Source organism: Camarhynchus parvulus, chromosome 7, assembly GCF_901933205.1.
Source record: "Camarhynchus parvulus chromosome 7, STF_HiC, whole genome shotgun sequence".
NCBI lineage: Eukaryota > Metazoa > Chordata > Aves > Passeriformes > Thraupidae > Camarhynchus > Camarhynchus parvulus.
The window spans coordinates 12,100,487-12,223,903 of record NC_044577.1 but is presented as its reverse complement, the minus strand read 5'-3'; the positions used below and the strand labels follow the sequence as shown (position 1 = coordinate 12,223,903).

The window sequence follows — 123,417 nt, the reverse complement described above, 5'->3', positions numbered from 1 at the left end:
TTCTTTCCTTAAATATATATGAACCACAAACTTTAACACCTGCACCCTTACAATTCTTCAACAAAGGAAGAGACTGGAGTTTGCATGTGATACATCTTTGGGAGTGCTTAAGGGTATCAGTGCAATCTCTTCCACACATATGCTCTTTTTTTTTTTCTTAAGTGGGTCACAGTGTATTAACTCACAGTTTGTTACATAGCCATGGTACTTTTTAATCTTTTATGGCAATAGAGATTCAAAGACACAGCAAAAAATATCTGCTTTCTACCACACAAACAAACAAAAAACCCCCAAAACCCAACTCTTAGTATTACTTGCCCTGTTCTCAAAATGTTTGATCTGCACAGCCACCTTTGACAGAGAATCCTTAGCACAGCTTCCTTTCCAGATGATTGAGCAGAGGTGCACTAGCATCACAAAATACATATCAGTATCACATCAGCATGGCCTCAGCCAAGACTGAATACATATGCACCCTGATATTTATGTGTCTTTGTGTGACAAGAGGTAAGCTTGACTGAGACAGAGAGCTCATCCAGCTCACAAGCACATGCTTGGCCCTTCCCAGGTTACACACAGTCCCTGAGTGATGCATTACGCAATTGAACAAAAAACACAGCAGAGAAGACAAGGCAGGGAGGGGAGAGAACCATAGCAAGCCATACTTTCACCTACAGTGTTGGTAGTTTGTCACAGCATATACCACAGCGCAGACAGCCACGATACGCAGAATTATCACCATACATTCTCACAAAGCTTCAACCTATACAGAATAACACCTCACCATTTCAGAAGGCTTCAGGCAGCTGCCTATACAGGAGACTATCACATCACTTCAGAAGACTGCGAGCATCTACCCTCCTTGTACCTCAGTCCAACCTTTTATACCCTCATGCTGATGCATGGCACCTGTGTGCCTCTGTTCCCTTTGGTGATTGGTCAGTGCACTGGGCACTCCAGCTCTAATTGCTTTCAATGCTGTTCACCTGCTTTTCACAGCCGTAGCCCATTACCACAAACCATGTATGTACAGTATTTCACTGTAGTTCACCTACCTGGTGCTGTCACTGAAGCAATCACTGTGGCACTTTGGCAGTCAGCTAAGGAGAACTTGGTGTTTAACAGGATATACCTTGATGGAAGGCAATACAAACCAGGAATGACATTGTAAACAGATTAGTAGACAGGTGAGACCAGGGAAATCAGTCTGTAGCCTCAGTGTCTTTGGAATCTGATAGTTTCTTTAATGCAGGTGCACCTGTCTGGTAGAAGAATGCTATCATCCCTGATTTAGGAAGTTAATGAGAGGCTAAAGACTCCAAATACCAATAAAAATATTTAGATATCGAATTCTACTGTGAATTTGGACCAAAGTGACAGGTTTACAGAGGCACAGGAGTATCTGGCTTGACACATAAGGTTTCTTAACATGACTCTTGTATTACACTCAGGAGAGTTTTGTTCCTCTCCTCTCTGACGTTGCTTAACTACAGGGGTGGGGTAGGAGAATGTTCTTAAGGATTGTGGTACCACCAGAAAGGTAAGGAGGGAACATAAAAACTTTCATATTCCTAAGTACCTGTGTGTGTTCAAGTGTGTAAATACATATGTGCGTTTGTGGGTTCACACAGAAAGCACTGATGGTGCTGATGGGGACTAGCTGCTCACTCTGACAGTTGCCAGCACACAAAATACATGTCAGTCTGGTTCCTAACAGGTTTGTATCCCTTTGCACAGCTGGAGATGCTTGGCATAGCTAAGAGCAGCTACAATCAATGAACCTTAAATTTAAGTGGTACAGAAAGTGGTTTAGTCCCCCATTTCAAATAGTTCTTCTGGGTCAGCTGTGGGGCATAAGGCAGAATCATCAGAAAGGAAGAATCATAAACATCCTTGACCTATCAAGTGTTTTCACCAGCCATAATTCTTCACCAAACAAAGCAAAAGAAAAAAACTTCATAAGCATAAAGTGATTCTGGCATCAGACTCTCCTTGTTTTCAGTCCCATCACACTGTAAGACAATTGGCACCAATAATCAGATGAATAAAAATTATGGCACAGTCTGAGGGTCACATCCTTTTACTGGATTTTTCTGAAATCAGTTACAAATTCTTTTCAGAAAAATCAACACAAAGAAAAAATAAATTTCTCTGGGCCTTACTGAAAAATTAGTTGCTGTACATATAACAAAGGGTATTGTAGCCATTCCTAGAGTTACATGGAATTGGTTTTGGACAAGGAGAGATGCTGTTCCCAACTTGGTGCCAAAGTCAACTCAAGTCCCCTGAGGACTAGGCTGTAAATGCCTAGAAACTGGATTTAGCATACAATTCAGTATGACATTTGAAACCATCATCTTGAACTTGGCTACTGTCAGTAGAAACTCTTTCCCCGCTGCTTATTGTTAATGCCTGAACTTCTGTTAAGTGTACCATCTCTAGTCTCTCAGTGGAAAGCAGAATCCAGCATTAGACTTTCAGAATCACCCAGGCAAAATATCTACACAGATATTAACACCTTTTTGTGTGTCTGCTAGAGCCATGGAGCAAATGAATTCCATGGGCATTCTGTACTTATGCTATTTATATTTACCTAAAATGTCTGCAGTGGCATGGGTACAATCTGGCTCTTCCACATCCTCGTACAGCTCCCGACCATACAGCTCCTCATAGCATCTTGCTCTACTCAAAATCAAACTTGAGCTTGAGGTTTTCTCTGAATGTTTTGTCCTCTTCCTCCCTTTCTCTTCTGTAAAAAAAAATACATACAAAAATCAATCAGGCATTTAAATCTGAGTGTACATTTCTTTATTAAATTGACACAAACATATAAGCAATTTTCTCAGAGCTGTTGACTACTTTTCATTTGTTTAAGCAGCTTCCAAGAAAGTTCTTCCCTATATGGAAGTAAGGCACTTCTGAAAAGTGAAGGATAATTGGCCAAAACCCTTTTGACATAATGACTCACTGACAGTGATTTCTCATTAATTAGGGGCACATTCTCCTCTTGATCCCTCTATAACATCAAAGAGAAAGCTGCCCTCCTTAAGTTTGTCAGGCAGCACCTCCCCAGAGGCTGGTCTTTTGCTCAGGGGCTGAACAGAATTGCCTCTGGATGTTTCTTTCACCTGCAGACTGCTGCAGCTCAGCTTCCTTCTGGAACCTGTGAGTAGTTTTTGCTGCCAGGAACACCCAGTGGCAGGGGAAGGAGGAGGCTGCCCAGCCTGGCGGCCATCCCGGCTGGCACAGCTGACATCTGGAAGCACCATGCTGGACATCTGAGGCTCCAAGCTGAGGTGGCCCAGCTGTTGGGGCTGCATTCAGAAGGCAGGGCAGCTACCTCTCACACTGCAGATCAGTTAATTTTGGTCAATACCTGGTCACAATGACACGGTTCCTGTGATCTCCTGACACTCTCCTCACATACAGCTGTGGTCATCAGGAGAGCCTGAGAGCAGCTGCCAGAGGGAATGGCGCCGTGTGGCAGAGTTGGCAGTGCTCGTGTGGACACAGAAACGCACCTGGAGCCTCCTGGGGCTGCCTGCTCAGCACAGCTTACAACTCACACCACTGAAATCTCTTATCTTTCCCCACACAATCTCCTAAAACAGCACCCATGTCTCTGCCTTTGAGCACCCACTGGCCCTTGGTCCCACCCAGGAGTTGGGGTTTGTCTGACAGGGCCATACCAACAATTTAACAGTAGTGATAACCAGGCTATGGCTCTGTGTTGTTTACTAATGGAAATGTGACTTGTGGATGCCTAGATGGCATCCATACATCAATCCATACCATGGCTCAGGAGAGCAGGCACCCAGCATCAGGAATGCTGATAGAAAAGCAAACAAGGAGGTAACAGCAATGCCCACCACAAAGAACATGGCAGCATTTTATAATTCTTTGGTTACATTTTATACTTCTTTGGTGAAAATAAACCACCTCCTGGCTCTACAGAAAGCCTGGACAGCTTTGCAATGGGGGACTCCAAAGAGTGAGGTAAGGGGTGGCAGAAGAGGGGTGACAGAATCACCGTGCAGGGAGAGGGCAGCATGGCTTCTGTGTACCGGGAAAGGACCCACCTGACGGGAGGACAGCATCCTGTGCTTCCCTTCCACCTCAATGCTCCTGCTGTTGATGGCACCACTTCCAGCTGCTGAGGCCCTGAGTAGGGCTGGCCCCACAGTCGATGCCAAAAGGTGCCCGACAGGACAGGCTGGCTGCGCCAGGACACCTGAGGGGAGACAGGCGCCGTTCTGAGGGCCCGGGCTCCTGCAGGGCCCGGCCGTGAGGCGCCTGAGGGGCCCTGCTGGGGGCCCCGCTCTCCGCAGGGCTGGGACGGGAAACTGTCCTCTGGCAGCATGAAAATATGGAAAAGGATAGAAATGAGGAGTGGGATGAGATGATTTGGGGAAATGCTTGCAAGATAAGCATCAGAAAATAAAAACAGAATGGAAACAGTTAGGGTTTATTAATTACCATTCCTTGGGATTGCAGGGTGTTCGAGGTGATGCCTGGGTGTTCCTTATGTGACTTTACATGAAGACAAAGCTCTGTAGCTGAGTCCTTCCGTTCTGTGCCACAGCTCATGAACCGTATTTAGGTTACAGCTTTCACTGTTTCCCAGAGCATCAGGTGCTGTTCTTTGATCATGAGGGCTGTGCCCTCCTTCCTATTCCAAACAATCTTCTTTCTAGCAGCTCCTTCTGCCCATAAGCCAGCCACACTATTTCAGGGTCACAGGAAAGAGGTGGAAAGTAACATTTATTTTTGGGACCAAAATATTCCCCTAAGAAGGCCGAGGTTATCATTGCTGAATTTTATGTACTTGTATTTATTTTGCAAGGGTAAGAAGCTTTTGTTGAAGGGCAGGAAAGTTCCCATTTTTCAAAGCTACTTCCTTAATATTCCAAAACACTTAAAATGGTATTGTCACTCAACTGCAGTTCTCTTTACTCGTGGGCTTAGTACTAGTCCTAGGTTTCATGACATCAGCTAGACTGAATCCTGAGAGGAGAAGGGTCTCCTGATTACCTCAGTAAATTAGAAACACTAGATAAGACCTTCAAACCAGAGGCAAACATTTGCGTGGAGTGGGACTCTGCTTCCCAGTTCCCACACTCTATGTTACTTGGGAATCTCAAGCTGAATTCTTGTTTTACCTGTTTGAGGTACTTTTGTTCAGTCTGCACCTCCAAAAAGCCCAGCAGAAATTCAGCAGATAAAGGTAAATTTGACTTAGTTTGGAAGAGTATTCAAAGCCCTGAAGAATTTTAACCTCAAGACTAATTAGCTGCAGCATCTTTGTCTTGTTCAGTTTTATTGCCACTCATCAGCAAACATTAAACTGACAGAACAGAAGCAGACAATGAATCTGAAACCATGCACAGGGGTACATGAGGAAGGCTCTGTGAAAAGAGGATGTGGCTGTTATGATTTCAGATAAGATATTTCCAGAAAAGTGAAATCCATGGACAAGCCATGGACACAGAAGGCCCCTGGAAGTAATTGTTCCAATGACCTTTGTTAGCTGTCAGTACCACAGAGGCACATGATGAGGCACTTGAGCTCTCAGTCAGTAGATATGGCTTGTGACTAGGCCTTTGGAAAGATTTCCAGCCAGATGGTCAGTAACTGTTAATGAAAAAATGTTTATTTCATATCAAAACTGACATCTTAAAAAACCAATTAAACCCAGAAGTATTACAAATATTTGTAAAAGTGATAAAATAACATTATTCTGGTGGCAAACCTTTGCTTTCATTCACATTTAATATTTCTCTCCTTGTTCACACTCATTAGAAAAAGGTGAGTAAAGTCAAAAATAAAAATCATCATTTAAAAAAAATTAAAAAAAAAAAAAAGGGGGAGAAAAATCTGGGAGACCTGGGGTTGTTCAGCATGGAAAAGGCTTTGGGGGAGACCTCACTGCAGCCTTTTAGTACCTTAACAGGGCTCATAAAAAGCATGGTGGGACATTTCATACAGGCAGATAGTGACAAGTCAAGCAGTAATGGTTTTAAACTAAAATTAAGCAGGCTTAGATTACGTATTAGGAAGAAATTCTTTACTCAGAGAGTGCTGAAGCACTGGAACAAGTTGCCCAGGGAGGTCTGGATGCCCCATCCTTGGCAGTGTTCAAGACAGGCTGGATGGGGCTCTGAGTGACCTGACCTAGTAGGTGACATCCTCTCCCATGGCAGGGGGATTGGAACCAGGTGATCTTTAAGGTCCCTTTCAGCCCAACCTATTCTATGACTCTATGTCTGAAAAGTCGTGCTAAGTTTGCACATGGTGAGTTTGCATCAAATGAGCTCAACAGAAGGCTCAATACAGTTTAACCCTAGAAGTAAATGAATTTTTCTTTCCTCAGAAAACTCTGTACCCAACATCAGGAGTTGCTCAAGGTGTGTGACTGTGTGCTACTGAAAAATTTCAAAGAGGAGGAGTTCATTCACTTTCTGTCCTTTCCCTGGCCTCCAGCCCAGAGAGTGTCTGACAGCTACTCCTGCAGATTAATAACGTACTTGCTTCTAAGAGGACGTGTTTGATAGCAAAGCATCGTATTTTCTGAAACTTCCTGGAAAACAACCAGGTTAAATGCTTACCTGTAATTGATAATCATCCCTCCAGTTTGTTTTCACACTGTGCTGCCCTTCAAAAGGTCTTTGGATGTTCCTCTCACAGGTGGAGAGCAAAGGACTAAATTACACTAGAAGTATTTTTGTCTAGATGTACAGACATATGTAACTGTCAGAGAGATCAAGGTAGGTGAGGTGCTAAAAGCTTCCAGAAGTTTTCAAAGAAGAGAGAAAGTAAAGGAACCTAGACCTTGTCTTTAAAAGGAAAAAAGTTATAATGTGAAAATTCTACTTGCAGAAATAATTCTGTCAAACATAACTCCATTCATACCTACACCATACCAATTGATCCACAACAAAGAGATCATTTTTTTTCAGCTATGACAACTTCTCAATCATTCAAATTCTGTGACACTGGGATGCCACTGTCACACTGAAACAGACAGAACATGATCCAGTTTTGACCATTTGTAACACAAGCCCAAAATTTGGACCTGTGCTGAGCCCTTTTTCAGTGCTCAAGAGCTGTTTCTTAACATATACCCAAACACTACAAATTACATCCATCATTAAACACCTGGTACAACCTGAACAACCAAAGCCATGGGCATTGCTTCTTCACTGTCTTCCAAATTGACCATATGGTTTTCAGAAATGCTTAACAACACCCCAGTTCCTTTTGCCTTCAACTCATTCCCTGGAGTGAGTTACCTCTGGATATGTCTCTCTTCATTAGCTACAGAGGAAGCATAAATGGGCATGCTAGAGTGATCACCTTACTTCTAGATGCAGGTGTCAGGAGGGGAATCCTACCCTCTGTCTGTCTGACAGAAACAATCCTAGCAGGTTCCTCAACAGAGCAAGTGAGGCATGTTGTCCTACAAATGAAACTCAGCCAGCTGGCATCAGATGGGCCCTATAGAATGTCCTGCTGCAATGCCCACAGAGACTGCTGCAGTGTGTGAGCACAAGCAGCAAAAACCTAAAGGCATATTGGCCTGTCTTGAAAAAGTAATTTCATTTTATGTCATGACACTGTGAAGTAATTGTGCTCAAAATAACTGGTTTTACTGCCTAAATACGTTTTTAGTACTTGAGCATCCAGGTGGATTCAATTGTGCTTGCAATTTTGCAGACATTAACGAGGGAGACTAAATGACTGAGGCGGGGAAAGAGAACAATGCTGCACTCCTGGGAGACAGCCTGACACACAGCCCAGAGCACAGCACAAGCTCTCAGGAGCCTCAAAGTCTAGACCGGTTTTGACCACTGACTGACATACGTTATAATGCTAAGCATGGAAAATAAAACACAACTGTTCTCTGTGTCTTTTACAAAAATAATACTGGCTAAAATCTTCAACAAGTGTAAACTATCAAATAACAGAAATCACTGACTCCAAAAGAAGCAGGATTACAAGCCAAATTTGGTCAGCTTTTAAGAATAAGAACTTCCTTCCTGAGCATCTTTGCCAAAAGCAACATGTGAAACAGCATGAATATAAGCAACACCTGAACTGTTACAAAATACATTAAAAATAAATTACTTAAATCCAGAAATATTATTCTGATGGGCTAAAGCACACTTAGAAGTTGAATTTTTATGTCAATAACTGTTTACAGGACCATAGCCTTAACTCCAAAAGCTATTTCACTTTTCACAGAAGTTTTCATAAAGAAATAATGTACAAGGCACACCAAACACTGTGGGCCAAACACATTCTACAGTTTATTACACATATTACATTCTTAAATAAAAATGCGTCACATAACATTTTTGCATAGATATCTTACAATATACCAATTTAAAAAAGAATTATGAAACAGACCAGTAACAAAAATAAATTTTTTCTTCATTAATAATTTTGTAACATTAACATACCACCATCATATAATACAAATAATATTTTTAAATCTTAAGACTTTTTGTACAGCAAAAAAACTGACAAAGTAATATATTTTTATATATATATATATATATAAAAAGCTTAAAAAAAATAAAATGTCAAAAAAAGGCAGAACTGAGGGCTACAAGATTGGGTACTTCTGTGATATATTAGAAATACCAGAGTAGGCCTGAGAGAACGTGACCGAGGGCATCTCCGAAATGCACTTGTCAGACACATCTGGTAAAAGAAAAATTATAGTGCAAAATGAAAGTCCTTCAAGCAATGTTGTTTGTTTTTTGATTTTTTTTTGGTTTTTTTTTTTAATAGGGAGCATTCATACATTTTGTTGTTTTTGTTGTTAAACAAAATTTCCCCAAACAAAAATCTAAGGTGTGGCAGAGAGCAAGAAAAGTTTCAAAGAACAAAAGGGAAAACAGGTCACTTTGAAAAGCAAAAAAAAAAAAAAACCAAAAAAACCCAAAAAAAACTCAGCCTGCATTATTATTTTTTTCAACTAGATGAGCAGACATGCCAAACTAAGGCCTTGTTTCTAAGAGAAAAGCTCTTATGGTTTATAAGCAGTGATTTCAAAACCAGGTACTTAAACTGGTGCAAGAACCTTCCTGGAGAGGTATCTGAATTAGTTGAAGCATTTCTTACACTTCAGCTTAACTGCATAGGATGCCAATGCAAACTTGATCCAGGCAACCACATAACAGGTGCAGCTACAAAGTGATTTAGCTAGACTGATTTTAATGTAGGACAGCTTCCCTGGTAGAGACATGGCCTTGGTAACAAAGTAGTGTTTAAACCAGTGTTTTGATCTACTTCCAGAATCTGACAGGTCTGGGGATTTAAATACAGAGTGATGGGTAAAACATATGTTGCAAAACACAAAGATCAGCCCTTCAGCCATTCAGGCCTTTCAGGGACTGCATGTTAGCTTTTCATTTCCCCGAGAGCCCAACAATAAAGGCTAAAATTCCCATGTTTCTGTCCATTCTAGTTCCCTTTAGTGTGTACATGCGAAGCCCTCATCCCCCTCCCTTCCCACTTCCCCTCCCAATCCCCAAAATTGCAGCCTACTCATTCACAGTACACAGCAACATGTATTTCCCAGCACTGTTGAAAACTTTCCTACAGAAGCGGACATGATTCCTAAAATGCAGTGGCAACAGCAAGTGCCCTCCTTAAATGAAAGCAATAGGCACAGTTGGCTACTACAAACTGTAAGTCAGTAGCTCAGTTTGCTCTTCTGTGTAGGTATATACAGTATACTGTTGTACATCCACACCCACACAGAGACAGGGTGGAGAACCTGTTTTCTGGCAGTATATAGAAGTTAGGACCAAAGCACTTAAAAAAAAGGTAATCAAAGCTTTCATTTTGAAAATCACAGATTCCAACTTCAATTATTACACCAAAAATGCCATCAACAAGCATTAAGGAAAACTATAAAACCCTGTTTCTAAAATGACGCCTGCATTTGAAAGTTTTCAGGGAGGGAAACTCATTCTTGAGGTGATAAAGGCAGTCTACTCCCCATCTCGACATTTTTATGTATATAATTTATATATACAACTATATCATTATATATATAATTTATATAGCACAAGTATTGTCAAGACTTCTTCCTCTAAGGGAGGACTCTAAGGGAGGAGGAACTTCTCAGCTTTACAACACAGATCTTAGTACCTGGTAGGCCAGATCCTACAGTCCTCACAATGCTAAATCTTGCCACTGAAGCCTGTGCAGAGCTGTGAAGGAGAAAGACTGCAGTAGTCATCCCTAAACTATTAATAAAAAGAGACTCGAGTGTGACAAAAGGAAGAAAAATATCCAAGCTTGATCTAGAAAAGATCATTCATTAAAGTGTAGTTTAAATGCTAATGAAAGACAGGCAAGACTTGTCAATGTTGGGAGAAAAGTATTTCTGCTTTTTCAAGACAAAGTTAAATAGTTACTGTCAAGCATTGTTCTTCTTTCTAGTTATGCAGATATCTTTACAAGTGCAATTCTATCTGAAATCAGCAAAAAGTATTTTAGAAGTTCTGGGGTAGAGCATTGCCCAGGATATGCTCAAAAACAGTCCAGGAAAGCTCAAAACATTGCCCAGGAAAGCTCAAAAACAGTCTCACTGGATGGAATGACAGAATGTACCAAGTCCTGAATGAAATCAAGAGTAAAAGCCCTTGATCCACTGAGTGCTGGCCTTGTAACATTAAATTATTTACAAAATTTTCCTCTTTATTTTTTAAATTTAAAGATTTTGACATACATTAAGAGGAAGGGAAACACTTAAGGAAGTTGGACTTCTTCAGCTTTGCCAAAAGTACCAATTACCACCTCTTCTGTATACAGACAAATAGTGTGTTAAATAGGGGGAGCAACCTTTATATTAGATTCAAACCCCAAACTGTCTAGGGTCAGATAAAAATGAGGGAGAAAGCCTGATTCTGTAGATATCAGAAAGGTCACAACTAAGATATACTGAGTCACTGCAACAATCATATTGATCAACTCCGTTTTAGCTATACACCCTGGTGATTAGTTACTTTTTTATACTTGAAGTTAAAACAATTCCAAAAGCAAGAACTGAGGGATCCTCTTGCATTCAGATTCTTCTTCCCTGTCAGTGTTTGGTCAGTGCTTCCCATGCACTAAGTGAAAATGTGCTACTCCAAGAAAAACAGCAATTCCAAAAAGTCTGAGGAAAATAAGAATGAATGAAAAAAAATGTTCACCTTTGTAGAAATATGTTGGCTTAGATTTCAGGTCCTGGAAACCATTTCTGAGACATCACATGGGTCTTCTAGACTAGCAAACTTGTTTCCATAATATCTGGCTGTGACACATATCAAGGTAGGATATTGCTTCAAACTGGTTTGCTAAGGGTTTGGGTTCTTTTAAGATTTCTTCCTCTCTAGGTCTCCCTCATGAAGAAACCTTATAAAGTTTAACAAGGATGAAACTCTCAGAATTCAAGAAAAAACCTACAGATCTGCCCTACAGTCTGTTTCATCAGCACAAGACTATGAAGAAATAGAACCAGAAAATATTTAGTAAGTAAAAGCTGTGAAATGAATCACAGAAATACAGAAAAATTAATATTAGAAGGTATTTCTGGAGGTCACCAAATCCAACATTCAACCCTTTGTTTAGTGAGATCAAATTGCTCAGGGCCTTGTCCAAGACATTGAAAGAATCCAGAATTTCACTTCAGTTGCTAGTTTAGCCAGGTAATGTAATTGTCTAGACTGAGTACCAGCTACTAAAAAAGAACAACTCAGAGATAATGAAAAATACTCTGGATTCTGCCATCCACTTTTAGACCAAGCTCTATAAAATATATCTGATATTTTATGTTACTCTTTATCTCCTAAGGGGAAGACCAAACAGAACAATGATGCACTGAAGAGCAGTTTTAGGGTAAGAAGTGACTAAAATACAGCATCATGTGTCTTCATATTTGATACAGTACAAATGAAACAATATATATTTTTTAGTTCAAAGTGAACCATCAATGATCATGTCGAGAAAAACCGAATCTTGCTAGCCAGGGCTCAAGCTGGTGGTACAGAAGTATATTTTTATAAGCATATTTTTATGCACAGATTTGGCAAATTTAATTAGAAAACTATGTATAACAGTGCTTCCTAAATTATTTTTTATTGGTCAGTTTTCAAAATAGAATCTTGACTTTAAGTTGTCTCAGATAATGGAAAAATCCAGAATAAATATATTTTATCAACACTGTAACATACAAAGCATATCTTGACCTGGAATATTCTGTCTTGGTCTCTCCAGTCACGAAAATGATTGACATATGGGAGCAAGTCTAGCAGAGATTCACCACCAAGGCAGTGGAACACATGATGGATGAAGAGAGGCCGAGAGACATGATGCAGCCTTAGGAAGAGAAGGGTAAGTGTAGATCTTATTGCTATCTCCAAATACCTAACCAAGACTGTAGAGAAGAAGCCAGACTCTTCTTGGAGGTGCACAGTGGAAGAGGCCTGAAAACAGGTTTGAACATGAAAAATTCCTACTTGACACACAGATTTTTGGATTTTTTTTTTTTTAACCATGATAGTGGTTAAATATTGGAACAGCTTGGACAGACAGATTGCAGAATTTCCATTCTTGAGGATATTTAAAACTCAGCTGAATACAGACATGAGCAACCAGCTCAAGTTGGAGGTTGGCTAAGATGGCCTCTGGAGGCCCCTTTCCACATGCAGGATTCGATGATTGACTGTTCTGATCCAAAATATTATTTAGCTAATCACAAAAACTCACATTTATTTTAGTTGCTTCCTCTGTGTACACTATTTTGGGAGACTTTAGGTCAATCTGTTTTCATCCTATAGTACCATAACCTTGGAAACCGCTATCTGATTTTCTTATAATGGCTCCTCTTTTGCAAATAGGCATAAATCTCACATTGAAGGAAACAAGGTAAACTTCTACTTCTCAGTCCTCAACTGTCACCTAATTTATGGGTTTGCTTTCAAGAAGCCTTACACAGAGCCTTTCCTCTTTAGCCTGATTCTACTCATAATTTACAGAGAGAGAACAACTGTACAACTTTAGCAAGGAGACACAGGCCCAAAAAGGAACTAACTATAACAGACTACACAAGTTTGAAGTGTACAGCCTAAAATATCCACAAAGAAACAAAACTTGTCATTGCAAAAAAAACCAAATCCTGGAATGTGTCACTCTTTATGCCTTTCCAAAATGGAGACTCCCTCTATAAAATATGAAAGTTAAGGTTCAAAATTTTAATAATGACTACGACACTTGCATATGAGCACCCAAAAACTAAAGTCAAGATATTGACTGGGTACACCATATATACAGCTGAAAAATATCACCCTTTTCAAACATAAGAGGTGGTTTCAAAGCTCAAATTTTAGCTTCAGAGTTGAAGACCGGCTACAAAGCCTGAGAAATTTGAAATCTGCCTTTTACTCCCCTTTTTTTCTATGTTTTTTAGGCTATTTGGATCCAGGATTTAGATGTAGGCCTGCCTTTTAAACAAAGTAAAGATATATTTCAGCATTTTTTCCCTTGGGGCCCTTGTTCTGGTATATTTAAATAAGAAGCCAACAATACCATAAATGACAACTGGAACTAAAAAACAGACTTGCTTGACTTTTTCCAATTTAAATAGAGTCTGGTGTTTAAACCATCACTTTAATTATTAAGGTTTGTATACTACTGATAGCATGCCTAAAGGCAGGTGTGTTCAGAGAGCAAAGGAGGATATTTATGCAGGTTCATGGCCAATGAATATCGTAGGGGAGAATTTGAGAGCATAAATTTTAGGACACTACAGTAAAGAAATTCTAGGATTCTCTTATACTTTTTTTTATCTAATGCACTCACTGGATGCTCTACAGTTTCACACAGCTGAGGTTTCAGTTCCCATTAGACATCTTCCTGAGGGGCAACAGAGGGGCAGCACCAATCTCTGCTCTCTGGTGACCAGTGACAGGATCCAAGGGAATGGGATGAAGCTGTGTCAGGGGAGGTTGAGGCTGAACATTAGGAAAATGTTCTTCACCCAGAAGGTGGTCAGACACTGGAAAAGGCTCCCCAGGGAAGTCGTCACAGCCCCAAGCCAGCCAGAGCTCAAGGAGCATTTGGACAACACTCTCAGGCACATGGTGGGATTCTTGGGACGTCCTGCGCAGGGCCAGAAGTTGGACTTGGTGATCCTTGTGGGTCCCTTACAACTCAGGACACTCTGTGATTCTGTGATCTGGCAGGATGCTCTATTTGTTCCAACACAAATTGGATTCTAGGGCCCTCAGTCCCAGTGGAACAGCTGGGTGGAATGGCCATAAGAAGTATGCAAATACAGAAGTAGAGAAATACGAGATTGTCGGCAAGCAGTGCTCTGCAATTTTTAAATGTATACATATATATATATATAAGCATATATATATACACATATAGAGTATAGTTAGTTTTAAATCTTTGGAATAAATTCAATTTTTTCTTCTCTCTCTTTCTTTCTGACTTTCTTTCACTCTCTGTCATGCTCTTATCATGAATATTACATCATTGCCCCTAAAAGATGGTTAGATTTTGGTCCATATTTCATGCCATATGGACCAGACATCGTATTTCCCCCCTGTCCCCAAAGTGTTCAGTTGACAGTCACAGTGTTTTGTGAAAACTGTGAGGAAAACCAGCATCTTTTGAATAAATTCAATCTCTCACTGGAACCAAAGGTTGCAAAATGCTGAGAATTCAAGTGCCAAGGATCCCAGTGACAGCTCTTAAAAACATCTATTGAGTTTCTTGTTTGCTCTTTTTCCCCTTAGAGTACAATTTTACCTCCCAAAAGATAAATTAAGGGAAATATTTAACAGTCAATGAGTCAAAACAGTCAAAGAAGGGCAGTTGGCTAATTATAAAAGAGCAGCAACCATTTGTGGACCACGCGCTATTTTGTTTCATTTCTAGAGACATCTTGTAGGGATGGTCCGAGAATATACAAAATATACAACCTAATGACCGCCTGCCTGCTTGCATAGGCCATTTTCATGGTCCTAAATGCAGTCTTTGGAGTCAGAGCCAGTGCCAAATAGGTTAAAATACAAGTTATGGCAATACATTTTTTTAGGTTTTTTTTTCCTTTTGTAATGAAGACTTTAATCCACTTTGAGCCAAAGAAATCAAATTATCAATATGACGGAAGGGTGAGCATGAGACCTCCACTTCTCCTTGATGATTCACACCGTAGGCCAAAATGGACCTCTAGGTTAGTAATACTTTGGACCAATCATTTGGAAATGCCTCACTGCTGTATGTAAAATCCAATCCCTTCCTTCACCGCTCACATGGTTACATTTTTTCATATAGGAGTGGGCTACAGCATCAACTTGATGAACAGAAAAGCAGGACTTTGATATTTTCTTTAACGGGCTAATGCTGAATGAAGCCATTGTACTTGGAAGAGGTTCTTGATTTCCTACTCAGAGACTGGAGTAGGATTTTTGGCTTGGGGGTTTTTTTTTGTGTGTAAGATGCTCAACAAACAGATTTAAATTAAAACGTCTGCAGGTGCTCTTTACAGAAACAAAAGGCTAATGTTTTAAATTGGTTAATAGAAGAACTGCAAGAAAAAGCAACATAATTCACCACTAAATCATTGTGGGTTGTGGCTAATCTGCTCACATGATGTGGAAGGAATCCTGTAGTCATGCCTGTGTGGCCAGTCCCAGACTGATATCCAGGTGAAGACAAGGAGTTCTGAAGATCACTTGTTTGTGGAGAAAAGAGAAAAAAGGTTTAAGCTTCCAAACAAGCTTTTAAAGTTTTTTGTTCAAAAAATAAACAAGAAGTCCTAGCTATGGCAATAAGGTGAGGCTTACAGAGATATTAGGTGCTGTATCTCAGGGGTTTATCCCTTGGCTACTTAGCCATTGTGGCAGCAGCTTCCAGAGTCCCTAGTGCATATGTTGTGCAATTGCCAAAAAAAAAAAATTAAAATAAAAACAACCAACAAAAATATAATCCTCCATGAAGTCTACATAAACTCAGGCCAAAAAGAGGATGTTTGTGTCACAAGTGTCACTCCATAGTCTACTGCCATTAAGGCCACTGGTATTGACTTAAAAGGATCTCAGTAGTTCAGTTCTGGGAAGAAGAACCAAAACCAAGACAGGTCAAAGTGTCTGTGAGAAGTCTGATGCACTGAAAATTAGGAATTCTCAGAGTAAGAACAAAAAAACCAAGAGTTAATTTTGGCTACCAAACTGGGATTTGGTTTTCTAGGTCATTGTTTTCCCCCCATCTATTTAAAAAGAAAGTTAGTGCTACAAATATGCAACTTCAAGACGACATAATCCTCTACTGAGTTGCACTGAGAAGCAAGTTAGATAAGCCCCTCTTACTGCCGTCCACCTGCAGGGAAGCCTCCTCTGTTTTCTTTGATTTCCACTGGCAAAAACAGGAAACAAATCCAAGAGGGATGAAGTACTGTAAGTAATTGTTCTTTTTCACTGACTTCATCTCTATATCATTTCCTCGCCTGCATCTTCTCCCATCCAGCTGGGGCAAGGCATAAAAGAACCGATGTAGGTACGGAAGTGTAACTGGGAGCATGACACTGTGAGCGTGTGGTCCCTGTACAGAGGGTTACATGGGATCAAGTTCTCTTCTCCTGTAAGGTAGCACGTTGTAACTTGAGTTCCACTTTCATCTCACAACACTTAGCCCAGATGACATCCATGCCAAGCTGGCTGATATTTAGATGTGTCTCTTCATGTGGAGGGCGAGGTGATCCGACCTGGAAAAACACCTGCAACATAAAGCAAGCAGGAAATGAAATAAGTACAGGATTTTGGAAAACAGTGTTTCTGCTCCTTCCTTGTTATGTACAGGAGAAAATACATATCCCAGTTTAGAGACATTCCTTGAGCTATCCATGGATCGCCACCAAAGTCTGTGTGATCGACGTCTGTGACCACAGAATAGGCAACTACCCTGGCTCTTCAGCACCTAAAGAGGTGACTTTTATACCTTCCCTGTTCCTCTCCCTCTCACTTCTTTCACTGAGTCAGATATCAGGGAAGAGTGCTCATCTATGCAGCTGTACTATAAAACCAAATATTTAGTATGCATGTGTTTGCATATTAAAAAAATAAATAAAACAAATCAGTTTTATTCAGCAACACCATTTTTAAAAATACCAGCTTTCTCAAGTGCCCACTCCTTGCAAAAAGCACCAAAGAATGATGCTAGTTTTGAAAGCTGAATTCTCATTTCTAACTCCAAACTGGATGGAAATCTGGCTCAGAGTTTGGAGGCTGACAATCCATCAGGGTTCATAATTCTCCCTTCCTCTCAGCTGGGAATCTGGGTGGTAGTATGTGGATTCTGATGAATATTATCTCCCTGAAGGATGTTGACAGAAGATATTATGCCTATTTTGTAAGAGTGACAATTGAAAGACAGAGAAGGCAAGGAAGTTGTAAATCGCACAGGTGTGGTAAAACCAGGGGAAAAAAAGAAAGCCAGGACTTGAGCTTTCAACTTGCTCTTTATCCACAAAGACTTTTCCATCTCATAATAAAACATAATGTTTTGTCATTCTGAACATGTAGCTGGATCCTGATGAGATAGACTCCATAGCCATTAGATATGGGATTGACAGCACCAATCCATTACACCCACCATCACAGCGCCATTTAAGATACGTACAGCACCGGCAGCAAACTACAGGAGAAGCAGGCAGTGGCTCTGGCTGCTACCCCACAGCCCTAAAATGGAGCCTGTCACAGTGGCAGGAGTCAGATGCACTCGGAAATTAAACTTCTACTAGAAACTTCCGCAGAACATTTAAAACCAGGACGTTTTCAAGTTCCCTGCAAATTCTGGCTTACCTTCTTTCCACCTTAAGCCACAAGATAGTGGCTTATTTATTTTTAAAATATTTACTACAAATATCATACCAACCACCATATACCTGTGGCTTTTGAGTAAACTGGTTCTGTAGGCTCCAAGAACACTAGGAAAAGCTACTTACAGACCTGATTTGCCTGGCATGTCTTTTCTGTGCTCCACAGAACTAGAGTATAAAGCAGCCACCAATAACGGTCTGAAGAATATCCACATGGTTTATTGTAAGAATCAAGATAGCTCATATATGGGCACCGAGTGTATTTTTAAAAAAGCAGTAGTTGAGTGTTTTGTAGTTTTCAGGAAGAAGCAGAACAAACTGAACAACCCCCTCAAAAAGCCAATAATGATAGATTAAAAAAAGAACAGTCAATCTAAATACCCAAAGCATAAATACCCTAAGCAGAGAAAAGCTGAGGAAGAGAACTATAAAAATGAAACTATTTTAAATAGTTAGAGGACCTTTTCTGTCCTGCTAAAGTATTCCACTGCACATGTGATCAATCAGCATCTACACACAGAAATGAGTGATCACGAGGTACATTTTTAGGACAAAGAAACCTTAAAATAAGACAACTTCCACAAGAAAAGTAATTTACTCATCTTCTGTGAATGAGCAAGGAGCATAACTCTGCTTAAGTCATCTCTTCTCTACTTGCAGGGCTTATAAGGGAGTTAATACCTTCAGAATGGCAAAAATGAGACTTCAAATAGGATGGAGGAGGCATTCCACCAATGTCCTACAGGAGGCAGAGCAAGGCACATGTGAATCTGACACTGGACACTGGGCTTTCACCACAGCAGGCTCTGCACAGCTAGAATTTTCTAGCCCTAGAGTGACAAAATACATCCTTGGACCAATGTCGCTCTCATCAGTCTTAAACTGAGAAAGCAGCATGCTCTGGCTACAAGGGCTGCCAAAACAAAACAACAGCTTGAGTGGCTGCCAAAAAGACATGCACCAGCTGGCACTTCAGTCTAGGACTAGTCATAAGACCCCCACCCAAGCACAGCTTTTCCTCTCCAGTTGTCTCTTTTACAGATGCAACCCAGGAAAGTGTACGCTGAGTCACACCACAGCCAGATCTGTAAAAATTATAGATTCAGTACATTGCTTCACATCAGTAACTACCATATTAACACCCATAATATTTTTATAGGTAATAAAATGGTGCCATATTTGCTAGTTTATAGCTAATAAAGTGGTACAATACTAATTCTTCACATTCTCCCGCTGACTAATTTGATTAGTTCTATCTTTGGTAAGGCTGGTGGATGTGGATAATTATTTTCCACTGTAAAACAGTCCATACAAAATTTCTGCAGCTAAATCACACTGTCAAAAAGCCTATTGATTACTGGACACACTTCTTTTTTTTTTTCTTTCTGGGACTAGAGGCAGCAGTGGAAGAGGCTCCACAGGATAAGCTGTCAAAGGAAACTACTCTTCAGAAATCAAGGAACAGGGGATTGCTGGTCTCTAGTCCTGCCCATGGCATGAGAATTTGCTCTGCACCTCTGGCTCTACACCTCTTTCAGTTCCAGACCAGCTCTGCACATCACACGTGGGCCCATCACAGTCTCCTCCATCATCCCCCCCTCAGTCTAGCTCTTCCTAGAAAGAACAGTTTATGCTAGAATAAGACACTCTAATTATAAAACTCCTACAGGGATGTGTGATACACAAATTCCCTGCTCCCAGACATGATTCCTTCCTTTTTCTTTTTGCTGTATCTCCTTAGCAACACAATTCCGCTTGGCATTGAAGCCTCTGAAGGAGAAAAAGGGAAGGTAAGTACAATGAGAGAGAAAATATTGCTCAGCCATCTTTCCTACCAGCTGTGGATTTTCCACTGTGGGATGTGTTCATTCCAGCGAAGTGCACTCTCAGCTTGCTATCAACAAGGAAACCATGAGCACGTGTGCACATATGCAGAGAGGAATAGGCATCCCAACAGTCTGGCACTAAGCTGCTATCTCCCAAACACCTATTTATCCAGAACCAGCAAGTGCCACTACCCTGTCAAACCCTTCCCCTTGAAGTGCTGAGGACTTGCACTGTGTGAGGAACAACCCTAGCCTGCATTTCTGAAGAGCAAAATTCCTGGGGAATGCTAACAACCAGCATAACCCTGGCACCTGGAAGGCACTAAGTGTTGCTGTTGAGGCGGTCAGGACACAAAGCAGAGACTTCAGACAGTTTCAGTTGGTAACACTTTATTTTTGAACATGGCTAACTTTTATACACTTTTCAATTGTTTATACTTTTTCTATACTAACTATTGGCTACAATAAATCAACATAATACTATTGGTGAAGAGTTATAGTGACTTCACATCTAGCTGCAAGATTCTCTTATCTTTCTTCTCTCGATCTCTTGGTTACAGCCTTGGAGAGAGCTCTTTATCAGCTTCTTCTTACTTCTCGACTTCTTCTCACTCCTTTAGCTAACAGGCCTGCTGTTAGCCCCTTCCACAACTAAGGACTTTCCTGGGGTGCTTCCCACACCACTTTAGCCTTTTCTCCTTTCTCTCCTGCTGCCACAAAGCCACACACCACTTGCAGTACATATGATGTTACTCAAAGCAGTGGTAGTTTGCCAGCTATGACTAATGATGTGATCTGTGGGCTGCATGGTGTTGGGATAGGGCTGGGACAGCAGCAGAAGAGAATCTCATCTCTTTTGTTATAAAATTTACTTATACACAGAGGACATTAATACTCCTTTGACATTGGTCCGAAGGTGAGAGACACAAGCACATCTAAAAACAGTCTTGGAAGGAAACTGCAGCCAGATAGTGTGAACATCATCCCCCTCTGCTATCTGAATCACCCCTTCCATGCTCTGTTTGCCAAGATACAGCCTTCAGCTCTGAACAACAACAGGCACAGGATTTGTGCTACATCAGTGTTGTTAAAACAGCTCCGATCAGCTCCTTAAAACCTAACAAGGCAGCATGTCTGAGAGAGTGGCCACAGCTTCTGTCGATAATGGGGAGTGCAATAAAGAGTAGCCGTTCAAATACAGAGAAACTGTTCTCCAGCTGGAACCCTGGCTCAGGAAGGCACATCTTTAAAAGCCTGCCTAAATGACTAAAGGCAGTTTTGGGCTCATGTTTCAGTGCTCGCTTGAGGTGACCTCTGCAGTAGGTGGTAGCAAAGAGGCCTGAGAATGAGAAAAGAATGAAAAACAGTAGTATGGCAGAGTGGGGTAAAAGAACAGGCACTGTCACTCTAAAAGCTTGGAACAATTAACTGGGGGAATAAGGACAAATCTGCCTCCTATCACCACACACAAATAGTATGGGCATAGAGTTTAACAGTGCACAATTCTCACCACTCTAAATTTTATTAATAATGTTTTGCCTTCATCTACAGATTCAGCAGAAGAGCAAAAACACATTAGATGATTACAGGAATATATCTCTTGACTGCAGTGACTGAGTTTGCTGCCAAACAAAAAAGCCAGGTAGAAAGGGACAATATGTGGAGGGAGAATAACGAACATTAACAAAGAGCTGAAAGAAACCAAGGAGGTGAAAATACCAGCTGTATTTCTCTAGATCTCTGCTAAAAATATTGTTTGTCCTGACACAGAAACCCTAGGGCTGTGTGTGTGTTTGTGGGGCCACTCGAGGAAAGAAAAGAGAAAGGCAATGCCTTACATTTAAAACAGAGGATATAATTGTTCTCATTCACAGAAGTGCTTAAACAAAAGCAGAACTGCAGAGGTCCCTACTTGGCTTATCCTGTCCCTCATCTGAGCAAACAAAAGATGATCCAGGGATAAAACAAAAGATAATCCAAGAGGAAGCCCTCCGTGGGGGAAGGGGAACGGGAAGAGGGGAGACAAGGGCAGAAGAGCACTTAAGGAGATGAAGCTCTTGGAAAGGCAGGATGTGAAAATGATCAAATTTCCTTCCCATAAAAGGATGGGGTCCCTTGTTTATGTCTCACACATCCTCTCTCCACACATATTCTCTGTTGGTCTGGTGTACCCACAGGCTTCCTAGAGGCTTTATTGTATTACAAAACGTTTCCTTATCACAGTCGAGAACCTTAGTGCTGCATTAAAAAGATGGGTAATTTTCTTAAGCCTCTTTTAAAAATATATATAAATAGGATTAGCTGGATAACATGTTCGGATGCAAGCACATTATTTGATTACTCTATAGTGGATCCAGGTTTCACCCAGGGCACTGCCAATCTTCAGCTGGGGGGGTGAGTGGGGGAGAAGTGCTCATTGTTAGATCCTGTCAGTGCTGTCAAGAGTCATTACAGGGGTAATTGCTTTTGCTCCACCCTGATTTCTTATCAGCTGGGATTGGGGATGTGGAGAAGGGTGTTCTTTTGGTTTGTTTCTAAACTGAAAGAACCCAGCTTTCAAAAACACTCAGCACCAAGCAAGGACGACCAGATTTTTCAGAGCAGCTCAGTATTTACTGAAGCAGCTGGAGCAGCGAGGCTGCAGAAACGTGCCGCGGTGGGAGCTGCAAGGGCGGCTCTGGCAGGAGCTGCTCAGCTCACACCGCATTTCCGAGTCCCGGAGCGCTGCTGCTGACAGGCTCCTCGGGAACCTCGGCCCCGCGCACCTGTCAGGCTTTCACATCTGGGCCCTCTCACAATGAAGGTGCAGAGCATCTCCCACTTCAAACAGATGTCAAGAGTAGGTTTTAAAACTGTAGGAAAAGATTCACTAATTAGCAGGAATGTGCAGAGATCATTGATCTTACACAAAACAACCCCATGAACTTGAACGGTAAAACGTGTCTAAATCACTCTTGGGCTTTTGAGAATGGTGCCCTTTGTTGTCTTTTCTTTAGGAGCCCTGGACTCAGTGCTGAGAAGACAACGATCATACAGAAATTGAATGCTTTTTCCCTAGAGGTTTCTTATAGATTTGGGCCACTTGTGGCACACAGCCATACACTCCCCATTCCTCCTGCCATACGCCAATGTTTTTGTGAGGCTGACCCTGCCAAAATGTGGGTAGCCAGCAGTGGTACTTGGGGTAGTCCTTGAAGCAGAGCAAATAGAGGGAGCTTTGCCTTTGTGAGCACAGCAGGCTTACAGGATCACAAGACACAAAGCTGGGGACATGCTTTGTGGAGAGGTCCATCACTGAAATGGTCTAAGGCCCTCTGGATGTCTTCTCTGCTTTAAGAGTATTAACAAGACCTGCCCTGTGAACTGAATCCTGTGCCCACAACAGACATCAGCAGGGTTCAGTCAGGCCTACACCTGGTCCCACATTTTGTTCTGTGCTGTGGGATTAGACTGCTTAGGAAGAATTCCCCATCTGCCAGCCTGCCTGGCCACTAAGGCAGAGAGGAGAGGAGCTGAGAGGGTCCCTCCATGGTACAGGGATCCAGGCAGTGGGACAGAAGGGACCTCTCTGCTGGGGGCCAGGTCTCTTATCTCTGGGAGCTGGCAGCTCCATGCCAGTCACAAAAGTCCACAGGTTTCTTGAACACCACGTTAGGAGCTGCATTACCTGTCACAATGGTTGCATTTAAAGGGCTTTGCACCCGTGTGCTTTCTGTAATGCCTCGTGAGCTCGTCGCTCCGTGCAAAACGCCACTCGCACCCTTCCCACGAGCACTTGTAAGGCTTCTCACCTGCAGGGGGGAGGAGAGAACAGTCAGCGTGGCAGCAGCAGCATTATGAGCACTCAACTTCAAGCCCCATGTCCCCCCACCCTGCCTCTAACCCATTCGAGTCAGTTAGCCCTTCACACAATTCACAGTCAGCATGGCATGCAAATAACTTAGGGCTTGTATACTGGGGACAGTTCCAGTTCAGATTTTACTACAGTTAAAATTCTCGCACAACCTTATATCTTGTTTCTAACAAAACCAGCCAACTGGCCTTTGAAGAAGCTTTAAGAATGTCCTCAAATGTCTAAGCAGCTGTGTGGCTGAAGCTTGAATTTCAAACAGCTTTTCAGCTCACTCTAACCTTGCCAGATGTATTACTGCAGTATTTGAGTGACTGTACTAATACCTGGACACTGTACAGGCGTGCACCACTCCTGAGTGACCACCACTACTGCATCACACGCTTTACTCTGATTCTATCTACCCCTTGTGATTCTATTTACCCCTTGTGTGGCCAGCCTCACATCTGCTCCCCTCAAGCATTCAAGCCTGCTGCTCCAAGGACTGCAACTTTTTTACTTGCTTCTGACAACAAAATCTACTCCCGGGACCAAGAAATTACGTGAGAGGATACATTTTTATTTCTTTGAATTGGCTGGTACTTCAGGCTTCTTACACTACACCTTCATCAGCTGTTATTCTGTTCCAAAATATTAACAATACCATTGAAGGCAGTGAAAAGGTGTAGTGGTAAGACGAGAGAGATTCTAGTCTGCTGGTAGGAGTTGGACTCAATGATTCTTGTGGATCCCTTCCAACTCAGGATATTCTATGATTCTATGCTCATACCTAACTATCTTCTAATGCACATCAGTCTCTGCAGATCAAAGTCTGCCATGGTGTAACATCTGTGGAGTCATTGACGCCTTCTGATGAAGAATCCCAGGTCATGACTCCCTTTTCCTTTTCAGTGCACATGCATTGGTGTGCATTCAAATTTAACATCTCCCTCCCACAACAAATGCTCCAGTTATCTCCTCCTACAGAAACTCCATGTCACTCTTCCCCATGCAGTCAGTTGAGATAAAAGTCAGACAAGAAATCACTTTCACTACCAAGATTTTAAGTGGATTATTACTTATTTATTTGTTCTTAAAATTGCTAAGAAGGTAATCTTAAAAAACCCACCACAGGCCACACAGAGGCTGCAATCTGTAAGACCACTCTAGGCCAGTCACATGAAACAATCATTTGACCACAGCAAAGACACAGATTGCTATACTTAGTGCATCTATTCAGCAAGTATAAGAGTGAGATCTGGATATGGGAGACCTATGTATATCATGATGATGAACTGAAGAGGCAAAAAGAGCAAGAAAAGTGAAAAGGGAAGAAAAATTGCAGCAAAATACACGAAAAAATGCTGTTCTCTGCTTTGTTTCTGCAGGCTCCTTGTTGCACAGGCAGCTTTGCTGCACAGTGGTCATCTGCCCCAGACAGAACAGTAGAATGGGCTGAGACCTCAACTGAAGTTGAGCCATTTTATTGGCCTTTGAGAAATTTATTTGGCTCAGTAGTTCAATTAAAGGATTCATTGGGATGATGTTGTGAAGAAGGGGCAGCAACTGGCAAGACTACACCAAAATATCCATTTATCCCACAGTCCCTGAATGAAGAAAGGCCATCCTGGATGTCCCTGCTGTGAGTCGCAGTCCCCCATGGGAAAATGCCCAAGAGGACAAGGGACTGAGCCAACAAAAACACTACCCCACTTAGAATGCACCTGCTTGGTCATTTCTGCAGACTCACCTCTTGCTCCTTTATTCTTTGGACAGGATTTCTTCAGGAAAATAAGAAGTTAGAATCTTCTCAGTGTGCAAGGTGCTGGTGTCTTGTTTCTGGGCTGGTTACTCAACTGTACCTCAAACACTGTCACCAGTGCTGGCCCCATGCACTGGAGCTGCAGTTGCAGCAGTCTCCCCCCGGCCCTTTGCACCCTACCTGTCAAACAGCATCTGCTCTCCTCAGAAAAACAGGGATTTCTCAGTCCTGTGCCTGTGATGGAGCACCAGTTTGTCTGAACATTTCATGGATTATTTTAAAAAGCTGCCAGTAAACAAGCTTCCATGATAATGCAGTTCCTTGGTTCTCTGACGCTCTCTAGTGCCTACCTTAGAGTGGAGACAGCCAGGCAGGGAAACTGCCTTGCAGCATATTTGCCACACACACACTGCAAAGCAAATGCAGAGATGACTGCTCAGCCAAATCTGGCAGGTACAGCCAGTCTGAAGGATACAGTCATCTACAGAGCAGAAGGGTGAAGAAAAAGCATCCTGGGCTTTCTGTGAGACTATATAGGCTACTAGGACAGAAGTGGCGTTTGGCTTGCTAAAATTTGTCAAGAGTTTTGAAAATAGACAGTGCTATATATATATATAGGTTACAAGAGACAGAAAAGCCAAGCACGATTACTGGTGAACCCACAGCATTACACATATCTCTGTTACTTGCTGCAGGGGCTCCTCTCCCAAGTGTTCCAGCTTTGGCCTTGCACAGCCCTGAGCTGAGTTTTGTTTTTTCTTTGTAACCCAAGCCCTGTTCAGCAAAATGCCAGACAGTACCTCTCAGGGCTGCAGACTACACGCTGCCATAGCAGGCTGCCAGTGCACAAGGTAAATGCAAAGGAGCACAGTGACCTTTAAAGCCATGTCAGACAGCTCCTTGACCCAGAGACCTCCAAGAGGTTTGATTTCCTGCCGTCCTGCAGCTACTCAAAAACACAAGAGGGAAGGAGAAGAGAGACCTGCCTGTGTCTGCATGTGAAGACTAAAAACAAACTGCTCCTTCAATGGCTGCTGTCACCTTATATGAAGATGAAATGGAAGTGTATCTTGCCAAGGTGCACATATGTAGAAAGCATGGGAATGAAAAAGGGGGGAGGGTCCTCCTACCTCACTACTGGCAATAGCAGGGAGGAAAAATGGGAAGGATCCTTTCCATGTGTTAGGCTGCTCTTCTCTTGTTCAGAGGATTAGTGAGACTAAAAAGATAGATGATGAACTCTTCTGCTGAAGGCAATGGCAAAACTCCTACTCACTTTCACAGGGCCAGGATCTCCCTCTTTTTAAGAAATTAATTATAAGCTGCAAATCCAGTTAAAAATAGGAACATCACAGAGTTGTGCCACACTGACCTTTTTCTAATTTCTCAAATTAAAAACCACATTCAAAATTTGTGTCTGCAAGCCACACCCAGGAAGGAGGCTCTACTCCTTACTTCACCTTTATTTAACACAAGGATCTATGCAGCCCTTAAACAAATCCATAAATCCACATTTCTACAAACACACTCACCAAAACAGTCCTACAGAAATGCTATTAGCCCTTCAGATATACTTTAGGGTTTCAGCCCATCATGACTGCACACTTCTGTGAAGCAGCCTCTCTTCCCTGTGGCTGTGTCCTGTGGTCCATACCTCATTTTAACCTTTTCATGTTCCTAGAGTACATTTTATACCCTGAGACTAGGATGCCTGGGGAGTAGGCTCTCTGTTCCACTTCTGTTTATGGCACCTCACCCAACTGAGCTCTTCTTCTAAAGTACCCCCAAAGCACATTTCAGTGCAGTCTGGCCCTCCATCCTCTATTTCATCCAGCCTGGTCCAATCTGGTAACTGGAGGACAAAGACCTTTGAAAATTTATGGGAAACAGGCAATAGTGAAGCTAAAGTTATATAAAATCATAACAAAAAATCCATCAGACTTTGGCAGCCCTGAAATCAGGTCACTGTTCCTTTTGTGACTAAGATGAATGCAAGACTATATATTAGGCATCTAGTTACAGAAATAAACAAATTATTGGTACAGCTTTTTCTTGAAAGCCAAAAATTTATCATTTGGAAGTATGAAAAGCCAAGCACACAATCCCATTTACACTCCTGTGGCAAACACCCACTAGGTTTCCAGCAAAACATGATGGACATAGCTGGGCTGGTTCTGTAATGACCACCACAGTGGAATTTGGAACTTCTCCCTCCATTTTCCAGCCTCAGGAATTCTTGGTGAGTTTTGCAGCTCATGCAGCTCTAGACATTGAAAGCAAACATCTGACCCTGCCACCTATGGCATTCTTTTTCAAGTTAATGGGGAGGCAAAGGCATGGGTGGGCTGCGACACCTCATACCCAGGCAGTCTGGAATTGGAGGTGAATTCCTCTGCCTTGATGGTGCAGGGGGCCAGGCAAGCAGCTCAGCTGCACTCACCTGTACCTTTGCTCTCCAGCCACAAACCAGAGAACATCAGGTTTTTGCTCCAACACATATTTAAACTGTAAACCCTGCACAAACCTTCACAACAAATATTTCCTCACAAAACACAGCGATGTTGCCTCTTCTCAAGATCCAGAGACCCTCAGGCCTTGCCACCTACATCCCAGAGGCACCCTCTAGGTCCCAGACATATTTCTTTTGTCCAAGAAGTAAGGCAGTGTTTGCTAAGACATCTCAGAGAGGCTGTTTCAGCAGAGTGATTAGTAGAAACATTAGGTTACAGGACACAGAGGTACCTACTCAAGGTCAGCTGAGGACATGATCACAAAACTACAGCACATAATGGGCACAATACACTTCTCATAGCTGCATTGTTTATTGCCCGTCCCAAGGGTTAAAAAGTCATAAGTGCACTCTTCTACAGAAATAATGAGATTTTAAAGAAGAAAACAATAATATTCAGACATCATTTGCCTTCTGCTTTGTAGATAACCTAGGGCCATGGTTTTAAACCTCTCTTTGCAGCCCTGCAAGCTAGGAACATTTATTTTGAAATGCAGAGGAAGAAATTTGCTCTCTATTCCCCAAATTTCAACAGCAGGGACTTTAAGAAGAAAACCCTCCAGATTTAGGGATGTGCACAATAAGATCACAGAGTTCCAGTGTGATGAGGTGAAACCCTGGCTCCATCCAAGTCATTGGAAAAATGTTCATTAGGCTCAAGTTTCACCCTGTATCTTTATGGAATTGAAAGCAAAGATATTATGATTTTCCATCCATATCTATTTCCTTACCATCCCGGGCACTCTCCTGCAGGGCACTTAGTAAAACAATCAAGAAGTTTAAGCTCCCAGTCCTGCAGTGAGCTTCAGGGGAGAATCACAGTCAAAATCCTTGCTGATACTTCTCTGTCCTAAAATGCAGTAATGTCATGGGACTCCTTTAGTCCCTTGACACTCCTTATTGATTCAGCCAAAAATGTTTAAAGAAACTGAGGGGAAACTCCCAAATTCAGCCTATATGCATATTTGGAAGGCTATTCAAAGCAAACATTACTTGCACTATGTTTGAAGAGCTCCTTAATATTACACAGCTACACAAAGCTAACATGTAAAAGTGTGTTTCAGAAAACAACAGGAAAAAACTAGCATGTTTATAATCCACTGAGAATTTTTCATATATAGTTTCAAAATCCAAGGAAAAGTTGTCTGAAAAAAACCACAAATATTTCCTTCCTTTTATAATCTGTAATTAAAAAACCATTTAAAATGAAACTAGTTCTAAAAGTCTCAATTTCTACAAGTATGTATTGAAAGACACTTTCAGCTACACTGGTTTGAAGATTGATGTTCCCAGAGAACTAGACAACCTGTAAAATTACAGCTGAAAAAAGGAATTAAATGCAAGATTTCTTGCATGTATTTTTCCTATAAGGAAGCTCTGGGGTCTGATATGTGTGAAGAATCAAGTAGTGCTTTTTAAGAATGTTTTAATAACTTTCCTTGCTACCCTAAGAGTGTTTTAATGATTTTTCTTGCTACCCTTCCTGAGAAATCCTTTTGGGACCTACTGCTCCTGGGCTGAGTAGGACCATGCTGTTGCAGGAGCAGCAGTGTCACTGCAGGGTGAACCCAGGCATCCTTCAGAGGCCAGTGCCTGTGGGGATGCTGCTGCTGCTGACAGGGGTCACTCAGAAGTGTCAGAAGCTGGTGTGGTTTTGGGGGAGAAGCAGCCCTCCAGAGCACCTTGCAGAGAAATGCCAGGCAGCCATTCCTAGCTGCTCTACAGTTTATGATGAAAGTCTGCCTCAGCACAAGGAGAACCCTAATGTGGAACTTCACATTACCAATATTTTATATTTATGTAGCACTCTTCATCTCCAAGGGTCCCTGAGAGCTTTACAAGCTACATACATGGCATACCAATGAAGCCAAGCCATAATTCTTCTAATTAGCTGACCATCAGCACACAGCACATGGCACAACAGAAAATGTTACTGGTCACTCCTCTCTTCCTATGTAAAGTGCTATATGAGATTTAATAGAAACATATCTCAGAAGGACATTTGGGGTTAAGGACCACTGAAAAATGAAATCTAACAAGACAGGTCTCCTTAACACCAGTGCCTGTCTTCCCTCATTACATATACACACTTTGTCAAATGGGAGACTCAGAAGAGGAGCTGCCCCAGACCTGCTCCCCGCTTTCACACCACATTCAGCAGGTTACCATCACATGGCTCAGGCAGCTGCTCTGCTGGGGAGGTTACAAAAAAGCTGGTGAGAGGCTGCAGTCCAGAGCACAACAACATCAGCCTCTTTTTAAGATTAATAAGTTCATTTCTTTAGCAAAAAGGAAGAGCAGGCTATTTAATACACACATCCTCTGGAGATCAATGCTAATATCTAAGTGTATGTGCATGCAACCCATCAACCAGTAAAACTAATTACAAAAATCAATTTCAGATACTTTTCTGAGCCTTTCATTCCTCAATATACTCCTAATTGATTTTTGTTGGAGAATAGAAAGCCTAATTAATATTTTTATTATTTAAAAGGAATGCAAAGGAGGGAGCAATGGTGACTGCTTAACTGGTCCGCCGATGTTTTCTACACAAAAAAAAAGAGAAAAAAAATTAAAATTGGCATTTTATTCAGTTTTGCCACCTGCTAGAAAAATGGAAAAGCCTTTGAAAGGGTGACAAAGCACAAGAGAAAAGCCAGCAGAAGACAGTATGGGGCAGAAGAGGAATGTGACAGGATTGTGAAATACACAATGTGAGACGGTTGTACCTATTTTTAGAAGGGCAGGGATGATCAAGTGTAAAAGCAGTACATTTCCATGAATGATGTACAGCTCCTTTCATCCAAAAAGGTCAGAAATACCCTTATAGAGAGGTGACTCTGATTATATTTATATTAGAGATGGGGGAAAGAGGTTAAGAAGAAGACCCAATGTCCAATCAGTCTTTCTACAAACTTCAAAGCTCCGGATTAGTTCCTAAGGGCCTTGCCAAGGCTCGTCTACCAAGCCAGCAGCAGTCTTCAGCATGTAGCCATTCAGGACACAAAAAGAAACCAATTTTTGCAGCATTACATCTTACACACACACAAGCACCTAACACACATCCACAAAGCCCACTTGCCTAGCTGAAAAGCAGAGAAAAGCAAAGCACGTAGCAACATTCAAAGAAATGGAAATGTTCCATTTTCTACTCAAGAGGCTGCATTTAACAAGCACACATTGCCCTCCATACTGAGCCCTGAAGGAGGGGAGGAACGCCTGGCTTTATCTCTTTGGTTCTGAGACTCCCATTGAGAGTGATAAAGCCTTTGCAATGTGCTCCCCGTTCAAACCCCTCTCCACAGCTCCTCTTTGAAGGAAGCTCCTCCATGGTGGGGAGCAGGGCTGGGGGACAGATGCTGGTGCCAGCCTGAACACACAAGCCCAGCTTGTGCCCCATTAATTGCCAGCACATCCTCCCCTGGGCCGGGCCCTGGGGACAGGAGCAGAGCAATAGGGACACATGAGCACCCGGCAGCAAAACTACCCAATTAAACCTCCAGAGTAAGTGAGTATGGAGGAGAGGGAAAATTTTTAAAAAGAAAAAAGAAGGAAGGGAAAGGGAAAGGGAAAGGGAAAGGGAAAGGGAAAGGAAAAGGGAAAGGAAAAGGAAAAGGAAAAGGAAAAGGAAAAGGAAAAGGAAAAGGAAAAGGAAAAGGAAAAGGAAAAGGAAAAGGAAAAGGAAAAGGAAAAGGAAAAGGAAAAGGAAAAGGAAAAGGAAAAGGAAAAGGAATGGAGTTGCTTGGCAACAGGCAGGCAGAGGCAGCTGGGCAGCAGGTCGGGCTGGTACCCAGGCGGCCGGGCCGGCCCATTAGCGCCCCGCATCTCCTGCATTTCGTGCCGGGGTCTCCTAGTAACAGCCTGAGCACGCCGCGCTGTTGCGCTTCCCCTCCTCTCCTCCTGTTCCTCCCGATCACGCGAGGCATCGCTGTTTGCCCCAATTACACATTCTCTGCTGCTTCAAGCTGACATTACTTCGGTCCCCAGAGGAGCAGCAAGAAATTTTTTAAAATGTCCTCTAATAAGGGCTTCTAGTTTCAGATTCTGTGGAGCTCTGCAAGCTCCAAGATGCAAAGCAAGGTAGCAGCGGCAGAAGGAACAGATGAAAAAGGAAAAAAATTCAGCAGCTCACTGGATCAGATTTTTCCAGCACTCTAAAACATGTTCTCTTCCCTTTGTTTTTTGTAAGGTACCTTAGAGGGTGGACAATGAGATAGCCTTTAAGGGACATGGTGCATATTTACATAATCCAGAGCAGGGTATCAAAGATGTGTTCCTTGGAAACCTAGAGTTTAGGTCAAGAGTTTCTGAGAAATTCCAGACTATAGATAAAGGCAAATAGATTAGGAAAAATATGAGATGCATGTATCATGGACTGTGTTGAGAAATGACAAAAAATATTTAAGAGGAACAGACTCTCCTTTTCCAGAGGCTAACATTTTTTATGGTTTTGCTCCATATTTTTGCTAATGAATGTGAGGTTGGCTTATTCAAACTATTGCAGTGCTGATGTTTTTCAGCATTTACCATCTTCTCCCTTTAGTGACTAGAAAATCAGAGAAAAGATGACCATAAAAAATGATGCAGACTGGCAGAGACAGCACAGGAATAAAACACGGGGGGAAAAGAACAGACATTCCTTCTGATTTCCCACTTTTGTCAACAACAAAAATGGAAAAATATCCAGGATTTCAATCATTCAGATCCTGAATCTGATTTGAGGATAGATGCAAAAAGAAAATAATGTGCTTGGGTTTAAAGAATACACTGGCAAGTTCTCTCACTAAAGGCTGCCCTGGTGCCAAGGCAGAGCTACCTACATGCTGGCAGGCACATGCTGAAGGAGATCCCATCCTTCCTGGTGCTTTCTCTGTCCTTGGGCACAGCTGGCAGGGGGCACCCAGCTGCTCCACACCGAGCAGGGCTCAGTAGAAAGGCCTTGGCAGAGCTGCTGGGCAGCCCTTGGTGAACTAAGCAGACTAATCTCAACAGCACAAGGTAGAGAGTAAAGATAATTAATTTTACCAGCTAGGAAGATTCCTCATCTGGATTTCAGAAAAGGCACAAAGGATTACCTGTCCTTAGCTCTAAGGGGGTTACCATGCAAGTAGCTGGAAAGTACCCAGACCATTCATGCTGCCAGGTGAGTGCAAGCAACCAAAGGAGAACACAAATGTATTACAACATTCTGTTGCTGGGTGACACTGTGTCTTCAGGGAGAAAAATCAAAAAATAAAGAGGTTTTCTGTATGAAACATGTTTACTAACACACAATCAAAGCCAAACAAAGCCCAAAAAAATCCCCTTTTCTACGGGTCTCACAAAGAATTAATGATAAAATATCACTTATATGGAAGTCAGTTTACAACAGATCACAGCTTAATCAATTCAAGTTAATTTTTACCCAGATATTCAGAGATAGAAGTCTTCTATTATTTTCAACCACATGGGCCAAGTTTTTAGCTAAACTTGTTACACTGTGCACAGTTCTTTTCTCCCTGCCTCTCTCCAACACACATGCTCCGATTTCTAAAATAACAACAACCATACTGGAAAAAACCCAAATGTGGAAAATTTCATTCTGAAGAAGGAAAGGCTTTGCAAACTTTACAGGTGACCAACAAGATGTACAAATGGAAGTTTATATTAACTAAGCTATTAAGACCTCTCTGTGTGTGGTGAGAGTCCAGATGCACAGGAGGAAGGAATAAATCCCCACTAAGCCTCTGAATATGCACGGCCATACAGTTGAGTACACCTTTCTTTCAGAACTCAGCTGGGCATCAGCTTTTATCTTGAAACTCATGTTTGTCATCATTAGCATAGCTAGCATGCTTGCAAATGTTTTTTCAGCATTCAGTTTTTGCAGCCACAATTTTCAGTTCTGAGTCTTGAAAGCCAGATTCTACCTAACACAACATGTGTGTGCTTATCTGCAAATGGGGACTTCTGGGATTGCAAACTGGCCTGCAGTGTTTTAAAGACTTTGATTCTTATTAAGCCTTCTTATCATGTCTAAAGCTGACCAGTGGAAAGATTTTGGTTCTGCAATCATTGTCCTCAAACAGGTGGCTTCACCCATCGTGCAAGAAGTTGATCCACACACAGAGTCGAGGTACTTATTTACAGTTCTGTGCAGAAAGGGGTGCCGTGTGGGAAATCCACAAAGGAGAGTGTAGATGTGTTTCCTATTGCTTTAGTGAGAATCTGAATCACCACACATGTTATGAAGGGAATAAACCCCTTTGAAATTTTATATGGTAGACTGTATCCAATTGACATTGTGGGGTAAAAGATAATGGTATGTTGAGAATGGTCTGTTATTCCTCTTACAGGTCAGTTTTCCAAGACCCTGCTCAAAAGAGGTTAAGATTTTTTGTCAAAATCCATGAAATTTTGGCTTTCCTCTTAATATGGGTTGACACTTTGCCCTCAAGAGGATTTTGTGTGGAAACATATCATGGCTGCCCAGCTGGGGCACAGCACTGAATGCAGCTTGGATGGAGTCTGGGCAGAGCTCACAGTGCAAATCCTGTGGGACACAGGCCACTCCCCTGCTGGGCTCAGTGCCTGCCAGCAGTCATAGCAGTGGGACAGGCTTCCAAATCCATCTACCCAGGTGCTTCCCAGCTCCATTTTGGCTTTCAGTGCCTGCCAGCCAGGTGGGAAACGTGTTGTGACATCACAGAGCCCTGTGTGACAGCAGCCCATGATGTCACAATGCCAACACGAGCAAGCACATGGAGACTGGGCAGCCTGGAACATCACAGCCTGAGCTGCGACCAACATGGCACGCCGAGGCAGCTCACGTGTCAAGATGTCACCCTTGCAAAGGACCAGAATGAGGCTCATCCTGGTGGTTTTCCTGACCATAGTGCTCCACAGGCTGTCTCTGTCATTCACTGCCCCCACGTGTACGGCCAAAGAACGCACCAGCTGCCTAGACCCCTGCAATCCCACAGACTGGGTGAGGTTCAGGATGGGCATCATTCCCGAGGGTCCAAAGAAACCTCCTGTTGTCTCCAAGAGTATGACTGCTGCATGGACCAGCACCACTGGCCTTTGCAAATGCCAGCACCAGGTCAGGGAGAGGCTGGACACTGCTCCTGAGTGACTGAAGCAATCGCCCATTATCCCAGAGAGTGCAGCCTCCAGCCTGCCCTATCCTTTGTGCCAGTTTTGGAACCACCTTGCCCCTTGACGTGAGCTGGTTGCTCTGTACAGCCTGGCAACCTGTGGGGCTGCTCAGCATGGCTTGCTTGTATTGCCTTCTGCATCTGGAGAAACATGAAGAAACCTCGGGGACAGGGAAGGTGATGGATATCCTCATCTTCCGTACAGACAGATTGCTGGGAAAAGAGCACCTTGAGGTGGTCCAAATTGTTCTACAGAGTGGAGGCCAAAACCAGACTGCCACACAGGGCCATGAGGCTTTTCTACCACCTCTACATGAAAGAGCTCTTCTGAATCAAGGAATCAAAGACAACTGACAAAACAACCAAGATAAGACCAGGTTACAAGGAAGAAACAATGCCAACTCATCAAACTAGGGATAATTTTACCAGAAGGAGATTACAACCATCGACTCACGGTGCACTGATTTGAGAACTCAAAATTAGGACACAATTGTGCAAAAGGAACAAATAATTTAACCAAAAGAAGATTGAATAATAATTAATTAATAATATGAACTATGTCTTGTAGTCAAGGAATTTTAATGCCTTGTTTCTGTCAAATGTTCTGTGGGACTGGCTAGACCAATTGGCAGCGTAGAGGTAAACCCATGTAGGCTGCTGAACTGTGGCAAGACATTGCCACAGGTAGAGAAGCTGCCTGTAAAAGTACACCATGCAGATGTCCACATACTCAAGAGTTGGGCTACTGAAGAACATTGCAACAAAGAACAGGTGGATCAGGCTGCCAAGATGAAAGTGTCTCAGACAGATCTGGACTGGCAACATAAAGGTGAATTAGTTTTGGCTTGGTGGGTCCATGATGGCCCAGGTCATCAGGGAAGAGATGCAACATGATGGGCTCATGACCAAGGGGTGGAGTTAACCACAGACAGTAACTATGAAACATGTGCTGCAATCAAGTAGACCAAGCATAAAGCCCTTGTCATAAGGGGATAATGGCTGAAATATAAGTATGGGGAGGCCTGCAGATCAATTACATCACACTCCCACAAACCCACCAAGCCAGGCACTAGATGCTGACAATGGTGGACACAACCACTGGATGGCTGAAGATGCACCCTGTGCCTCACACCACTGCCCAGAACACCATCCTGGGCACCGAAAAGCAGTTCCTGTGGTGGCATGGAACCTGAGTCAGACAATGGAACTTATTTCAAAACTAGCCTCACAGACACTTGACCAGAGAGCATGGGACTGAATGGGTATCTCATATTCCCTATCCCTAACAGGCTGGTCTCCCTGCCTGCATTTGTTTTTGCTGTAAGGTGGGCACTGCTTATGCCATTGTGCCCATGGCTTTATTTGGGACCCCACCACCCTTGACAAAAGCATGGATACCTCTGCTGTATTTAGGTCAGCTTCCATGAAGCCTTGTAGTTCATCTGCTCCTGCTTTCAAGTTGCTGCTGCTGGTATGCAGGTGGGACTGTGTCCACATGGGGTGGGAAAGACAGGCTCTGGATTAGGAGAGGTCCATCCAGGCTGCTGGCTACTATCTGCCCAGATATGACCCAGACTCAAACACCCACACTGTGCTTAGGAAAAGCCTCTAACCCAGCACCTGCCTTTAAGATGAGAGGTAGCACACTTGACTTTTCCTGCCCAGAGCACTTCAGGTCTCTCAGTCATGTCCATCTCAGCCTAAAACAGCATTTCTGAGGACGCATCTCCAATTCATCCCTGGCATGACCTCAAATACTTTAGAAATGACTGTGCTTTTGGACAAATGGACAGGAAATCATAGCTTCTCCTTGTTAACTTGCCAATTCTAACCAGTGTGGGACAGCAGCAACACAAAGGGAAATTGGCAGAAGACAAATTGGATTTTTCTTTGAGTCTCTTTTTGTGATCTCTATCATTTGCCCACTGGCTGGGTGCTTCACAGGGGCTCAGGAACAGGTGGATGGGTATAAAGAAAACACCAAATTACAAATTCAAGAAGCTCCTCTGTGCCTTACCAAGGTACACTGCCATAACACTTGGAGGCACCTGCATTTGCCCTCCTGCCACTGCTGAACAGACAAAAACCATCAATTTCTAGGTCTACCTTGTGCCAGAAATCTTCTCACATGGCAAACAAACAAACAACTAACACCTATGTACATTTTCAAACCTAAACACTAAGATTATGCCATGCTATTGATTTGGCAAATGATGGAGCAGAAACACAGGACTGAGAATTCAGGTATTGACAACAAGCTATGGATGAACACCGCTGGTGTTTTAAATGGCAAGGGCCGCTTTTGGCAGGGGCCATCCTCCTGCTGCCTGGGTAGTTTTCAAAGATAATTTTTTAAGTCTAAGCTCTTGCTGTAATAATGAAGTGAGGCTCTGACTCTCCATAACAAAATCAGAACACTCCCCTCCAAACTTGCCAAATGGCCAAAAGGCTGCAAGATCAGAAAGTTGTAGGGAGTTCAGGATCAAGCTGGGCTTATTTTAATCAGCTTTGATAAAGACTTGTTATGTTTTTACACAAAAAAAACCTTTTTAAAGTCCAGCATCACAACAAAACCACATCTTTCCGAAGCGGCTAAACAACTGTTCTCCCCAAGAAATGCAGCCCTGAATGAAGGTCTTTCACATACCCTTCCTCCTTCAATTCCCTGGCTCTCACTTCCAGCAGTGTATTCATCTGTTGCTTCAGCTGCTGCCATTGGAGCTGCAGGATCCTCCATGTCCCTCCATGTCCCCTTGGAGGTTTCAGTCCTGCACACAGAGCTGTGGACTCACCACAAAGCCATGGGTCTCTGTACAACAAAAACATCTTGGGCTTTGGCCTTAATTCCTCCTATGTCACCAATATTGTTCTCCCAAATGCTTTTCCCTAAGTAATTTTTCAGTCTTGAATCCTACAGAATCGGTGCTGTCCTTGGCTACTTGCTTTTTCCTTCTCTTCATTGGTTTTCTGTTCACAGACGCTACTACACTAAAACAATACAGCAATGCAGCTTCCCATTCATGTGCTATCGCTGACACAGTCTTTATTTTCTGTTATTCCTTTCCTTTGTATTAATCTTCTTTCCTATCATCCAGACTACTCTCCTCAACTTTGTCCCCTCCAATAATTTTCAGATTCCAGATATTTTCTTTCATCTGCAACACTTGGTGAAAGTTCTTCTCCATTATTTGATACACCATCTCAAAAACCTTCTGCTGGGAAATGCTGTTTCTAATATCTTGTGTCTCATCTTTTCCTTGCAAATGTAGTACTTTGTTTTCCTGCAGAGTGGATTTGTTTGTTTTAGTTACTCTCACCCAGCATTTTGGATCAAAGAACTCTATAATTTAAAATAAGATGTCCTGACAATGTGAAACAAACCCCACTTAAGAAGTGCTATCTTAAGATCACACATAGACTAGTAACATCTATTTACATGGGTATTTCCCACTTGTTTAGCCCTTAGAAACCTAAATATAGATCTGAGGTGCCCAACTGTTGTTTCTCAGACTTGAGCTTCAGTTGTATCCAATCCTGGTTTTGGATGGATAAAGAAAAAAAAATCAAGCCTTCTGATACTTGTAAAATGCAAATCCTAGCAGAACCCCAAAAGGGTATTTTTTTTTATCATTGTCCCAATCTTAAGGATTTCCTGGCCAGTTTCTATGTGCTGCATCATGCCCAGTCAGAAAGTGCCCACGCCACCTTATACCTTGCCCTGCTAATTACTGCAAGGAAGCCTGATAGGAATGGTTTTGTCAGGAGATAGAGATCTCCAGCAGTCTCTGATCTGGGAGACAGTCACATCCCATGACTAATCTTCCCATAGGTCACAGGCCAGCTCACCCTTAGACTTATTTGCATTCAACATTCTCCAGCAATATCCTGTTTTCTAATTTAGGAAGTACTGATGATTATACATGGGTTTGGCTCATTGGAATTCCTTTCCTCTCCACTCTCCATTACATTGACAATTCATCTCCATGCATGTGTGAAGGCAGGATGAAAATTTTCCTCTCTTAAAAGAGAGAAAATGCCATTGTTTGCACTGATGTCTGCTCCACGAATAACTGTGAGAGAATGCGCCAGAGTTGAATTACCATGCCAGTCCTGGTTGCTCCTTCTTTAGATATTTCTACTGCACCCTCACACCGGCAGTGTGGTTTTCCCAAACCTCTATCTCACCTTTTCCTCCTGTTTACAGGCCCAGCTGCTATTTCTTCACCGAGGGGCTTCTTTGCTGCACTCTGACAGTCAGTCCCACCACTGCTCTTAGCTCCTTTACACACCCTTAACTTTAGATGCCCCAGCTTGCTTTGAGTTCAGTCAAATATTTTCATTTCCCTTTCCATACAGACAATGTTTTTCCCTTTCCCTTCCAGATTAAATTCTCTCCCACACAGATGATTGTTTTTCCCCTCTCCAAAGGTCATCCAGAAGGTGGTTTCATAACCAGTTCAACCACTGATGGGCCTTAGAGTGCTGTCCTGATTCTCTTGCAGATGAGGTGTGGGACAGTAACGTGGAAGATGCACCAAGTGAAATGTGAAATGTGGGGTTTGATGCTCCCTGGTCTTCCCAGCAAAATAAAACCCCAAGAGAGGATTGTTCCCAATCTAGCAAGCTGCTATCAGCCCGCACTGCCTGCAGCCCAGCCCGGCTCATCAGGCAGCAGCAGGAACAGCAGCCAGCGTCTGTCTGGTCAGCCTTACATATGAATGAAAGGAATGCAGCCTCCTTCCGCTGCCTTCCACCCCCCAGCCGCTCCCCAGCCCATGGCTTCTAGTTTTCATGCACCGCAGTAAATCCCTCTGATCCAGCAAGTGGACTTCGCACGTGCAGGCTGAGTGACCAGCCCACATCTGCCTCTGTGCCTGTGAGCCCCACACTGGGAGCTCTTTGTGTGCCGGGCGCTCACACCGTTCCACAGAGCCCACACTGGCACACTGCTCTCGCATGACACACTAACGAACCACCAGCCAAAGGAAAATATCCTGCAATCATTTCAGACCCTCTGGCTCAGCCACTGACTAAGCCAAGTGGCTACTAGCCATTGGCACTGATGGGTGCATTTGCAACCCACAGCACACTCAGTTCAGGCGTGAAAAAAACAAAGCACCCATGGAAAAAAGGGCTCCTTGTCCCATGCCCTGAAGGCTGCATGGGAAAGGACACAGTCCTGACATTTATAATTCAGTCCCAAATATCCATACCTACTCCTCTCTGTCCCATGTCTTCACCAGAGGCAGGAGCTCCCTGTGGGGAAGCCCACTGAAGAGGTCAGTGTGAACACATTAGACGTTTTGATTGTACCAGCTCTCATTTAAGGCATCCAGCAGTCAGTGTGTTTTTAGGGAACAGAGCACGCAAGCAGTATGAAGGAGTCTGGATGACTCTGTGCTCCAGACTCAAATAAGCTGTTTAGGTAAGCCTATCACACTCCTTCCCTCGATTTACTCAGGTTGCTCCCAGGATGTAAATGTTCACAGGTATTTAGACAACCTGCTTTCCACAGACAAAATGACACAGGTTTCCTGCTCCCAGGTTCTGCATCAAAGATGTGTTTTAACAACAAGGGTGCATTCAGTCCTCATCACCATGCTTTCTACAAAGCCGTGCACAGCTAGGACATGGGTAGGGGCAGGGTGGTTTTACAGCTGTTAGGATAGGAGAAGTCATCATTCCAAGCTTGTATTCCCTCCTGTTTTTTGCCTGCCTGCTTTCCTAACAACCTAAGCTATCAGCTCAGGACATGGTGAATGGAAACAGAAACACTCCCATAATTTGGGGCTGTTTAAACCACTGATGGTTTAACTGGCAAGATCAGAGCTAGCTGATCCCACCAGGTGAAGTGCTGGGAATGGGAGGTCTGGGCTCTGCACCCAGGCAGCTGCAGTCTCGTCATCTGATAAAGGTCTTCTCTCTCTGCCAGCGAAGGCAGACATGCCTCTCTCACCACATCAAGCACTGCTGTGGATGGGCAGGCTCAGCACGTCATGGCACCACCTACAATCCAAGGCGATTCAACAGAAAGATCACAGGGCCAGTGAGAAACGTTTCTCATTGTGGATTAATTGTAAAATGTAAGATTTCATATGGTAATGTTGGAGGCGAAAGGTTTTGGCCCCAGAAAATTCAACCAGGCCTAAGGCTGGGATCAAAGGCATGCAAATTCTTACAAGATTTTGACACCAAAGGGTTGAGGCGCTGAGAGATTAGAAGTTTTTGTAAGTGCTCCTCATGATTCCTTGTCCATATCCCCATTTGCATGACTACACCAGGAAAACTTCACAAGCTCACCCTTTCCACACTATTGTGTCACATCCCTGACTAACCTCAGGAAAAGCTGTGTAAGACCGATCACTTCCAGCTTGAGAACGAACATGGGGGTTATATCTGAACAGACAAGATCACTGGGTCAACAGCTCTCACAGTCTTCATTTGTGCTTTCATGGAAGCTCCATCATCTGCTGGAAGGCCTCGGCTGGGATGTCCCACTGGCCAGCCCCTGCAGGGAGAAGCCCTCACAGCAGCATTGGTGCTACAAGGAACCAACATTGGACATTGGACATTCTGACCATGTTGATGCTGATTTTAAAATTATTGTACTACTTTCACTGGCTTTCAAATCACTGAATCACAGGTGAGGTCACTCCTGGCAAGGCAGCCATCCCCAGTAAAAGCACTAGAAAGCCCATATAAAAAGATCAATGCCTTTTATGTCTTACTATGATTTATACTTCAGACCATGCAGCGCTGCCTAGTATGTGATGGATGCAGCTCTCTTAACAACCCACATATTTATCTGATTTACTGTGTTGGTCCAACGTGTTATTTTCTACCTTGCAAGAACAACCTTGCTTCTAGGAATCTGCCTGCATGATAAGATCGTGAACTAAATGTGCAGTTATTGTAAGAGACCACACATTTTACAGTAAAATTGAGAAAACTGATTATAGCAATCCCTCTGGAAACAAGAATAATCACATGATAAGACAGTGCTAATGGGAATTTATCATTTCTCATCACGTGTGAAGCTTAGAACAAAGCAGCAACGTGTGTGAACTGCATAGCTATTAATGCCAATGAATACCAGCTGAAGAGCTGCTGGGGACTATGCAGAAATGAGAGGAGGGAACCTGAACAGCCAGCCTAAGCCAATTCGGTATGCTTCAACCAGCTTACACACACACACACATATATATATATATATATAACATTTGTAAATGTTACCCAAAATAACAGCCTCACATCTATCCATGCATCCCATTCCCTCTCTACCTACATTATTTCATTCAAACTCCATGTCATTCTTTTATTTGTTCTCACTATATTTTAGCACTGGAGAAGTCCAAGATCATGAGTATCTGAAGGGTATGTGCCTCTGCATGCCTACACGTCTGCATATACACACGCTGCCTCATGCACAGATTATTCCTCAACCACATATTTGAGATCTGAAACACACTTCTCTTTCTCGTATACAAAAGGCACCAAAAACCTACCCACGCTATTTTCTATTTGAAGAAAATAACACTTGACTAAACTTTACATTTTTAAAGTTGTCTTGGGGAAGTGCGTGCCAAAAACCCGAAGTGACGTGTACATAGTTTTAACATGAATGATACATCTACGTCCCTTAGGTATCCTAAAATTACTCTGCATCAAGCCCCATAAGATATATGAAACCCCAACAGGTTAATGGTAGATGGTGAACTCCTCTGTTCTATTGAATAATGGGTACATTTGCTGGACTATCATATTTTCCACTGTTCTGTTTCATAGACAAAAGCTTGGACTTTCAGAAGAGATTTTTTTTTTCCTTTCTAAATGAGAATAAAAAGGGATGGTTACGGGTAGGTGGCAGGACAAGATGAGAGAAGCACCCTGCATAAGTACCTGTATGAGTCCTCTGGTGAGCCTTTAAGTGGGAGCTCTTTGTGTAAACTTTCCGGCACCCATTAAATTGACAGCGATGAACCCTCTTCTTATTTTCTGGGGATGCTTCTGTCCCTGCACCTCCTTGCTCACTGTCACTCTGCCCACTTTTTATTGTCCCCGCAGTCGCTGTTGCTACACCCACTTTCACAGAGCTGAGTGAAGTTTTCTTGGCTACCAGTTTCAACGTCACTGTGCCATCCACCGCTGAGAGAGTCTGTGGGGTTTTGACGAGGTGGCGGCTGAGCTCTGGAGAGGAAGGGGGGGTTAATGAGGTCACTGCATTGAGCTGGGCCTGGTTGACGGCTGTGTAGCCTTCTGTGGAAGAGCTGGTGGACTGTGAGCTGAGGCACGTCTCAGACAGCAGCTTGTCACGGGAGAGGATGATGTCCATGCTGGCGCTTTTGTCACACGTACTTGTGTCCACTGGTAAAAGGATGGGCTCCAGCCGCCGCATATTGTCCTCTGCATCTGGGGCTGAGGAGGCATGAAGGAAACAGTCCAAATCCTCACCAAAGGTCTCAGAGATCTTCCGTGGCTCAGTCTGAAGGTATCGCTCCAACTCCAGGCATGTCTGCAGAAGGGAAAGGGAGATGGGAGGGAGAGAAATCACTGTTAGAGAGAGATGACAGCATTGCTGCCACCAAGGGCAGAACATGGTCCAGAAGCACTCATCATTCCAAGACAGCACCCATCAACACCAGCATCTTCTGGTGAGATAGTCACACCCTGGGAGACATGAAGATTTGGTACTTGTTTGAGGCTACTCAAAGATAGTCTGGGAATACCCACATATGGTAGCAGGTATTATACTAGAAGTGAAGATACAACAACCAGAAAGTATCCACTATATTTTCATTAAAGTCTGTACATTGTTCCATGGGCAGCAGGGCCTTCCCAACTTAAAAGTATAATCTGTCACTTCCACATGAAACTATCCTAACAGACTCATCATTTGGCACATACAAACAAAAAAGTCACCTTTCCAAATAACTGCTTCCTCTTCCTTCACAAACATTAACTTTCTCTCCAAATTTAACTCAGTGTAGTGCCTGGGGCCTAATTTTCCTTAAACAACACAATTCTGAAGTGTGACATTTTAAGATAGGAGGTAGAAAAGCTTCCAGTGAGACCACAGCTTGTTTAAAGGGCCTGAGAGAAGAAAGGTGGCAGAAAAAAAAACCTATCTCCTGTCAGTTTTAAACGGAGTTTTGGCACATCTGGTCAAATGGAGTTTACCATGTACAGGAAGCCAGACTTGCACACAAACATACACTCACCCCTTTATTAAAAAGTAGGTGAAGTTGCAGTCAAAGAGGCTGTCACATAAAAATGTGCTCCTGCACCTCCACAGCAGTGATCATCAGCACAAGGATGGGATGAACCTCCTATGTGAATGTGTCTTATTATGAAGTGTCCTGAGCTTGCCCCAATAAATCCTTCAGCCACCAAAGCACTGCCCCAGTGTCCTCCACAGCCAACACTAAGAACTTTTATTGTTTATAGGAGAATCATTTACTGTCGTTTCAGGAGCTTCTAATGGAGTTTATTAGCACTGTTTTTCATTTCTTGCAGCTTGAAAGGATAGCTGGTTTAATACCACCACTGTGATTTCACAGGGCTTGGAGAAAGAGACATTCCAACTAATACATTTTAGAAACCTCTAAAAACTACTCCTCAGAGAACACTTCTACCAATATTAAGAAAGGGGTTTTAGTAAAAAAATTTTAATCTATGGGAGCTGGTGACCCAACTACATCACAATCTGGAGAGTCCAGCATCTGATCAAGAAATAAAAGCTTCATATGACCAGAGGAGAGACAGAGACTTCTGCCTTCTGAGTACAAAGGTCCCATCAACAGGAATGTAAGGAGGCCCCACTGACTACTCTAGGGAACTGGCAGGTAATTTGATATTATTACTGTCAAAGCTCCCACAAGCAGCACTGTTGGTTGCAGATACAATGTGGTGGGATGACTTTCAAGTTCACCACAAAATCTGCCACACCGTTGTTTCTTTTTTAAATAATAGCTGATTATAGATCTGAGCTGTAAAGATAGACAAAAAGCAACAGAACAGAATAGATGCAGGTGAGACATGCTATACTTTAGCATGGATGTTATATTCAGAGGTATGAGACTGTCTGTACACAGGCCTGGGTGTGGGACACAATCAATTGTACTTGCCTTAGCAACCTTTCTGTTTTCTTTGTAAGGTGCATTTCTGGGACTATGAGAAACAGCTTTAGCTGGGAGTCTGGTCTCTCCACAGATAAATTCTAATGGGTTTTGGGAGAAGCTTTCCAACATGCCACATAGTCTTTCAGTAATAACCCCCACCACCAGGAGAAGCAATGCTTTTGAGTTCTTCACATCATGTAATTTGGGCTTTCTGGTCCACTTAGCCTTCATCCAATGGGGCAGAAACAGGTTTAGGGGCCAAGTAAATAAAAGCTTCCAAAGGAAAGAGCAAGCATAATCACAAATTAGGGGGGGAAAGGGGGAGGGCAGCAGCAGGGAGAAGAGACAAGGACTCAAGGCCATTAAATCTGATGACAATGACATGAAATTTCAATTGCTGTGGGATCAGAAAGCTGCATGCCAGCTCTGGGCTGCCCATGGGGGGGGGGCGAGCAGGAGGTGCTGTTCCTTTAAGGCATCACCACCCCATGACAACAATAGTGGGCCTGACAGTTTTTCCAGCTTCACCATTAATTTTCCATAAAGAGCGGTTTCTCGATGAGCCCTTTTCAGGCAGAGCCTGATGCTTCACAAACCTGTAATTATTCCCGGCTCCCCCCTCCCGCAGCCACTGCACCTGTGCCATTTCAAGACACCAGCTGGTCATGTCTTGCCTTCTGCCTCTGAAATCCAAAACCAGAGGATCAAGCCCATCTCCCCATAGATGGGGGGAGAAAAACAACTCAAAGAAACAATGTAATGCAGTCCCTCCCACCCACCCCCCTCAGCCTCTCCACCAAGTCAATAGCAGGGAAGAGCCTAGCAACTGCTGAGCCAGAAAAGCCCTGCACCTAATCTGCATGGCAGATAAAGCCTGGCGAGGGGCTATGGCCACAGCCCTTCCCTCACCTCCTGCCAGGGCCCTACCTGCTCCTGCACATTTTTTTGGTGGTAGAAACAAAGAATCTTTCCCCATATGCACTTCCCAGCTTATTCCAAGTACCTTATACGACCTTCTCTTCTTGTGGTCCCAATCTCCCAGGGAGTGGTGAGGAAGGGTTTAGAAACCAGCCTGCTTCTTCACTCCTTTCCCTGGCACGACAATTTTTAGGCCAACTAAGCCCACCACCTTGTCTTGAGCACTGATCTAGAGAAACCAGTCAGGCTGAGACCACCTTGGTGGTCTCAACCACTCCAGGCTGCTGGACCACTAGGAGGGACAGAAAAGTTCTTTGGTCTTCATTCCCACAAAGCTATTTGCCACAAAGCACATCAACTACTGGGGGTTTTTTGTTGTTGTTGTTTTGTTTCGGATTTTTTTGTTTGTTTTTGTTTTTGTTTTTGTTTTTGTGGGAGGAGCAGGACTACTATCTACAGAGACACAAACCCAAACTGCTGAATGATGGTGAATCCCTATAGATCTCTACTTCCACTACCAGCCTAGTAGGAAAATAGTTCAAGAATATCTCAGACAGAAGTGAGCTGCTCTTGTCGTGCTCTTATCAAAGTTCTGCTGGACGTCCAGCTTCTCCTCACCACTGGTGCAAGAGAGGGAGCTTTGTGTAAAGATGGAGTACACCACACAGGACAGGAGTCCCATTGCCCTTTAGTTGCTACACTGCAGGCAATGTGGCGGGTATTAAACTTTTTATCCAGTGCCTGTATGATACACAGCAATAAAGACTAAAAATTGCAAGGGGAAGAAGAAGATGGCTCCCTTCAGGAACAAAAGAAGAGCCATAAGACTTGTTTGGCTGTTGGCTGTCAAGCCAGTTCCACTGGCTAGGGATAAAAAAGTGTGACCCACTAATTCAACCCATCTGCCCTGATTAATGAGGGTCATTCTCCTTGCACCTTGCTCCTCAATTTAACCAGTTAAAAGAAATGATGATTCATGGGTGACAAATAATAGGATGTGACTTTATGAGACCCCACATACTTGAAGTAAGCCAGATAGAAAAGGCCAACAGTTGGCATGTGGACAATCCTGTCAAGGCCTTTGTCTGATTTTTCAGTTTCACATACAATTGCAAAAAGTCTCACTTCCCCAGCAGAAGAACATTTCCATCCCTAGGAGGGAGCACTCAAAGCACCTCTTTGCTCCCTCTATTACACTATCATCCAAGTCCTCTGGGGCACATGTAGTGGCAGAATACATGTGAACTGCACACCATGACACTTCCATGCGCAGTCCCAGATCCTTCACACAGTACAGGACAGCCACTGTAGAGCTGTCCTACGCCTGCTAAGGACCTACTTCTTATTAGTCCTTTCAGAGTTTGCAGTCACTGGTCCAGGAAAATTCAGTGCTCAGTACGTTTGTCAACTGAGAAAGGTATGAGCTCTAATCTAGTTAGATTGTTACCTCTGAAGCTCATTTACTGAAAGTAAAGATTATTTATGAAACACATTGAGTATGCTCACCACTATGAAATACAACTCAAGAGAAATCCAGTGTGTGCCTCTGACAGTAATGTGATACGTGTGTATCATTTTCAGCAGAGCTTAGTACTCACCTAACTCTACAGCCAGCAGCAATCAAGATAGTTTTGCCACTAACTGCAACAAGACGACAAACTGCAGACTCTGCAATCCCTCCTAGACTTGCAGATACTTGATTTGGTTCAGAGTCTGTATTTTAAGATGTCTATCAGCTATCCAGGTTAAAGCTGACCCAGAACATTCAAAATCCAGACATGAAGGAACTGGAGTCACCACTCATGATGCTGATGTTTGACTTCATCTCTCTCCCCCAGAGAGGAACCAGAAGGAAGGTTCTAGCTGGAACCATCAGCATTATCAATGTGCCAAGCCTCAAGACAGTATATCTCCCCTTTAGAGAATGACAGGCCAGGAGCCTTTACGGGGACACAAGTTTGGCATCTAGGTTCGGGTCCAGACAGCTCTGGAAAACCTAATTCCACCTGAAGAACCAAAATATACTCCTAGTTCTCAGGGTATGAATCTAAACTTGCTCCAATGAAATGCAAAGAACTAGTCTTGGTTGACAGCCATGTTATGTACTGGAATTTCACCCATCCATACAGACTTTTGAAAAATAACAGATCGCTTGAGAAGCACCTGCCCATGTTGTGAAGTCTTTAAAGCACTCAAACTTCTGGGTGCTTTGCACAGGTAAATATAGGACAATATGGCAACAGTAAAGTTCTGTCAAGAGTAAAAAAAAAAGTCCAAACACTTATAATAATTTGAGGACAGAACATCAGGGAAGGCACTGTATCAATATGTTCATTGGCTTCCTCTGTTTTATTGATGCTGAAGTATTTCATAATGTCTTGATTCTGAATTTTTCTAGCAGATCATCAGAAGTTCCTATCTGGAAGTGCTAGTTACTTCTAAGTGCCATTTTACTGCAGATATAATTGGACATCAAGCACTGAACTTGGAAGCTATCCAAAACCTAATTAGGAAGTTGGATACTTTGATCAGGCTGTGACAGAAAATGAAAATGTCTAATGTGGCTGACAAGCAAGTCTGATCTACCAGGTCTGTTTACAATACTTGAAAGGATTCTCTTTGTAATTTACACAAGCAAAGCAGAGTTACACATGCAATAGTGAAGGTCAAATTTCAATTTCCATCATGACCCCATTGCTTTCTACTGGCATGTAAAAAAGGGGACTCATCTGTAAAAAAAGGTGAAAATATCAAGACTGCATTGGAGGAGAAACTGTCTCTAACTGAAGACGACCCAAAACACTAACAGTAAGGTCAGTGCCACTGCTGTTCACTCAGGCTCAGAGCAAACAGTGGCACCAGGTCCAGTGCCAGTATCAGTGTTTCACTGTGCACCAAAACAGCAAAAGCTCTGAGCAACACTGACACTTGCATTGCTGACACCACAGGCAGAAATTGAACTGGATGTTATGGTGCAGCCCTGAAGTTAAGAGGAATAAAAGATTCAAAACTTATCTGCCTCCCCTGAAATGCCATGCTATTTTTTATCCTTAACCCTAAAACAAGATTTGAACGATGGATCTTCCCATTGCCAAAGGCCTTCATTGCTTCCTGAACAACAACAACAAAGCCCAGTACTATGGCCTATCTATTCCAAGATTGTCATCTGTTCCCACCCAGCTGCCAAAACCTCCAGCTTTTCCTCTTGGCAACTTTTACTGGGTAGTTGCTAGTCATGAAAAAGCTGCAGCACATCAGAAGCTTAACATTTGGGACAGAATAAAATAAACAGAGTTTTAGTATTAAAATAAGTAGTTTTGCAAAATACACTTGGGAAAAATGGAAAACTGCAGCCTGAAATGAAAGTATATAAGAAAGTTTCAGGCGATAGCAAATAATTTCTATTGCAAAGGTTTTAAGACAAAACTAGTCATATGTCAGCACATCTTGCCTATATGTTTATAGTTCATTGAAAAAAAAGAGAGATAAAACAACTTTTCAGGTACCACAATAAGATACTTACTGACGGCTCACTTGTGGTACATTTTTGTATGCATGTTCCTAATCCCTTGTATATACTAAGGAAATCAAGTTAACTGGATGCTCAGCAAACAGGTTTTTGCCAAGTGCAAAAAGCAGGCACAGGCACAGCCAGCAAGGAAAGATCATGTGATATGAAAAACTTGTTTTCCTGTGGTAACTTCAACATACGCCTCAGGCATCAGGCCAGTCCTCCCTAACGCTGTCCGAATGGGTCACACCAGCCACCAGTCTGAAACGGACAAGTCTATTAATTCTTGACTCTCCTACACAGGACTGAAGTCTCTGTTTGCTAATTTCTTCAATACAATAATGGCCTGTGCCCATTTTCCCTCTTGGTCTCAGCCCAAAGAATGAACCGCTAAGGAAGTGTATTTAGCCAAACCAGCCCATTCACTGTTATTCATGCACAACAGCACTCTCAATAAACCCTCCTACCATGACCCAGATGGCTTTGTCCCTGGATCTTCTCTTCTTAAACTTCTTCAGAGTGTTAGAAATGCTGAAATCAGAAGCCTCAACTGCATTCAGCAAAGATAATTTTAAAGTAAAAATGTGGATATAAAGGACAGAATCACTACTTTCATATAAACATGACTCATTTTCCTGTTGCTCTGGGGCATGATGTAACCGGGGTTATCAAATATTTTAATCAGACTCTAAAGATCAAAATCAACTTTACCAGAAATTACCAATTTTCACCAGCAGAAATAGGAGGTAACAAATGTCTCAAATAGGAAAAATGTCTGAACCCATAACTCTGAACAAGGAGTAAAAATCAGGCTTTGTTCCCTAACTTGGTGATAATGAAATCCAGCTTTATCTAACTAATATTCTTTTGAATGGACAAGCCGAATTTTTTCAATAAAAATCTGTGGTATTTGGGTCTTAAGCATAGAGAATGGCAGTGCACTGGTTATGAGATACTGAACAAAGGACTGCAGCTAAGCGTGGCTGAATTTGATAGGCATCTAGATAGGAAAAAAAAAAGGATGAAAGAAATCTGCAAACACTGAACCAGGGCTTTGGAGGGCTTTTGTTGGTTTTTTTTGACTGTTTAAAAAAGACAGAAAAAATATCTGCGACCAGTCACAACAACAAAAAATAGCATCAATGTCAGCAAAGGATTAAGGATAGCCAAATCAAGAATTCAAAAGTGTGAGCAATCCATTGTGCTAGTATCAAAATATGATAAAAGCCATGTGTGCTGGCACACCATCACATACCCTGCATGCTGCCATACAGTCAAGACAGCAAGTAGCCATACAATGGCCATTTGAAAAATTATATATAAAGTAAGAATGTTTCAAAATGTTTCTGAAGAGAGCATTTATTTATATAACAACCTTGGATGGCTTTCAGTGAGCTGGCTAGTGGCCCTCACTGCAAACTTTTCTCCAAACTTCATCAAGCCTGTATTTAACCTGTTGTCATCCAGTTTGGAAGCAGCTTTGGTTTAGCATTATAAACAGCAAAAAACCACAATTAGTTCCTTGAATTGTCAATCCTAGCTCCCACTGAAATCAAAGGATCAGGTTCAAAGCATGCCCCAGAGTGTGGTAAACTTCTCACAGGAAATGGATACGCAAGAGCAAATGCTGACGACTGTGGAATGTACGAAGCAGAGCAATATTTTAGGTCTCGATCCTCAATTAAGATTCATCCTTAGAAAGTATTGCAAGGAGGTTACACAGCAGAATTGGATTCCTTGTAATTACTCTGGTTAGGTTCATGAATGAAAAAATGTATTCTTTAGAGACATTTTATTAACATCCAGAGGTATCTTAACATTTCTTTCTCAACAGCTGACACAAACATACATAGCAGTTGTGTTCGCACACTCTCAGGCAACAACAGCATGTTCATAAGCACAGTGTGTCACAATGAGCTTATTAAACCAAACCTGGAGATGTGATCAATACACTCAGTACACACACATTTCCTAAGAGTCCTGGGTTGTGAGTCATCTCGTCTGCTCTGACCTAAAAATATATTAAACAAGAGGATGCATAACACTGAATTCCTAACCCCAAACGTGCAATTCCTCATACTGACTTTGCGTGATCAACATTTTTGTGCTGGGACTACTGTGTCTATCCTGCCCATTCATTATCACATCTCAGGGCTCAAAAAATCTTTTGTATGTTCCCTTTTGTATTATTTTTGGCTGTGGGGAGGAAGAGGTGGGGACCTGTCTGGGAAACAGGAAGCAGGAGGGGAATGCGTTGGAGAATAAGGGTAGAACAAAAAAGAATAAAAGAGCATTTATACAATTTCTAAACGATAATAAACATATAGGACCAAAGCCTGCCTCCAGCCATGCGGGGAGCAGTGCGCTGTTTGCCTGAAGTTTAGACTTTATTGGGAGCACAGCAACTGTCCGAGTGCATTTACAAAAAGCCATTTGCTGCTTTTTTCTTTGATTTCCTTTTAATCATCTGGGCAATTTGTTATCTTACAAGAGCAAGAAGATGCGTGTGCTACTGTGATAAATATGCCAATCTGGGCAAGGAAAAGAGAAGACAACAGACTTGAGTTTTGCTGTTGCAACAAGAAAAAAAAAATTCAGACTAGAAACAAAGTGAGGGGAAGCACAACCGGATTCTCAGTTGGGGTAAATCAGCACAGAGCAGCCCCGATTTCATGGTTCCTGTTTACATCAGCTTGGTAACTTGCCAACACTCAAAATCCATGAAATGCTGCTCTTGATTAGCACCCCTTAACTCTGTGGCTTACATTAAAAAGAATTCAACGTGTTTTTTGATGGCTGGAGATGGTTATTTTCTATTACAAAACTTGTCTACTTTATTAGGGACAGTGTGACCTAAATGGAAAAATAGGAAGAATTTAAAAACAACAACTCTCAGACATCCTGATGCTTGGATTTGTTTCTTGTCTCTGTCTCTCTTTTTTTAAAGTTTGGGTCCTCTATAAGAGGTATTCACAAACTGGTTTCTGCCACTTCTAGGCCAGAGTATTCATCATCTGTGCACAGAAACAACAGCCTCCATGCTTGAATATCCCATTGCAGGTAAATGTGCATCGCAGTTTAAAGGCTGGTGCCTTCCAGAGGATACTACATTACTGTCATAGGTGTTTTTCCATTGCTTTTCATTTCCACACTGTTCTGCCAAGGCTCTTGTTCCAAAACCCTTAGCCACCAGGGATTTTGATCAGCCTCAAAATCTCACAAGCAGTGGACTCAGGCTGTTACACACCCTGATAAAAGCAGCATGGTCAGCTTTAACAGCAATCTGTGAGAGCACACTGGTTAAGAGCCTGCCAGTATTGGCTCAAATGCTCAGCAGCAACCCAGGCAGCCACTCACAGGCATCTGAGATCTGTATCCCCAAAATGCATTAGATCCAAAAAATAGAGGGGAATCTGGCACAGCCTTTTGTGGATATCTCTAGCAGTACAAGGGGTGCTGTCAGAACTGGACGAGGCACTGCTCACTCCCTGTGAAAGGATCACAGCTCAGCCTCGGTCAGCTCCCAGCAGGCTGTACAGTACTGGCTGCACATGGCACGGGAAGCCAGGAGATCCCATTGAGGGCCCTGCCATTTGCTGACTGGAGAAAGCTCAGCAGGTCAGAGCCCAGGTGCCCAGAGTCAGCACACTTCTGAGAGCCAATTGACACAACCACAGCTCGCACTCTGGCTCACTTGCTTCAGTCTGTTGACTGTGGACACCCACCCAGTTGTTATGATTTTAATATGCTGCAATATGAAAGTGCTATTTCAGGACAAAGTTATTAATAGCAAAGCAGCCAGAAAATAGTCTAGAAGGAATGCAATGTTTTGGCATTCCTGGAAGATAGGATGACTTCCCAGCATCCAAGAAACCATCAGGGTTAATTCAAGATGTTCCTATGCACAAGCCTGTCTTTTGTCACTGCATGATAAGCCATCGTGACATAATTTCATAGGACCTGCACGCTGCAGCAGTCCACAGAGACTACAATGCAGAAAGGCCCGAAAGTTGGTACTTTGTTACTCTAAGTAGGCTGGTGAAAAGCAGAGGCTGGGTGCTGTGACAAAGCATCAGTAGGAACAGGTTAGGAAAAGCTCTACTTTTCCAGAAGGACAAGGATGGAACAGGATCTGTTTAAGCTCTTCTCAGAAAACTGTCTGCCTCCAGGACCTCAGAGAGACTCTAATTTTCAACCTCTCTTTCCCTATCAGCACTCCTTCCTTCCCTTATTTATTCACACTGCATTTCCTCAGCAACACTCTTTACTTGGGCAGGAGCTTCATAGTCAAGGCAAGACCCTGTCCCTTCTCAGGTTCTCTTTTAAACCTTCTGTTTCTCCTAGAAAAATATCCTTGGGAATGTATTGGAGAATACTGTGGAAAGCACCAGACCCTGACTCATTTCTGTTGGCAACTTTCCCCCTAAAATTAAATGGGAGGGTCCAAATTAATTCCAGGTGCATCACTGAGCACAACACTCAGCAACACCTTGCAGGGATGATACCACAGGAAGGCATCTCTCCACTGGCAAGGCTCTTGACATCCCTTCTGCCTGCACCCACACAGCTGAGAGGCTCTCTGTATGGCTTTCAGCTTTCCAGCCCCATCCTTAAGTATCCTCCTTGAGCAAACCAAATGAAACTCAGCATTGCATCTTTCCCTAAGAGGAAAAGGATCAGATGATGATACCAGGAATTGGAAGATGTCATGTTCACAGCACTAGAGCATTACCCACTAAACCACCATAGAGAGCTCCAGCTCACTACTGAAAATGCATTGCAGGGAACTGCAGTCCCCACCACACTCCAAAAAGGAAACAAACAAAATCCACTTAGCAACAAGGAAAAGAGGAAACATATTGTAGTCACTATAAGCCCAGCAGTGGACATGTTATCTGGCATATTTCCAACTCGGACATTTAAAAAATGTAGCTAGTTTACCTTAAGTGTCCTATTTTTCCCAGTTTCCCTTTTCTAGTCTACTTAAGTCCACACAGCATCTCCCAAGATAAGGCTGCTTTTGTAGGTTGGCTTTATATCACTCCTTCCCTCTATTGTCTTTCTGAGATGTGATGGAAGTCTCCAATGTCACAGCTTGGAAGACTACAGCCAGGTTCCTTGGCATGGTTTGCGGGAAGGGGATGGGCAGGAACTGAGGAAGGACAGCCTCTCTCCAGCTGCAGGAGAGGGGTCTTCTCATGGTAACAGCCAATGCTTCCTGGCATTTTGTTTATCATTAACACTGTGTATCTAAAGCTGTTTTTTAGTAGCCCTCAAAGGTGGAGTCTGCAGCCAGCTCCTGTCATCCCAAACACTGCAGACCTCTGTCCCCATGCTTTGGTACAATCCCTGCAATTGCAAACATAAACATTATGTTCCTCCAAGTACAAATTACAGCTTTCAGGAACTGCAATTTTATTTTGGTTATAAACATACAAAGGTAGCCTTTATGGTGGGAGAGGAGCCACATGTGAGACCACAGGCTGAGTCTTGCTTCAGAGGAACATTCCTGGGAGTACTCTGCTGCTTCACCTCCAAACAGCTCTGCTTCCCAAGTGCTTAGCTCCTCAAGCAGTTGCACTTCCTAAGCAGCTGCATTATATTAGAGCTCAAGGGAAACCCTTGTGGTGGCCTAGGCTGCTGGAGTGATCCCTTTCAGATCCTGCAGTCCAGGAAGTGGAACTCAGAGAGAGACAGAAACACACTCAAAGTGTGTTTCTTTAGCTATAGCCAGCACTACTGGCAGCCTATGCATTCAGAATAATTTTCCAGGCACGCCCGTTGTCACTCTGAGCCCCTGCAGGATACATGGCAGCAATTCTGAACACCTTGGAGGTGCTCTGACCGTCACCACAGCTTCAAGGGACTTCCTCCATTTCAACTGTCTCTAACTCTTCCCTGCTCTGCAGATGTCCCATCACTCCCCAGCATCAAGCTCCCAACACCTGTCAAAGGAGCATGATATTAAATTGCTCCTCCAAGCCCCTGAGTACCCTTAAGCATTTCAGTCCTCCTGTCAAGCTTGCTAATGTGTCCCTTCTCTGCCACGAGTAATGATGCATTCCTGGAAGCAAAAACTGCATTAAAAGTCCTCTCTACATGTGAGCTAAGAGCTTTCTTTGTCTCATACCATTTTTACTCATAAATATAATATCAAGGTGATCGTGTTCTTCTCAGACTACTCAAGAGTGTTCTGTAAGTAAAACCTGCAATTGGCAATTTATCAGATGGAAAAATAAAAGCCACATTCTGTTTCTCCCCACACTTAAAAATGACCACGTGCAGTCTCTGAAGCAGCCTGATCTTTTCAACAAGGTCATGGATATCAGCTGAGGGCACAGGAGGAGAAATAAAACCATCCTGCACATGTTTTCCCTTCTGTGCTGTTTTTTTTTAGTGAGGTTTTGCTCACTTTCTAAGCAAAGAGGAAGCCTCTCCTGTCCCCATCACCCCATGTTTATCCACATTCCAGCAATCAGTGGCTGCTCCTCCAGGGGCTCTCCAAGGGCAAACAACAACTGGATCTTGCCACGATGCAATTTTGAACTTGAGCCACATCCAGCTGTGAGTGGGAGTGAGGTGGGAGCCCTGTGAGAAGCGGTGATAGAGGCAGTGGATGACGGGACACCATGAAATCTTTTGAAAATGTCGCTCCTGCAGGCTTACACAACAAGCACAGCACACCCTTTTCCTAGTGAAAGGCCTGGAAAATGCACTTTAGGAGGCACAGCCTTAGGAGTCAGAATAAATCCTCCCAGATGTCCCTGGTGACAAAGCAGCCCAATTTGATCAATACAGCAGCATTATTAACACTGCACTGCCTTACATGAGGATAGTCATATGTTCTTGCCTCTGCTGAGAGTGGGGGAAGGGGTGCAAACTCCTACAACAATTCACAGGGGAAATGTCTCTCTCAAAATCATTAAGCCTGCACAAAGAATCTCTTACCCATTTTCATGGAAGCTGCTTTTTTGGGAGCTGCTTTTTTTGCTTTTCTGCTTCACTAGTATTGATCAAGCTCGGGTGGAATCCTAGAAATAGTATGTGCTTTATGGTTTTCTCAAAAAGAATTTTTGTTTTTAACAACTTAGGATCTCTATCTTCAGGCTTTTGTTTCTGCAGCCATGAATACCCTCCATTGTGGGGGCTGGGTATAGACACAAATGTAGGTGGTTAACAACAGCAGGTAGGACTTAATGGCTAGCAAATATTTTAAATTATTATGAGAATTAGCAATTAAGTGCATTTGGATTCAAGCAGAAGTATTAGTAGCAAAAAAGCATATCTCTCTATATATAGATACATATGTAGATACATACACATATATCTTGCTGCTGCTCCTGAGCCCCAGCCAGAGTCATGGCCTTGCTGTGTGTGGCTCTTGAGAAACACATTTACAGACAGTTCTGGTAATTTGGGAATGACAGAGAACGAGAAGGCAAAGAAAAACAGTCCTAGCCTATCACCTGCTTCACCACAGCCAACAAACCTGAGAATTTTGTACAAACTAGGTCGTGTGTGTGCCTCATGACAAGTTTGCAGAAAGCTAGAGAGGTACTACCCCTATATGCCAGGTGACTCAAACTGTATCAGAGAAGCTGAAGGCTAAGTGGTAGTAAATGGGAGGAAGAACTGACTAATAATAAAAAAAGGCCAGCAAATAGCCTTTAAAACCATGAAAAAGACCTTCTTACCCACAAAGAGAAGTGTCACCCACTGCTGGGAAAAAAGTCCTACTACAGGAATGGTGCATCTGCACCAGCCACCTTTCTCCAGCACTCATCTGGGACAACCATTGTCAAAACCAGAAAACAAGAGACTCCCTCCCTCTTCACTGGGAAAAAATCTTGCTGTTCTTTCCCTCTGCCACCTCTCCACCAAAATACATTGAGACTATCAAATCCATGAAGGTTAAAAATGCTGAGTTTGAGCACACCAGACCACCTCCACATTGTGTCTGGTAAGTGTTTCTCACCACAGAAGTGCGGTGCTGCTTAGAGCTATTGGCACAAAGTTCTTCCGGAAAGGGGTGCTGCAGAAGTGTCTAGACAGGCTAAAATTAAATAGAACAACTTATATGACACTGCCCACTGTCTGCACAGCAGGACAGATTCTCAGAGGGAGGAGTGAATAACTGGTGCCATAATTGTAATTACTGGAGTCATCTTAATTTACACTAGGCAAGGATCTGGCCCAGAAAAATATTCCTGTAAACTCTGCAGCCAAAAATTCCTATGCTAGACCACATGCCACCATTCAAACTGCCAGGGAAGACAATTGCAGAAATAATTTAATTAAAATTAAGATCAGGGAGCTGGTATCCTTTTCAAGCTCTGCTCTTGACTTCGTCTCTCCAACAACTGAGAGCTTGGGTGTCCCAGTTTCCCAGCCTGTAAAATCAGCATGCTACAGCTTCTCTGCTTTCTGAGGACAATGGCTGTGAAGCATCCTATCTCTTCAAAGCCCAACCATCAAATCATACAGATATCTGAATTCTCTAAACCTCCAGCTCTTGGATGAAAGGGCATGTATTTTTCTCTGCTGAAACAGCTCTGCCGTTGCTCTTGGAAAATTTGATTTTTAAAAAGTCAACTTGCAAGTTTTGCTTCCAAGACTGTAGGTGTCAGGCTCTCTGACTTATTGGGGTACTGCTGAGGATTTTTGCTGCTACAGACTGCTCAAATTTGCCAGCACAGTTCTGGTACTGAAGTAAGAGTTAGGCACTGCTTTCCCACAATTTTGTCATTCATATTTCTGAACTTCCACTTTTGTTCTGATTAGCATCTGGGAGGACAGTGAATTTTCTGCATATTCAACTCTTTCAGGAAGTCATTAGATGAAAAAATACACCCAGGATGCAGACCAGTGCAATCACATGATCAAGTCATAAGGATGGTGCCCCATGATGTCTCATTGTAGCAGGTCCTTTGTTTTCACTCCTCAATTTCTGTTAAAATATTTGGCTTTTTACTGGCCTGCAGAATCATTAGCAATGGCACATGGCTTAGGACCTGTATTTTTACAGTCCTCATGTTCCACACAAAAATCCTACACAGATACCCACAGCTTAAGAGCTTTTAGAACAAAGGGGAGGTAGACTACAGTTTCTGAGAAAAGTTTTCACAGAGGCAGAACCAAGCAAGAACCCAGAGAGCCCTGGTGCCTGCAGCCAGCTGTGTGCCTCACTGCTATTTGACAAGGCCCATTGTTTTGTTATAACCCCAGCAGATCCTGCATGGAGCCAGCAGCTTCCCTCCACACAGGAAAGAAACACCAGGAAGGTTCTGAAACACCAGGAAAATATTTCTTTGTCATGCAAGCAGCCCAAGCTGATTCAAAGGATGGTTAAGCAGCACAGTGGACAAACAGCAGGAAGGCCCAGAGTCCAGGGTGTCCCGACAAGCAAATGGAGAGCACCTCACACCCAGAGCAGCTGAGGTTCATGGATGCCCTTTCTATCCCTCTCCTGGCTCAAGCAGGCTCCTCTGCCTTATATGAGGGGCTTTGGCAAACCCTCTTTTAAGGTGCATGGCCAGGGTGCAGGGAGCCACACTGCTCAAGGCCACTACAGTGGATAGTGGCAGAGTGGGGGGACCCTCCAGAGGGACAATAGTGGGACCCCACTACTGACCACACAGCAGGCTGCTCCCTGCCCACATTGGAGTATCTCCCTTTCTGAAGAGCTGTGCAGCCCTTGGAAGGACCTGGACAGGCTGGAGAGGTGGGCAGTGAAGAACAATCAGAAGTTCAACAAAGGCAAGGTCCTGCATGTGGGGAGGAACAGCCCCACACACCAGCACAGGCTGGGAACTGCCTGCTGGAGCAGCTCTGTGGAAAAGGACCTGGGGGTCCTGGTGGACGATGAGCTGTTCCTGAGCCATCAGTGAATCCCGGTGGCTGAGAAGGCCAACGGGATCCTGGGGTGCATTAGGAAGAGCACTGCCAGCAGGTCACAGGAGGTGATCCTGCCCTGCTGCTCAGCTCTGGTGAGGCACATCTGGAGTGCTGTGTCCAGTTCTGGGCTCCTCAGCACAAGAGAGAAGGGGAGCTCCTGGAGCCAGTCCAGAGGATGGCAACAAAGATGATCAGGGAACTGGAGCATCTCTATTATGCAGAAAGGCTGAGGGAGCTCAGGGTTGTGGAGTCTCCGTCACTGGAGATATTCAGGAACCACCTGGACACAGTCCTGTGCTATGTGCTCCAGGATGACCCTGGATTAAACCAGATGACACACTGTGGTCCCTTCCAACCTTACCCACTCTGTCATTCTGTGAAGAGAAGGGTAGAGGTGTGCTGGGTGGGCACCCAAATTCAAGGGGCCTTTACTCTTCAACTGTGCTCTGGGTTAAACACTGTTTCACATCCATCAACCACAAAGCCTGTGGTGTTTAACTAACTAACCAGCACACAGATACTTTTTCCCAAACAAAGGTCAACAATGCACAGCAGCCCCAGCAGCTTTCCCCAATACTAATACTACCCCACAGTTATATCTGTGCTTTTAGGCTCTTTGAAATGCTGGGATCTTTCATGACTCACTCTCAAAAGCCAGCACTTAGAACCACCTACCATCAAGTCAAGTCATCAACACCAATTTGACTTCATCCCATTTAAAGTCTGTTTCATTAAACAAACAAACACAAATTTGGCATCATTTTTTTGTTTCCCTTTACTCAGATGGATCACAGCCCTTGTTATAAAAACATGCTTAATAAAAGCAAATTGGAAAACTAAAGAAACTCATAAAAAGCTCTAATTGTCAAGAAAAGCAGGGAAAAGGGCTTAAGGAGGAAATGCTACATTTTTCTGTGATGCCAGCAGAAAGAGGCAGTTTATAAAGAAAACCACATAGCGGCAGGAAATAAATCCTTGAGACTGAATTTGGAAAAACATGAATTAATGCATTTATGGAACAAACAGCAACACAACATGCACACCTAAGACAAAGCAGAGATCCGGTAAAGCTGACAAGAGTCCTAGAACAGATAAGACACAGAGAAGACCAATATAGCTTCAAGGACACATTCTAAGCATCTGATACACAGGAAAACTGGAGGGAACAGAGAGATGGAAAGTATGACAAAACTCAGAGGGAGATGCACCTTTATTGCTATTTATCACATCTGTTCTGCAGTCAGAGTTGTAATCTCCAGTCAATGAGCAGGGGTCTCATTTCACATTTAGATAAAAAATCCATGAAATAGATGATATGGATGATGATAGAGAAAAGCATCACAGCTTTGTGCAACTATGAACACAGTGAATCCAAACAAAGCAACGGACTTGCTCATGGAGAACAGAGAGAATATGTGAGGGAAAAGACCTGGGCAGCAAAAGACAAGAGTCTGTTAGATATTCCTCCCCTAAATTAGGTTTTAGCACAGGCTCCCAAGGAATACAAGGCTTCACACCAGGTGAATTTCAAAGGACATTGGAAAGCACCACTGAGGCATACATTAAGAAATGCTGCCTGGGCAGAATTTCATGATCTAACAATGCCAATTCCCAGAATTTGCTTGGCTTTTTTTCTGGATGAGATCTGCTTATATGCAGTTTATTGCTGCTGGATGAAGACAGAGACCAAAAATGCTTTTCCTCATGTGCACCCTGCTCTTCAATCTCATTTGCCTTCAAAATTAGCCAGTAAAACCCACGTGCTGAACATAAGGTCTTCTCTGACCCTTCTCTAACCTTAGAGACCAAGCTGCAGTGTGAATGAGTCCTTTTCCCCATGATATAACATAACATGACACAACATGACACAGACTCACACTGGATTCCAGCCAGGGAAGGAGGAAGACCCCACTTCCATGAACCTGGTCTCTCCTCTGAGACATGTTTCCAACCTGACACACAGCACACATGTGATGGATTCTCAAAATGAAACGTGTCTGGCCATCCTTGTGTGCACACAGAGGGACCCTTCATGGACTCACGTTTATACTGCAGCATTACAACATCATTAAAACAGAGCAAAAAGGCCTCAAAAAGGACTTGTGTACAGAAGTGGATTTTAATGGCAAAAAAGGCCACTCTGGTAATTTAATCTCACCTCTGGATGACATAGTTCACTGAAGTGCACAAAGAGCTCCCTTGAACACTCATTTATAACTACTTTCAGGTTGGTTTCCCCTGTTAGATATGAAAGTCTGGGAACCTTCAGAATGGGAAAAAATCAGAATGGAAACCTTCCTTCTATCCATGCATTGAGACTTTCAAGAGACTTCTCTCACCTGTCATCACTTCACAGTTGGGTATGACTGTCCTGGAGGAAGCTGTGCCTACACCAGACATTATCCTACCTTGCACTGTGGGGAGGCCACATTTAGCTCTTAGAGACATTTTCTAGTTCCCTCCCACACCCACATTTTCTTCATTTATAAAACCAGTGAAAACAAGTCATGCTTCACCTTCAGTTTTATAGAGGGCAGCTCAGGACCTCTCATTCCTTCATGGAAAGAAAATTTCTTTCTGTACAGTTTCCATTATTTATTAGCTGAAGGTCGGGGGAGAAATGGTATTTATAGGATGCCTAAGGCCATGCTCACTATAAAACAGAGTAAGTCAATATAGCTACAGCACAACTTAGTGGCCTATTGTGCAATATTTTAAAAAATGCACTCTCTCATTACAGCACTTGAGAGTATCTCCTCCCCAACAGCAGTGAAAATACATTTATGAGAGCTATGGAGCAGCAAGATTGTTTTAATCAGATCATTAACACAGGTGTGCTGTTTTCTGCCCACATCTTGATATTTAGTCCAAGTCCTGACAAGATCTGGGATTTGTATAATTTATTCTCCTGAAAGGTGTCAAGTGACTTTGTGGGCACTGGGCCAGTGTAAATTCACTGTAACTTTGGCAGATCTGCACTCACTGACTGATGTGAAATCCCCAATGTGATGTGGATACTATTCTTTCCGTTTACAAAGAGTTCACAACTGAATGCCAAAGGTCTCCTTGACCTTTTCTACTTGAAGAAATGGAAATGAGACAGAAATTCCCATCTTACACCATACTGGAACATCACCTGACCAGAGATGCAGCTTGCTCAAAACTGACTGAGTGGTATATGGCAGCACTCTCTGCATGAAATAATTCACATGAGACAGTCCCAGCGAGGAGAAGCCTTCAACCTAGAGCATCCACTCAGTGTGCAGCTAGGGCACTCAGCACTTGGAACCACATATACTAGAGTATTTGGGAGTAAGAAGCCACCCACACCTTGCTTCCCTTGCTCTCCCTCAAATGTATTCTTATAAGGAATGCACTTCTCATGTGAGAAAAAGAATTCCCAGTGCAGCTTTGCAGAGGTCTCTGCACCTACTGACATTCTTCTCAGCCCTCAGAAACAATGCTGGGAAGTCACCCAGACAGTCACCTGTCTACCAAGTCACTCACACCAAAAAGCAACTCCACACTGGAATTCTTCTGTTCTCCCTCAACCTACTGGGGTTTATTCATGTTTTAAACAAACCCCCAGAACTCAGAAAGCCCAAGACAAGCTAGGCACACTCAGTAAAGAGTATTTAAACTGGGCACCCTGAAACTTATTTGCCAGCATCCAAGAAAGATTAATAAAGGAATCACTCCCAGAAAGCAGAAAACTGTCTTGAGCGAGCAGGAAATCAAGGCTGCCTCAAGAGAAAGCATGAGCTTTGCAGCCAGCTCAGAAGTACAGTGTGGTGCCAAGGCTCTCATACTATCTTTTAAACCCCCAGATTCTGAGGGGGTTTAAGCACACAACTTCATCCAGGAGGCACTGGAGACAGGTATTTTAGCCTGTGTCTGGAAGGTTTCAATCTGTAACCAATGTAACAAGCACCAAAGTTCCCACTGACCTTAACTGACTCGCTCCCTCTAAAAAAAGCCCCTCAGGTGAAACCAGGTCCTTCCATTTTCAAACATTGCCTACAAGAATCTTTCTTTGCGCTTTAAAAACACAGGAGAGGTAAGAGAAGTCTACACTGTTTCCCTGCAGCCAAAAGAAACTTCTCCAGGTGACATCCACTTACCTTGAAATTCTCAACCCTGAAAGAAAAGCACCTTACAAGCTCTTCCACTGGGTCACATCACCTAAAGCAGTCTGCCTTGTCCTCCAAGACACTGGAGACCTCCAAAACTCTAAATGCTTTCATCCTCCAGTCTGACCAGACAGAAACATGCCTTATTCTCCCTATTTGACTTGGGTTTCTTAGAGCCCCAATTCTCAGAGACTTCTGCTTACACCAGAAGCACCTTTCTCAGCACCAAAGCCAAGCTCCCAGTTCCCTCGATTGTCCAGGAAAGCCTACAAACATAATTAACACTACTCTGAGAGATCAAAATGCAAAAACAAATAGAAGAAACACGTACCTTGGTAAGGATCTGATGGACAGCAACCTTCAGATGATCACAACCACTCTGAGGTGCTGGCATAACTTATGAAAAATTGGGGGAGGACTGTCACACCATCAGAATGAACTGAGACAGCAGCATCAGGTGGAGCCAGAAAAGAGGTATTTTACCCAAACTGACTGTATTCTCAAATCAGTCCAGTGTTCTTTGCTTCTCCCTTATTACCTTAAAATGTAGGCAAATTTAAAAATAAAAACAAGAGACACTGAAGTTCATCCCCATCTGACCTAGACACTAATGAGGGAAGCTTTTTCCACTAGGACTGATTTTCCACTGTGCAGCAAATGCAGCCTCTCCACCGTCCACGTGTCAGAAACAAAGCCACTTCTGGCCTGATGCTTTCCATATGAAACACTAGATCCCATCTTTCTTCTCCCTTCTGCCTTCCTCCTTTCCATACTTAATTACTCACACAGCAGCTGTAGTAGGTTGCAGATGAGCAAAATGTTTTCTTCATAGCAGCACAAATTTTCCAGGCTGACGGGAAAGCCAAAAAGAAAAAAAACCAAAAAACAAAACCCCAACAAGAATTATTTAGTACTTTTCACCAGCTTGGAGCAGGCAGCAAGCTCTGCAGCCTTGGCACACTTCAAACCACTGCACAGGAAAAGAACAAAGCCCCTGAGCCACTCAGCCCACCCTGCACCCAGGGATGTGGGCATCTCAGATTCAGAATCCAGCAGTAAGCCAGAGGTGCCGCGGCAGGGCGACTGCACTGACTCCAAACCAGCACAGCACCTCACCAGCAGCAGCAGCTGAGCAAAGGAGAGAGCAGCAGCTGCCAGGAGACAAGGAACAGTGTGACTGCACTGCTTTTGCGCATGTTGTGTATCAACAGGCCTTGCCCTGAGGAAGGGAGAGCACTCACCCAGGTAAGAGACCAGAAGTATCCAGATACTGCTCCTGGCATCACATAATGCTGTGGATGCAGTTCTCCAAAGATGCAACAGTCACAGGATGCAGAGAGTCTGGATACCCTTGACTAACCAAATTGCTAATAGCTGGGAAAAATTAATCAACTTCTGGGGGTGCAAGACCTGAAATGAAAAGCTAAAATTGACAACAAAGTGGAAGATGTCGCCCAAACTAAGTCTCTCACACTGAAAAGTGCCAGGCCCTCAGGAAATTCTAGTAAGTACAACTCATTGAAAGATTTCTACCAAACGTTCTCAGAAAAAAAATAAATTTTTGCCCAATCTCTCATTGGAATATATATTCATTTTGGAGTCAACATGTTATCCACTGAAATGTCACACATCCAAGATGTAATCTGTAAGGGCAGACTTGAATCAGGCCACGCAGTGACTCAAATCTGGGTCTGACACCTAAGTGCTGTGATGTGTGTTTTGGGTGTAAAAAGCAGGCAGACAGGAGCACCTCTCAGGCCCTCCTACTCTGCCACCCAAAGAACAATTTTCACCGTGGCCTTTGATCACTAGAACCTTTGTTTTCCATCCAGCCCTGGTGGGAAACAAAGGCAGGCGATTAAAGGCAGTCCGTACTTCACCCCCACCAGCACAAAGCAATTCAGCACAATGCTGATTCCCCTCCTGGGCTGGAGCAAGGCAAGTCAGAAGAAATTGCAAATGTTCAAAACTCAAGAACTTTCCTTATGCATGGAAGTGGACTTTGTCCACCTGAGAGTCAGGATTAAAACCAAATGCCTAACACCATAGTAGGCTATTAGTAATGAAAGCATTTTTAAAATCTAATTTACTTGTCCTGACACATGTCTTTTTCCTCACTGCACAATCTAAATAAACATTTATTTTCACGGTGATTCCCAGTCACTTCAGTGGTACCAGAAGAAGGCTGCAGTGACAGTGCTGCAAGGGAGAAGGTGGGCTAGATAATCCTGTCCAAAAAACACAAACCCTGTTTCCAGGGCTTTTTGGATTATCTAGGTGGAGATACTTCCATTGACTGCAGCTTCTGTCAGAATATGCTACCTTACAAAGGTCCTTTATGGTCAAACATCAACCCTATGTCAGCATCCCTTTAAAACTGACCTTCTGAGGCTACAGGTTTAAAGGGCAGGATTTGTAAATCAAGACTCTAATTGGAATGTCTCAGAAGAGCCTCTCACAAGCCAGTGTCCTTCTCCTTCACATCCTTTCCCATAAATCACCCTGTCTCCCAAGCTTGCCTGTGTCACTGTCTACTTCTCTATTCCTTGCAGAGTATGAGCTGTTGACCCCATGTATGATTTAAACTCCAGCTTTGCATTCAGGTCCACAATGCTGGGAAATAACAAGGGGATTAGGACACGTGACACACTGCCTGCAAGCATCATGATCAAAACCAGTATGACACTTAAGTATGGTTGGTGGGCCTTCAGCAAGCGTAAATGATGTAAACATCCCTGTGTAAACAGCTGGGACTCTGGTGTGTACTGTACAGTACACTACACACCTCTTAACACTTCTCCAAAAAGTAACACAGGTAATGAAAACACAGTTGCATTGAGTGGAAATGCTTTGGATTGGAAAGGATCCTTCACATGCAAGAACAGGGAGTGGATGGGTACCTACTTCAAAAGGATTAACAGCTTCAGAGCAGCTTACTAAATCAGAGTTGATATATTAAACCTTTAGAAGAAAAAAAAAATTAAATACCTTCTACCCAACCATCCTACACTCAACTCCAATCCCTATTAAAAACTTGAGAAGGGTCAAATCAGTGCCACGCACAGGTTGTCACAAAGACAACCCAGACCTCTGGGAAGGGGCATTTAAGCTTACCTTTCAGAATCTTCTTTTGATTTTTTCGCAGAGGCAACGCCCCAGCCCACCGATGGGCTTCTCTGCCCAGGAGCTGTCCTGGCGGCTGGTGTGGCAGGATCTGGGCCTGCAGCTCCAGAGGGGCTGGAGCCCGAGTCCCCATGGCCTCACACAACCCGCCCCTGCCCCAGGCACTGTGCCTAAGCACCACAAACCCAGAGCAGGGATCCCCAGAGCAGCTGATCAGAACACAAGAGCTGCCAACACATCTTGTAACTGAAGATCTAAGAAGCAAAGGTTTGGTGTCCTGATTAAATCCAAGATGTCTAACTATCTTTGAGCATAAAGGCTGAAACATGAGCTCACAGGCAGCTTACTCTCACAGGCAGCCTAACAACCTGAGCAGCCAAGCAGTCTTCCTCACCAGCTGCTGCCAGAGCAGGAATGGTAAACACAGCCTGGTGACCAAACCTTTTTCTGATGTACACACCTATAAATGCCACTTACTTGCATTTTCTCAATCCTGCTGGAATCAAGCAAGAGTCAGAAATCCCAGGTTGTTTGGGATTGTTTTTTAATAACAGAAGACAACAAAACAAATCTTCAGTGCTTCAAATGCAAAGAAAGTATAAAGATTATCAAATTAAAAAATAAAAGTTCTGTGCCTTTAAAGACCATCTCAGTGTCTGGGAACCAGGCACGATTTTTTAACTTGCAGTGGCAATGTTGGGAAGAGGCTCTTTTCCTGGCAGGTTTGTTTTGTTTGCTTGCTACAGAATCCACTGAACTCTGCAGTTTGAGTGAATCCACACTTATTTTGACCAGGGCAGAAGCACCCACAGTACAAAAAGGACATGCGGGGAGAAGAAATTCAGTAATTCAGGTGAGTGATTCCTGCAACGTCAGTCTAAAAGACACCACAAAAATGGCACTCCCAGCTCCTGAGCATTGCCAGGAGTTTGGAAACACTTGGGACATTGTAAATGTAGGGAATGGACAGGAGGCACTTGAGAGTCCAGGGAAGCAGAAAGAGGAACTCAGGACTACTCTTCAAAACACCTTTATTAGCTCTCCAAAAATTCGGGTTTAGCATCAAAAAAGAAAACCACCATCAATTACCAATGCCTGGGCGTAACTTTTAGTGAGGTTTTGAGCATGATGATCAAAAGTCTACAATTTTTCTTCCCTCTGCAAAATGTGACAAACTTGATAGGAGATAAGGTGTACTACTAACCCATTGCTTAATGTACTAAACAGTAGTACTGCTCAGTCAGTGAGCAAAATCCCTTTGTTTCATTAAGACAACTGCAATCAAGGTCATTCACATGCAGCTACAATCAAAGAGAAGCAGCTTCTTTCTTGCTTCCCTATAATGTTTCCTAACTCAGAATGGAGAAACAACACACTGAATGTTTCTCAGTAAAGAATCATTTGACAAAGGCTCAAAAAGTCCCCCAATGATATCCAGAAGATACCATTTGCCTCAACCCTGAAAAGCTTAAGTATGAAATTACTATCTGCAACTGAAAGCCTTCTGCCATTTCTACATGGAAGTACCACGCTGCAGACTAGCTATATATCATGATTTTCATGAAGCTTACACTAATTTATGCACTGCCTATTCAGTAGGACATGCAGAAATGTACAGGCTTGGGGAAGAGTAGATTTAAGCATCCCAAACAAGTAAGAGAAAATATTTTCTAGCTGAGTACCCACATTATGGTTGTGCATTGCTTAAAGGTATTTACCCCATTTCAAAATCACTTGATATAAGTCATTCACATAATCTGCTATTTTAAGACCTGTAATGTGGATTGCAGGATTCTATGCTTTCAGAATGCCAAAAAATAATCACTTTTAACAATAGATTCTGTAATTAAGAAATCATGTAACAACAGAGACAGCAGTTTCAAGTTTGTCTTTCGTCTCTTTGTCCATCTCTTTCTGTAAGGTGACGGAGCATGCTTTCAGCACATGGAGCAAGCAGAGGGACTGCAGGTATAAATGGAGCGGCGTTCAGAGTCTGAAATACACTGCATTACACATGTGGCTGTTCTTGGAAGTCAACCATTTCTGAAAGTTATTCCCAAGAGGCATGATGTACTATAAGCACTTAAGAAATGTGTTACACTGTGACTGGAACCAAGATGAAATAGCAATATTAAAAGAGATGGTTTAGTTTATGTAGTGGCCAACTATGCCATTAAACTAGAACAATGGAGACGATGGGGAGGCAGGAATGTTCTTCAGTGTGATTTATTCCTTTCCAGTAGGAGTGGAAATTTTTCCTATAGGCCTGAAAATGACCCTGTCTGCCAAGCAAAAGTCAGCATTAAGATATAAGAATTCTACTAGATTAGTCACCCTGGGATACTCTGCTCTCACACAGCACAGGGATCTCAAAGCCCTCTTCCAGGATGAGTCAAAACACAGCCTTCTGAGCACCACAAAAACCATTAGGCCTTAGCATTGCTGTGGTCAGTCACTTCAGAAAGAGGGAAACTGAGGCTTGAAGAATTGATTAAAAACAGGCAAAGAAGGCTATATGAAAGCATCAACAGAAAAACAAAGGCTTCCTCAATCCTATGCTTTACAGGAAATGTGCATCTTTCTTGAAAGGATCATTGTTTGCTGCAGCTGAGAGCAGCTGGGTCAGCCAAGGCAAAAGGAAATGTTATCAGGCAATGGTTATCAGCAAACAATATAATGCCATTTCCACTTCTGCCAGCCAATTAGACCTGTGCTGCCTGCTGACACGTGGGAAAGGCTATCTCCTCCAGAATAAACCAGGGCTTGGCACCTAAGCCCTGCTGCTTTTATACAGCTGCATCAGCTACACAGGATGACTCTCTGCATCCACCTGCTGTTTGCGCTCCCATATTCTGACATTATGGGAACTGTCAGGCTAGACACTGCCCTATGCTCCCCATGAATATGAAGACAGCCCCAAAATGTCCTGATCAGACCCCTGTTTCACAATAGCACAGTGAGTTCTGAGTCCACCAAGGGGCCTATGGAGAAGGACAATAGGGATGTCTAAAATGTCACCCCTAGGAAGAGGCATATCTGATTACAAAAGATGCCTTCTGCACCCTGATCTTTCAATGATCCTCTAAATGACATTGTGGAGGCCCAGCAGGAAGAACAGAGGGAAGCCCCATGTCCACCCCTTCCAAATTCTCAGCCCTGCTCTCCCCCCCTCTGCAGCCTGGCACTCAAAGTGGGACCATGTGCAGCTGCACAGGCTATGCTCCTCAGAGTTATCTCCCTTAAAAACAGCCTCCTACCCACTTCCTTCCTCTGCAGAGTAATGAGGTGCCCTTCAGCCTTGTGCTGCCTCTCCCAGCAGTCTGGTTCCAATCTCAGGGATGCCACATGAGACAGCCCCCCCAGAGCAATGGCATATGTGGCCAGAGGTCCTCCTACAGCAGCGCAGCAGCCACGCAGGTGCCGAAGTCTCCCCCCGCCCTGTCCTGAACTGCAGAGTCAGCTCACAGGGACAGAGAGAACTAGGACGGTTCAGTCAGAGTCAGGATGAAGCACCAGGCAGAAACACGAGGTACCAGCCAGCTGACTTAGAGCAAACGACTCATTTCCCAGCGCACACAGCCCACCTCTTCCTTTAATCCCTCCTCAGTGCCATGGAGGCTCAACACTGCTGGAAAAGCTAAACAAAGTTCTCTCTCCTGATGAAACTGTACTATTGATTACTTGTTAGATTCTGACATCCCCACTCCAAGAAAAATCCTCCTCACCTCAAAAGTGTTTTGCCTGAAGGAGGACACCCAAAGCTCAGAGAGGAGCTCAGTTTTTGTTGCCTAAAAATCAAGCTCTCCCTTCCCAAAATGTGTTTTTAAAAAACATCAAACGCATCACAGGTTCATTTCCAGCTTCCACTTCAGGTATTTCTACTTCCACAATGCAAACTATGTGCAGGGTGGAATAAGGGTTTCTTTGTTTGCATTTTTGCCTTCTATAACAGAAACCTACACAAAAGGAGACAATTTGTTCCTACACAAAATCTGTTTGTTTTGTACATAATGCTGGGTCGCACTCATTCAACTCCAACACTAATTGTCAAAAGCACAGATACCGAACTTGCTCACGTTCCTCTAGCAGTGGGAAGGGAAAACGGGAGATCAGCTGACTGTGTGCAAGCATTTACCAACCTGCCTGTGTGAGTAATGGGTGTTTCACAATCTGAAATACGAGCAACTGGCCCAGCTGCATACTCCTCAGCCAGCAGCTAGCAGACTGTTTTCCAGGCTCAGGAGAAAAGGAAGACAGGACTGTGTCAACGCTTTCACCCCAAGGCATGCTCTGGTTTTCAATGGGGCAGGTGCATCTTTCATGGTACCACAGTAAGCACTGTTTGTCAGAGCAGGACCTGGCACTGACTAACCTCTGCACATCACGCACTAGTAGCTGCTAATCACAAAACTGGAGCTTACAATGTGATAAAGAAGCTTGCTCTTAACCCACACATCTATTTTCCCCCTCAAGCCGTGCCCTTTTAAGAGACTGAAGTAATCTCCTGAGGCGCTGCTCTGCTGCTGGGAGAAGCACTGCTCTGGAGCCTCTGTAGCACCACTGGAGCAGAGGCAGGACTTGTTCAAGTGTTTTTACTTAAAATTAAAGCTGCTGTTTCTCTCTTCTGACACATCCCACAGGAATCAGTCACTACCCTGTCAGCTCTCTTCCCCGGAGTCTCAACTATAGCCTTTAGTTTTAAAGGATACTTTAGAAACACACACATTTTTTGTCTCAAAGTTGCTACAGTTTGCCTAAAATAAGTAAACCCCCAATACTTGATTACGTTGCAAGTGATTCAGAAGAATTAAATTGGGGTCTCTGTGTCAGTGGGTCTGCCAAGCTTGTGTAACAGCACAGTGTCTGCACAGCCAGCTTCAGCTGCTCCCACCACTGACACATCAGTTTTGCTGCCTGTTGTTTGCAAGGAGAGTCCAGGCAGCAACAGGGGAACAAACCATAAATACAGGATGCATTATGAAACATTGGGCACTGGTTGCAGGATTTCAGAGGAAATAAGGGAAAACGCAGCAAATTATTTTCAGCTTCTCTTTTTAACATACGTGGAGAATCAATGGGGTTTAACCAGGAGCATGACTTTAAATTCTGCAATGGTAACCGTGAGATTGGGTAGGTACACGCTACTGTGTAACACAAACTGCAGCTCTTCCACACATAAAAGAAGGCAGAAGGAGACAGAGTATCACTCGCAGCACTGCCTGAAGCACGCTGGCTATGTCAACACACTATGTCGCTTTGGATGGCTTGGACTGTTTGTAATATGCAACCGATCCAACAACGATCCTATGAAATATTTTTAATTAAATTATATTAACCTCTTCAGCTTAATTAGCATGTTAAAAATATAAAAGGAAAGCAGATGTGACCATCATGGATGTGTGTGCTGAATATTAATAACAAAAAGCATCCCCTCCCCCTTGGAGGATAAAGCAAAGTTGGTTCGGTCATTTTGCAAAATAAACCCTGAATGTGTTCACCCTGTAGCTGACAATGAAGCTCTGCTTTGTGTGCACACATAGAAAGCTGAAGCCAGAACTATTTTACTATGGGTAAAAAGCTTTGAAAATCCAGCCCCATCCAGCTGGCTGACAATGCTACAGCCCGAGTACTCCCCAGCAGCTCTGCCATCCACGTTTCTACCCACACACGACGAGGACTTCTGAGGAAAAATTAAATGAACATCCCAAAACTGACAGGCTACCCTTACAGTAACCAAGACTCAGGTGAAGGCTGGCAAGATGAAATCCTGTGGCTCATTATTCTCACACTGATAGTGCCATGGTCCGTGCGCTGCAATAGCACCACATGTCATCCCAGCCACACTCCACTATTTCTACCCACCAGCAGATGTTTTTTTTCTTTTAAAGAGACACCAGTTTTCAGAATTTCATCTGGTGTATCGCCTCTGCCAGAAAATCACATCAAGAAACAGAACTACCTGACAACATTTGGTCGTAAACAGAAATGCTGTCCTTCCTTTTCTCTCAATATCCCAGCTGATAACTATTTACAGTTAACAACTGGGTGCATCGTGTATTTTTACAGCTTTTCTCTGTAACCTACTCTTCCCCTTGGTCTTACTTGTATCCATGCTGCCTGTCATAATTTTAATGCATTCATAAGAATTGATTTCCATCTTTCTCTTTATTCTGTCTGCATATTAACCCTACAGTGCCTCAAAACACACTGGTTTACTGGAACCAGCCTAAGGCGTCATTGTTTCAAGACAGCGAGAAGTGTGCGTTTCTACTCATCTTCCAAGGGAAAAAAAAGGAAAAAAAAAGAAAAGAAAAATAAGTCACATTCCTAGTTACTGAACTTAGCCTTAAAGCTTCTGCTAGTGCTTCCAGACACCTGCCCACCCTCCACCTCCGACTTAAGCTACGATTTTTATTGACATATACTAATTACCTGAAAATAAGAATGATCTATTCCATTTCCACCAGCTGCCAGTTGTCACCACTGGCTAGAAGTGACTAGGATTGTTTAAAAGAACAAAACAAAGAAAAATAAAAAAAATCTAAGCTCAAAAATGAAATAAATAGTAGTCACCATAAAAAACAAAACCCTAAAGAATGCCACCGGATCTCAGGTACTGTCGGGTGTGCTCAGAAAGGACTGAAGGCAGACAGATTTGAATGGACTGCTCAGTTTGTCACGGTAAAAAATACAGAGATTTAAAGGTCTACCCACGCGGCAAAAAAAAAAAAAAAAAAAAAACCACCAAAAAAACCCAACCCTGAATTAAAGAATAAAAATAAAATTAAGTCAGAAATGCAGCCTCAATGCATCGACTGTCTGCGCTTAAGAAATTTACAGGAGTAATTTAAATGATTCACCTGCTGCCAGTTTTCCTCCAAGGATGGCAAAGCTGAGAAGTAGCCGGTGTCGTGGACAAGCTGGAGTTCCTGGAATATACTATAACTAGCCAAGACATCCATGCTGCTGCTGAGCAAGACCCTTTCTTTCTGCTTTTGTGTGTGTTTGTTTGCTCGGGTGGGGGGTTGTTTTTGGTCATAAAAAAAAAAAGGAGGAGGAAAATCAACCAATGATAGATCCAGCGTCCCTTTGGCTTTGTTTTGTTTCAGTCACACTTTAAAAAAAGAGAGAGAGAAAGAGGATCAGCGCGGAGGGACGGCGAGGTTCGGGGGCCGGGCCGAGGAGGACGAGCGGCGCCGGCGCGCATCGAGCACCCCGCGGCCGCCGCACCGGGGCACGTCCCCGCCGCGCTCCGCGCAGCCCGCGCCGCGGCCATGCGCGTTCGCGACCGCCTTCCCCGCCGCCCCCTCCCTCTTTATTTTCGGGACACCACATCCCACATCCCGCCCCCCTCACGCCGCTTCCCTCCCCGCTTCCCTCTCACCCTCCCTCAGCAAGCCCAGCCCGGCCCGGCCCCCCCACCCCCCGCGCGCAGCCGCGCGGCCCCGCTCAGGCAGCGCGTGGCCATGTAGGGTAAACGGCGGGGCGGGAGGGGGGGGCCCGCCGCGCGCCTGAAGACGCTGTGGCCCAATGGCGGAGCCGCGAGGGGCGCGGGGGGCGGGGCCGGAGCGCCGGCGCCGGCGGCGATTGGCCGGGAGCGCTGCTCCCGCCCCTTCCCCGAGGCTCGCGAGGCGGCGCGCGGCGAGCTATTTTTAGGGCGCTATATAAGAGGGCGGCGAGGCGCGTGGTGGTGTCAGAGCGCGGCGCGCTGAGGGGTGATGCGGGGCCTTCGCTCTTCGGCTGTGGGCGCCGGGCGAACCTCGGCCCGGCGGTGCCTGCCAGACACCCCCCTCTTCCCGCACCGTGTGCACCCCTCTGCCTTTCCCCAGCCTCTAGTGCTCGAGTTCCTGGGGCTGAGGTTGGCCAGGCAAAGATGTGCGGCTTATGAGGATGTTGGAAGGAGTAGGAATGGGAACCGACCCCGAGCAGGAGCCACCGGCCTCAGGAGCACATGCACGGTGCCCATGTGGGCAGACCGCAGGAGCCCAGTATCTGAGTGCTGATCCGGCCCGACCGTCCCCTGAAATGCACGTGTGCTTACAAAGGCATCTATCATGGCATTTACTCAGGCTGCGATGTGAGCTGAGCCCTCTCTGAGTGCTAGTCTGGGTTGGCTAATGAGCTGTTTGACCTTAAATGGTTAGTGTGGCACAGAGCTTCCCCAAAATCACTCTGGCACCAGGCGCAGTTGCATTTCTGCTTTTGGAAGGATTGCAGAACTGAGTGCTCATTTGAAGATGATGGGGGTGGGGAGGGGCTTCCAGTAATAGAAGAAATATGTTCTCTTTGTTGCTCTTAAATTCAGAGGGCCCTATGGTCCCATCGGTTGCATTGCCAGGGTTGTATCTGGCCACCAGGCTGCAGGATGAAGGTCCCTCTGGTGTCCTTTGATGGTGGGTTGTCGGCACTGTAAGTTGGACTGGGTACCAGGGCAAGCAGATGCTGCCAGGGATTGCTAAACTATCTCTTTGTGCAGCAGTTGCATCACACTTGCCTTGCCATGACTAAGATATCTCTTCTCGCTTTTCTCTTCCCTTTGCACCTGGATGAGCGTGCCAGGGCCAGGCCTCGGCTGGTATTTATTGGGGAAATGCCTCTAGTACAGACACATCTCTTCCCAGGTGTCCCAGTCAGACTGATGTGAAAGTATGAGGCCGCAGAATTCGTCAGTGCTGATTAGTTCATGGTATGTTTTGTTTCTTGGCACTGAAGGCACAAATTGCCTTTTCCAAAACTGGGTCCGTATCAACGATTTTGAAAACTGTATTTGAAGAAGGCTTGTCAGAATAAACATCTACAGAAAGCCCAGATAATGGCTGCACCAATCCCAAGTTCTTGTAGGTGCTGTGAAGAATGAGGCAGAGTAAGCACCTCTGGTCTGAGGAGTCAAAATGTAGAGGGAAAAGGGGAAATGAAGCTTCCACGGTGAAGAACTGTAGTAATCAGGAAAGAACTGGACATAGGCAATTTTCTCAAATAAATGGTCTCACCACTACAAAAACACTCTGTGGTTGTATTGAAGAAACAGCAGGATGACTTGCAGGAGCTGTTGCTCAGGTGCTGGCCTGAGGCTGCGGGTCTGGATGGTCCAGGGGCAGCTCCCTTGAAGTTGAATGTCTCCTGTGAGCTGCTTGTGAAAATGATGCCATCCCCAGCCTTCACCTGGGGAGCCATAGGTTGTCTCAAACAGGACCATTCCCAGCATCTTTAGCTTAGCAAAGAAGCTATGTGTGAGGCTGGACATGAATAATAAACTACTCTTTCTCATAAATATACCCATAAATGTGTAAATGTATGTGTTAGTGGGAAGATGAGAGGGAAGGTTAGCACAGCAAGCACTGCTGGAGAGGTCTTGCAGACCATCGTTACCCATTCCAAGCATGCCTCAATCTGGCAAAGCAACACCTTCCCTGGGCACCTTGGGAAGGGGAAACTTTTAAAGACTCTAGAGGAGAGAACTTGACAAAGGTGGTCAGCTGTGGAAAGAAGCAGCACTTGGGTGTCATAACACACTCCTGTACTGAGAGGGTTACACAAGAAATACCTGTTTCAGAAAAAGCTGTCTGTAAGCATTTATCCTTAACAGCTTGTCAGAACAAGGCCGAATGCATATGCAGAGGCTTTTTTGACCTAGGCAGAGAAATAAAGGACAAAAGCAGTGAAGGTTGATGCTCTCAGCTACTTAAATATCTAAATGTCTTCAGCTTTTTTGTCTTTGATTTCGGTAATTCCCATAGCTGAAAAACATTTTGGTGCTTTATTTCTGACCTTGTTTAGCATAACTACAATTTTAATATGTAGAAATGTTAGTGGTCTAATATCCAAGCTCCCCCCTAGCTTGGCCTTTGCAAGCTATGGGTTGCTCATGCTTTGGTTTACTGCAAAGCTTGATGTATAGGCAGCCCAGGAGTCCTCTCTGCTTGATAGTCACCTCTGCTTGCCACTGAGAAGCTCTCATTTGAATCAATTAAAATCTTTCTAGTTGTCTGTCTTATCCTGAACTTTCTGCTGAAAGCATGCCCTGTAGGTAGGAACTGCCAGCTTTCCACCCTCATGGAGGAGGTTGTTCTCCGTTGTGGAGCTCAGCTGCTCTACACTAGCAAAGAGCCCAGACTGTGCCCAGGCTGCACTGTAACTGGTGGCCAGATCTGATGAGCAGATGCTGCTCTGCTTCTCTGGCTGGCTTCAGGAGGAATTGTGTCTGAGGGCAGGATTTTGGCTGTGAGCCTTGAGGTGAAGAGCTGGGCTAGAGATCTGGCTGCTTGCCTGGGTGGTTTCCAGGCAGACATTGCATTTTTATTGTCTCAAATACTCTGCTTTGGAGGTCAGTTGAGAAAGCAGAATGGGGTTGTCACTTGGCAGAAGCAGAAAAGCCTAGACAAAAAAAGAATGTGTGGTGTACTGGGTATAAAGCTGTTAGTCCAGCACCGGAGGTGGCATCTACCTGTGCTAACCCGGAGGTAGCAGAGGGCGATTTCTGCCAAGCTCTGGTTTCCCAGGCTGCACTGACCTTTCTCCTGGCAGATGGCCACTTTCCCTGCCCTGGCCCACCACGCCACCCATCTCGGAGAGCAACGCAATCAGATGTGGAGGAGGAGCCATATCTCCCCACTGCTGCACAGCTGGGCTCAAGGGCATGGAGGACTGCACAAAAATTCAGGCAAAGGGAGCAGGCTGGGCCTGCAGGGAGTGAGGATGGGCATTTCAGCCACAGCACAGATTTGTCACATAACAGGTAAAGAAAATAACTTGCATGAGGAGAAGACGTCATCATTCCTGTGACTTGCTGAAATGTCAGGAAGATGCAGGGAAGTGATATGGCTGTTTGTGCTATAGCTCCAGTGCTCTATGGCACCTGGAAAGGGGAAGTGGTTATATTTTTTACATTAAGGGGCAATGAGAGCAGTTAGTCCTAGTGAAAATAAAGAAAGGAAATATTTCCCTGCTCCTTCTGCTCTCCAAGAGAAAGAGGAAAGGGTATCTTAACTGTTTTCTCTGAGAAGCTTGAATTTATCACAGTCTGCCATAGGTCCTCTGGCAACGTTTTCTATCCTCTCCAAGTAAGGAGTGCAAAATCACTCCCAGCACTTTGCTGGGTCCCTGCAAGGCACCGGTGTGCACAGAAGCACAATTTTGGTTGCTCTGATTGCTTTCCCTTGTGATATTTGTGTCCCCACTGCCCCAGAAGCAATGGCAAGGGATGCTGAGTGGGGACCCACGAGAGGAGGCTGATTTGCAGGTGACTTTCAGATGTTGATTTTGTGTTTCTTTGCTTTGGCTTGGGCAGAGACAAGATGCCATAAAGCAATCTGGGAGTATATCAATTCATACTGTAAACATTTCACTGAATACACCTCCTTTGGTACCGATGATATTTCAACAGCTACACTGATTTACTCTGTACACAGCTCATGATGCAATTTTAAACCCTATGGCCTTCTGCATAGTCAACAGAAGTGCTAAAGCACTTTCTTCTGCAGGGACAAATTGACCCAGGTGTCCAGGCTACCAGCTCCTTCTACCGTCACATTTACATTTAGACTGCCAGCTGCATCTCTTCCTCTCCTCCATCTCAGACTGAGCTAATACAGCTTTGCTGTACTTAGAGCCTGTGACAGCATTGTTCAGAGGTGTTGATCCTTCTGGCTCTGTCCCTCCTGGAGAGGAAGAGGTTGTGCCTGCAGGTTGGTAGGGTTGAGGTTGCTGCTGGTTGTAAAGCCTTGCAAAGATCAAAGAGAGGGGAAAGTACTGATAAATGCAGCGGAGCGTGCTTGGATTTGCAGTTCAGCCTCTCCAGAAGTGGATGCAGAAAGCTGCTACCATGGAAGCAGAGGGTTTGTGGTGGTGGTTTATGTCCAGGTGGCTGTCAGAGGCACAGTGGAAGAGCTCAAAGGTGACCCTGCTGTTCAGCATTGCCCCTGCCCAATACTCCAATGTGTCTGTGCATCTGTAGCCATGTCCACATCTGATAAGAAACAAAATCCAAAAAAGCATGAAGCAGCAAAAAGGGAGATAGCTTCCATTCCTACAGTGAAACACGTCTCTGTAGGCCCCAGAAATCCCTGGTTCCTCCTCCAGCTGGATACCTCACTCCTTCCAAACCTCTCTTCTCCTTCAGACCTCATGTTCCTGAAGAAAGGTCAGTGCTGTTGGCCCCATGCCTGCACAGCAACATTTCAGTGACGTGGAAGGCTATTCAGTATTTCATTGTTCCTTCTGGCAGGTGCAGCCCAAGACACAGGGAACAGAGGTTGTTGCCCTTCCTGTCTCCATGCTGGGGAGCAACATGGCTGTAGCTTGCAGCCATCAGTGGCACTTGACTCTGCCTGGATGGGACACACTGAAGCAGGGTGGTGGCATCTCTGTGCTGGGCATGAATGGGTGGAGGTGCCTCCTGGTCTCCAGTGAGTCACAAGCTGTTCCCCAGATGTTCAGCAGCAAAAGGGGACACGAGAGTATGACACAGCAGGTTCCTGTGCCTCCCGTCCTTCTGGAAAACATGCACCTTCTCTTTCAAATCAGTGCCCTGTGGACATTGCAATGGGCTTAATTGCAGGGCAGCTAATAAGCACTCTCCAGGATTGGAGATGGAATGGGTCTGACCCAAAATCATAGCTTAGGGCACCCAAAAGTCTCAGTGGACTTTGCAAGTTGATCACTTGCCAGACGCAGAAGATGCTTGATGGAAAAACATGACATGCTATCCTGAAGCAGAAACATTATCCAACTGAGTTCTCTTGTCCAGATCTGTCATGGATTTTTTGACCCCCTGTCCTGAAAAGGCAATGAGTATGCTCAGCATGTAACAGGATTGAGCTTCCACTGTGGGGAAGGAGTCTTCATCTGCTGTGGTTTGTTCATGTGCTCTAGAGTTTTTGTATTTCTTGTAATAATTTTTACCTTATGCCTGTGGCTGTTTGCATTAGAATCAGTCTCTGTTTCCCAGCTTTCAAATCCAGGACACAAAGCCAGGCTGAAGAAGAGCACTGTGGTTGTGTGTGTATGATGGTGGGGCAAAGCTTCCAGAGGCAGAGAGGTGCAACCCCAGTGGAACCAGTGGGAAATGCAATTTCCTTTGTGTCTCACCAAGAGCTCGGAACCCAACTGGATCTAGCAGCTCTCTCTGCTGTCTTTCAAGTCCTCCCTTCTGCCCAAAGTGATCCGTGTTTCTGAACCTCTTGGCAAGGGCAGTTATCATTGCTATTCTGTTGGTGTTCAGCACTTGACATAAACAGTCTCTGATCATATTAGTAAGCTCTCAGGTGCTTCTACAGGACAAATAATAAATAATAATGAGCTGCAAAGAAGCCCTCTGAGTCTCAAGTTCAGGCTGGACTCCTACAGCTTCCATGTGAGATGTCCACTCTGCAGACCTGGGCTGCTCTTGCCGTGCAGTGGTGCTGCTGGAGATGGCCTGGACTGGGGGTCTGAGCAGCCTTGGGAGATGCTGTGCAGCTGTCAGCAGACACACTTGGGTGCTGCACCTCTGAGTGGTGTCCTTTTAGTGAAGGGGTCACATCACACTTTGGTAGTTTATAGGAAGTCTTACCATAATGCATGAGAACATTAGCATGGTTCAGTAGATGGCAACTGGGGACTGGCTTGTGTTATTACACATATTACTCTGGACCAATGCTGGTTTGACTTGGCTTTAGCAGCAAGAGCCCTGTTAAAAAGAGCTGAAATTACAGCAGAGGTAGCATACACAGCAAGCAGAGGCCTGCTGTGCACAGCTCTCCTGTGGCACTGCAGAAAACACCCACAACACAGGGGGCCTGTGGGAAGAAAAAGGTTCTCTGGAAACAAGCATAGAGCACCATCACTGGGGGTTTCTCCCTAGACTTCTTGCAGAGGAAGGAGATGCAATGCATTAAGAGCAAAGCCGGTCTTTGGCTGGAAGCTGCAAGACTCACAGTTCTGTTTTCACATCCTCTTGGGGTTTCCCTTGAGTCCTGTTCCTACGAGAAGCTGCTGAAGGTGTGGCTCTCACAGTCAAGTGCGGATGTGTGCATTAATGAGGAAATGTTGGCATGCAGGGAAGCAAGCCCATGCTGCTCGCCTCTGGCGACCTTGTCATGCTCCCCAACAGAGATGCATGGAGAGTAAAGTGCTTGGATTGGCACAGCAGTGGCCAGGATTCACACAAAGATACTGCAGTCAAGCTCTGCTCTGCTTTATGAGTTGGGCTTTGCTGGCTCTGGTTTATGAGCTGAGCTTTGCTGGCTCTGCTTTATGAGTTGAGCTTTGCTGGCTCTGCTGGCATGCCACAGGAGCATCACCTGGCTACCACAGCATTTCCCCCTCTAAAGAGCATCTCACTGGGGAGTCCTGTTATGAAAAAAGATGGAAACATCTTTTCCCTTGGGCAGCCTCTTCCCATCCCAACAGCAGCTGCATCTTCAGGACTTCTCCCTCTCTGCACTCCCATCCTGCTTGAAGAGGGACCTTTGAACAAGGCTTTGCAACACATAACCTGTAAAAAAAATTTCCTCACAAATGAACTCTCCTGGGGGCTCTGTCCTTGTCTGCTGGGCAACCGTGAACTGCTGAAAGGAAAACCGATATTGTTCAAGAGGGAGAGTCAGTCTTTGGGCTTCTCTCCCACTACAATCTTTGTTTCTTGGCTTTGATTTCCCTTGAGGGTCTACATGGCTCTGTCTATAGCATGAGCAGCACTTAACAGATCATCTCATACTGATTCAGCCTGTAGAATACTGCATTACTGTGTGAGACAGATACCTGTCTGCTGGAAAAAAGGCAGTAACTCCAAGAGCACTCCATTATTCCCAGAGTGTTGGTTGCAGAACACAAGAGTTCGCAGGTTAAACATGAGCGAGACAAAGCTTAGTCCAAAGTGACAAATCGTCAGAACCCAGAAAGAAACCCATATCCTCTCAAATTGCAGATTAATGCACAGTGGGTATCATACCTGATTCCCTCTGAGCTCTCTCTGGCTGGAGAACATTCCTGGCTGCCTGACTTGATTTGGTAGTTGAGGAAGCTGTGTTGGCCTGTCCTTTCTTCAGGGACAGTGCTCAGCAGGGGGCCAGCAGTTTGTCATCCCTGCCCTTTGTACCCATAGCAATTCCTGCTGACAGTGTGTAACTGTTCTTACTGATAAAACCACAGGGAATGTTATGAGATTATTTTATAAGGAGTGGGGGAAATCATTTTATAAAGTGGAAATTGCCTGCAGAAGCTGAGCTGAGAACTTGTTCTGAGGAAAGAAATTAAGAGGTTATACAGGTGATAAAGTGGTAACCAAGAAAATCTGAGTCTTGTTCTGCAACACTCTTCCTTGAGAGCTGGTTTGTGGGTGGCCGAGCGTAGAGATGCTGGATCTCATCATTCCCTCTAGAGCTTTGCCAAGCAGAAGACAGGTGCCTTTCATGCCAGATGGATCCCTGCTGATTTCCAAAACCAGAAGTTGAAAGACAGAGATACAGAGCTTTGGAGGAGCAAAGGGTGAGGGAGACATGTCTCTCCAAAAACTCTGACAGACTCTTGGAAGCAGGTGAGCTGGCTCAGTGGCTGCCCCAGCCTCTGACATCACTTTTTCTCTGTGGTAACACACAAAGACATCACTGAGTTTTTGACAGGAGTGTCTCAAGGGCTTTTATGGCCTGGATGGGTGACATACAAAGCTGCCATGCCCTTGCTTGTCAGTACCACTCTGGTGGCAAATGACCCCTCTCCTGTTCGGGTAAGAAGGAAAAGCACTGGCTGCAAACTTTCCACTCTTTGGCTCCTCCACCCTCCAGTTCACCAGGGGCCACCCAGGGAGACCAACTGTGGGGGCTGAACCTCTGCCCTCTTGCGTTTTTCAAGGATGTAGTTCTGCTGCAGAGAGTGGCCTGAGAAACCATGACAAATCCCTTTCTGGGCAGAGTCACTACAGCATGAATATATACATTTCAAAATAACTTTTATTAACCTGTTTGCTGAATTCTGCACAAATTCAAGAGTGGTTTTCATTCAGTTGCCATGATGAAGGTTAGCAGAGTATTCCTGAAAAAACTTTCACCCGGCACTTGTGGTGTTAAGTGTGATTTTATAAGCCAGCAGGATTGCTCATGCCTTGCCAAAACTGGGGATGCACAGCCCTTCTCCTTAAGAAGGGCAACTGCTGCAGGAGCTCGCTCTGGGTCTGTTTGAAGTCAATGGCAAACTTCCCATTGGCTTAAGTAGGAACATGTGTTTCAAGAAATTAATAATGTGAAACTTGAAAAGCAAGGGGTGGCGTGATCAGGACACGGCCTGGTTTGACCTGGAGACTCAACTTGCGTTTTACTGCTACTTCTGCCTCCATCTCTCAGCTGTACATTAACCTGTACAAGTTTGATTTGTGTCAAAGAGAGCTACATACTATTATTAGTAAACTAAATTATTAGCATTAATGGGATTAGGACTGATAAACTATGGAGGTTTCTTTGTTTTCCACCGGTAATTTCCATTTTAAACTGGACTTGGACAGAGTGTGTGTCCAGGCTTATGGCCTCTGTATTTGTCATGCATGTTTTGTTCCTGCTTTACATGAGCTGGTAGAAAAGTTTAGGAGTACAAATAAAGGAGGTTTTTGGAAAGAAATCCCTTAGTAGAGGCTTGTTGAAGCAGCTGCTATTTTCTTCTCCAGAGCAGAGTAAACTGTTAATAAAATGACGTTGCTGTTGCTGTGATGAGTTGATCCTTAGGGCTGACACCGTGCTTGTCCCCAGACTCAGCTCTTGCTGGCTGCAGGAAGGTGGCTGAAGATTCCCCGAGCCCCCAGAGAAGCTGGCACTGTGGGAGGGTTTCAGTGAAACTGGGATCCCCAGCCTAGCCCACACGGTCACCCTGTGTGTCTGTGCTCTGTGCAGGACCCGGGCAGACCTTGGCTGCAGCAGCACGAGGAGGCAGTGCTGGGAGCCTTTTTAGTAAAAGCCACTGGTCAGGGATTTATAAAACAGCACAGTCTGTAGTGTGGGGCTGTGGCTGTGCAGGGTGTGGGGCAGCTCAGCCATGCTTTGCAGAGCTCGTTGGTGGAGAGCAGGACTGCAGAAGGGACATGCCCATGGCTGGCAGCTGCCCAGTGTAAGAAGGACACTGGCTACCACGGGTCCAGCTGCACGAGAAGCCCTGCAGGGCGAGATCCCCCCTGTGCAACAGGCACCGGCTCAGTCCTCACCAGATGGGGGCTCCATCCTGAGGAGGCCGGGGGCTCCTCTCCCCTCGGGACCCGCAGCCACTGGCTGTGTCCTCCCCACTAGACCAGCAGGGAGGCTGGACAGGCATCACCATGTGTCTTGCCATTCATTGCAGGACAAATGCTTATTGAAATAATTGCCTCTAACAGCTTGGGAGAGGCCATTACGGTCTGCCCGGGCAGTGATCTACAGATAATGACTCCCTCTGAGATTTTCTCACTCCTGCAATCCTCATACCAGGTGCATTAAAGCTGACCTACAAAGAAAAATGTTTTTCTCTTTGTCTCTTGCCTTTGTCTTCTTTTATTATTTTTTTAATTTCTTTGTAGAGTTTTATGAAATACTACTGTTATTGGTGCATTGCTCATTGCTTCTTAGGGTTGCACCAAAGAGTGAGCCTTGCTTTGTACAGAATGGGAGACAAACTTGCTGATATTTTACCTTAGAAACAGGGAGAGTGTTGAGGTGAGCCCCCATTGAGCAGAGGGACTGTGTGGGTCTCAGGCAGGGGATGCAGACCCTTAATTGGAGGGACAAAGGTGCCAGGTGTGATGAGAGATACCTGTTCTCCCGAGCCCTTCACCAGCAGTGGCTGTAAAGGTCCCCAGCAGAAGGAAATTTTCACCTGAAGAACACGCAGGGTTTTTTCTAATTGAAGCATTATATGAGAGTGTGCCAATCTGGACATAATTTTCCGCAGGAAAGTGAAAGTGAATTATTTGGATTTCTCTCTTGTTTTGATAATGGTGAAATGTCTTGTTTTGATTTCCATGATGAAAAAAATTTTTACTCCCACCTTCTCATTTTACTACATTTTTTGCTAACTATAAACACACTGTTCAAAACAGTTAGTAATTTATCTCTATCTTTTTCTAGATATTATTTAATATCATATCTGTTCTTTTATATGTGCTGTCATGTTTTGACATCTAAGCCAAGTGTCTTTTTATTTTAGTCAAATGAAACAAAATTAAGTTTAAATGCCAAGGCAAAACAATTCAATGTTTATTGAAACGAAATATTTCCTTTATTTTTGGAGAGGTTTGGGGTTTTTCTTCAGTTGTTGTTGTTGTTTTGGGGAGGGTGTTTGGTTGGTTTTTCGTTTTTGTTTTTATTTGGGGGGCAGGGGGGTTTGTTTTACTTTGGGGGTTTTTTTAAGTTTTCCACTTCATGATGGGAAACTATATTCTAGGTGTGAGGCTGTGGAAATCACCTGCTTTCAGTCAGTGTGCTCTTGGGCACTCAAATCAGAGCTAGCAATTAAAAAGCAAGCAAGCAGGTTAAAAAGAGTATGAGAAAAAAATCATTTCCCTTTTCATTAATGAGGCTTCACGTGGAAAAAGAAAGAGAGGATGAAAGGCTTTGGTGTGACCTGTTGTGTAGCAGTGGCAGTGCTTAGGAAGTGACTGTAGGATGTCCATGCTTGCTGCACCATCTGAGCAGCTCCCAGGCTGGAGCTTATGAAGCTGTGCCCAGAAGCCATGGAGAAGATGGTGCAGATTCCTGAGGTAGAGGGCAGTGCCTCTGCCTGGCTTTGGGTGCTGGGGTTTCTGTTGTCAGTGTTGTAACTTGTATGATGCTTGCACATTGGGCTGTGGTAATGGCATGTATACATCACACTTCAGAGATGCTTTTTATTGACTTAATGTGAATATTATTGTCATCGTTTATTACGGGGAAGTATCGCGTAGTAATTGAAATACAATATGGTGCCATTAATCACTCTGAGTATGAAATGCTAACTTTAAACTGTTGATAGTATATTAAATGCTCCTCTAACCATAAAACAATTTGACTTGTAGTCAGATAGATAGTTTACAAATGGCCAATGTGTAGGATTCATGGTGATTGACATTTATATGGCAGTGCTCATGTGCTCCGTTCCTGAACAAAGTACTTTCTTTGGGATTTCTGTGAAGGCATTGGGACTTGCTGCTTTCCAGTTCCCTATGCAGATGTAAAGGGTTGCAAACTGCAGGCATGACAGTTGTGTTTTACAGCATGTCCACTGCAAACCTGAGAGATGTGTGACAGTCTGGATTGCCCAGTGGGCAGTGTGCTGTAAACATTGCTGGCCTTCTTTCCTCAAGACTACTGGTGAAGGAAAGCAGTAAAGAAGGGACAGAAAGTCAAATAGTGAGGTTTTAGGCAGGGTCTGCTGAAATGAAACCTATTGGCTTTCATGGGATGCTTTTCTAAATTCTCTCTCCTGTGTTAACTAGAAAAGAAATAAATGCTTTTGAAAATGATTTTCAATTAAAACTTAACCTACCTGCCAAAGAGGAGAAAATCATTTAAACTGGTACCATTGTAAAACAATAACAGTGCCACCCACAGTGCCTTGGTCACGTGATAATTCACCTCCTGGCCATGTCCATGCCTGCTGCCTGGTGGCACAGAGTGCCCATGGGGAGGGTCAGGGGCTGTGTGCCCCGGCAGGCACAGCCTGGCCAGGAGCGGGGCAGGCTGGACAAAATACAGTATTGTAGAAAGCTGAGACATTTGCTGCTGCTGCAGCTGTGAGAAGCACTGCTATTAAACCACTTACAGGAGCCCCACTTTTTACTGCCTGGTTTAAAAGAGATACTTCAATGGCATTCACAGGAGGGGAGAAGATGTGTAAGGTCATTTCACAGGGCACATGTTTAAAGATTTTCCAAGAAGAGCAGAGTAAGGTCTTTCTTCTGGGGAGGGAGGGGCCATTTTTTTTTAGTCCGAGCTTTTATTGTCAATATGTATTTTTAAATAGAAGGGAAGTGATAGAAGCAGTAGCAGGTGACAGAGCCCACTGCTGTTCAGCTGCTGACATTTATAAAACAATGCCAACATCTCTTCAAAACAGACGCTTGCTTTCCACTGCTGTATTGATGTACACATTCATTTTATAGCCAACAGCAGCAAGATGAAAATGATAATGCATGAAGAAATCCCAGAGGCACAGCCCAGTGGTTTTGCAAGGCAGCCTCTTTGCCTTTGGCATGCTCTGGATGCTAACAGTCCTGGGTGAGTCAGTACAAAGCAGCACGGGCTGCTCTCTCAAATGCACTGAATGCTCACTCTTTTTTCCTGTTTCTGGTGACACCACCTGGGTATATCTTCATCATCCTGATGCATTTACATTTATTTCTCAATTATGTACAAACAAACCTGGGCAGTTTGATGGCAGGTGTTGACTGGGGAGCGCTGATCAACTGTGAGGTTGTGTAACATGGTGGGCACCAGAGAGGTGAAAAAAAGTGTACTGCAGGCTATAAAAGAGGAGAGGAAACCTTCCAAGTAGCATACTGGAGCAGAATAAATTTGGTGTGCAGCATCAGTATAGACTGGGGGACACATGAATGGTGGGGCTCACACTGAGAGCCGCATGCCTACAGGCTTCCCGTGTCTGGCACTGAGGTGCCCCCTGCACTGAGGAGGAGGAGGAAGGCTGGTCACACCAGGTTAGAGCCCAGCTTTGCAAATCAGCTCTTGATCAAGCATTTTTGGTCATGTAAGAATAGTCCTCATGGCAGCAGGCTGACCTTCAATCCAGGAGGAAAGCTTATCACGTCTCGTAGGATGATCCTTACCGCAAGGAAATCAATACAGCAATAAGCTTTTATTTCTGGATGAAAAATTAAAATAAAGAATACGCCATATCTATTGATTCTTTGAATTTACATATTTGGATATATTTATGTTTGATGTCTGCCTTCTGTGTGCAGCTGTTTGCCAAATGTGACAGGATTTGTTTTTTAAACCTGGGGGTGAGTTCTGCCCTGTGCATTTAAAATAAGATTTCTCTAAATTATTGAATATGTCAATAAATAAAGCAGAGGAAGCAGGCAAGGAAAAAACCCAGAGGTCCTTGGTGAAAGGAAGTTGTAGATGCTGGTAATAGGCTCTTACAGCAGTAAAAGAGAAATAAAAAGGGCAACTAAAAAAAAAATTGAAGGGACAAAGAGTGGGACGGGGTATATCTGCTCTGATTTTCTGTGGGTTTGATGGTGTTTATTGACTTGGCCATGAACTGTATTTTTTGCTTTTCTGTGAATTTAATTCTGCCTCGTAGTTGAAGGTGAAGGATAAGAGAAACATTTAAATAAATGTTTTGGCAAAGGGAGGAGAGAAGTCTGAGATGTGTGGGTGTCGCTGATGTCCGCAGGAGGGGACAAACAGGCACCAGCATGAGGGAGCCCTGGAGGAGCTGCCAGTGCCCAGGCACAAGGAAGGGCAGTGCTGGGGGAACCCAAGGGACTGGTGAGGAGGAAGGGGGCACCAGCGTGGCCAGTGGCAGGGCTGGGGGCTGCCCGTGCCTCGGCCCTGACCCACTGCCCTGCCAGCTCTTGGGGGAGCTGATGAATAAAACATCACATCTTACAGAACATGTGTCATCCCAGCCCCAACATTTTAGAGTCTCTTACTCTCCTCTCAAGAGATATTGCAAGAGCAACCATTTAAATGAGCGTTACATTATTTACAAGTTTCACTATTATTAAATTAATGTTACATTCATCAGGGCTTTTGTTTTGTTTTGTTTTCAAGGCAGAGCTGTAATTTGAGCAACATATTCATCAAGTCTGAAATGGTGGCTCCAATTATTTTAACATTCATTTGCCCATTCAGCTTCCTTTGCATCTGCTGGTTTCCTCCCCGTGACAGTATGTCGAAGCTGGGACACATTTGTGCTACTCAGCTGCGAAGCTGCCACGAGGGATGTGAGGGAAGGAACACGTTTGAGCCCAGCACAGTCAAGGCCAGCAGGGTTCCTCTGCAGGGGCACTCAGATGCTGCTTGCAAAGGCAGCACGTGCCCAGGTGTGGATCTCCTTTCTCCACTGGCAAACCCTTCCTGGTGTCGGGCACGTAAAGATGGAGCTATCAGCTTCCCAAGGGGAACAAAAAAAGGCTCCATCGATTTGCTGGCACGGGAGCCTCAGTACAGCAGTCGTGTGCCTGTGTTGTAGCAGTGCTTGTCAAAGTGAGTGTGGGCTAATTGGTCCAAATCTGAAAGGATGCTCCTGAGTGCTGGGTAAGCAACCATAAGAAAGCATCAGCCATTCAGCAAGTGCTGAAAATAAGCCAGAATAGCTAAAAAAAAAGTTTCATTATTTATTTTAATGCTGGAAGTGTAAGCTTTCCTGTCATGATTGTAAAATCTGATCATTTATTAATGCTCCTCGCTTTGAGGCCACATCATGTACCATCCCCAGCCTTCTGCCATTCCTGGCGTCTTCAGCCTGGTCCCACAGCTGTGCCCTGCCACCTACCCACGCTGCTGCCCACCCTCAGCAGGTGCCAGGATCCCCCTCTTCCCCGCCACAGGCTCTTGTAAGGCAGCGGTGGGGACAGAGTGGACTTTTAGAAACAAAAATCAATAACCACAATCTGTTTTCTCTTTGTCTGCCTTCTCAGCCTGGGAGATTCACTTGAGCTTTTCCCTGCAACCACAAGAGCTAATGACATGCTTTAGGTTTTGTATTTTATTTTTTTTTCTTTCCCAGATGAGACAGGAGGATCTCATCTGATTATTTACTCACAAAAGCTAGGGTGTCTGGGCTAGGCACAACCCAAACATCACAGGGCTCCCCATGCAAGGAGATGGCCCTGATGTGCAAGCACCCTTGTAGGGCCACACTGATGTCTGTGGGATGAGCCCTGGCAACTGTCCCAGACCCTGATTTTGTTCCTCCCCTGGCACACCCCCTGGGATCTCTCCAGTGCTGTGGTGGTGCAGGAGTTGTGGGGCCACATCTCTCAGGGACCATCTGGAGCATCAGTTGGATGCATGGCTGGGGGGGCAGTGTGGGAGACAGTATAGCAGCATTTGGAAAAATAATGAAATGTGGCCCCAGAAAGACCCTCAGCGACAGCTCCTCGGATGTGCCTGCGCTCTGTTCATTAATCTGTGATAATTAGACTTATTTGCAGAGGTTAACAGCAGTGGCACATGGTAATTACCACTCATTCCCCGACGAACAACTCATAAAGCTTCTCAGATGCCACAGGTCGGGCTCCAGGTAGTTTTGGTGCTGATGAGACCCAGTGCTGGGAGCTCAGGGACACCGTCCCAGGGGGACATGTCCCTAAGACCTCCTGTTTGTCCCAGACCTGCTTCAGGAGCAAGCTGCAGGAGGAGTAGGAGGAAAACAAATTGCTACCCATCTGTTCTTTACCTCTCTCCTTCTCCCCTGCCTTGATGGCCAGCTGGGAGCTGTAATTTCCCCAGAGCAGAGGCAGTATCACCCCAGCACCTGCAGGGCTGCTTGGGCAGGTATTTTGGCAGGGGGAGTGCAAAGGGACCAGTGTACCCCCCAGTTTTGCAGGGCACTGGATATGTGGCATTAGAGCTACTGAGCACTACAGTGGGTCCTGATGGACAGTATTAGCAGAACTGTGCTCAGCTTGACCAGGGTAGGGGTTAGGGAAGATGGAGCAGAAGGGTGGATTTTGGACAAGACTTCCCTTTCATCTCTTCTCCCCCTCTCTACCCCCACACCCCCCCAGCGAAACCAAGCTAATTAGTCAAATAGATGAGGATAGGCCAGGCAGGGAGAAGCCCCGTTGCGTGTCCTATATTAGTAACTCACGTGGGAGTAGCCAGATTGGAAGGAGATTGAAAGGGAAAATTGTAGGTGTACATCGGAAGATAAGTGGGCTAAGCCTTTTCCCGGGCCCCGCGTGCCTGGCTCCGACACAGAAGTGATGTCACCCTTCTCGGTGACAGCCAGCCACCCCACATCAGCCACCCGCGGTGTGACAGCCAGCGGGGCGCGGCTCGGGGCTCCAGCCTGTCCGTGAGCGATGAGCCGGCTGCGAGCGGGCATCAAAGCAATTAGCCAGCAGCGAGGGGGGAGCCACGCTGGCTACAGCCCCCAAAAGTTGCACAGGCGGCTGCAGGGAGGGGGGCAGCCTGTGACGGGGGCAGCCTGTGACAGGGGCTTCTGTAGGCACTGACTGCTGCCTGCCACTGCCACCCCACCTCAGGCAGAAGGGTTCTTCTTGCCAAAATACAACTCTTTTGTCTGCACTGAGTTGCTCTGGAGATCACAAGGCCTGATTCTTCTCTGCCTTATGTGGGGTTTATCACAGGTTAACTTCTGTTCTCAGGAAGTTGCTGTGTGCTAACACCATCCATCTGTCTCTGTGATAAGAAATCCTCTCTGCTGCCCTGACCAGCACAACCCAGTCCCAGCCCAGAGCCCAGTGTACTGGGGTCCCCAAATGTTCAGAGGACCTTTGGAGTGGGCACCACAGAGACACATGAGGTGACTGCAGCACATCCGTTAGAAAGTGTGTTAAACAAAGGAGCACACCTTCCAAAGCAGCAGGCAGCAGCGTGGCAGGTGATTTTCTGACCCACTAATGGGGCACATTTCAATAAGGGGGCCCATGCAGTGATTTCTGTTCTCCTGCCAGTGACCAGTGGCCGACCCTTCCCTTGAGGAGTGACACAGCAGCCTGCAGAGTGCTGTCCTGCCACTCTGAGGGAAGCAGCAGGTATTTGCAATTAGCACCTTCTCTCCGGGCTCAGGAGTTTGCTTCAATTATCAGCCAGGCAGTGCAGCCCGGAGATGATGTTCACCTTTGCTGGGGCAGCTGGCAGTGGGGCAGCGAGCAGTGCCGTGCTTTGGCAGGGCCAGCGCTCCCCGCTCTGCCCAGGCGCTGCCTGCCCCGCTCCGCCCGCTGGCCGGCGCTGCCACTCCCCAGTTCCCACGCCAATGGCAACTGAGGTGACAAGCCCGGTCCCTGGCTCTGTCAAACCTACTTTCCTGACCTACTTTCCTTCACTCCGCAGTGGTGGAGCAATGCCCAGTGTGTGCCTTGTGCTGGTGGCACTGTTCGTGCAGGATGGCTCTGCTCCTGCCGACAGACAGGGCATCTCAGCAGCTAAAGTTTCCAGGAAAAAAACAACAAACATGGAAATGCAAAAAGCAAGGGGAATAAAGAACTTCCCCTGCTGACACCCTGCAGCCACCAGTGCCCATCTCATCCGGTGAGATCCCCCAGCCCTGCTGTTAAGGGCAAAACACAGCCAGCCATGGGCCATGCTGAGGGCACTGAAGATGGCAGGCCCAGGAAGGGCTGTCCTTTGTTCCTATCACTGCTTCCAGCTTCAGGGTAAAAGCCAGGGAAAGATGCTGTCGTCAGTACCAAGGTGTTTTTCCTTCTAGGGTTTTTTTTCCTTCCAGCGTTTTTTTCCTTCTGGCCAAAACCACCTTTACCTGGGTGGTTCAGTGAACCATGGCTTCACTGAAGTCAGTAATTTTATGTGTGCCTGTCTTTCCTTGGTGATGGTGGGGAAGAGAAGAGGCAGTGGCTGGCAAACTCTGGGCCTTGGAAAGGGAAAACAATGGTGAGAGGAAACACTTCTGCTGCCAACCTTCACCTTCACAAAAAAATACTTCTTTACACCAGGGAAAAATCACATGGGGAAAAATGTCTTTGCTCACAACTCCAGGGCTGGTTTTACTGGTGTGTGGTCCTGCATCTCTCCTTCTCTTCTCTCTTCAGACTCCTTTGCCAGCTTGCTCTTGCACTTCCTCCCAGCCATTCCTCACAGCTTTCCTGTCTGCCTGCTCTTCTTGCCCCAGGACATCCTCACAGTCACAGCCAAGCACCTTTGTTGCACCAGCTCCCACTGGATCTCTCAGGCAGCGTAAGTTTTCCTTGTGTGTCTGTGCTGTGCATATTTTGCTTATTGTTTAGCTCTTTGGGGTATCAGATGAGTCCATCCACTTCTTTAACCCAAGTGACAGGACACAGGAATGTCCACAGATCTAACACACAGTTTTGCTGGTACACAAGCTTTACAGTTCACAGGGTGTGCCACTGTATCCAGAAATTAAAAGCAAAAATTCTTTCTGAATTAGACAGAAACTTAAAAACTAGCTAGACTTCTCCCAACTGGAAGAATGTTGTAAGTGAGTTTGGGAAGCTCTCAAATCCTGGCTCTGGGCAGACCCACAAGGAGTGCAGGCATGTCCTTGTGAAATTTTTTTTTTTTTTTTTTTTTGGTTCAGTGACAGTTCATTGAGCAGGAGATGAAACATTTCAGGATTTCAGGCTGGCATTTGTCAGTGCATTTCTAACTGGATGCAAAAATGAGTGCTTGCATCTGAAGGAAAAACATAGCTAGGCACATGTGCAGTAAAGGGAATAAGCATTTGGTCAGGAGGACAGCTCTGTCCCAGCTTGCTGGCAGTGCTCATGGTTTCTCTGGTCCAGGATCTCCTCTTACCACGTGTCTCAGCAAAAACCAATGCAGATCCCAGCACATGCAGCCCAAATGCAAGGCCAGAATGCTGTGCTAGTGCTGGCTGCCAGAAAGACTCACATGCTGACATTTTATTTATTTTATCCCCCCAGCTTGGGGGTCTCCATTCAAATGCTGGCCCCTGTGGCAGGGCTGTGTCCATGGCCTCTCAGGGGTTCTGCAATACCCCTCAGTGGGTGCTGCAGCTCTGCTGCTGGTGCTGCAAAGCTCTGCTGCTGCACAGCACCTGCCTCTGATGTATTCTAATGGTCATTTGAATGGCACTGTGAGACAGCCTAACACATAGCAGCAAGCAGGTTTGCAGAAGGACTCTGGAAATTATGCCAAATAAAAACACAGTTTGAGGGTTAACTAGAGACCTTCCTTTAAGCCACACTTCACCCCCTTCCTGGAGCCTATCTGTGCATCCATCTGGGTGTGCTCAGCAGGCACAGAGGGCAATCTTGTTTCTGGAAATGCTACTGGTAGCCTCAGTTTTCTGAAGTCTGAACCCATAACAGAATACTGGCTTTTTTTTTTCTTCTACCTCTTGTTTTCTTTCTTGCTTTTTTCCAGAGCTGAGTGGACCATGAGAGCAATAATATCTACACCAGCACAACAAAGGAAATGTCTAGTGGTGTGCATACTGACAACACAAACCCATCTTCTGAGCTACAGTTCTAAAAAGTGATTTTCTGTAAAAAGATAAAAATAATGCTAAAAAACCTCTGCTCCTTGATGAGACCCACAGAATGAAAATTAGCCTGGTGATTCAATTTTTTTTTGTTTAAAAGGTTTCCCGTTTTCTAACCAGCTATTGCAAAAGGATTTGCCATTAGTAACAGAAGAGGCTTCACATCTGGTCAGGGTTTCACCATCAGACAAAGGGGAGGACTTTAGTGAGGCATTAAATGTAGATAATGGATTATCAACAGGGAGAACAGACCTTGGGAGGGTGGGTGTGGGGAGGGATGAGGGGACGATGAGGCATCAAGGGGCACAAAGGCAGCAAAGTCAGACATCTGGGAGGGCTGAAAATAGCTCTGGGGGGCTGCTGCTCCCTCCTTGGGCGGCTGTGCTGATCCCCTGATGCCTTCCAGACATGGCAGTCAAGAGGGGAAATCAAATATTAACTGGTTCCTGCTCCCAACCTGCATGAGGAAAAAGATGAGTGAAGCAGGAGGGAGACTGGTGGAGCCAGAAGAACAGTAGGAAGCCATGCAGAAGCCAAACACTAAATTATTAGTGAGCATGAGTAGCAAAGCTTTCAAAGGCAGCTTTGACAGAGACACTAACAAAATCCCCAGGGTAAACAAGAGCCTTTGTTAAAATTAGTGTAAGACCTACGTAGCAGCTTTGGTGGATTCAAAGAGCAGCCCTGGGATGGAAGAAGGTGAGCAGGCAGAAGCCAGGAGAAAACAGAGTGCCTGGAAACAGCAGCAGGGAGACCTGGTGGAGCTGAACAAATGCGGGGAGGAGGAAGATTTGCAGTTAATTACACTCCATCCTGCCCAGCACCCCCAGCCTGGAGCAGGACCCCGGGCACGTGGCAGGCCCAGAGCCAAAGGAGCAGCCTGGGCAGCAGGTGCTAGGAAGCCGTGCCCAGAGGAGCACCACCATTGGCAAACACCAGTTCATCCAGAGCACCTGGAGCACTGGGGTTGGAGCATCAGCAAAGGCTCTGTGTGTCTGTCCTGGGCATGTGGAGCCTGAAGCCTGGCTCTGTGTGTCTGTCTGGGATGAATCCTGGCAGGTGTCCCACAGCACCCCTGCCTTCCCCTTCCTTTGTGCCATGTCAGTCAGGACCCCCCTGGACACCCACTGTCCCTCTGGCAGCCTGGGGAAATGGGCTGGTGGCTTGGAGCCCCGGGAGCCTCGGGTGTGGAGAGCCCAGAGATGGTGGCCCCGTGTAGACCAAAAATGGGAGAGCAGGAGCCAGAGCCAGGAGCCCTGGGGCATGGGAAGGACAAGCTGGGAAGGAGATGCCATGGGCAATAGATTGCTTCCCTTTCTGTCTGCTGTCCTTCTCCTTGTCTCTGACACTGTAATAAGGACTCATACTGGGAGGGAGACACTTAGGTACCCAACAGGAAGGGAAGACCCTCTGGAACAGCCTGAACTGCTGGTTATTTGGCATTTGCAGGATTGCCTTAGAGACATCTTTGGGATCATGGAACCTTGCAATTTGTCTCTCCACTGTTTCCCACAGCGTGAATGCCAAGCAGAGCTCATCCTGTAGCTTTTCAGTCCTCCAGCTGTCAGCAGAGTTTGGTGGCAGTAGCCTTGTCCTCTCAGGAAACATTGCTGGAAAGGAAAACATGGAGGGTCGATGGGTGATGCTTGAGGAGCTGGGCAGAGGAAGCCGTGTCTGCCTAAGAAACAGCTGGGGCTGTCAGGGCAGGGATTGTGCCAGATCTGCTGCCCACACCAGGAGCCCCTGGGGGCAAGGTGGTGGGAAGGGTCAGCCAGCTCAGTGAGAGGATTTGGTCAAGCTCCATCCCTGGAGGATCTGCCATTGCGGCCCCTCTGTCCTCCCTGCCGTGGCAGAAGCAGCACCATTGAAAAGCAGCTTTGGCTGCTCCTGCTCTGAAAGACGGGCCTGGCTCCAAAACCCACTGACGTCAAGAGCAGCCTGGCCCCGGCAGAGCCTGCTCGAGATGGTTTTGGTCTGATGAGAGCTCATCAGTCATAGCAGAGCTCCAGGAACGCCAAACAAAGGGTGGCTCAGCCCAAAGTGTTTGTATGGCCACGTTGCTATAGTGCCCGGGAACCTCGGGGTTTAAACACAGCCATCCTCACAGCAGCCTTGAGAGGGAGGGATGCTTGTCTGGGTCCAGGCAAGGAAATGGAGACACATAGCCATAAATCACTTGCCTGTGGCCGAAGGAAAGGAGAGCTCGTGGGCTGTGAGCCTTCTGGGGCGCAGGCCAGTCCCTCCCAGCCTCCCCCGTGCTTGCAAGGGCTGACAAAAGGCCAACCTCCCCATCTCTGGTGCTGCTGAAGCCTCTTTGGTGTCTGTTTGGTCCTTGCACAGATGCAGAGATGCCCAGAGTTAGGCAGAACCACGGGATGGAGCAAAAAGGCAGGAACCATCGCTGTGCTGGGGACTGGAGTATGGGAGGGAGAACAGCGGTCTGTAAATAAGCTATGGCAGCCGCTGAGCAAGTCTGTAGGCTTTCTTTGGAGAAGACCCAAGCATGTAGCTTTGAACATCAGGCACGCAGCACGCACCAAAGGGAGGCTGCCTGACCCGGCCAGGACGGATGGCTGGAGGACACGGGGCAGGGAGCCACGGGCTGTAACAGGAGCTACTGCAACCATCAGGCTGTCTTATTTTGCAGAGATTGGGCTTGCAATGCTAATGCTCTTGGTAGCTTTCCAGCAGGGATATTCAGGAGCATCCGGTGGGTGTGACTCAGCACAGGCAGAGCCGCAGCCGCGTCCCCAGCCCTGCACCAGTGCCCCCATCCCGCCTGCAGCCTGCCTGGCATGATCCGCCCAGGGCAGGCACCGGGGGCTGGCAGCAGCCCGCGCCCGGGGCGAGGACTGGAAAAGGTGGGGCCATGGCGAGGAAAACCTCAGTGCATCAAAGAGTGGTGTCAGCCCCATGGGAACTGGGTTTCTGTGAGTGATTAGATTCCCTAAGTGCTTTTGCTGTAAACTGTATAGGCACACATCCGGGCTCAGAAGTGACCCCAGCCCTTAACAGTGGCTCTGGAAATAAGAGAAAGGTGAGAGGAGAGCAGAGGGGGTGTCCATGCAGGAGTGACAGGGATACAGCTCCCAAGGACACACACACAGATCGAGACAAAAGCCTGTGTGAGGTTGTACAGGCTTCATATGAGCAGACTTTGATGGCAGAACAACCATAAATTCTGCCTCAAAATGAGGTGCAGGAGGTGGCTGTGCTGTGCTTGTGGAAGGACAGCGCTCTCCTTTGCCTGCAGCTCATGGAAGAGCAAAGAGCCCTGCACAGCCAGGGCAGCCCTGGGGCCTGAGACTGGGTTTTTCTTATTTGGGTTCCTGTCTTGTAGGTATCTTCTCTGTATGACAAAAGTCCCGGAGGGAAAAAGCTATTAAAGATGTTTCCCGTTTGCTGGTTTAGCTGCTGGAACTGACAGTTTAAAAGTTTTGCTGAAGCAGATGGAGGATAAGCCCATGGAAAATGGATAACCCCATGGAAAATGTAGGAGAAGGCAGGATGCTTCAACAAAGGCTTTTTATCCAAAATGTTAGCTGGTCATTGAAATTAAGCAATGTTAATAACAAAACAAACAGAAACACTGGACAGCAAACAGCCTGCTCCAGTCACGTCACAGTAGCTCAGCTCACATCATTATCACTTCTGTAACCACACCATAGGCGAAGCTATTTGCCTCCCCAGGGTATTGAGGTAAAGCAAAGATCCACATTTCTAATGCCAAAAAGTAGCTTTACAAAAATACCTACTTCCAGGTCTTTTTATTCAGCACAGGGAAGCAAACACTGGGCATGGGTCCAAATTGTACTTTCCTTTGTGGGTCACCTTTAAGAACTGAACAAATGGAGGATCTCAACATTAAAATAGAATATGACTGGAAACTTCATCAGGGATTGAACTCCCCCTGGCCTGCCTCTGACCCTCCCTGCTGGCTCTGCTCCCTGGGGCCTGGAGCTTCACGGAGCAGCATTGTCCAGGAATGCAGAGCGGCCACCGGGAGCGGGCTCCAGCATCCGCTCACCGCTCACCGTGCCGGATGCACTGCGCTGCTCAGATATGCCCTGACCTTTACAGCCAAGGGCCTGGCAGGGTTAGGAAATCCTGGTCTGGCTGAGGGAAAATCCTGGTGCACAAATAAGCCTTGCAAAGCCCCCACTTTGTTGCGAGGTTCCTGCACCAACCAGTGCCCCCATGGTGGGCGCTGTCCTTGGGGGAAGCGAGGATGGAGAGAGGGCTCTGGGGAAGGGGTGTGTGGTAAGAGAGCAGCCTGCCCACACCTCCTTCTTCTGCCAGCGATGGGGAAAAGTCTGCTGGGGACTTCTGGGGCTGCTGTGTACCTGCTGGGCACCTGGGCCTGCCCGTGGCTCCGAGGGCAGGGACAAGGCAGCTCCCTCCTGTCCTGCCCTCTCCCTGGTAACAGGAACTCTGCTAAACAGGTCATGATGGTGTCTCTCCAGGCACTGGGGGGTGAGCTCAGGCTGAGCAGCTGCTTGGAAACCCAAACCACTCCCGTGGGGCTGGAGGGGCTACCTGGGCATCTTCTGGCTGGTGCCAGTAGATATGGTCCCTCCCTGGTGCCATGTTTTATCTCTTCATGTCAAGAACATAGCTTTTTCCCTGCAATATTTCAAGATGCACCATTACAAACCAGGATAGAAGGGTTGTTTCTTGCAGCAGGAATTGGGAAGAAAGGTCTTTTCCCTCCCAGGTGACAGTGGTGGGAAATAGTCCATGGCCAATGGCTCTTTAGGAAGCTGTGGGAGGTGTTTGGTGGCCCACATCCCTGTCTCAGCTTTTTCTACCTTCTTCATCTGTGCTGCAGTAGCAACCAGAGCCCTCAGCTTAAATCGCAGCAGGTAGGACTATACCATCCTGAAGCTGGAGAAAGAAGGGCAGTGAGAGGGTAGAGATCTGCCTGGAGCCCCAGATCAGTGGACATCTGTCCTTCTGCCACCCCCCCACTGCCATGCACCCCCATGTCCCCGTGCAGGCTCTGCAGAGATGCCTTTCCTTGATTTCCTCACTTTCTGCCTGTATCCCCAACACCAGCCCCTCATCTTTGGCCTCCCTTCCTCCTCCCACCTTCTCTGAGTCTCATCCTAGGGCTGGACACACCACACACCTCCTGCCCTCGCTTGCAGCTACGGCTCCAGTGTGCTTACATCCAGAGAGCACCGTAAATAAATCCTGGATGTATCCAGATTTATAACTTAATGGTCTGGCTGTAAAAAGTTATTTCCCTTTTCAGCCCCTTTGCAATAGGCTTGCCCCTCCTCTCCTCGTTTATTTGTTACTATGAATATTTGATGGCTGACTGTAAAAAGAAGTTTAAATACCTAAATTCATTCTCTGGTACAGGCAAACTGGCTGCCCTGCTGCTGCCAGGGAGTTGTGTGGCAGCCTGGGACCTGGGAGGTCTGGGGAGGCTGTGCAGGACCTTGGGGGCTCAAGGAGAACTCACATGCCAGCATGGGCTGTGGGTGAGCCCTTGCAAAGGCTCGGGCACTGACTGGGCTTTAGGAAGGCTTGGTGAGGACAGGAGGTGGCACTGCTCCCACGGTCATCCCTGTTGCTGCCTTCACCCCTTGGCAACTCTTCCTTTCCTTGCTCAGCTGCCCTGTCCTCACTGTGTCCTAATCCCTGTGGGGAGCACGCTTCTCACTCATCACCCTGTGGGGGCACAAGGGTCTGTTCATCTCTGTACAGCAGGCCGGCTGACAGAAATAAAACCCATCCTTGCTGTGTTTGCACAGAGGATATTCGTCTGCGGGAGGAAGGGAAGAGTTGCCTTATTTCTCACGCAGGCTGGCTGCCCGCTCTGCAGAGGGATGGTCAGGGCTATGGCCTTGCATTGGGGCTGGCTGGCTCTGAAACCCACCGTGAGCCACAAGAACAGAAGAGCTGCAGTCCCTGTTCCTCGCTGGCTTGGCAGCTTGTGTGCCCAGGTTTGCACAGATGTTTTCTCCTGGCAGGTCCCCCCTGCTCAGGCATGGCTCGTGTAACTCATCTCTCAGCAGCTCCACCACGTTTCCTCCCCCTCCTGGCCAGGCACATGGCAAGCCCAGACAGCCCCTGCAGAGCAGCAGGAGCCTTTCCTGAATTCAGCCACACGCTGCACATGGAGGCAATGTGTTTCTGTTTCAATGAGACCTAAGAGCACCCAGCTCACTCCATCCAGATTCACTCTCAGCACCTAGGAAAAAAATACCACATCAAATTGGTGGGAATTCAGCTTGTTTTTTTCTCTCACACCTACCAGGGCTGTGGGGTGAAGCCCCCCAGCCTGTCCTGCCCAAACAAACCTGCCCTCACTCCTGCACCAGTCCACAAAGACAGTGCAGGCATGAGGAGCGTGGTGGCACTGACACCATCCCTCACACCATTACTGGGAAAACAGAGCTCGTGCCCAAAACAACGGGAGGAAAATGCCTCTGGAATGGCACCTCCTGCACAACTCATACCACTGTGGGTTGCTATAATTTGTCAGAGGTCAGGAGGACCTGCAGTAGCCCAGCCTGTCCCTCTGCACAGGGACTTGCAGCTCATGTCACTGCTGCCTGCCCCGAGCATGGCATGGAGGCTTCCAGGGCATAAATAATTCAAGAGCAGTGAAGAGGATTTCTTCCCCCCTTCCTCCCTTCCCTGGCTTATAACAAATGTTAATTTAATCAATTGGCAGTAAATCTGGCTGGTTGCTGACTCACGACAGATGGTGCCCCTGCGGGCTGTAGCAGCAGCTTCCCTCCCTCCTTTGGAGATGAACAATGCGGGAGCCGTTTCCTTGCTTTTCACCTTTTCCCTCTTTGCCTTCAGTCGGTACCGAACGGACGCGACTGCAGAATGTGTCAGAGGCTGCAGGCAGAGGTGCTGAGCTGGCAACAGGAAGCCCTGGCTGCTGAAGATTGGCTTGTTCATGTCCCTGGCTGGACACAATTTGGGGCTGATGAGGCCACAAGGTGCACAGGGCTCAAAGGTGCAGCACTGGCACCGCCGCTGGCGTTTGCCAGCACCAAGGGGCTGCTGCAATATTCAGAAGCCCAGCAGAAGATGTTATCCAGGTTCACCATGCTCGTGACCTCATGCTTCTGAGACAGTGGGGGCAGGACCCTGACAGGGATCCACCCCAAAGCCCCCCACCCCACTCTTCATCCCCCTCAACCCCAGATGGGAAGTGAGAGCAGGGCAAGGCTTCCAAGGGCACCAAGGCTTTTGGGAGTGTGGGACAGGCAAGGGCATTGATTTTAACAGAGAAATTAATTACTTTCTGGCCCTCACGTGTGCTGGTGTGCTGTGGTGCTGGTGTCTGCTCACCTGAATACAGGTCATACTCCATTGTTGTTTAGAAATGGGAGAGAAACAAATCTCCCCATCATGGGCCTGACATCAACACGCAGCTACCTGAGGGTGTTATTCTCTTGGGCTGACAGAAAAAGAGGAAAGCAGCTAGACAAAACTGTCTGGAAACAAGTATAAAAGTACCAATTACTGCTAAAACAAGCTCACATTTTTGCACTTTTATCAATCTCTGGTAATGTTTTGACCTGTGTAACAGCAGGACAAGGAGGATGTGACAAGACCAAATTGGAAATTGTATGTTGAAATGTTCCTCTAAATGAAAATTGGCTTACAATGGAATGGATTTTTTTTCTGCTTCAACATGTCCATTTTTGCTTACAAAAAATCAATGACAGCTTAAAAAAATTAAAACATTTCTTCAAAAGTTTAATGGGGAAGAAAAAAAAGCAAAGCCTTTCCATGATGAATGTACCGTTTTCATCAGATAAAACCTATTAAGATGAGCTAGAAAGCTTTTACTTAGTGGGTTAAAGAAAAAATTACTCCAGTGGCCTTTTTTTGCTGAGATCAAGAGCAGTATGTTTAATATCTGTTACAGCCTCTGTCAGGAGACTACCTGCTGCCTTGGCAGGGGATGCAGTCAATTATCTAATAGGTCCTTCCCGCAGCGGAGCGTCAGGTTGCCTCCGTGCTGCCAGGGCTGGGGGGGATGAAAACAGGGTTCTGCTGTAGCCTCCCCAGGTGTGATGAAAAGGGGGGCGGTGTCGGGGGTCCTGCAGGGTGCTGCTCCCCCCAGCACTGTTGCTTCCCTCAAGGAGGACCAAGATCAAGTTTTGAAGCGAGCACTGGGAACCAGCTGCAGGCATGAGCACCTGACACTGGGCTTTCCTGAAAAACAAGCGGCGAATGCCCAGCTCCCAGCAAGGGGTTTGGCTTTGACTGGTTTTAGAGTCCTCATACAGCTTTTGGTTAAAGACCTTTATTCTTTATCTGTTGTTCTGTGTTTCCTCTCCTCATCGTGCCAGACACCTGCTCACCATTTTTTGCAGACTTGTTCCTAACACGCATTTGCTGCTTCAGCCTAGGTCGGGTATCTCCCACAGATGCACAGCAGAAACCCCCACTCCTGGCCTTGATTTTCCTTCTGCATTGGTTATCATCTCCCTGGGAAAGGGATGGTGTCTTTCACGTCTCAACAGATGAGGACCAGCATATGATTAATAATGGAAAACAACACCATCACCATTCCTTGGATGTCACTTACCCTGACATGGGAAGAACATGAGGGCTGTAAATCAGCAGCACTTGCTGTGGAGAGTGCTCCTTCAATACATTGATTTCATGTTGCACAGCTCCCTAAAGAGTGTGTGGGGTTTGCTCACAAAGCTTTGATTTGGCTAATCAGCAGGATTATCTGCAGTGGCGTGTCTCGGGGCTCTTGGAAATGAAAGGAATTATAAAAGTATATTAATATATATTACAACATCTACTTGCCAGCGGCTCTGCCCAGCACGGGCCCTGGCACCCGCCACAGGGGAAGCTGGCAGAGCTCCCAGCACTTCCAGCATCTCCCTCCTTCCCTGAAGAGTCCCTGTCCACACTCTGCCCTGGGGTGAGGCTGCTGCTGCCATCCCATTTATTATCATTCTATGCGCTGCCTGGAGTGTTTCTCTTCCCAGCTATAGGAGGAATGAATGGCCCTTCCTTGAAGGCCCTGCTGTTGATGCTAGCAAACAATAGGATAATCCAGGTAATGAGAAGGAATATCCAGACTTCTGGTTCTGTTGTTTTGGTTTTTTTTTTTTTTTTTTTTTAATGTGACTTGAACTTCTGCAGCACCCCCATAGGACACATCAGAATACCACCATCCCAGTCTGCATGACACCAACACCAATGAGTTTTCCCTGTCCAGCTGATAATCACTATCAGCCCGTGTTCTTTTTAAAGGAAGCTCCAGTCTGGGCTCCAGCGCATGGTTTAATGCATTTTAAATTGTCTGGTACTTGCAGCTGGTGTCTGTGTCCTCCAGCAAGAAGGTTTCCAGAGCACATGTCACCCACTGAAGCAACGTGGCTTTTCTACCCCAATGTGTGGCCCTGGTGTTGTGGAGTAACTAATCCCTTCCCCAAGGAGTCAAATGGCTCTTGAGGCAAAATACACATCACATGGTTTCTGTATGATTTCTAAAACCTGCTTTTAAACCTGCTTGTGGAAACCTTGAATTTCTACTAGACCAAGATGCTCTGGAGGTGAGCTGCATGGCAATTAAAATGCTACCGTTGTTCTGTTTCAATTAGAGGTCCTATTAATTGCCAAGTCTTCAAGGTTGTTAAAGTAGCCTCTGGTGAAAGGCTGCAGCAGCATGTGGAGATAGATTGTGTTCACATGTCATCTCACGCCAGCAGCCATCGGAACAGCTACTCCACTGCAACCACACTGGGCTATCACGGCTTGCTTCTTTATTTCTTTTGTCACTGCTGTTCATTACCAAAGAGCTCGGCTGCTGTTCAACAAAGCACTTAAGGCCTTGCTTCATTTGCAGTGAAGTCAATTCCTTTTTGCGGTGCTGCAGCATGTCCACATTAAGGGTTAGCGTGGAAGGAACACCGGATTGCTGCTCTGTCATCCCTCCCAGTCTGGGAGTGATGCCTCACCTCACAGAGAGCGGGACTGCTCAGGAAAAAGTCTGCATATTCCACACATATTCTCCAAAATACACCTATTATTTGAATTTGTTCCTATTCAGAATTAAGATGAAGGTTTCCATACAGATTCTCCTGTTCAATTGACTGGGTAAGGAGCAGTATTGTAGTCTCTTCCCAAAACTGTCGTCCTTCCTTTTTGGGGCATTCCTGCTGCCCTCAGCGCAGCATTTCTAAAGGGACATGCATCTTCAAGGGATGCACTGTGGGATGAAAAGGAGCTGGACTGCTATGTCTGATTAGAGGAAAATTATTTCCACATGCACAGAGGTTACTGCTTGCCTGGGAAGGGGATATGGAAAGGAATCAGTGCAGAGATCCTTAAAGCTTACAGCACGCAGAGAGAAACAGTGTGGGAGGAAGAGGAAGGAAGTTTGCAGAGATGAATTTGGGGAGGCTGATTTAAATAATTCCCACAGAAGGGTTTTCTCACAGGAAATATATTTATTGGATCAAGAAGGCAATAAACCAAGCAGATGATCCTTATTGAGGCTTCTGTGCTGGGGGGAGCAGGGCCAAAGGCAGCCATGATGATAACACGGATGACCTCGGTGACAATTTGCTGTGAGTGACACGCTGAAGTTTTACACCCTTCTCAGAAGCCCTGTCATTCAGCCACTCTCCTTGCTATAAAAAAGGTTAATTGATGCAAACCACATTTTTTCCACCAGCATGTGCCAAAGCAGCCAGTGTATTGTACACACACAAAACAACAACCAGGCTTTCACATGGCTTGAATTAGATGGATGACAAGAGCTACCAGGGGGAGTCAATTAAGCTGCAACCTTGGAGTCAAACTTGCAGATTTTATAACAGTGCCTAGTAAATAATGGGTACTTGCACATCTCCTTTCACTAAGAGGCACTAGCATATGTCTTTGAATATGTTCTCCTGGTAATTGCACAGGGAGCATACACATTTGGTCCTGTTGTCTGCCATGAATAATGCATAGCGAAGAGGGGGGAGCCAAAAGTGCTGAGCTGCTCGGTTTTAGATGGACTTTTTTATCATTGTTATTTAGATGTCACAGCCGTTCTCCTAAAGAATTGCTTGTCTCCTTTGTCACTGCAAAAGTGGGCTTATTTAGGAGAGAAACAAAAAAATGAACCATGGACTAAAGATAATCTGAGATTATCCATGCAAATTGGCAGCTGAGATTCAGATGTGAAAATCTACCCCTGATAAAAATGACTAAGAGGATTTCTGCTGAATTTCGTTTTTCTCCTGACTCACTAATCCATGCTGGGGGAAAATCCTCCTGTCCGGTCTTGTTTAGGTTAAATCACATTAATAATGTTGAGCTGAGGACGGCAGGTATCAGGATCCATTTTAAACGCGTGCTGCACTGCTGTTGTGCTGCTCACAAAGCACAGGCTTTGCTTCTCCCCTCAGCATTCCCCACATTTGCCTTAAATCAAAAAGGTTAGTCAGCACAGCCAGCTCCTTTGCTTTCAACCTGCTGGGGTTTTTTTTCTTAAAACTCCCACTCAAAAGGCAGAGTCAATTCAAAACCCAGGAAGCCTAAGGGCTAAGCAAGCTGCCCGGGGAAAATAGAAAGAGTATGTGTTTGCAGGCTGAGGTTTGAATATCTTGTAGGAGCCAGAGCTCCAGCTGTGTCTGGATTGTACCTTCGCAGTGTTAGCACGCAACGGGAGCATCTTTTGGAGACGTCCTCTGCCTGGCACCAGCAGCCACGGCAACGAGGAAGCAACAATGCTCCCAGCCATGCAGGCAGTTTGGGTTGCCATTTCCGAGGAAAATTTGTTTAAAATCTAGCTTGCCAGTGAGGTATTTACTGTACAGCAGTTTCCATCGTTCACAATGCAGCGCGAGAGCTGCCTCCCGCAGCGGTGGCCAAACCAGTGCGAGCGCATTTCCAGCAGCCGAGGTGGAGGCTGCACGTGCTGACGCTGCTGCCTGCAGCCTGGGATTGCTCGTCCCTTGTAACCACCTTTAGCTGCTTTGTTACAGCACATGCCGTACAAATTGCTTGCTTCACTTCAGTTAAGCCAGACTGTTACTTATTAATATCAAGAGCTGTGGTTTTTTCCTGTGACAAACATGCTTGAAGCCCTCTGGGGATCCTAAGCAGCGTGCACTGAGGTGCAGCTCCCGCTGGGGTTTCACTCAGGGCTTAGGATAAATACACACCAGCAGTTGTAACTCCTGAAACGTTGCTTAAGCCAGCTCAGCACACAGGGGTGCTGGACCTTCCCTTGGAACACGACTGGGGATGCTGTGCAGTTCTTGGTGTGGGCAGGACTGTCATATAAATATAGTACAGTCCTTATCACAGGAGCTGGTGGCAGACCATGGAGGGAAGGGAAGATGCTCTCACCAAATGTCACAAGATCACCCAGGCAGGGTGGCCATGCAGTGCCATGGCCCCAGGACAGCTTGGGGCTGGGAGCAAGGACCAGGGCAGCCTCCCTACATCACCATCAAACCTCCCTGGATATCCATCCCAGCCTTATGGCATGGGGGCTGGAAAGGAACTAAACAGAAATTTGTGTACAGTTTGTTGCATTTTTCAAGGGATTTTGGGTCCGCTTGCTTTTAATTTCATTAAAATCCCAGATATTTGGACGCATTCCATGGCTGACTGAAAAATGAGGGGGCTGGAAAGGATTATGTGAAAAAGTTGTCAACATATTCCTCTTCCCACACTCTACACTTCCCCAAAGTGCCCCAAAAACTCCAAAAATGTCAATCAATAATAATTAGCCCATCAGACACAAGTGAGAAATGCAGGCCCGTGCGCCGGCACGTCCCCTCCCCGCGAGCGAGAGCGCCGGGTACCGTGCCAGCCTCGCAGCCTCGCCGGCGGCGTGGGAGGATTTGGACGCGGCAGCAGCCTCCGTGCCAGCTCTGGGCACCAGCAGCTCCGGCAGTGACAGCTTCAGATTCCCGCGGCCCCAGGGATGCGGAGGCTGCAGGGCACACAGACCCGGCCCCAGGAGCCTCTCCCGGGGTCCCGCAGGAGTGGCCTTGGGGCTGCAGGGAGGTGACAACTCCCCAGCCCGCAGCTCCTTCCCCTGCGTGCCCGGGCAGGCAGCGTTAGCATCCAGGCAAAGCTCTGGTCAGGAACTGTCCTGCTTGGATAACCTCGAAATGTCACACCTGCTCCCGTGAGCAGAGCTAGTGATGCAGCAGCATTTTTTAATCCCACAAGTGAGCTACATTTCAGGAAAAGCTTAGAAGGAGCTGTCGAGGCTTGTGCCAAAGACATTTGGGAAGAGATTTCTATCCCCCCCATGCTCGCCTGCTCAGCTGACGAGCACAGACCCCACCACTTGCTATTAATCACACGTTGGTAGCACCTGGCTCCAGTACAGGGTTTTTTAGTCTAAAGAAATTCCTGTGAACTAATGAATGCCATTTAGCAGAGTGTGTCAGAGGCCTGAATTCACCCAGGAAAGCTGCCTGGGCAGAGGGGCTTTCTTTCAGGGTTCAAAGTCTGCTTGATGTGTTTTAACCCTTAGATGCCTGGAAGAGGTCTGTGTCTTCTGTAGGAAAACTGCCATCACTAGCTTTATGAACACATAAAAAAAGACACACGTTACAAGATCAGCTCTTAGAATGGTCACCTTTTACCTTGCAGTAAAATGCCTTTAGTCTTCCTCTGTAATGGTGGGATTTCACTTTGTGCTCCCACAGTGACTCTGTTCAGGTCTGGTGGGGGCTTCACTCGCCTGCAAGGGGACCCAGAGCTTGCAGTTTCTGGTAGATGTTAGCAGCTAAAACTTCCCTGTTTGCCATACAAAAGCTGGCACGCCACACACATGAGCACATCCCCACACTGCACGCAGCCACGCTGCAAATGATGCAACCACGGCTGGAAATGCATCAGGGCCCCGGAGGGAGCCACTGGTGCTCCTGGAAGCTGTCAGCTCCTGCTCTCCACAGCAGCAAGAAACTGTGGTCAGATCACCATGTGTGGGGGATGTCACAAAATCAGGACAAGCAGTGTAGCGAGTGGAAAACTGATATATTTCACGTTGAAGACTCAGAGAAGGTTTTTATGAGATTTTAATTACCCCATGTTTTAATTATTGATTGATCGGTCCCCCAGTGAAGTGAGATTGCCAAAAAGGAGGCTTCAGGACAGAGCAAAGCCCATCTGCGTCTCTCTGGGTGTTAGATGCTCGAGGCACATTCGTAGGGCTGTTCTCTGTGCACTAAAATACAAGGCAGTATGGAAGGAGCCTGCTTCTTTACTAAATACACTGCAGGCATCAGTCCCTCAGGAGTGGTGCCTTTAGCCTTCAGCCGGTTTTCCATCACGACAGAGGCTGCTGCCGCTGACAGCGCCCTCCCCTTGGAGAGCTCGCACTGAGCCCCAGTGCACATGGACGCACAGGAACAGCATCCCAAAATCTTTGTCCTGCAGCAGTAGATGCAGCGGGAGGGTTTGTGCTCTGGCAAGGGAAAGATAGTCCTATAACAGCCCGTTTTGGCCATCATGTGGAAAGGTGGGAGGCGCTGGTTTATTTATTCCCAATTGCCTCCCACAGCCCCAGCCTTCCCTGCCCTGGGGGCAGCCCTGCCCGGTAGAGTCTGCGCTGCCAGGCTGTGCCCGTACTTGGAGGGTGCTGGGCCACCCCCTGCCCTGCAGCGCTTCCCTGCACACAGGGAGGCATGTGCTTCATTTTAGTGGCATGAGGAGTCCCACAGGGCCTAATTATAACTCCTAGGATTTTATCAACAATTAGCTCAGCACGGATGGTCACATATCTGCACAGCACCAGCTGTTATTATGGGCTGGGCTGGTAGTAATGCTGGCTCCTCATTTTCCCAAGTATTCCTCATCTTGCAGCCTTGCTTTTGGTTACTCACAAGGTTGCTGAACTCTTAACTGTTTAGACTGACATTCTCCATCCCAAGAATCTGCCTACAAGGAGGTTTTATTTATGTCTAGAAAGATTCAGGCTAAGACAAAGAAATGGCTTTGCTCATGGAAAGCACTTTCTAGTTTTAGGCAGCTCTGGGCTTTCCCTACTTAGGGAGCTGGATACTTTGCAAATGTGATTTTTGGAGTACATAGCCCATGTAACTCGCTGCTGAGCAATCTCAGGAGTCAGAGGAACTTTGTGCCAGGGCAGGAGGTGGCTTCTGTGATGTGACAGCATCGTGGCTTCTGGCTTGCTGCTTCTCTGTGAAGCCACCAGCACTGGAGGTTTGCTGCCATTCATCTCTAATCTCTAATGTATGGCTGCCTTTTTTATCCAGCCCAGTCTATACTGAGAGAAACCCAGCCCGGCAGTTCAGTGTTCATCTCTGGGGGGTCTAATGCAGGGGGAAATGCTGGCAAGGCAGGAATGACATGGGCACCACAGGAGATATGCTGCAAAGCCCAGCGCTGCTGGGGCAGAGTGGCTCCAACTGAGGGGTCTGCAGCAATCCCTGGGTGATGGGACTGGACAGACCGTGAGGATGAGGGGAGCTTGAGCAGGGATGGCAGATTGAGTATCCCTAGGGAAACTCCCTCCCCTGAAAGGTGTCAGGAGTGTTTGGACTGAGCAGAGATGAAGGGCAGCACATTTCTTGGCACCACATCACTGCAAGCACCTCCAGGGAGCAAAGGGGTGAAGATGCAGAGAAAATTGGGAAAGAAAGGGGAAGAACTGGTGGGGAGGGCTAGCAAGGAATGAAAGGACAGGGTGGAGACATAGGGCTGGCAGGATGATTAGCACCAGATGGCAGGTATCAATTATTTACCATTTATGTACAATAAAAAAATACAATTTGACGATGGGAAGAGCATGAAACAAGCTCAATAGCAATTCAAAAGCATATGGAAATAAAATGCAGCAAATTAAGGGGTTGTAATAAATGTGCATCGCTGTTTGTAATGCCCCTGAAAGAATTATAAATGTGAAGCCTTTGTGAATAACACTTAAAAATAAATGTAACATAAAAAAGAAATTAGGTACACAAATAACTTTACATTCAGGCATTTATAAAATAAAATCTGTTTGCAGCAGCTAATTAAGAAAAGGGCTCTAATGAGCCTCACTCTACCTTAGAGACAAGGCTGAAATGTTAAAAGTGGATATAGGTATGGTGGGTGCCATTAAAAACTCAACTTCCCTAACTTTCCAGCCATTTCAGAGATGAGATATCTCTTTTCCAAAGATGGGAGCTGGAATTGTGGTGCCGTTAAGCCTCCGCCGTGTCTGGAGATGCCATCTGCACCTCCCTGCAGACGCCCCGATGCTGGCACCGCCCTCCTTCCCTATTGCCATTATTACTCAATTGCTGGATCAATAAATTAACATTGACTAGTGGGAAAAGACATGACTACGCTGAGCTTGAAATGTGCAACTCCCAGGGAAGATCCTGTGTTGCTGTGATTGGTATTTTTTGGTTTAGCACAGGATGGTGCTGCTGGAGCTGGCAGAATAATCTTAGCGCAGTGAGCAGGGCCAGTGCCACCTGAGCCACGCACCTTGTGTAAAACAGTATGTCACAAACAAAACAAGGTCAAAGCAGATTACTCCTTTCTAGTGGATTAGAAATCTTCCATCAAAATATCATTAAGCTGATCATTTCCCACAGAGCATTTGCTTTTTACCAGCAAGTGCTTTCCAACAGCTGTACAATGAAGGCAAATCAGCAGTGTTCTTTGCTTTGCTCCCCTCCCACCCCAAATTATTGGCAACCACTTTGAAGTTCTCCACAAATAATGTTTCACTGGGCAGAAGCCTGGGGAAGGTTTGTTCAGCACTTAAATTGCATTTTTCATCTTTCTTTCCTAAAGAGCACTGGTAGCAAAGGAAGCAGCTGCCAAAAGGGACCAGCTTCGTGTCCTGAAGTTTTTGGTGTGGAAAATCATTTGGAGAGAGGGGTTGTCCCACAGAGGCTGTGGGCAGTGATGCTGATGGGCTGGATAATGGGCAGAGTGGCTGCTCCCAGCCTGGAGAAGCCTTGCCAGGTGAGATGGCAGTGGCTGAGCTGCAGGACAACAGCGTGGGCCACAACCCATCCCCGAGGATGGAACAGAGAAACACCACTTGCCCTGAAGTTCTTGCATTCGCCTCACACACCAGCATCACTTCCATATTTTTAAATATTTAATCTATGCAGCCTGGTTGCCATGGGAACCCTCATGTAGAAATCTGGACTTTGGGTTAATCAGAAGGATCCTTCCCACGGCTGGGCAGGAGCTGGGCTTCCCCGCCGTGCAGAGCCAGCACCGTTCCCTTCGAAGGGGTTTGCTCTGCCCTGCCAGAGGGTATTTTAGTATCTGCCTCTAATACACTGCCACCTAAGCTTTGGGAAATCCTCTCCCTAGCACTCAGGTAATTCCTACTGGAAGTCCTGGGCTGCCCCAGAGTACTCATTGTGGAGAAAGCTCTTTTCCACAAGCAGTGTAGGAAATGTCTGTGCCACCTGGTCAGACACCACAGGACACCTCTGGTTCCCACTGCGCACGGTGCCAAGCAAGAGAACAGAGACCATGAGCAGCCTGCTGGGAGAAAAGGGCTCTGAATTCTCATGATGGGCTGAAGACAATCCTTCCCTTGCTCATTTCAACATCTCTGTAAGAAGCAGGGGCTTGGGCTGAGGACAAGAATAAAGCACACAGGTTATCAGCAGAGCTCAGCCTCTCCAATTTGGCCAATATACACCAGTGTGTGTGAAAAGACAAGCCCACTTAGGAATTTCATAATCCTTTCACAGATCACCTTTTTGTCTTTATGTTCTGGTTTGTGGTGTGAAGTGCTCAGCGTGCTGCACAGCACAAGCTGCACAATGGCAATGAGATGTTTCCCTCAGCTTGGGCCCCCTCCAGCAGACTCCTGCTCCCACATGACTCCCACAATTCATCCTCCAGCCGAGCTACTGAGAACCACAGTCTGACCAAGTACAGACTTCTCATCCCATGCAGTTGTCCCAGTTCCCCCCCAAAAGGTCCATCAGCCACAGAAGGTGTCCAAGAGTGGGAGGTGCTGGTGGAAGCCCAGAACTGACCATGGCCATGGTGCCTGGGCACAGGTTTCACAGAACAGAAACCAGAGGTACACAGTGCTTTACTGCTCATGATGACCAGGATGTGTTAGCCAGGTCATCCTGATGGCCTCATCCAAAGCTTTTCATCTGGCATGGCAGATTTTACATTACTAATCTTTAAGTGGGAGCAAACTGGTGGCTCTTGGTCTGCTTTCCTGGCCACTTTTCCCTTGTGTCTCCCAGGGAAGACAAGGTGTGACCAGTCACCCCTGTGCCCAACCCCTGACAGTGGTGAGGAGGAGAGGGGTCCCTCTGTACAACCAGCACTTCTCTTCCTTCCTTTTCATTTTTAGATGTCTCCTCCCACTCTTGTTCAAATATATCACCTAGATCCCCACTATTTGCCAGCTGGGGGTAGTAACACTGGTTCCCAAGGTGCCTGCGGCATTTACATGAAATTAGCAATGGAAGAAAACCGTCTCAGCAATTACGTGAGAGATGATGGTGAGCCAAAAAGAAAAATGCATGCAAAAGGTGTGTTCTCCTGCCAACAAATTAGGGTTAAATTACAGAGCTCAAGAGCCTTCAAATAACTTAAACATTGTATTACAAATTTAGTTTCAATTAACTAATTAAATAGGAAAATGAGATTATTGCCTAGCAGCTACCATAGGAGGTAAACAGCAATGACCTTCTCTGCTGTCACCAAATGACTCAGTTAATAAAAAACCCAAATTAAGACAATTTCCTCAGTGCTTGCACTCTGTGGCCCTCTCTGCTCCGAATCTGCCCAGGCGCTGGGGCCGGCCAGGTGGGTGTGTGCCACCCAAGCCTCTCCCAGCTCCTCCGCAGCCCTGCCTGAGTTTGGCACAGGCTGTGGTTATTCTGTAACCTCTGTGCCTCCTGAGCAGGGCCAAGACCCGGCCGTGCTCAGCTCTGCCATGGCCACTTGCCAGCCCCGTGGGTGCAGGGACGGGGGCCAGGGCCCAGAGCATCCCCCGGCCTGGCGCTGTGACCAGCGGGAGCAGGTCTGCCCCGCCACATCCCCTACGCCAGTGTTTCAGCAAACAACTCGCTGCCGACTGCCCTTTTTTATTACTTTACAGCACAGTTTTTCCTCAAATTTTATGGCATTTCATTAGAGCTGCCAGAAGGTGATACTGCCCCCTTTCCAGAAGTGAAATAAATTCAAGTTTTATCGCTTCTGGAAATGCTGGAACAGCTGTCAGGACATTTGATGGATTTTCTCAATTACAGGACTTGTGGAGCATTTTATACTTATATCCGCACCCAAGTCTAATATACTGTACTAGATGTTTGTTCCCCCCGTTATCTCTTTGCATCTCCCTCCCTAATAATGGTCAACTTGTTACTTTTCCCTTCATTCCTTTTTTCACTGTAACCTTTTTTTCTCCACAGTAATCATCGAGCGTTTTCCTTCTTTACTTCCCATAACATGTAACTGCTCCATGCAAGCAGGCAGTGACCCCACAGCTGGCGAGTGTCCCTGTGGCAGCTGAATCCAAGAGCAGTTCCCCCCAGTCCCAGCAGCTTTCGGGCTGGATGTCATGGGGACAGACTGAGCAAGGAGGACTGACTCCTCTGTGCTGCCCTGTGCCTTCTGGGCACAATTCCCTTGGAAATAAAGCCCCTCTACCTCCTCACTGATTTTGGAGCTTCCCAGTGCAGGCAACACCCCACATGCAGGGACCCATCACCCTCCCCGTGTCTGGGCCAGGGAGCACAGGAGGAGGCCCACAGCCATCTCCACCTCCCAAAGACATCCCTGACAGATGAACACTCATTTCCCAGTGCTCCCAAGGGAGCCCTTCTCATCTGGGCTGCTCCAGGGACTGTTTTCCAAGTGATCTATAAGAAATAATTTCTCAGGCTCTTCTCCACCCTGTCATGTACCTGACAGGCTGTATCAGCTCACACGCCACCATGATCAGATCCCGTACTGATGAAGGCATTATCTCCTTGTTGCATCTTTCAGTGAGGATACCCCACCAAGGTCTAGGGATTGATGGAGATATGGTTTTTTGTCAGGGTAAAATTATCTCAGCTCACCAATGAAATGCACAAGGATGCCAGGTTACACCTTTCCCTTCTTTCTGTCTGCGATCCAAAGTGGAGCGACAGCTCAAGGTCTGCAGCTTCCCAAGGCAATGAGCAGCACAGGGTTCAGACAGGAACGTCCCCTAGGAGCATCATCACTCCAAAAGGAGGAGAGTTTTGCGGGCAACAGAGCTAAACACTGTTGGAAAAGGCCACTACTGCTTTGTGTCACTTAAAATAAGCACTTTATATCCATGCCTTCCTCCGAGGCACAGGGAGAGGAAATCCTGCAGAAACAAGTGCCCCAGCATGCATATACTGCTGGAAGAAGTTGCAACAGTAAAAAAGCCCGTGTGTTTTGAGGTTTGCTTAATTTAACCCAAAACTTAATCTCTTTGAGAAGATGGGGGCAGCCAGGGAGCAGGATGAGGTCTCCACTTGCTGTAGGAGCAGGAGTGAAATAGGATTGAGATGAAGATGTAGCCCAGCCTAGAGGAGCACTTGTACCCTCTCATTGCCAAGATCAGGCATCACCTGAGTTCTCCACCTTCCCCCCATCCCCTGCCATCCCACCCAAGAGAACTGACAGAGAAATATGAAGGAGTGGCTCCATGCAGAACACCGTAGATCTGCAGGAAATTTCCACAAGCCAAGGTGTGATCCCAGATTTATTCAAATTAGAACAATTAAGGCAATTAAAGGCAAAGAAGTGCTTGGGGAAGGGGGGAATCTACTACCAAACAGACTTGCTATTACAGTCTATCAAACTGACACAAAAAGATTAAAAAGCTGATTTACATTAAAAAAAAAAGGAATAGCAAAAAGACTAGCATTCCCGAAAATAGATAACACATCCTGCTGAGAAAATCACTCCACACATAAAAGAGAAGCAAAGGTGATTACATATAACAAAACTAATCTTCTCTATTGCTTTAATCACCTCAGACCATTTCACCTGCTTATTTGGAAACTGTTAACCCAAGGAAAAAATTATTGTGAGGACGTCCTCATTTCCAGAGCTATGTTCGAATGGGCTTGTTTTCCTAGGCATCCATCCCCAGTGTCTTTAACAACAGCCATTGCTCCGCAAGATAAATGTTTGCCTAAGACTATTCTGTAGTTAATACATATATTCATGACTCAAGCATAATGCAGCAAGGAGAGAGGGTACCAGGAAGCTGTGAATGACCCACCAGGGTCATGGCAGGAGTCTGTCTGTCCTACTACCGCACAGCCAGCAGTAAATGTTGCCCAGATTTTACGGGTGTGTAATGTGGGGGCCTGGAGGGTGGCCTGGGCACAGCGTGCACAACAGTAACTTTGAATAATTTCTTCCTAAAATCCTGACTGGCAAGGTCAGGACAGAGCTTACCTGGGGCTGTTCACAGAGCTGGTGACATGAGTGTCTGTGGGATGAGCAAGGTGAGGGATAATCACCTCTCCTTTCATGGGGTGCCTTCCACCCCAGCAGCTCCAGGACCTCCTTGAGTGCCAAAATCATCATTGCTGGGACTCACCGCTGTCAGCAGCTCATCCTCACACCTGTCACAGCACAAGAGAGGGAGAACACTGCATGTGGTGAGCAGGAAGAGAGGTTTTAGATTGGCAGCCTGGATTTACCGTGCCAGTGCTGTCAGCTGGGGTCAGTTTGGAGCAGCAGTGCTTGTGTGCCCACGTGGGCACATGTGTAGGGGTGTGGGGCACACAGCAGTGCCCAGGTGAGTGCAGAGCCCCTGTGTGCCCATGGTTGGCCCCTGCCCTGCACACCACACCAACACACAGCCTGCAAGCAGCTGTGGCACAGCTGGTGCTGCCCTGGTAGCTGGAGCCAGGGGCTTGCCTCTGCTCTCCAGGGGTGGGAAATTGCAGTGGCCAGCAGGGGCACAGGGGAAGAGGTGATGTTAAAGCAAATGGATTTCATGCATTGATGCTCTGGCCTCCAGTCGGGGTGAGCTGCAAAGAGCCCCAGCTTTCAGATGCATGTGGTGTTTCAAAGGTGTTGCCTCTGCACTGGCAGCAAGAACAGGAGTGCCTCAGCTCGCTGCAGGGACTTTAATGTGAATGTGTTGGCCCTATATGTGCATGATTATCTTGAATTTAATGGTATTTGATGCTGGGACGCAACACCTCTTGCTAAATCAGCGATGGTTCTTTCTTCACCCAAGCAGCAGCTCGTGAGATTTTGCAGACTGTTTATTGTTATATGTCACAGCTTTGATCCCACTGAAGCCCATGGAAACTCACCAATGTGGCAGGTTTTGTGTCAGAGCTGAGTGAGTAAATAAACACCCAGAGGAGGCTCCCAGCAGCAGCGGCCTGGCGTGGCTCCGGGTGCTGCTGCTGTCACTGGCAGCTCTGTGCTGTGGCAGTAAATTCTTGCAGGTCTCCAGAACTCACCACAAACCCCTCATTCATTTTTCTTACAAATGCAGTTTCGCCATAATCTCCAAATTCAGGGCTGGCATGAGTGATATGTGTTATCCTGGGATGTCAGCTGGGACAGTTAAAAAAACTCTCTCTCCCAGTTTCTGCTTTAAAAATCAGTTCAGGCCAGACACATGCACTGCCCTTTCAGGCACTCATTACCTCCAAAAGCCAGGATATTCAGAAGAGGAGAAGACATCAAGCCTGGGTGCATGGAGGGAATGGGGGAACAGCAAGCATCCTCCTCCCAGCCATAAATCACAGAAATCGAATTAAATCATGTCAGATTGAGGGACAAAAAGCCAGTTATAGATCCATTTTGCTATGCCAGCCGACATGGCTTCCATTTGTGACTTGTTGAGTGACATTACTTATCCTGAGTGCTCCTCTGACAATATAAGCTCTTAATGTAAAGACATGTGTAAAATTACAGTAAAATGAATGAAACCCGGAAAATTATGTAAAGTTTACAGGGTTGCTATTTTTTTTTCTTTTTTTTCTTTTCTTTTTTGCCCCTTCCTTTTTTTCGGCTTCCTCTCAATTTCTGCCTTCTAAATGAGGATTTGGGCAATGCATCAGCTGACAGTGCCTGCCTGGAGCAATGGGCTCTTCTGCTTTTGATGCGTCTGAGCAACTTGAAACTAATACCAGCATGCACTGTACAGTGAATAGACCTTCATGTTGATGAGGCAAATCCTGCAGCACTTAAAAGCAATCTGTGCTGAAGTGTCCCATGTATCTTCGTCTTCGAAGTGCAACACACTTATGAAAATTGCAGATGCTGTGGTGCTATTTGTCTGGAAGGAGACATTACAGGTGACATATGAACCTGATTTCTCAAACAGATGAGGTCTGTGAGAGGATTAAGGAAACATCAATAAATTAAGATGTAGAATAAAGTTCCTGCTGTTTTCCTTGGCCTCTCTCTTGCTGGCTTGACAGTCAAGTGCTCACGACTGCAAACTTGGCAGAGCACCAGGCATCCCTCCTTTGCCTACTGCTAGAATATAAGCAGATCTTATGCTGTGATTCCCCCTTGGTAGAGAAGGCAAAGCCCCAGGACCCCTGGCAGTGCCCCCTGCCCAGCCACCTGCCTCCAGCCCCTCAGCCAGCAGCCCTGCGGGTATGCAAGGCATCCAGCAGGCACATGCAGAATTGTCTTGAATTTTTTTTCCTCTTTTTCTAGCTGTGCACTGCAAACCCACATGGTGCTCTGCAGTGACCCCAGGTACAATGTCATTAAACCCATATCACAGCCCCATGTGCAGCAGCTCTGCGCTGCGCTTCCCAAGGAGACAAAACACAGGAAGAGAAACCAAATTCCTGCTGCCATCTTCAGCTCTGCCCTGATAATGCATTGCAGCAGGGCTGTGCAGGGGCAGCATGCTGGGCAAGCCACAGCCCCCCAAACTCCCACAGGCAGACCCCTGTCCTGGCTGCTCATGGGAAGAGCACTTGGTGCTGTCAGGAGTGGGTGCTGGCTGCACTGGATGGACACCACCCCAAAATCAACACTCCATAGATAAATCATCTGAAATCCCAAGAAGTGTGTCTCTCATAAAGCATTCACAGTGACAGAGCAAGGCATCAAAATATTTTGCTTTTTCTTCAAAACAGATTTTTTTGCTGTTGCATTGGATAGAAATGGAATTTTTTAGAAAGGGTGAAATAACTCCATGAGAGTCTGTACCAGCTAAACAATCCAGACTGATCTGAACCACATCTTTCCCCTGACTTGGTTAGAAACTGTGTGACTCCCCAGACTGCATGGAAAAAAAACCACACAGTGAGAAATTACTGTTTTCTTTATGAGCACAAATCCAGGTGGAGAAGGTCAAAGATAGGAAGGCAGATAAAGGGAACAGATATGACCTGGTCTGACCAAGGTTACAGCAGATGCCTTCAACAGCACTCACGTTCGGTTGAAGCAGCTGGCCAGTGTTATCCCCTTGGGACAGGACTGTCCACACAAGGAATTAGGAAGGACCAAGGGGTGAAGGAGCTTGGCTCTGTCTTTCCTGACTGCAGTGGGAGCCGGGCAGCAGAATGCAGGCCCCAGAGAGCAGTCTGGGAATGTGCAGGCTGCACTAGCAGCAGGACTCCCACACTGAAGACGGCTGCCAGCATTCTCCTTTTTGTCAGCACAGTCTGCTTCACGGGAACAAGGGAAATCTCCAAACCTGGGACATAAAAAAGGCATCAAGCAAAGACATAGAAGTCTTTCCATTTGTTTCATTGCAGATAATGGGTGGCAGCTACCACTCTGAGATCAAGTCTTCCACTGCTGAAGATCTCCAGCTGAAACATCACCAGTCATTTACAACCTGCCATTAAACATATATGGTCATTATAGCTCCTTTCTCTGCTATTTGCAGCCTCAGGACTTTTTGCTCAGGCTGCACATAAGTTCTTGCTCAGAAAGATTTAAAAGGAGAAAAAAAAAATAACAATCTTGATCTCCCAGAAGCTGTCTCAGGCTGGGTAGAGAAATCATGCTGTTGTCCCAGCAGGGTGGCACACTCAAAGAGACTTATCAGAGTAACTCGAGGTACACATATAGTTTCTCATGGTGGTGTTCCAAACCCCAGATACTTATGTCATCCTACATACTTCTGGGCATGGCCCTCCAATATTTCTTGCATTAAGCCCATCTTAAACAGGACTCCAAGAGTTTGATTTTACTTGCAGATAGTCACAGGAAAATCTAATGATTAACCAGATCTTTTTCCGTAGCGGTTTTTCTTCCCTGTAGCAGTAACACCTGTGTCTCTGTAGCTATTACATGTGTAATCCCAGAGGCACTACCAGCCTTTGCTGATGGGCTCAGCTTTGGCCAGAGGCACGTCCATCATGGAATCAACTGGTATTGTCTCCATCAGACACAAGGGAAGTTTCTGGCAGCTTCCCAGAGAAGTCATCCTTGTAGCCCCTCACTACCCAGTCTTCCATCCCCAAAGCAAGACCAGATCTGCAGGGAAAGGTGATATCCTCTGTTAGACCCTCTGCTGTGGCAAAAGCTAAAGGAGGGGTTTTGGAACCACTGGTATCCCACAGACCACTTGGCAGCCACCCCTGCACAGCAGCGTGGAGGAAGGCTTCCCCAAAATCTGCCCAAGAATTCTTTGTTCAGATCAGAAAAACCACCTCTTCCTACAAACCTTCTATCACCTGAGATATCTCCCCGCAGAGATGACATGAGAGAAATGATGGGAAAAGGAATGATCAAAGAACGCTGTTATCAGGATTTTTGGCAGCTTGCTATCATTCCAAATGTAGGCATGGCAGGTACTGGTCTGGAGCACTGATGGGCCCATGGCTGCACAGTAGTCCATGCTAAGTGAGATGTCCTTAACAAGCAGGAATCATGCACAAAGAAATCAGTGCTGGGAAAAACCAGACTTCCTCCCCAGAGGTGTCTGATCCGGGGTAGTCCACGTGAGCATGCCTAACACAGCAGACACCATCACCCAAATTTTAACTTGTTTAAGTAACTGGCACCCAGCCCTCTGCTCTCTGCAATGAAGCCAACCCCAGGTTATCTGGCCTGTGCAGCTGTTTAACCTGAGGTTATTCCTCATGGACTGTGGTTGGCACACTCTAATGGAGCTTTGGCATTGTGCTTACAGAAACAGCTTGTTTCTGTTCACTAGGAGTCAGTGCTGTAGTTTGATGCTTTCTCTTGCATTTTCACGTTCCCATGGCTCCCACATTCTGCCTTGCTGAGATGTTTGTGTCAGCCAACTCATGGAAATTTGGCACTGAAATGGTGCAGTGTTGCGTTGTTTTCTCACTCTACAGTTCACGATCCCTCCCGTTCCTCTCAAATCACAGTTACAATGAGGGTGGCCAAGCCTCAAAGACAAAAGCATCTCTGGGATGTTTATCCCACCTTCTTCTTGGACAGGTACTTGATGCAGCCATGACCAAAGTGACAGTGATGGCAAGCCCAGAGAATGAGAGGAGGATGAAATTGAGAGCTTAGAAACACAAAAATTGCTGTAACTAAGGGCCGGTCTCATGTCCACTATGGGAATCAGTGGTGGGAGACACCAGGAGCAAGATCAGACCTGACTACAGCTTTGCAAACTACAAAGCTCCTACATTTCCATTTTGCAGAAATTAAGACTCATCCAGATGAGGTTCAGCAGGAACTCCAAATTGAGGCAGGAAACCTGGATAGGTAGTGTCCAAATTGCTACTCCTCTGCTAAAAGCATCCATGAATTAAAACAAACTGGATCTTTAAATTGGTTTTACTTGTGTACTTATGTTCTCAAATGAGCTAAATGTATCTGGCAGATTGAGACAGGTATGATGGGCATAGGGCTAGAGATCACCCATGCCCCAGAGCTAAATAAAGGCAAGGAAATATTCTCTGCTAAGGAGCGTCAGCTCTCCTTGTGCTGCATCCAGATACAGCAGCATCCTTCCCACTCTTCTTACTTTCTTCCTACTGATAGAAATGGGCAGGAGAGTTCCTCTCCCAGAATGACTTACTCTCCATTCAGAGCAGAATCTTTCCAAGGTGAAGCTATTCAAATTAAACCACAAATCTTCTCATCCAGAGATAACACTGCTGCCTTCCCAAACCTGTTCTCATTTTCTTTTGCCATTTTGACACCATTAGCCTTCCACAAGCACTAGCACACACAGAGATAATTCTGTTAATTTTATCGTGCTTGGAAAGGCACAGAACAGCCTAAACTCAGCCAAATGCTTGGCTCTGCCTTTTCCCCACCGTATAATATCCTTTTGTATATAGCTCTGCATGGCAACTCATTTATATCAAACCTTACCAGTTAAGGGAGGAGGAAAGGGGGGCAATCAATAGTTATCTTGCCAAGGGGATCTGCAGTCAGTAGCCTCCACTTTTCCTGCAGGCAGAGCCAGCTCCCACTCGCTGCTCCTCAGCCAGGCTGGTGCTGTGAATCCATGGCTCCACACCCACGGTTGGGCAGCAGGAACAACCCATGCTGGACACCCAAGAGCACCTCACAGCCAGCCATTGGTTGTGGCTGGGGGCTTGGAAACACAAAACCTTTGTACCCTCGGGGTTTGGGGGAACTGCAGCACGTAAGGGAAACAACATTTCAACAGCTGTAAGATATGAGCAGGGACTGTCCAAAAAAAAAAAAAAGAAAAAAGGATGCTTTGTGTATAAATTGAGGTGAGGAGCTGCTTTTGGGCATGATTTCTGGTGCAGATTTTCAGGCAGACATCCCAGGGCCGTTTCCCCAGCTCTCTCTGGGGCTGCCAGGGAGCAGCAGACAAGGCAGGTGCAGCACCAGGAGCCCCCAGGCAGCACTGGAAATGCTGCTGAGTGTGCTCCCAGCAGCGGCATGTGAGGGTCACTTCAGTGGGACTGAGGGTCATCATCTCAAAGAGGGGACACCAGGACAGACAGGGTCCTTGGCTAGAGCCCTCCACTTCCCAGCACAGCCCTCACCTACAGCCCAGGGAGATCACCCCCAGAGGGACAGACAGAGGGAGAAAGCAAACATTTGTACCCCAATTAACTGACTAAGATTTTCTAAATTAGTATATTCCTCTCTACACAGTTTTTGCTTCAAGCACAGAGTAGAAAAAAATCGATTTGCTCCTCTCAGCCCAATTCCCTTTTGTCTAATAGGGCTGTTGTAAATGCCAATTTTACTGTCATTTACACTGTGCCCATCTGAGCTATTTTATCAATAGTTAAATAAGAATACTTTAAAGTAATGTGATTTTTTATTTGAATTCCAATTTATGTTCAGATGCTTTGACACAAATGTAGTAAGAAAGGCTCACTATTTTCATAGAACAAATTAAATTGTATGTTATATAGCCACACAAGTAAATATGTTATATCATTGGATAAATAAATACTTGTGATTAGATACAGTATCTCATTCTTACCTACACATAATAGCGAGGCTAATGGAAGCATTGTACAAATCACTGTGCTTTAATAGTTAGCAGTCCATAAAAATCAACCTGAAAGACAATAGGCAAGAATAAGCACACACACACACAAAAGGCTAAACCCAGTTATCTGGACCAAGACTTCCTGCTTGCCTGTTTCTGATTCAAAGCAGCTTAGACTCATTTTCACTTAAGCCAGTGCCTCTGGGCAGAGAGGTGGAAGCGTAATTAGTTCTGCAGAAGATGTGGGAGGTGGATAAAAGGTGATGATGGACCCTGCTGGTGGGATGGATGATGGGGATGGACAATAGTGATGGGCTGCCGGAAACGGGGCAGAGTTAAAGCTGCAGAGCCAGAATCAGTATCTGGACAATCCAATAGCCCAAAGTGCCCATTTGCAGGGAGTTTGGGGAGAGCATTGATCTTGGTTCATGTTGTCAGACAACGCTTTCCTTCTGACTGTGGAAGAGAAAAGCAGTTCTTTTTAAGCTGATAAACACATCCCAGCTGGGACCCAATTTGTTGTTTGGATATTACAGGCTGAGAGACAGACTGGAGTCCTGGCATGTTTTAAAGAAATTGTGGCTCTCTCGTCAGCTAAATTAGTAATAGATAGCACACGCCTGTTATGGAAACCAAAGAGGGCTAATGGTAATCATTATTTTCTTCCACCCACCCTCTTTTTTGCCTGCATTTTGTTTCAGATCAACCTGCACTACTTTTTAAATGTTTCCACTATATTTTTCCTTTTTAAACAACCTCTCACTCCTTTCCCTAAATTCTGCAACCTGAGTTTATACTAACTGGACATGCTAAGAAATGGAGCTGCTGAATGTACATGGAATTTTGTTTAACCAAGACCGTGAGATAGTGATACTGAAACCAAACACTACACACCAGCTCTTCTCTTTCTTCCAGAACCACAATTATTCACCAAATTAGTGTTTGCTAGCTTCTTGAGGGGTAAGAATTAGTTTTTTCAAATTGTGCAGTCTAAGTAATATTTTCTATATGGTAGGAACAGGCTCAAAACCAGCACGCTGTGCAGATAGAAATGGGGTATTTAACATCAGAGTGATATAGAATATACCAGTCTCAACATCCATCTCTGATTTAAAATGTAGGCACTTATGCCAAAGCTGAGGGCATTTCCAGGAATTATTCCCTAATTTCCCCTTCTCTTCCCTTTTCACCCTGACAGAATTTACTGTGCTTGGTTTGGTTCTCATTTTGGCTTTCACTTCCACTGTGTCTCATCCAGCAGCTTTTCCTCCATGTGCAGTACATGAAATCTCATTCTTCTTTGAAAGGAAAAGCTTCCCATCTC

General features: G+C 45.6%; 1 protein-coding gene across 4 annotated transcripts; it reads right to left on the bottom strand.

Moving 5' to 3' along the window:
• Positions 1-8,152: 8,152 nt before the first annotated feature.
• On the bottom strand, positions 8,153-73,868 carry KLF7 (Kruppel like factor 7). 4 transcript variants are annotated; one of them, XM_030951988.1, is made up of 4 exons: positions 73,501-73,868; positions 42,846-43,458; positions 23,378-23,501; positions 8,153-16,783 (listed from the first exon to the last, which is right to left on the bottom strand). In XM_030951988.1, the coding sequence occupies exons 1-4, from the start codon at positions 73,600-73,602 to the stop codon at positions 16,732-16,734; spliced, it is 891 nt and encodes a 296-aa protein (XP_030807848.1). In that variant the 5' UTR covers positions 73,603-73,868; the 3' UTR covers positions 8,153-16,731. The 4 variants fall into 4 exon arrangements, with proteins under 4 accessions (XP_030807848.1, XP_030807851.1, XP_030807849.1 ...); XM_030951991.1 differs by having other exon boundaries at positions 43,030-43,458; XM_030951989.1 differs by lacking the exon at positions 23,378-23,501.
• Positions 73,869-123,417: the final 49,549 nt, after the last annotated feature.

What these genes read in the sequence shown, in the direction of transcription:
- KLF7 (XM_030951988.1), bottom strand. Translation starts at nt 73,602, where the DNA reads ATGGATGTCTTGGCTAGTTATAGTATATTCCAGGAACTCCAGCTTGTC. An exon ending in TGGAGGAAAACTGGCAGCAG is followed by an intron (nt 43,459 to 73,500) that starts GTGAATCATTTA and finishes TCCCTTCTGCAG; the next exon opens with ACATGCCTGGAGTTGGAGCG. An exon ending in AAATGCAACCATTGTGACAG is followed by an intron (nt 16,784 to 23,377) that starts GTAATGCAGCTC and finishes TTTATGTTGCAG; the next exon opens with GTGTTTTTCCAGGTCGGATC.